Below are 127,556 nucleotides of genomic sequence, written 5' to 3'. Positions count from 1 at the left end.
CAGAGCCAAGCTTGGGAGAGTGTTTTAGGGTCTTCCAGCCTCTCTCTTCACCATCAGCTGGAAACAGCAGGAAAGAGAGATATTTGTAAAAAGAAACACAAGGCCTTTGTTGCTCCTCTCCTGCCTTCCCTTCCCCCTCCAATTTCTTCCTAAGACTACTCCCTCCCATTTTTCTTAGACTGCCTTATTCTTACAAATTCCTCTGAATTCTCTATCCAAACTCTCATGGCTGCTTATCTGGGGGTCTTGGGTCTGCTCCAAGTGGCCTCACCTGTTGCTCTATTAACGGCCACTTTGTGTTTGCTCCTTCTCAACTAGACATGCTCTCCCATCCTCTGAACAACCCAAGCCTATTTGTGCAGCTCTTGAAAGACCTTCCCATTCTGTTTCACTTTGCAGTTATTTATCTATGGACTGGCATCAGTCTCCATTTCTGAGCAACACGGGTCCATGTGGAGCCATCCCACACCAACACAGGGCCTTGGCACATGTGGGTGGAAAGCTGGAAGAATCCTCCTAACTTGAGTCAGGTGGAAAGATCTTGAGCTGAGCCCTTTCCCTGTGTTAACCTAATGTGGCTCCTTGGACAGAAAGCACGGCTGGTTCAGTCTCATCCAGAAAGGATGTGAGGAGAAAATGGAGCAGAAGTTTGGGCCTCTGTTTCTCTGGAGAGGGTCCCAGCTCTCTGCAGTATCATCACAGGGAGCAGACCTAGAGAGCCGAACAGAAACAACAAATGAATCCTTTCTAGCCAAACTGAGACCAGTCAGTCCTAGGTACTCTTGAGACTTCAGGAAGGAGAAAGGGCGAGGAATAGGTAGGGCAGGAGCAGGCGCAAGCCAGACATCAGGAATGCCTAAGGCCTCAAAGCTCACAACTCTCAGGCAGCAAGAAGACAACAAGTAGGACTGTGAGGACAGGGGATAGGAACAAGACTTGCATGTGTTAAGGCCCTAACAAGAGCTGAGCTTCTTGATGGAGTCTTCTCTTAACACAGGCCCTAAGAGTTCACTTACCAAGACACAAAATGTGATAATACATCTTCCTCATGAGCTGAGCATCCCAGCAAGCCAGAATGAAAAAGCCCTCCACAGATGTATCCTATGAATCGCACTGAACCCAGGTAGACCCCTGGGCCATATAAGGAGGCCATATAGCTTTTAACTCTGAATCTAAGCTAGAGACTGCAATGAGTGTCTGGCTTCTGTCAGGAATGGCTCAGCTTAGACAGGGCCAGACCTGTGCTGACAGGCTGAACTTCAGCTTTTCAGGGCTGGGGAAAGGTTTTCCTCACTTGCCATCCCTGAGAACTTGCTTCCCATGAGCCCCTTCCCCCAACCATGAAGTGCAAGAAACAAGGCAGGAAAAGAGAGAATCCAACCAGCAAAAGAGGAAAGCAAGAGTAGAGTAGGTTTTAGGAATGTTAAGGCACAGGTAATCACAGATGAAACCAGGTGCTGGTCGCTCACACCTGTAATCCTAGCTATCCAGTAGATCTGAATATCAGTTGGAAGCCAGCTCAGGCAGGGAAGTCCATGAGACTCCTATCTCTAACCATCAAAAAGCTGGAAGTGGAGGTGTGACTCTAGTGGTTGAATGTCAGCTTTGAGTGAAAAAGCTAAGGAAGAGCACAAGGCGCTGAGTTCAATGCCTAGTACTGGCACACACTCAAAAAAATTACAGATACAAGAATTAGAAATGAGATTTGGAAAGGCTTTGTGCCAGTGATGGCCCTATACAGCTCTATTATCTTTAAGGTCTCTCATATCCCATAGAAATACATGAGGCTACATCTACCTCCTTGCCTTCTTTTCTCCTGCCTCCTCTCTTTCCCCTTCTTCCAATTAAAAAATCTATTCTGTATTTCCTGCATTCAGAACCCTTAATATTAGGCCCGAAAACAATTTGCAATCAGTTGCACTAATTAATCTAATTGAATTTAATTTCCCTTTCTTGGTGTTAGGGGTGAGCAAACTCCATATGCTGACTTATGCAAAGCAATATGCAAATTGTTTATCTTGAGCTCAGATCCCTGCAAATGTGTTTGATTATAAAAAGGGGTTACACTGAGGCCCTATATAAATGAACTGCTCATTGTGGTTTCTGGCTTGACACCTGTGTCTGCCGTTAGTTCAGATAATAATGTCACCTTGCTGTGTGTCACTGGGGCCTTGTACCTTGTTCCTGTCTCAGATTGTACTGCTAGGACCTGGATAATAGGTTTTCTCCCCCTACTCTTTCTGTGTGTGGGGGGGGGGGGGCGGGGGATGGAGGGAGAGGTGCTGGGGTTTGAATTCAGGTCCTCACATTTGCAAGGTAAGGCTCTACCATGCCCCCTAAACAGCTGGGCTCCTCCCCTTGCTGTCCTCCCTGGACCACAATTAAGATTGGAGCCAACCCTCATGTGTACAAAGAGCCAGTCTGATGAGCCCCTTGATGGTGAGGCTTCTCTTGGGATGGTAGTGAACCCTGTGTTGCCAGCAGTTCCATACCCCTCCAGCAGAGGGCAGCTTAGAATTGGTCAGAGTGGTGGTGGGGGAACGAAAAGGGAACAGGAAGAAACCAGCCCAATGCAGATAAATGAAACTGCAGGATGATAAATGAAAATACAGGAAGAACAGGGTGTCAGTCACCAGAGATGGCAGTGGAACAGAGGGACATGAGCCACAACCAGCCACAGACGGAGTCCAGGAGTCCCTTGCATAGCCCTGCATCCAAAGGCCACCAGAGAAGCACAAAGAAGACAGAAACCTAGATTGAAAATGGGTAGTGCGCTCAGCACTTTAGCTCAGGAAAACCTCAACATCTTACTTTTAAATCTGCTTCAAATACCTTAAGGCAGGAGAGGAGAATTACATGGAATAAAGAGAAAATAAAATTGACCACTCACCAAAAATTGTTGAAATTGTATCATGGCTCATTAGAGTCTGCTATACTTTTCCGTTTCCATATATGTTTGCATTTTTAAAAATTAAAATATTGTGTCCTAATGCTGAAATTTGATATAAAACCTGGCTGCTTTGCTTCTCATTGAGTAGGAGCTGATAGAGGAAATGAGGCAATTTAAAGGGGACCATCTTGTTACCTCCTGCCATACTTGACTAATGTGAAGACTACACTCTTCCACCTTCCTGGGCAACATAGGGGCAGTTGTGTCCCTGCCATCTGCTGGTCCTTGGGTTCTCTGAGTCCATCTGTTTGGCTATAGGAAGGATAACAGTCCTAGAAGCAAGTTCTGGACAACTGAATTGTGATGAAATGGACCAGGAGTTTGGGAGACAGATTGAAAAGGAAGGCAGCTAAGGGGAAGAGGACTCAATGAGGGTGGGAGAGTCACTATTTTTGCAAGGCAGAAAAAAATGTGAGGGTCTGACTTAGTGTAGGGACTATGGATATAAGGGAGGAAGAACAGATCCCCAAAATTTGACCAAAGGCAATCCATAGGGTAAAGACAATCCATAGGTTATGGTTAGTGGGAAAGATTCATGGGCAGGCAACCAGATGGCTAACGGATGACTGGATCCATGGTATATCCCTGAATTGAGGAGATGAAGACAGTGGGGAGGAAAAGCAAATATTGTTTCTTGAACAAATTTCATTTCTAGCCAGACACTGGTGGCTCACACCTGTAATCCTAGCTACTCAGAAAGCTGAGTTCTGAAGATAGTGGTTCAAAGCCAGCTAGGATTAGAAAGCCTGTGAGATTCTTATCTCCAATTAAATGCTCCCCCAAAATCCAGAAATGGAGCTTTGGCTCAAGTGGATGATAGAGCACTAGCATTGAGCAAAAAAAGCTAAGGGATAGCACCTGGCTCCTAAGATTAAGCCCCAGAACTGGACACATAAAGCAATTTCATTTCAAGACAACAGGAATCAACTGGAGTTTTCCACGCGGCCTTAGAAAGAAGTGAGAGCTGGAGCGAAAGTTGAGAAGGCTCAGTCTCAGGACTATCAGAGCATGGATGGGGCAGTGAGGAGAGAGGAGAGGAGGAAGGAATTCCAGGAAAGCTTAACATCTATGGGAGTAAAAGAGGAAACAGACACAGCAACAAAGGTAAAGGAGCCATGAAAGGCCGTCGAAATGGAGCGATCAATAAAAGAAGGAGTTGAAAAAATAAAGCAGAAAATAAAAGGAACAATTCATTTGGAAGAAGGGGAACCAGAGAGATGGAAGCCATAGAGGAAAGAATTCTGATAAATGCTTTTGTTTGATGATGCCAGGGCAAGAATTTGAAGAATCTGTGTAAATGCACTTCCTTTGCTCCCCTACCCCCATTATATAATACTGAAGAAACCATTTAAAAAAAAATAAAAGCTATTTCCTAGCCTAAGTCCGTTATGCATGAAATCTATCTTGCTCTTGAAATACAACTTTCTCTCCGGTGTATTAAATATACTCGAAACATTATTCAAAAGTGTGCAAGAACAATGAACAACCTTCCAATTTAGCCTGAGATAGGAAGAAGAGTTTATTAATAAGAATAAATCCAGTTGTGAAGAGAGAAGATAGAAGACAAACACTGATTAAAGAGTATTGAAAGGGTCCTCAAAGTACATCCAGACTCACCCTCCATTGTACTACACAGGACTTCACTATGATTTAAAAAAATTCTTGCCATTCATTCAACATTTCCTTAGCCAAAATTTATTGAGGGAACACTCTGTGCTAGACATCTGCTGATAATCTACCTTGATACCCTTGTGCTTCAACATACAGTGCCCAACCAGAGCTGCCCACGGGAATGTGGGGAGATGAAATTGTTACCTGACCAAGGTTCTGACTGGGTTCACATTCAATGTGCTCTGAAAAAATGAAGTCTAATTAAAATTGAGCAAATCAAAGGATATTTTAATACCACCATAGGTGCTCACTGGCTTCCAGGAAGCCAATGGGAAATTGTGCTGTACAACGAAGAGCCTACCTTCCTGGAGATTCTCCCCCTTTCTGATCCCTTCGTTTTAAATGTCTGATTTGCATGAGCTTGGTAGTCGGATCTGTCCTGAGCTGATATAGTCTTTAGAGATTTCAGATAGCACAGCCTCAGCCTAGAGCAGGTCCTCCTTAAATTCAGGGAAACTTTGCCATAACCCCATTTGTGTATTTCAGGGGAATCCTCAAGGTGATTTCTTGTCCTCTTTACTTTTTTCCCATTGCCTAAGAGCATGTATGTTTATATATAACCTCTGGTTGATGGAGGTGTCCTGTTTGATCCCAGGGATAGGTGGCTTCTTGGAATTAATCAAATACCTATGCCATGTGGACTGACTAGCCTAGTACCAGGATGCCTGGCCCTAGTGTTTGGGGTTCTCTGCCCTCTGCAGCCCTTTCTTACTAGTCTCAAAGTTCTGGCTTTTCTCATCTTGCAAAGACTTCAAAGTATCTGATAGGCCAGACAGTGGAGGAAAATAAAAGAGCTAGTGTTCCAGGCTTCCAAACTTTTCCCAGCACCCCAGGGACTAACTCTACCCAGATCATCACATTTGGGGTTCAGAGTAACATGGACTCCTCATGGCTGAGCTTGTTCCTCCAGGGCTGCTAGTCTCAGTCCAGTGTGCCTTGTGGAAAGATACTTTCAAAGAAAGACAGATTCAGACCTTGGTATTATGGTTATTGAACTCCTTCTGTAAACCAGGCTTTCCGGAAGGTGCATTTATTTATGTGCAAATGTTTGGCATTGTGAGTAAGAATCCAAGGTATACTTACTACAAAGCTGGTTTTTGTGAATATTAAACCCGTCACCTGCATTTGTTTTCTATTTCTACAACATTTCTGCATGGTAGACCACCTGAAATGTGGCAGTAAGTTTTGGTTAAGCAGTTCCTATTTATTATTGCTCCAGAGAGAAAATCCAAACTCTAATAGTTAGAGGCATCTAGCTTCAGTTTCCCTGAGTTTTCTCCTCTCCTCTATCTATGTAGTACTACCACTTCTGGCCACATTCAGATCTCTTCCCATGATGCAATCTCCAGCACCCACAGACAAGAATCCTTAACCTCTGTTCTCCATTTTTGGGTAGATCAGAACAAGAAACAACTCAGATTCAACCTTAGTGGAGCTCCTGCTATGCATTAGATATTGTACTAGGTACTTTTACTTCCTTTATTCTATCTACTTCCCAGTACTATCATCATGACTGTTTGGTTGGTTGGTTGGTTAGTTGTGGGGCTTGAAATCTGGGCTTGGGTGCTGTCCCTGTGCTCTTCAGCTCAAGGCAAGCGCTCTACCACTTGAGCTACAGTGCCACTTCCCGTTTTCTAGTGGTTTATTGGAGATGAGTCTCACAGACTTTCCTGCCTGGGCTGGCTTTGAACCATGATCCTCAGATTTCAGCCTCCTGAGTAGCTAGGATTACAGGAGTGAACCACCAGCACCTGGCCATCATGACTGTTTTGAAGTTGGAGAAGGGGCTGGCGTTGGAGCTCAGTGGTAGAACACTTACCTAACATATGTAAAGTAATGAGTTTGGTCCTCGGTGCTACAAATAAAAATGTTGGCAAAACTGACTCTTAGCAGTTGCTGTTTAAAAACCCAGGTCTCATCAGGCATTGGTGGTTCATGCTTGTAATCCTAACTACTCAGCAGGCTGTTGAGATCTGAAAATCTTGGTTCAAAGCCAGCCAAGGCATGCAAATCTGAGAGACTGTTATCACCAACTAACCAACAAAAACCTGGAAGTGAAGCTGTGGCTCAAGTGCTAGAGCACCAGCCTTGAGCAAAAAAGCCAAGTGAGAGCACAGGTCCTGAGTTCAAGTCCTACTATTCGCTTGAGAAAAAGAGAGAGGAGAGAGAGCTCAAAAATGATAAAAGAATGGAGGATATAAAATAGACAATTCACAGAAGGAAAACATGCCAGTGGTATTAGCAAGCACCAAGCCTTAAGTTCAAACCTCAGTACCCCAAAATAAATACACAGTTATTTAAGAAATGATGATCAGGACATAAACAAGTTATACCAACTATCTTGAAGATATAGATAAAGTAGATCCATTCTTTGAAAAACATAACCAACTCAATGGAAACAGAGGGAATATAAAATCTGAATCGTTCTATCTATTAAAGGTGTTAATTTGGGGAAGGGTGGTATTAGAGTTTGCATGCAGGGTCTCATACTCTCATGCTCTACTATTTAACACATCCCCCCCCCAGTTCCCATTTTGCTTTCATTATTATTTTTTGATAGGTCTTGAGTTTTTCTTGAGACCAGCTTTAGATCAGGATTCTCCTACCTGTGCCTTTCACCGCTGGAACTACAGGCATGAGCCACTATGCCTGGCCCCTAAAGACATTATTCATATTAAACCTTCCTACAAAAAAACATTTAAATTTGAATGGTTCTACTTTTAAATTTATCAAAAGTAAGAAACATATTATGTCACTCTTATACAAATGCTTTTGGAAAATAGAGGAGGGGGAAAGATGTCCTACCACTCACTATAGTTTATAAAGCTATCTTAACAGTGACTGATAGAAAAATCACGCTAAGCCTTTACAAGACAATGACTCTTGGGAATGGAATAAGTAGATAAGAAATGGTTAAGTTGGTGTATAGTAATTAAAGCTATCTAGACATATGGAAATGATATAGACATATAAAACGTGGAAGGGAACATGCCAAAAACAAGTCTGAACATACCTATCTTTGGGCAGTGGTATTATATATTAATTTTATTTTCTTTGCTCACTTCTATTCCAATTTTTCTTTTGAAGCATTATTGTATTTTGAACGTGGCTGCTCAATTTGTGTGCCAAATGTATCAACTAATCTATGTTCAACAACTACAGAATTGAATCAAACTGACAAAAGGTTCCCACCCTTGTCAAGCATCATATGAGAAGAGACAGGCAACAAACACGCTGCAGGTCATGAGTACGTGTTGTAAATAGCATTTAGAATTGTTGGAGAAGGCATATGCTGGAGAAAAAAAATATCCAAGGGGAAAAATAATATAAGGGGAATTGGGAAGGCAAAGCAATTGAACTCATCCTTCTAACAGGACTGTGAGGATTAGCTTCCTGCAGAAGCAAACATTTAGGCAAATCCTTGAAGATGAGGGTCTGAGTCATTAGACCCCTAGACAAAGAGGGGCTCCAGGAAGTGAGAACAGCCTGTGTGCGGATGGTGAGCCTCAGCACAGGACAGGGATGCTGAGAGGAAGATGGGATTTGGTAGATCAGAAACAGAGATCTGCTCCTGGAAGCCCTTTTAGGACCTTGTAGAGTTTAGCCTCTAGTCTCTCTGAATCACAAAGCTGTTAAAGGATGCAGGGTTACAGTTCAACTTGTGTTTTAAAGGCTCACTCTAAAGAGGTGAGAGAGAAGTAGCAGGCCAGTTAGGAGGACTTTGTAATAACTTCAGTCTACACAGAGTTGCATTTCCATTTTTGAATCAGGAAACAAAATCTCAATAGAATTACGGCCTAGAGCCATATGGCTAAGTGACTGAGCTGAAATTTGCTTCTAGAACTCTCTGACTTCAAATCCAGCATTCTTCAGCCTCTGAAGGATTGCAGTGAAGATTGCTTGGCAGTCAGGGTCCTCACACTTGGGGAGTTATCACCTCACATCCTCTTTCTATATCTCAGGCAGACCCCAGTCCCTCCCTACCAACTCTTCTCCCCCACCATCGGCCTGAAGAACTGAGGTAATCACTATCTTGTAGCAGAGTTGGAAGTACCATTTGACACCCCAGGGTTACCTGTTTTCTTAACTCTTAAACTTAGTACTTATGTATTAAGTATCATAGTGCAGGCTGAGGAAACTGAGGTACTATTCAATCAAGAAAGTCCCTTCATAGCCAGTCACATAGCACTTTGGACATAGAGCCTCCTTCTCCTTCTCTTGCCTTTGTCTAAGTAGCATTTTCTGCCTCCTGGCTTGGGCACTAAGTAGCAAACCCAGGCTGTTCTCAGACCCCCAGTGGCTCCGTTCTCAATAGGGTGCCTGGGCCCTTTGGTGGGGTGAGCCATTGCAGTAATCCAGCAGCGCCACGGTGAGTAATTGCTATTTCCTTGCACAACATTCATCAGGAGACAAACCCTGGCATTTATCTAGCAGTAAGTGATCGTTATCTGGTGGCAATGTTCTTCCCACTGACAGTATCTTCTAAATAAGGGTCAGCCATCCAGCGCTCTGACGGCAGCTGATTTCTCCCTGTGGGATGAAAAAAACACATGGAAGCCTCAGGCAGTGGGGGATGCTGGTGAGGGGGAGCAGGGAGAGGGGAGAGAGAAGGTGGTTAGGAAAGAGGTGTTTCCAAAGCTGAGCCAGACAAACTGGCTCGAGCCTTGATTCTGACAAATTTGGCAGATGAATGGCTGGGAAAAGATGGAAAATGATTCCAAGGAATATTCTTATCTCTGTCCTAGCAAACCTGCGCGTGTTCATGTCCCAAGGCATCCTGCAGTTGGTCTGGGTGGCAGAGCTCTGGGTGTCAGGGTGGTGAAAGTCAGAATCTGGAGTGGATTTGAGTCAAGGAGCTTAGAATAAATAGCTATCCAAGTGCCCCAGTATGAGGACTGGCTAATTCCTAGGTTCTGGACCTCAGGCAAATCTCTAACCTTTTCTGAACCTTGATTTTTTTTCCCCATCCACAGATGAGAATGGTGGCGATCTGAGAGTTCTGTTTGAGGATTAATGGAGTTAATAATATATAGCAAAACCCTTTTGGCCACAGAGCATTCTATGAAGGCAAGTTACCATTTGTCTTGCTCAGGTCCAAGACTGGCTGTTGATCTTGATGACTGTGTTGTCTCTGCACTATCTCCCCTGCTGTCGTACTCACTTAGAGTCTGGCATTCTTCAGATTACTTGACCTCTTTGGGTCTTACATTGAAAGATGCAGCCTCAGTAATGACTCCATTAATTAATAGAGTCCTATATGCCTGTAGTCTCCTGGGCAATCAAGAGGAATATATGGTTTAGCCTGTGCTCTCATGGGGCTCACAAGGGTTACTCATAGATACCCTGAGCTAAATAGAAAACAAGATATAGAATGAGCAGCATTGCAATGGGGTCATATTTTGGGGGAGGGGGAAGGCAGACAGATAAAATCCTAAAGCCCAAAGAGACTGGGACAAGATAGTGATAAGAGTTACATCTATTTATTCCTAAGTCAATGGCTCCCCTCCCTATCCCACCTAGAGTGTGATCTGGTGTTGTAACCTGTTGCCAAGAGAGAAGTGGAAACCCTTGGCTCTCATCTTAGGCATCTGGGGCTCTGCCTAGAGGTTTGACACTACCAGGTCCAGGATAGGGAGCCTTCACCAGAAAGACATGGATGCTAAAAACCCAGGGGGAAATGCAAAACAGCGTCTCACCTAGGAGAATGGCTGTTGCCAAAGAAAGTGAGAGAACTGAGAAAATGAGGAGAGAAGGAGAGGGAGGGAGAGAGATAGGAAAAGAGGGAAGAATGAGAGGGGGAGAGGGAAGGGAGAAGGGAGGAAGGAATAAGGAGAGAAAGAGAGAGAAAGGAAGGAAGAGTGAAAGGAAAGAGAAAGTCAAGGGAAGGGAAAGAGGGAAAGCAAGGGAAGGGAAGAGGAGGGAAAGGAAAGAAAAGGAAGGCTGAGAATGGTTGAGAAATGAGGACTCTCACACATTGCTGATAAGAATGTAAAATTGTATAGCCCTAGTGGGAAATACTTTGGGATTTCTTAAAATGTTAAGCATACAGTTACCACATGCTCTAGCCACTCCACTTCTGTACATACATGCAAAAGAATTAAAAATAAAACTTGAACAAAGATATGTATATTAGCTTCACAGTAGTACCTGGAGAAGCAATCCAAGTATCTACCAATGGTTGAATGGATAAACAGAATTTGACATGATCATACAGTGGATTCATTCAGCCTTGAAGAAAGAAAGGCATTTCTGCCATTTTGTACCTTATGGATGGATGGTGAAGATATGCTAAGTGAAGTAAGCCAGAACGAAGAGCACAGATAGTGTAGAATTCCCTTCACGTGATGTCGTGTGAAGTCACGGAGAAGTCAGATTCATGAAGATGGAAAGTAGAATGGCATTAGCAAGCCTTGAGGAAAGTGAGCACAGATTGCTGTTCAGGATGATGAAAGTACCGGAAATGAGTGGTGGTGATGGCGACATGACATTCTGGATGTAATTAATTATGAGAGTACTCTACACTGCACAATCGAAATGCTTAACATGGTACATTTTATGTTAAATGTATTTTATTAAGATAAAATCACACACCTCAAAGGAGAAGTTCTTTGTTTAAAAAGAAAAGGAAAGGAAAAGAATGTCTGCTGGCAAGGGATCCCTTTCCCCCTGGAGATTGCAGGATCCTAGTGTTTGTTTAGAAATCATTAACAGCTTGTGTGTGAAGGTGGGGGGGGGGGTAGGTGGGGGAGAGCTCAGAAGACACTCAGTCAGGTGATCAGAAGCAGCTCAGCAGTGCTAACGCAATTCAACAGCAAAGGAGGACTGGATTGTAAAACCCTAGTTCCCAGGCAACTTGAATCAGAATCTTTCTAGTGTCAATGCAGACAAACCTGTATCCTTATTCAAAGGACATTAAAATAATAATTATAATAATCATAATTTTTAAAAGCACAGTGGAATTTGACTGCAAGTCCTTTAAGTCATTCAATGATGCACATTTATGCCACATGTTTCCTGGGCTTTTAAAAGGCAATGTTCTGTGTTGCTGTTCCCCCCGGCTGTATAGATAATTGTAAAACAAACTCCATATTCCACTGACACCCTTTCTAATTACATCTCACCTTCATTCAGCTATTAAAGTGATAGATGGTGGCAATTACATCGAACCCCACTGAAAACTCTCTATCTGTGACGCGCAGGGTTGGGAAGATGAGTTATTTATCCAGAAGCTGGGAATTGAGGCAGCCAGGCTGTGCAGAGGAAAAGCAAGCCCAGTGTGGCCACAGCAACGTTGGAGGTTCCCAGGAGCAATGCCAGGAGGCAGAGGGCAGACCCCTTGTGTCAACTTCTCTACTAGCTTCCATAGATTATCATCAGGTGTTATAAGATGACTTCAAACATGTTTGACCGTACTCCAAAGAGAACCCCCAAATTCTACATTACTCTCATCTATTTCCAACAGCAACAGTCAAGGGAAGCTTAGAATTTAAACCAGAGGAAGAGAAGACATGAGAGTGGAGTGGCCATCTGTGGGTGGTCCAAGGTGAATTAGACTTGATACACATGTACAGCCCAAGGGACATGAGTCAATTAGTGAAGATGACAGAAAACTTACTCTGATTGGTCTAAATAACGAGGGCATTCACTGGTTTGCATACCTGGGGAGGAAGACTGCTGACTTATGCTCTATGCTACTGGTTCTTTCCTTCCCTCCCCTCTCCTGACCAGAGCATCAGCCTTATTCCAAACTCATTACTGGGATGTAACAATCAGTCCTCATAGCCATGTTCATTGCAGGCAGGAGAGCAAAAGACTATCTTCCCATATCTCTTGGAAGAATGAGGAAAGATCTTAGAAGAGTACAAAAAGTATTTCTAGTCACATCTCACTGGCTAGCATTGGGTCATACATACAACCATTCTGAACCTGCCATGGTGCTTAAGAGAGTAGAGTTGCTCTGGCTTGGTTAGAATTAACCCTGATCCACATCAAAGCAACAAGCGGGTCAATTTCTGCTGTGCTTTCATGGGGGGGGGGGGGGGGTAGCCACCTCACCAACACTGGTAGCACACAAAAGTGGGATTCACATTTGATGGGATCCTTGCCAACAATGTTCACGATAAGAAAAAACAAGGATCAATCCGTAGGAGCAGATCTGATTAATAAAAAGAAGAGCATCTCCACCACTGGAGAACAGAAATACTGCATCCATCTCACAGCTGTTCCTTTGGATGTCAACAGAAGACAAAGACAATTAATCTATTACCCATTACCACTGACCCTAGTCACAGCTTCAGAACATAGTCTTTCCAAGCAGTTAGGAACAAATTAGAGACAGGTCTCAAGAAGACCCCCATAACCTCCTGCTGTTCTAACAGTTAATTGTACCCATAGAATGAGTCACTGGCAATGTCGAAGGCCAGGCTACCTAGGTATGTACAGAGATGTTGCCATGGGGAGTTAGTAGCCAATGAAGGTTAGGACCCAAGTGTCTTCTAAGGTTCTATAATCCTACTTGACATAGGAAGGAAGTGGGGTGTCAGAGCAGGTCTTGGATTGGTAGTAGAGAAAGTTCTGAGAGCTGTTACATTCTCTCCATGGTCCTGGCATGGCAAAGTCCTTACTCACAGATATGTGTTACTCTCCAGGGTAGCACTTCTAGTAACAAAATATCAGTACCTTTATCTATGCTTTAATTTGTGCAAACCATCCTTTTAGTTTTCAACTTTTGATTCTCATTTGAAAAGCAGGCACAAAAGCCAGGGCCCATAGTCACTGCACATAGTAAGATTCGTAGTCAAGTTCATAGTCTGGTATGAACCTGGCAAGTTGGTTGCAGCTTCTTCTTGCTTTGACCAAAGCTCACACAGCTAAGGTGATGACAGGGCTGACATGGTGACTCAGGTCTTTTTCTCCAGCTTAGAATCCTATTCTGGAATCATGAGTTATGGAGCTAAGATGTCCTCACCTGAACATGCACAAGATAGAAAAGGGCCAGACAGGCTCTGGTGTCTGAAGTGGGCACCCTGATGCCCTGCAGACTGGGGCTGGGTGGATCATCTCTTCTGTCTCAGCTTCACATCTTCAATCCACCTACTTGCAGTAGGAGAAGCTCACATGGCTAAGCTCACTATGAAGCTAAGATGAAAGAGGGAGGCTTTTCCTCCAGCCCTTCCTTTCAAGCCATCAGCACCCAGAGATGCTACAAATTGGGCAGAATCTGTGTTTGCTCTCCACATAGTTCAACCCAAAGTTAGTAGATATCTGAAAATTCATATGTAGACTGAATGATTAAGCTTATTTTCAAGAACAGAACAATGAAAGGTAGCCTATCATTGTTTCACAGATCAAGTTGCATAAGGTAGAGAGCTGAGATTGTAGCACAGATCTTCTGCCTACCAGTCTGGACTGAGGACAAGAGGACATAGTCTCCGAAACCCTTCCATGCTCAGATTCTTAATCTCAGAGCCAATGTTATCTGGTGTATCTTTCCACAGTGATGAAATATTCTATGCTTGCATCACCCAACTCAGCAGGCATCAGTCAGCTGAGCACCTGGGTTGCGTCTAATGCCCCTGAGAGCCAAAGTTTTAGCACATGGCACAACATAGCTCTAGCAACTTCCTTTCCATGTAGCTCCACACCACCACCCCTGCCATGCTCTGATAGTACACTGTAAGTTTGTAGCCAGGGGTGGCACTTACTGACACTTTCTATATCCTCTGGCAAAACCTATCAGATACCCCCAAATGTGCTACTCACTCTTCGCGAGCACTGCTCCTTTTCATGGAAAGAGGATGAAAGCAAAATTGAAAGAGTTGAAGCAGAAAGGCTATTGATTTTTAATCCTTTTTTTTATCATCTAAGAATTTCAAGGTGTATTTCTCATGTCATTCCAGTCCTCCCCTGGGATCTGGGAGAGACTGACCTGTCAGGCCTAGAAAGCACAGAGTGATGTGAATAAAATGCAATTTATAGAAATCCTTTCTAGACAAAATCATTTTTTTCCTCAGTGAAATGTTTGGATCTTTAATAACTATTATTTTCTTTTGGGTTCTTGCCTGGCTATTTTTTTAAGTAGATTAATCCCTTAATCCATTAACCAATGATTTCTTTCCCAGACTCTCATTCTCCAGGCTCATTTTTTTTTGGGGGGGGGGGGGGAGAGATCACAAAACAGAGCCAAGGCGTGTTGGGGCTAGAAGAGAGCTTAGTCAATTTCTGATTCGTAGAACTCACAAGGATGAAAAGACACGGGCTTATCCAAAACTCTGCCAAATATTAGTGTGTGTTCTTTACCCGTAAGTATAGTTACTACCATACTCCTGTTGTGGGAGGGGGGAAATTCCCCCATTTTACACATTTGTCACCTCAGGTCCATTGTTGGAAGTCTTTGCATTCTAAGCTTTCCAGTCACTTCACAGACTTAAGAAACAAAGGCCCAGAAAGGAATAATAAGCATACTATAGTAGCCCAAGCCTGACCTCCTTACCTGCTTCAACTCTGCTCTATTCAACTCTGCCCTTGGACCTCAGATTTATAGTCCTGAACCTGACTTGTACACAGCAGCTCTTTAGCCACACCCTACTTCTCAGGAAAATAGCAATACCTTCTTTCCCAGGAAAGAGTAAAAGTATCTTCTCTTACGATCTGCTCTTACGATCCAGAACTTGTCCTTCCACAATTGTTTCAACCTTCCCTCACCTACTCCCACGCTCCCTCAGTCATAGGAGGCATCAGAGCAATTTCAACAATTATGTTTCCTCTACATTTTCAGACTTGAGCTACCCTACCCTGTTTTCCCATGGTAAGTATATATAGTGTTCCTGGATACCAGCAGAGCTGTTTTGGTATTAAACACAAAGATTCTTATTTCTGTAAATACAGTTAACAGTAAAAACCAGCTGCAATGTCAACCACAATAGAAACATTGACAGGAAAGCATTTCTATAGATTAGAATAAAGACCTAAAATGGAAATAGGAGTCCTTACATGGACACAAGGGCTTCTCATTATGGGTTGGATAGACAAGAGGAGATTCTGTCTCTCTAAAGTTCAGGGGCAAGATATGTGGTAGTGTAAATTCATCCACTTTACATTAATTTGTAAAGTGTTGGGTATTTGCCACCTTGTCTTTGACAGTAGCTGGTCGAAGAAACACATAATGGGCTTGAGCGTCAGAAACCAAGCAGGTAAAGCCTGATTGGGTCCCTGGGACTTCAGTGTGCCCATCTGTGAAATGGGAAGAGTCTGTCAATTGTATGGTACATCTACCCGGGAGCTAGTTATATCCCTCTCTGTGTCTCTCCAGGCCTTCTTGGGTGAGGAAGCAGCACCATGAGGGGCTTTCCTCTAAGCATGGGAGCAAAGGCAATGTCCTTGACTCATTCTGCAAGAAAAGGGATGGAATGCTGCTCTGTTTGGGGCTGCTGGCCCATGAACCTAGTCCTTAGTTGGGCCTGCTATGTTCTGTCCTGGGGTTCAAATGCATTTGTGGCTTCTGTTGAATCAGAATATGAGAACTGGGCACACGAGCAATGTCCATGACAACCATACAAACGCGGGGCTTCTCGTCCTTTAGGAACCATTTGGGAACCATGTTCAGTCCTGGTCAACAAACAAGGTAATTCCTGTTTCTGAAAGAGGTGCTTGTCACAAAACACTCTCACGATTGTTTGGTTCAGCTGGACATACTAGTGGAAAGCACTGTGGCATGACTTCAGCTCTGTGTTTGAACACTCAGCCTGCAATTTGACCTCCATGTGGGTGTGTCTAGATCAGCCGCTGTGTATCTGAGTTCATTCTTCAAGTTTCTGACCTCAGAATCCTGTGAAATGGAGAGAAAAGTTGCTGTCCAGTCTCAAAACACGGAAGACTTTCTCTCAACTGAAATCATATCTGCAACCCAACTAAATAGGAAAAGAGTGGTTACTTCCAGTGAATTAGGAAAAAAAAAGATTTCTAACTAATAAAAAAGTCTAAGGCCATCAGTGACAATAATAAAATTGTTTTAATAAAAATGATTAAGTTGGGTAGCGTGTGTGGGTGGGAAGAAAGAGAGGTTGACATCAAAACAGAGTTAGACTGAATAAATTCTAACATTTCACAGCACAGCGAGGTGACTGTAGTTCACAATAACATATATTTTATGATGATCTGGGAGACAGAAGCTCAACTACTCCAAACATAAAGGAGATGGAATACTAATTGCCTTCAGTACACCGGCACACACATCTTGGAGCATCACATTTATCCTATAACGATGTACAATTATGACATTTAATAACAATGATTAAGTCAAGGATCATGGAGAACAGTTGTGTTTATATATCAGCGTCAGCATCTGACATATCTGCATTGTTTAGGCTATAATGTATTAATACAGTAAGATTTCAACACTCTGCAAATGCTTCAAACATGTTAACTCACTTAGCTCTCAGAACTCTGAGAAGTAACAGTGTCAGGTAAGAAATGGAAGCCCAGAACCCAGGTAAAATAACCCAAAGTCACACAGCAAGCTAGTGATTGGCAGAGCTGGGGTTCAGAGCTGGTGCAGCCCCATAGTCTATGATCTGAAAATGTAGTTTCTTTTGTTGCTCCAAATTACACCCTTGTATGTGTATGTACACAGATAAACACTAACATACCTATCCATGTACACATGCACACACATGTATATAATTACAAGTGATAGTTTTTCCATTGCCTTTCTGTCAAGCTAATCATTGATTAAAGCTAGAAAGGCAGAAGGAGTTTTGTTTGAATTCTAAACTTTTTAAAAAATTGAAATGAAAAATATTCAAACTCTAAAAGTACCTCTGTTAGGGTTCAGGGGAGCAGTTTGCGGATTCCTAGCTTAGAGCTCTAGGAATATCTTGAAGAGCCCATCGGACTGTCAAAATCCATGTGCAGAGAACTCTGAGGAGTAGATACGAAAACACTGGCTGGCATTTTACCAAAGTGGAAATCTCTCGTCTCTGGCACTACCAATATTCCCCATTACAGATCTCCCAGCTGGTAAACAGAAGGATGCCACTGACATTTAATTGAAATGTCAGCACATTTAGAAAGAGCCCTGATGAAACTGCCAACTTAAAGTTATCACTGATGACTTAAGCTAAATGGAAACAGAAAATCACCACTAACACTCCCCTCCCACACGTCCACACACCAGAATATCACATGGAGAGAAGGCAGAGCTTCAGCTGTCCAAGGGAAAAAAAATTTACAGAGAGCTTTTAAATGGACTTGCATTTTAGCTATGAAAAACTATGGGGCCATTGGAAAACACTTGTGAAAGTAATCAGGTCTTAGACAGGCCAATGCCTATGTAAATCAATTCAACAAGCATGCATTGATTAAATTGCCTTCAGATAGCAATATTACCTTGCATTCATCTGCATAGCATCTGGAGGATAAGCCAGAGGTGGATGGCAAAAATGGCTGATTATTCATCACTCCCTGCATCCCTAGCCTTATGCCACTGTGATTTCGTGACACCATCCCTTTCAAACACTATAAATGATTCATCTTGGCTGATAGGTCATGACATAAGCAGGGATGGAATAGCTGCCCATAGAATATGGCGACCATCCATACAAGAGAGCCAAGGCATCCCATTGATCTAGCTAAGGCCTTCCTAGATCAGCAACAGAACCTTATCCACAGAATTCCACAGCGGAGCCATCCATGAGCAAGCAGAAAGGGCCAACCTAGCCAAATCAGCTGGACCCAGATGCTTGAGCTAATTCAATTCATTCTCTCATTTGTGTGAAGCATAATTTGGCAGCAGATGTCTTATGAACAGACCCGTCTTGCCTGACCTCCTGGACCCCTTCTAGGGAAGGAATGCATGACAGGGGCTATTTCCTGCATTTCACAGAGGAAACTGCAGTCTGGTTCATGCAGGTTAAGTGGACCACAGCTGCCTCTTGTGATGACAGTCTCTCTTCGGCTTGAGTCGTGCAGCCTCTCTGAAATACTTAGCAAACAGCATTAACCTGGAGGCCAAATCCGGTTTTTTTCTTTGAGATCAGAGGCAGCTTTTATAGGTTGAAAGCGCAGAGGGAGGGAAGTCTCAGAAGTCCTTGGTCCTTAAAGGCAGGAACATCCCAGCCTTTCACCCTGGGATCCCTCCCTCCTGCTCCGAGTTCTGCTCTGCTTTGAGAGATAGGCTCTCTGGACCATGTTAGATGTGGTTTCTCTTACCAGCTCTCTGCGGCTGATTCTGCTCACAGGCATTCTTCAAAAGCTTCATGGAGTCCCTGGCAGGTAGGAAAACCACTGAGAAGTCATGACAAAATGATTAAAAATAGTTTGCTTTTTTTTTAATCTTGCAATAACCCACTTGAAAATTAAATCTTCTCTAGTGTTCAAACCCCCACCCCCACCCCTACCATCCCAATAAATCCCACTAAGCCCAGCTCCTGATCTTTTCATCTCTGGAAGAGACTTCAATGTCAGTATCACCATTTCACCTTTTGCAGGGACATCCTCCCTAACTGGTACATGTTGGATTTTCACCCCCATTCTCCACTCCACTCCCCTACCTGTGCAGAATTTCTTCCCTGCTCCTCACCTGGTGAGCCCCTCTTTGTTCCTGTATGGTCACCCCTCCTTTTCTTTTAAGCATGGAATTTCTGCAGCTTATGGTGGTTCTATCATACTGACTATGATTGCCTCTTGTGACTGGCCCCCTCTCCCTCTTGTGGTGAGTCCCCCACAAGCCGAGGCCCTGTTTAGCTCCTCTTTGTATTTCTGCATCTCCGCAGCACCTTCCTCACCCCTGACTCCACATACTTGAAACAGAGACTTAGAAGCTCAATGGTGTTTGCAACCCTGAGAGGAGCCATTAGACTTCCCGAGGCTCCTCTAAAAGGTAGAAACACCTCTTTGGTCTTCAGTGAATTATTCTAAACAGCAGGGAACACAGGAGAAATGGCAGCTGATCTAGAGTCAAAAAAGCCACTCTCACTATAGTCTGGTCTAAGACTGAGGAGAGAGTGGGGTTGGAATGGAGGAGAACTCTGAAGGGCAGGACAGGGAAACAAGTGGTGAAGTTGATGGTAGAAGGATGAAAACAGAAAATTTGCAGAGGCCAGTACAGAAGCAGCAGCTCAGAGCTGGTTCTCTTTATTTTCACTAGAAAAGGTATCCTCAGGGCTGCCTTTGTTGACTCTGTTTTTTTTGGAGTGTCATGCTCCAAATTCATGAACATGAGCAGATGGATGGGAACATTTGCTCTGCACAGGAGTGGGCAGGGGCTGGGTGAGAGAAGTTGTGTGGGAGTTCTATTAACCTATGCACTCTGGGAGGAAGAGAGGGTCCACGGGAGGTGTAAAATGACCTATTAGGACTTTGGGGAGTTACTCTGACTCCTTGGGTCCAATACTAATTTAGCCAATGTCTTTCCTTGGAAGTGACAGGAGCCTTCTAAGTACCTTGTAATAACCCACTTAAAATGATCTTCCTCCTTTTTTAAAACAGGTGTATTAAAATCTATTTATATACATATTTATACAGGCATATATGTGCTCATGTGCTGCTCTTTCCAGGTTATTAAAAGGGCAGCATATTATTATTATTGGTGTTGATACAGAGTATTACACCCAGGGCCTCTCCCTCTTACTTGCCTTTTCCCATTTAAGGCTGGACCTCTATCATTTGAGCCACAGCTTCCCTTCTGGGTTTTTTCACTGTTGATTGGAGATAATTTCATAGGCTTTTCTGCCCAGACAGGCTTTGAACTGGGATCTTCAGATATCAGCTTTCTGAATAGCTAAGATTACAGGTATGAGCCACCAGTGCCCCTCTAAAAGGGAATTATATTGCCCACAGCTTTCTTTTCTCGTTCATTGTAATCTATGGGATTACATTAAATATCTGATAGTTCTTTTTAATTTCATTTTATTGTAAAGATGCTGTACAGAGCTGATAGTTCTTTAATATATCCTTTTTAATGCTCACATAATATTCTGTAATATAAATGTGAAACGTTCTATTGACTTTGGTATCAGTAACCAATATGGCAACAATATGTATGTGTGCTTTTGTGTATATTTTTTTCTGGAATTTTAAGCACTTTTATTTCTTTATTTTTTGTCTTTTAAAAACTGCTATTTTATTTATATGGAGGAGATTAACAGAAGTAGGATTGAAGCATGTTCTTTATGTATTGATCAGTGGTTTTACTTGCTTCCAAAACACTGTAACTTCATCAGCATCCTAACTAGCGATGTAGGAGAGCACGCTTTATTCTCCATGTCCCCGCCAGCGGTAGATAGGATAGTTTACGTTTTTATTTTCTGCTAGTCTAGTGGATGCAAAAAGATCTCTCATTGTTATTTTGATTTGGATTTTTATGACTGTCAATGAAGTGAGCCTGTTTTGTTCTATTTGCATATGCCCTTCTATGAATTGTATTTTGGTATAATTTGCTCTGTTTGTTGTGATTTACTCTATTTGTCAATTTACAATTTCTCTGCACAGAAGAGAGATTAACCCTTTACTGTCTGAATCACATAGTTATCATATCATTTTTAAGATGCATAAACTGAATTTCAGAGTTTATAGTTTACCTACCATTAAAGCTATCTTTAAAGTGTACTATTCATTGATGGTTAGAGTATCCACAAAGCTTTGCCATCATTGCCATTATCTAATAATATAATCTATTAATCATCTTGAAGGAACCCCATGCACATTAGTAGTCATTCCTTATTTCCCCTTTCTGTCAATCCCTAGAAGCCACCAATATGCTTTCTGCCTCTATGGATTGCCTAGTCTTGGTGTTTCATAGAAATAAATCATGTGGTCTTTGTGTTTAATTCATTCAGTTAGTGTAATGTTTTCACTTACAGCTTTTTTTTTTCTGCTTATGTGGTGCTGAGGAATCAAACCCAGGGCCTCATGCATGCAAGGCAAGTGCTCTACCACTGAGCCACCTTTCCAGTCTCCCTTAGTGTAATGTTTTCATAGATCATCCTTGTGGCATCATGTATCAAAAATTTATTCTTATTTTTAGTTGAATAATATTCCATTGTATTCCTATAGTGTGCTTATCCATTTACCAGTTGATGGACATTGGTTCATCACTTACCAATGCTTCTATCTATAGGTTATTGTGACTTCTGCTGCTGTGAACGCTCATACATGTTTGTGTGTAAATACGTTTCCAATTCTCTCGGCCAAACACCTAGAGGGGAATTGCTGGGTTGTACAAATGTCTCTTTGTTTAACACTTGAGGAACTAATCTAATTATTTTCGAAAGCAGCTATACCAGTCTGTCCAGCATGGTTTGAGGGTTCTGATTTCCTGGATTGTCATTGCCCATTTTTTTAAAAAATTAGCTTCCTTATTGGATGTGAAGTACTGTCTCTTGTGGTTTTAATTTACACTCCTTAATAACTAATGAGACTGAATGTAATTATTGGCCATTTGTATGTCTTATTTAGAAAGCTATTTTCATTTTATTTTTATTGTATTGCATTTATTTTGATAATGGGGATCGAACCACAGACCTCCTGTATGCTAAGCATATGCTCTGCTACTGAGCCATATCCCCTAGTCTTTTCCCATATTGTCTTTTTCTTTAATAGTCCTTTATATATTATGTATATAATATATCCATATACATATATATACATATAATATATACATATATAATATATACATATACAATGATATATACTTATATATCATTGCAAATAGTGTTCTCATTCTGTGTGCAGGGCCTCATGCTTGCCAAGCAGGTGCTCTTCTTCTTGAGCCACATCTCCAACCTCTGTTTATTTTCTTGATAGCTCTCCTTGAAAAACTAAAATTTATTTTAATAAAGTTTAATATATCTAGATTTTTAATTTTGATGTCTAGCTCAAAATGTTATTACCTAATCCAGAATCTGACGAGTTACTTATATTTTCATCTAATTATAATCTTGCCTTTTACATTTAGGCCTTTCATCCAATGTGATTTAACATTTACATTTGTGGTATGAGATCGGGCTGTGATTTCATTTTTCTGCATGTGCATATCCAGTCGTCTCAGTATCATTTACCACCAAGGCTATTCTCTCCATACTTTATTGTCTTGATGTCTTTGTTGAAAATTAGTTGACCAAAAGTGACAGAGATCAGGCTGGGAAGGTGGCTCAATGGTAGAGCGCTTGCCTTGCATGCCTGAGGCCCTGGGTTCGATTCCTCAGCACCACATAAGCAGAAAAAAAAAGCCAGAAGTGGCGCTGTGGCTCAAGTGGTAGAGCGCTAGCCTTGAGCTGAAGAGCTGAGGGACAGCGCCCAGGCCCAGAGTTCAGGCCCCACGACACCGGACCCAAAAAAAAAAAAAAAAAGGGACAGAGATCCTCTCTGAACTTTCAAATTCAGTCCCATTGAATGCAAGTGGTATAAACAGACAGACTTGTCATATTGCTGACATTACAGAAAAGATTTCAAGCTTTCTCTATTAAGTAGGGTACTAGAGGTAGACCCTTTGTACATGCCACTTTTATCAGATTGAGGAAGGCTCCTTCTATCATTAATTTGCTGGGTGTTTTTTTAATCAGGGGAGTATACTGGATTTTTGGGGGATGTTTTCTCTATCTCTGGAGTTGATCATGTAAGGGTTTGTCCTTTATTCCATTAATAGTATAGTACATTGGTAAATTTTGTTAAACTAACTTTGTATTCTTAGATTAATTATGATTTAGTCATGTCCATTTTTTCATTTCTAACATCAATATCAATAGGATGTGTTTGGATGAAATTAATTCATTTCCATTAGTTTTCTTTCTGCTGTGATATAATTCTAGTATATATCCATGGCCCATGTCTCTTTTTGCATTTTTAATCTTGCCTAATTTTCTTCTTTCTTTTACCTTAATAAGTCTTATAAGAGGTTTGTATCTTTTATTGGTTTTTCTTAAATAATCAGATTTTTTATTCACTCATACTTTCTATTTTGTTTTATATTTCTCTTTCACTGATTTCAAAAAGGAAGTTAAAAGGGAAAAAATTGCTTATTACCTAGTTAATCAATGAACAGTAGAACAATCCAGAAAAAATAGTATTAACCACTGTAAAAAGTACTTAATTATTAAAGAGACCCAATGTAATTTAAGAAACCGAAACAAAAAGCTCATTTCAAATTAGAGAAAACAAAAGTGGTGAAAGAAGCAAATCAGAAAAACTAATCAATAAAAGGAAAAGTTTGAAACCAAAGATATTTCAAAATCCGAATCTTCCTTCCTTATGTCTTTGCTCCCTAGCTGCAAAGTAAAGACTAAGAGTTTTACCCGGAGCATGGGAACACCTGTGTTCTGGTCCCTTTTTAATTCCATCAGCTGACATGCTACCACTCACTTTATGATCTACAAATAACACATTGCTTGTCTGTCTCAAAATATATTCTTTTCCTTGCCTTTATTTTATTCTTGTACTATCCTCTCACTTTGGAATGAATCTCACACTTTTCTTCCTGGAATACTTCTTTTATCCTCTCAAAACTCAGTGCTATTTTCTTTGAGGATGTTGCTCTACCAGATAGAAAAAAAATCACCTTCCTCTGTGCTTCATTCCAACTTTTATAAAGCCCCACACTTGACTATATCTCAATGGCAAAGATGTTGAAAGTAGGTACTATATCTTTTTAATCTCTATAATTACTTCTACCTAAGTGCCATGAATGTAGAAAGAGCTCAAAATGGAGAGAGCAAGGGTTGGTGAATACAGTCATAATATTTAATGTACATATATGAAAACGGAACTAGGTAGCTTGGGAAAGATGGATTGGAAGAAATGGGGGAGAGCAATAGAAGAGGTGGCATTGATCACGATGCATTGCACTCATAAATCGGTATGTTGAATTGAGACCCTTTGTACAATTGCTTGAAGATAATTTTTAAAAAGAACAAAAGAAAAATAGATCTGCAAAATAAGAGGTAAAAATATTTATTGAATAAATGAATGAGTGAATGCCATGCCATTAATATTCAATTATTCCTAGCCTTTCTTTGCTGGAATACTCTTTCAGAATCTTTTTATGAACTTTCGCTGCTGTCTAGACTTTAGGTTCCTGATGACCTTTCACATATGTCTGTGGGACCTGTCCTAGCAATAAAATGGTTTAGCTCCAAGTCTCCAACAGCCTCTTAGAGGTGACTTACTAAAAGGATCCTCTTTCTTTCCCTGGTCTTGGCCAGCTTTCAGGCAGTTTTCCCCCAGGTAAGCCCCTTTATCTTCTTATTTGGGCATGTCTCCAAGTGCTAACTCAAAATTTCTTCACGTTCCCTTCTGTAAGACTTTCCTTAATGTGGCTTAGTCGTCTCATTCTTTTTCAGAGCAGATTCAGGCATTCCTGTGTCTTCAAGGCAAACTTTTAGTTTGAAGATTCTCTAGTCACTAGCTCCAGCCCAAACTTACCTTATGAATCCTCAAACATTTCTAACAACTAACTTACTACTCATTCTATGAGCTTCTCAAGTTCACTTGTATTCCTTTCCCTTAACTCCCATTCCTGTCTGTCTTCCTTATCTCCAGTATGATGTGGAATACTTCCAAGTCATTTGATATGTAATCAGTATCACCCTTGCCTCTCTCTTGCTCACTGACCTTGTTACTGAGTCTTGTTTGTCCCTCTGAAATGTCTTTCAAGTTTCTCTCCTTGCCTTCATTCCTACAGATACAGCCATGCATCCATTCTCATTATCCTTTTTCTTAGATTACAGTAATAACATTTAATTGCTTTCTCGGCCTCCCATCCTTTTCTATTTCATGTCTTCTTAACTTGGTTTTAGCTCTATAACATAAAAATGAAAGGGTCCCCCACTATGAAAACCATATTTGTTAGCTCCCAGTTACCTAAAACACACGCACACACACACACAATACAACACAAGCACATTTCTTTTACCTTAATTAGGCCTTGCAAGAAGTGTATCTGTTTTATTGGTTTCCTATTGGAAATACTCTCTACAATATGTTTGGGTTTGCCTGGTGTCAAGTTCATGTTCAGTTTTTCCTCAGCATATACCTCCTGCTTTAGGCACACTAGTGTTTCTATTTCTAAGTCCACTTCCATGAGACCAGAGGCTTGGCTGCAAAATCTGTGAGCTTAGAGGCTCTGTCTTACTGACTGCTGCAGCCCTAGTATACCCCTCCTTCCCCCTGCTGTGCCAGGAAAAACAGCAGCTGAGTGAGTGCTTTTACATTCTCCTTTGCCTCAGCTGATCCCTTTACCTGGGGTGCACTTCCCCTGGCTTCGTGGTGGTGAATGTCAGTTCCTCATCCTTTAAGAGCTAGCTCAAATATCAATCTCCATGAAGGCTGACCTACAGCAATTTTCCTCCTCTGTATACCTCAAACATTTTCTTCAAAATGCCAGGCTAGCATTTACTTCCTTGAACACTGGTTATTTGAATATGTGTGTCTTTCTTCACTTAATCTGAATTCTCAAGGAAGACAGGAATGCATCTTACTCATCTATGGTTTCAAGCCCGGGACCTCACCGCCAGTCAATAGGTTCTCACTAAATACTTAAGCCGGAAGAAAATGTGGTCAGATTTTTACCTTAATTTTTTTTATCTTTAAGTAATTCTACAAAGGGGTTTCAATGCAACATGTCAGGTTTTGAGTACTGTGCATCTTGTTCAATGATGTAGTCTGCTCCCCAGTTCATAGAAGGACACTCAGCTGCAGAGTACTGTTTCTGCGGTCTCCAGTTGGCTTGCTGCCCATCCTCACTGAATCGAAGAACCATGGAATGTCAGAACATAAAGGGGGAACTGCGGTGCAACAGTTGAAGTGATTAATCCAAGGCCAACTGGTGGGGATTGAAGCGAGGGCTTAGGACTATTTGGGCTGAGTCTTTCTAGTTTAGTACTTTTCTACTTTAGTCTCTGTAGATCCTGCTTTGCTTCATCTTCAATCAGCGACCTTCCTATAGGAAAAGGATGTTTCAGGTAGTATTAGGAATTGTAAGGTCACTAAGTTTATGTGTGCTTGTGTGTGTGCATGTGTTTATTTGTTTTTCTTTGTTTCTAATCCAACCCCACCATCCTCTATGCAGTATCATTGACCCCTGGCAATGAGCAGAGAAGTCTATGAATCTGAAAGAAATTATAAGAAGAAAAATTACCATTCCTTGCTCTCTCCAAGTCATTCACCGTGTAGAAGATGCCCAATGCCTACTCAAGCTGATCCCTGACTCACTCAACCACAATGGAGTCAAAGGGCCCAAAGTCAGCGTTGAAATGTCACTGTCAGCAGACTCGTAGATACAGACACGAGGGAAAATGATGAACCCGTGTGCCTCAGTCTCACTCCATCATCTTGGCAGCCTATGGCTTCTGTCCTGCCCTAGCCCCCCAGGGCTTAAGGAAATAGCAAAGAATAGCTCAAAAGATTGTCAAGTGTCAGCCATTCTCCAATATCAAATTAAAACAACAACAACATGAAAAAAAAGCCTACTTTACTCTCAATAGACATGGTTTTATTGTAATTGCCTGGATTTGAATAGCATGCCATAACCATCCCCATAAATTGGACTTCTTTAGATTTATTAAGCTATTTATTGAATGGTGGGTAATAAACATTCAGGATTAACAGCTCTGCAACTGCTCTGCACCAGTTACATAGAGAGTTGCTAAACTCCCATAAAATAATTATGAATCAGTTACCATGCTGACAAACCGTAATTGTCAAAAGTTCAATGCAGACTCGGGGCCTTATTTAAAAGTTTACTCTTGTTTTCAGTTTCAGCTTTGAGTCTCATTTTCCTGTCTGTTGGCTCTTCTTTTCTTTCTACTTTCTCTACATTCCCTCTGTTGTCTTCTACTCTCCTGTTCTTCATTTATAATGCATAAAGGTAGCAGAGTATGAAGGGAAAGGCACCAAGGTAAGACCAGATAGGTGAGCTCTGGACTGACCTCTGCAATTCCAGAGACATCAGTCAAATCATTTCCTTAGCCATGAAGATTCCAAGTATCCAGAACACAAGAGGTTTTTTTTGATGCTTTCTGCTTCCTTTCCCTCTCTTTCTATGCCTGCATCCAGAGCCTGACTGGTCCTGCAGCTCAGCTGTCTCTATACAGCCCCTCAGGGCTCTATTCTGACAACTCAGTGGGTTGTCAAGGCTCTCTACATCTTGGTCCACCACATTCCCCCTTTAACACCAACCATACCATCTTATCTGGGATCCTGGTGCCCTAGATTTCCATTCAGATCAAATTATATATCTTTTTATATACATATATATACACACACACACACACACACACACATATATGTATATACATATATAAACATATATATATGTATAGGTACATGTATATATATGTATATTGTGCTGGTATTGAGGCTTGAACTCAGGGCCTGCATGTTGTCCCTGAGTTTTGCTTAACGAGGCTAGCACTCTTCTACTTGAGCCACAGCACTACTTCTGGCTCTTTCTGGTAGTTAATTGGAGCTCAAAGTCTCCTGGACTTTCCTGCCTGGTCTGGCTTTGAACTGCACTCCTTAGATCTCAGCCTCCTGAGTGGCTAAGATTATAAGTGTGAGCCACAAGCGCCCAGCTTGAAAGTATTTTTTTTTGAAGTCCCAATTTTATTATTATTAATAATAATTGCAGAAAATTGTAATGTTCCCATTTATATTTAATATATAAAAAGCATATTTATGTATCAGTATGTGTTTGTCTATACATAATATTATTGGATAATAATTTTTTTTGTGTTCCTATGTGGTTTTTTTTTTTTTTTAAGAAAGTATTTTTAAATTGTGGCAAAATATGCACAACCTTAACTCTGCCATGCTAGACATTACTAAAGGTGGATTTTGTTAACATTTTTAAGGAGGTTCACTCTTGTGCACATCACGGTCTTTGATACTCAGGGTTCTTTGCATCTTTCAAAACAGAAGCCATACATCTGTTGAATGTTACCTCTTCATTTCCCTCTCTCCCTGCAGTAGCAGTCACTGTTCTGTCTTCTTTCTCTCTGTTTTTTGACTGCCCTACACAGTGGAATCATACAAGATTTGCCCCATGTGACTTGCTTACTTCAGTTAACCAAATGTCTTCAGGGTTCATCCATTTAGAATCATGTGTTAGAAGTTTCTTCCTTTCTAGGGCTGACTAGTATATATTTTTGTTATAGGTATACAATTAATTAATGATATATTGATTAATTAATAATTGATTAATAAATATGTCCATTACAATTGCTTGTACAAAACTATCTTCCATTTAATTAATAATTGATTAATAAATATAGCCATTACAATTTCTTGTACAAAATTATCATTCATTTATAGATATCCAAATATCACATATTATTGATTCATTCATCCACAGGTAGTCACTTGTGTTCCTATGTCACTGGCTTACTATGAATAGTCTTATTATGAACATATGTGTACAGATATTTATTCGAGTTCTTGCTTTCAATCCTTTTTGTTGAAGAAATTGTCCCGACCCACAAGACTTCAACGAGGGCAGTGAACCTAAGCGAGAAGGAATGAAGGGACAAGAGACACGAAGAATGACAGCAAGACAAGGATTCTGATCAAGCTGCCAATTTTTATTTTTCACACAGGGGTATTTATATGCTTAGCATAAGGAAGCTTTTTCATTGGCCGTAGCAGCTGTAGGATGTTTGCTTAGGGCAGTGAAAAGGTGGTCGTTAGCAGCTACCGGGTGTTTGTATGGGGCAGGATGAAAAGACCGGATTCTGTGAACAGCCTCCTGATGTTCCAGTGAGATAGTCAAGCCTATCATGCAGATAGACTCCCTGTAGGGCTCCCCATAGAAATGGCATTATTTTTCCACAGCTTGCAAATTCAAAACAAATTAAAACTTAAATTTTAATATTTAAATAAACAACCAAAAATTTTATCAATCTAATATATTTATTTTTCTAATTGTAAGGATAGTATATGGACTTCATGGGCAGTTTGAAAAAGAAGCTGGAAAAGTTGATAGAAGAAAGTAAATTATTCATTCTACCACCAATCAAAGATACCTTGTGTTGACATTTTGAAATATTTCTGTCAAATATTCTTTCTCTTTATAGCATTATATTCATAGTTTATATGAATTAATTTTTGTTTTCCAAACAGAATTATTTTACTTGTACTGCCTATACAATCTATATAGTCTTTTTACTCTGCATTGTACTGTGAATATTTCTTGGTATGGTTAAATATTATACATGTATGTAAATTACCATACAAAGTTCTGATATCTAAATGTACTTTTAGTTACAGAATACAGTTAAATTGGATTAATAAAAGTAGCCATTACAATATATTCTTTTACAAAATCACCTTTCATTTGTAGAATAGTTGAGTGACAATGATAAGAATATAAATTTAATCAAATATATGAATGTGTCAAAATCTCAAAGCATCTGCCCAGCAACCATATTGCTTGATTTAAAAACTAATAAAATGTTTATTGTGACCTTGAAGAAATATGTAATGAAAACAAACAGTGGGAAAATAATCTACCGTTCTGATGCCTAAGGAAAAATGATAAGGTTTGATTTGCAAATCCTAGTTGGTCCTTGATTTTCCTATTCTCTTTTTTGCATAATTATAAAGCTATATGTGCATTTAAGTTCCACATTAATTTGTCATATTTCAGTCTTGATAAAATTAATTGTAATAACTTCCTACTATTTCTCTGAGGGCACTTGGAAGACATTGACTTGGGAGAACTCATTTCTAACTACCTTATTTTAACTCATTTTAATTCTAACTCATTTCTTCTAGGGGATTTCAGACTTCCTAAAATACTCTCCCCTTCTTTATTGGACCACCTGTCTCTTCTGGAATCACTGCTTGAATGTTTGTCTTGGCTGATTCCATTTGATATTAACTCATCCAAACACTTCATAATCCAGATAGCATTTAAATATAGACATGAACAGAGAGAGATGCATTATAAACTAGAAGAACAACTTTCAAGATAAATGCACAAGTAACACCAAGTCTACATTCTTGAAATGCAACCTCCCCTTACCTCTGTGATCTTCCAAACCCAGGTTCTAATGGACAGATGATACTTAAGGGATTGGACAGGGTACACCCCCCCAAATACCTGGAATCACCTCAAAAGATATTTTGAATAAGATAAGCCTGAATGTTAATCAGGATTATATCTTACTATCTGCATATTTTCTCCTTAGAGCCCAGAAGATTACAAAACACATTTAAAAAGAAATTTCAGAAATGAAACTTTGCCCCCTGGGAAATCTACGTTATACAGTAGTTCCATTGTAACATAATAGACTATCTGAAAACTGCCTCCAAACTCAATTTAGCAAAGTCTTACAAAATATTCTCCAATAAAATAAAATGCTATCATTTCCTTTAAAAGGGTTTTATGCATGACAGATCAAAGGTCTTTGGGTCATCAGTTTAGACTTTCCCCTTCAAATAATATTTCTGGATGTAAAACATTGTAGAATCTTCATTCTCGCATAAAAATTTGAAACTAAGAGGACATACCTGCAGTCCCATAATCTGTATATAATCTTATCTCAATAATCATCATAGCTAATGATTCAGTCCCTGATGGGTAAAACAATCACAGTTTGCAGACCCAGCTATACTCAATCTGGTAATCCAAGCTACGAGTATTTATTTCAATGGTGATGGCCTCAAGAGGAAATAAAAAGTTGCTAATCAAGTAAGTGTTTCTCAGGAATAGGATAGGCTTTCCTTTAAGGTTCAGGCTATTTATATCTCAAGATAATTCTTGTGATATGAATTGGATTCATATTAGATAGTGAATTCTTGAGAATAGGATTTCATCTCTTTATAATTGTTTATGTTATTTTGTAACTTGGGAAAATAAGATACTGGGAGAGGACAGGACCGGGCATAGAGCACAACTTCCTGGTATTGGATTAATGATATATTCCACGTGGCTACATGCCCTGGGCATCAGCTCTGCTGATTATCTTGAACTCCCAAGGTTAGAGTCTGATGAACCTGTAGATCCTCAGGCGTGGACATTCCTAAGTTGTACTTCTGATTTCTTTTGGATTCCTCTGAGATACTTCATTACTTGTGTGTCTAGGATACAATAGCGGGAAATCTTTGGAAGCCCAAATACATAAAAACAATTTTTAAATGTTCCAACAGCAAATCATCATTGTCATTATCATCACTGTTGTTATTGTAGACATATACATAACATAAAACTAATGCAGGACCTCAACTAAGTGGATGTATACACTATTTGTCCTTTTGGTGACTGGCTTATTCCACTTAGCATAGTCAAGTTTCATCCATGTTGCATCATATATCAGAATTTACTTCATTTTCAAGATTAATTAATACTCCATTGTATGTATAGGTCACATTTCAGTCATCCATCTATCCAAATTAATATTCCATTATATGTGTAGGTCACATTTCAGTCATCCATCCATCCATCCATCCATCCATTTATGACTTCTAGCATTTTGTTAACATAGACTACATTGATCTGTAAATACCTGACACCTTTTAGTTCTTTTTAGTATATACTCAGAAGTAGAATTGCTAAGTTACATGTTATTTTCCTTCCGTCCCTCCCTCCCTTCCTCTCTCCTTCCCTCCCTCCCTTCCTCCCTCCCTCCCACCCTCTCTTCCTTCCTTCCTTCCCTCCTTCCTTCCTTCCTTCCTTCCTTCCTTCCTTCCTTCCTTCCTTCCTTCCTTCCTTCCTTCCTTCCTTCTTTCCTTCCTTCCTCCCTCCCTCCCTCCATCTCTCTTTCCTTCTTCCCTCTCTTCTTTTCTTCTGTTCTCCTTCCCTCTCTCCCTTTCTTCATCTCTCCTTCCTTCCTCCCTCCCTTTTTTCCTTCTGCCCTCCCTCCCTCTCTTCCTTCCTTCCTCTCTCTTTCCTTCCTCCCTCTCTTCCTTCCTTCCCTCCTTCCATTCCTTCCTTCCCTCCTTCCTCTCTCCCTCCCTCCCCTTCCTTCTTTCCTTCCTTCCTTCTTTCCTTCCTTCCCTCCTTTCTTTCTTTCTTTTCTTTTTCTTTCTTTCTTTTCCCTCTTTCTCTCTCTTTTTCTTTCTTTCTTTCTCTTTCCTTTTCCTTCCTTCCTTTCTTTCTCTCTCTCTTTCTTTCTTTCTTCTTTCTCTTTCCCCTCCCTTCCCCTCCCCTTTCCCACTTCTCCCTTCTCCCTTTCCCCCTCCCCCTCCATTGTCCCTTTTCCTTTCCTCCTTCCTCCCTTCCTCCTACCCCTCCCTTCTGGCCATTCTTATTCTTTTGAGGAACTGACATAGTGTTTTCCTTAGGGCTGTTCTATCTTATGTATCTGCTAACAGGGAAAAAATGTTCTTCAATTCCTTGTGTATACTTTCTTCGTTCTGTATTTTATTTGTCTGCTTCAAAATAATTATCCTCCAGGTATGGCTTAGTGCCTCATCGTAGTTTGTGCCTGCATTTCTCCAGTGTCTCCATATGTTAAACATCCTTTCATGTGCTTACTGGTGATTTGCTTACTTTCTTTGGAGAAATATCTTCTAGTCATTTGCCCACTTTTTTAAGAAAGCAACTCATTAAAAATTTTATTAAATTTTTATTTGGGCTTTCCAATTAAAATTTAAAGGAACCACTCTACTGACTGAAAAAAAAGAAAAATCATATTTCAAAATGACTAACCTATTTCACGCCCTTCAGGAAATTCTGCTCTTTCTACACATGCCTCTTCATGAAGATATATCCCTATGTTTCAAATTGCTTTTCAATCATCAGAGCTAATCCTCCCCCCTCCCCTGCTCTGGGTGATATACAGCATTTTGCCAGGTAAATAACTATGCTTGGCATTGTGTCAACAGATTAGAATTTCAGTTCACTTTCCTGGAGACAAAGGTGTCTGAGAAAAGGTAATTTCTATGCCAAGGCCTCCTGACTGTTTTGTAGGTGACAGATATAAGCTAAAGAAGCAAGAGGTGGATGCAAACACAGCCTGAACCCTCATCTCTAAGATTTGTCCTGGCCATGTAGCATTTTTGACAGCAAGGCAACCCTAACCTTCACTTCTTACCCATAAAAATAACTCAAGTGCTGAGCTGAAAGGATTTAAGGAAAGCCCTGGCTGAAATGGGGAAAGGAACTATATTTCTAGCATTTGATCCACCACCTGCCTTCATTAAGCCCCTCCCTGTTTCTCATGTGAGAATGCCTGTCGTAGAGCAAATCCAGACCAGTTTCATTCTTAGTTAATGACACATGGGAGCTTATTCTGGTCTTTGAAGGACACCTGTCTTTGAAATTCAAGAAGGAACAGAGGAATAAAAATGTAAATCTTGCTTTTATAACCACTGCCCTGCCTACGATCATCTCTTGGTCTAGAGGCAGCCATTTTCCATGGAACCAGGACAAACTGGCTCTCTCTGCCCAGCTCCTCTCAAGCCACAGTGCTTGCGTTCTTAAATCCTTGGGTAGCAGCTGAGTTTCCAAATATACTCCAAATGATCTACTTTGTCTCTGAGCTTTCCAATCTCAGTTATTAATGATCATGAAGTACAGAGTTGGCATAGATTATTGGAATTCATAGATTTGCTTCCTCCAATGGGGCTGACATTATAAATCCTTCTTCTGACAGACCTTCTATATTAATTTCACAGGGTAGCTGTAAGAAAGTACCAGAAACAGAGTCTTAAACAACAGAAATTTATTGTCTCATACTTCTAGAAGGCCAGAAGTCTAATCAAGGTGTTGGCAGTCACCTTCTGTTAGGAACTCCAACATGCAGAGTCTCTCTCTCTCTCTCTCTCTTTCTCTTTCTCTCTCTCTCTCTCTCTCCTCTTTCTCTCTCTCTCATTTGCTCTTTCTCTCTCTTTCCATATATATCCCATGGTGCTAATGGTGCAAGAGGAATGTTCAACCCTAAGCTTCTAACAGCTTATGGTTCAGAATCTTTGTCTAGATTTGGACAGCTCAGATCTAGATCTAGTGTCTTCCTCCTCTCTCGGTTTCAAGTCTTCCCCTATGATAGGAAGTTGGAGGAAATGGATGCTAAAATTATCTTCTGCCTCTAAAATCTCCCAAATTTAAAATAGCTCTTCTTGGGCTGGGAAGGTAGCTCAGTGGTAGATGGCTTGCTTTGTACACATGATTCAATTCATCAGCACCACATAAGCAGAAAAAGCTGGAAGTGGCGCTGTGGTTCAAGTGGTAGAGCGCTAGCCTTGAGCTGAAGAGCTGGGGGACAGCGCCCCAGCCCAGAGTTCATGCCCCACAACTGACAAAAAACAAAGGCTCTTCTATCTGGATGCTAGTAACTCAAACCTGTAATTCTAGCAACTCAGGAGGCTAAGTTCTGAGGATGCAGTTTGAAGGCAGCCCTGGTAAGAAAAAGTCTTTGAGATTCTTAGCTCCAGCTAGCCAGCACAAAACTAGAAGTAGAGCTGTGGCTGAAGTGGTGGAGCAAAAACAGCTAAGCACCCAGGGTCTGAGTTCAAGCCCAGTACTAGCAAACAAACAAACAAACAAACAAAATACTCCTAAGGAGTGAAACAGATCGGGAAACATAGTGCACATAGTTTGGAAATATCATAACCAAACTCCTTTTGGCAATTAATATATACTGATTTAAAAAAAGAGAAAAAGCAAAATAAAATTGCTTTCCTTCAAAGCTTCCTAACCCTCTTCTTCTTTTTTTTTCGTTAGTCGTGGGGCCTGAACTCTGGGCCTGGGCGCTGTCTGTCCCTCAGCTCTTCAGCTCAAGGCTAGCGTTCTCCCACTTGAGCCACAGCGCCACTTCTGATTTTCTGGGTGGTTTATGGGAGACAAGAGTCTCATGGACTTTTCCTGCCTAGGCTGGCTTTGAACCAAGATCCTCAGATCTCAGTCTCTGAGTAGCTAGGATTACAGATGTGAGCCACCGCCACCCAGCTTCCTGACTCTCTTCTAAAGATTCTCTCATTAGAGGGTTCATCATTTGAAGAATCCTTCACATGCGTCCAATGTTCATAAGATGAGTAACTGAAGGCTGATCTAGAGAGTGTGTTTAGAAGGCAGACAGGACTTACCGGACCCACTAACCCCTCTTATTCATGCCACCCTGGGCCTCCAGGTGACCCTGACGCTATTTACAGCTTCTAGGCTCCTAAAACACCGCATGTCAGCCTTCTCAGTCCTCAGTCTCAGCTGGGGTTTGTGAGCTGTAGCATCCTATCTTTATCTCGCTAGGGGAGCCATTCATGCGAACTACAAATGTTGTCCTTGGTGATAAAATTATCCTTTCAGGGCTGGGAAATCCACCCCACCCAGCAGGCAGCTCTTAACAGACAATGCAGCTCTTGGAAAACACTAGGCAGTGACCCCTGATTAGCACTGTGTGCCTTTTGCTTACTTATCTGTGCACAGCACTTCAAGACTATGTGAGTAGGATGGACATCCAGCTTCATGACCTCCTGCAGACCACTGTCATCTGCAGGAGAAACCCATGGGAGGCAATGGCATGTCCCTGTTGAGAACTCATTTTCTGTTTCCTTTCTCTTTTATTTTTAAACTCCACTCCCTGCTCGTTGTAGAAAAAATATAGAATGATAGAAGTAAGTAAAGAAGACAGGAAGAAAATTCAGCCACAGTCTTACTATACAGAGGCAATTATTGTGACATCTTGGCACTTCTTGCTTCTAGAATATTTCCAAGCTGTTATATAACAGAGTTGGAATCATTTTTCCTCTGCCCTTGATAAGCTCATAGGATTCTTGCCGTGGCTAGTTGTTAATCAGCCTCCTGGTGGATATGATTTGGGAGACTCATGACCTGTGGATGAAGCAGAGCCCCAGGGTGGTAATGGGTGGGTAGGATCTTGTCTGTTCTTACAACAGACAGATGACTAACTTACCTATCACCCAGAGCACAGGCAAAAGAACTATTTTTACTCTAGCAAGAAAAGTGGCAATCTGAGAATCTGGTTTATTACTAGACTAGACAACATTCCTACTAAGGTCATTACCTGAGTCATCCTGGCTTCTGGGTTACCAGGACTGAAGAGAAGAGACTCCATCTTATCTAAGTGCCCATGGGGTCAGTGGTGAGGAGAGAGCCCAAAGGGCAAGTTCTGCTCAGGGTGGGACCTGTGTGTACACAGCCCCTACCCACAGCAGCACATCTAATTCTCTGTGAGGTATTGGAGTAAGGAGGTCAGGTCTGGCCGGTGCCATATTGGCCACATGGTGGATAGTAGGGTCTGGCATCTTGTCTTCATGCTGGGGGAAGGAAACCCCCTGCCCATCACCTGCTTCCCAAGTGATGGGCATACCCGGATCCCTGGAGGCAGGCGTGAGCACTTGGCTGATAGGTTATTGAATCTGTCAGTCCAGTGCCTAGGACTAGGAATTTCTTGTGGCTCTGCCCCCTGCACCCACCCTATTTAGCCCTGACCAGCCCAAATGCTCAGACCCCATGCCACATGTGTCTCTGTGATTGACTCCTGTGTCCTGTGTCCTGGCTTGTTTGCCAGCATCTTGTCATCCCAATTCAGCTCTTCATCGGAGCTGAATTAGATTGTTGGTATTGTTTTTGTTCTTTCTTTCCTCTCTAGCATGTATTTGGGGGCTGCAAGCCCTTGTAACAACGGGCTGCCTACAACCTGCTAACTGTATAATAAAGGCTCCAATATTTCATATTCCAAAATGTGGTTTCTGGGATGATTCACACCTTTCAACAATACCAATTCATGACTCAAAGACAAGACTATTGAGGCCTTGAGATTTTAAGTGACTTGCCTAAGATACCAAATTCAGAAAAGGGCCCAGCTTCTAAGTCAAGTCTGAAAGTTTTTATACTACACTTACAATCACCAAAAAAGCCTCAAGGAAGCATTGTAAACTTGTCTGGAAAAAATACAGATTGTGGATGAAGGGGTGTAACATGCATATTCTCCATTCTTCTGGCTGGACTTGCTTGGCAGGTGAATGGCTTCCCAGGGAAGCCCTCTCTAGTCCCCAGGACTGAAGAACATCACCTAACTCAAGGTCACATCCCCTCCTCCCATGAAACCAATATGGAATTACTACTAGTCTCTCAGAAGGGGATGATTCTGAGGGCCCTCAGCACTCCAGCTGTCATTGTCGACAAGGTCAAGCAAGGCTTTTGCTGCAACAACTACCATCATTACATTTACTCCATCTCTCCCTCTCTCCTGGTCTCCTGTTTTCACTTGCTGTGGTACTAACCCCAACAGCACTTTCCAATAAATCTTCTGTGTATGAGCCTCCTTCTTAGGGGTTTGTTAATCAGGGCCTAAGACAGCTAAACTAGTCATCATTTACAAGCTAAGAGAAGGGGATATAGAAATATATATCTTTCCTTGAGGACGCTATAGAACAGAGAATCCTCCTAGGACTCAAAGTGCTAGGAGAGAACATTTCATCTGGAAAGCAGGAGAGAAGAGGGCCCTGGGACTCCATGGAAGAGCAGGTCTTTATGGAGAGACAGAGTCGATGCCTTTGTTCAACCAGAGAATATGGGTCTGATATGAAGCTCCTACGTGTATCTCTAAGAGGGCCAGGAAAGAAAGGCCCCAGGATGCATGAAAGGTCCTAAGCCAGTGGTCCTCCACCTTGGCTGCACATTAGTGTCACCCCCATGACTCTGGGTGATACCAGGAGCACCCTTTCCACCTCCATAATTCTGATAACTTCTCTGGGGGCAGGGCCCAGATATAAGCAGTTTAAATCTTCCCAGATGATTCTAACGTATAGCCAGGACAGAGAACCATTTGGTAACAGACACAAGCAGCAGGGAAAAGTGAAGTCCCCTGAAATCTACTCTACAATCTGACTCCTGGGGGTCAGGTCCTGACTTATCACCCAAGGTGACTTTCTAGGCCCAGGACCAGAACTCAGAGGGGGACACTTATCTCCTGACCTACTGAGGGGATCAGATGACCCTCTGGCACCACTGATGTGTTGGCAGGGCCTATGTGTACATGCAATGATTTAAGCATTGAACCAATCACAATCATGGAGAGTCTAGGAATTCTCAGGGCAGCACTCTCTGAGATACTTGTTAAGCCTGTGGATTCTCTGACCCCCAAATTAAACATAATCAAAATATTAAACTAAATATAATCAGAATATTGAGGAAGAGGCCCAGGAATCCACATTGCTTAACAAGACTCCCAAGTGAATCTTCTGTACATGAGTGTGCCAGCTTACTGCCAGCTGCTTTTCTGTACACTTGCCACCAATGCGCAAACTCTACTTCCTGTGCCCCAAAGGATCCTTCCTGCCCCCATGTTTCCTAGGTCACACTTCATTTTCTAATCTCAACGAAGACTGAGGAGTTGCAAGTTCCTGGACAGACAAACCACTTATCAGTGAGGATGGGATGAAAATCCTTTTCAGAAAATTCCCTCTAGGTGATTTTTTTTCCCTTTCACCAGGTAAACATGGCTAGTGAATTATACCAAATATTTTTTGTCATTGTGCAATGCAATCGACAGTTTTGTATAATAAAAGGTTAGCATAATGAGCTGCAAAAAAGATGAATGAAGCTTGATTGTTCTTTTTAGAGGCAGTGTTTGCAACTGAGCACTTTATACTTATCTTCACGCTTGGCCCATTGTCTCATGATTGTCCTCTCAAGATGCAAGTATGACTCTAACATCGATGAAAATAGATATTAATAGATTTGCATATACCTCCCCCATGGCATCACCTTATCAAAGGGGCACTCATATTCCTTTGACAATTCATTGTGGCTTTGTGTAATCACAACAGACAAATCTGAGCCTGACTGAAGTCTATCTTCATGAGGCATCTCTGTATTCCTCACGCACAGTAGTGTACTTAATTACTACTCAGTGATAGTGCCAGCATTCATATTAATGAAATTATTTTCATTGTCTTTCATAGATACCATAGCACCAAGCAGTATCCTTAGAAAGAGCTCACGTGGACCCTATGCGGATTCAGGGTTTCCTTTCTTCCTTCTCTACACTTGTCTTTTCTTCTGGGCATTCCTTTGTCTCCCTTGTTGGAGTTCTTCTTGTTACCCTAAAGATCACCTGTAGGTGGGGACAGTCTCAGTGCATCAGTCCTTTCTTTCTGTCTCCCAAGAACACATAGGAATCTTGGTGGGGTTTTGTTTTTTGCTAATTTTTCTGATCACAGGTAACAGAGGAAGAAGTCCAGGAATCCACAGGAAGAAGCTTTGCTGTTCTACCCTAGTTGTCCTATGTGGATTTGGGGTGGCGCTGCCACGAGTCCCTGCGGGCCAACCCTGCATCCTAGGTACCTCGCCTCTCATTCCCCAAGGATGGATGTGTTTATATCTCTGGATAAGTAAAACGTTCTCCACCTGAGTGTCAAATGACTTTCCTCTGCCTTTAAGCCAGACTGTATAGCAGCGCTGAGCCCTACCTCCTGCCCCAACCCATGCAGCTTTAAAGAGGAGAAGGGTGGGGTAGAGAGCATTGGTCCCCTAGGGTGGGATCTGAGACTAACCAACACTTGTGGGTAGATTAGAAGGTCCTGGAATTAACTAACAGACAACAGTGGGAAGTGGTTTACTCCAAGTTCCCTAATATACCTACAAATGCTGGTTTACCTAAGCCCTCTTGCCTTGAATTACACCATAGGAAATCTGATGCTTCCTCACCTGATCTTCCTAAACCCCACCAACCAGATTCTAAGTCTATCATTTTTAGGGTTGTTTTTTTTTTGCTAGTACATACTTGAGTTTAAACTTAGAGCCTCACATCTGTTCATCTTGCTTATTTGGCTGGTGCTCTACCGCTTGAGTCATGCCTCCAGCCTGACTTTTTTTCTGCTTACCTAAAGATGGAGTCCCATAAACTTTTATTCCCAAACTAATTTGAACTGCACTGTCATAGTTTTCTGAGTAGCTAGGATTACAAATGTGAGCCACTCAGCAATGTAGACTTTTATTTAAGTATACCCATGTGCTTATTATGTGGTAGACTAAGTATTAAACAGTTTGTTTGCCTTTAATCTTTTTTTGTTCTCATGGCACCTGATGAATTAGATTCTCTTGTCACATCGTTTTGGTGTAGAGGAAACAGGCTTAGAGTTAAGTCCCTTGTCCAGAATTCCACAGTAAGTACGTGGTAGGGCTAGGACAATCTAATGACAAAACTTGATTGATTATAGTATTTTTCTGAAGAAATGCCACAGCTCCAAATGGAACTTTTTTGCTTGTGACCAGGGTGTGTTCTCCTGTGTCATTCATATCAACCAGCCCTGCCGCCTTGACAGCCATTTGCCTGACTTCAGCCAGTTGCAGTGTCAATAGATGATGGGAATCTGCTTTGCTCTCATAACCTGATATTTCTCCCATGGCTTGGCCCACTGACTACCCTTCCTCCAGGGGACCTTCCTGAAATTCCCCAGCCCAGTCTACAGTCCAGAGTCTTAATCTAAATGTAAAATTCTACTTCCCCACCTCCACTTCTGCCACCATTATGGCCTGCCTGTGTCTCCTGGCTCTCCTCAGGTCACCTTGGCATCCTTCTTCAGCTCTCCATTACCGTTGATCTGAACTGTTGAGGGCGTTTTCTGCTCTTCATTTTTTCGATATCTCCGTGACTCAGCTTCCTAACACTGACCCTAAGAGTACAATGACACTAGTACTTCACAGAAGCCCGAGGGTCCACAGGGTTCGTCTTTCTTCAGGTCAGCAGCCCACCTCCCTCAAGCAGTGCTCTGAGACCTCCCATGCCACTTTCAGACTCTAGGCTGAGGGCCCCTCTAACTTTTAGTTGATTTGCCTATGTAAAATAATTACCCTAGTTCAAGATGAATTGATGGTCTGTCTCTTTGACACTCAGTAATCTACTTGATTTAGGCCCAGCACCGAATGCCACCACTGAATGCCTGTAACAGTTAGGAGTCTAGAATGTGGAGGTTGTGTTAACTATGCCATGTAAGTAGCTGAGAGACCAGTAGGAAAGCAACCAAGTACATAGTAGTCTAAGTGAGAAAGTGAGGGACTATGCAGCACAGATTGCTGAGGGAGATTTGGAAGTTCCATAGAGCATAGGAACCCAGACTCTGTAATCAGACTGGATCCATTTTTAGTTGGCCACTAACAGGTATGTGATCTGGGCCATTTAGCTTTCAAAAGAATATTCCCATCATCCCTTCTTTTACAATGGGAAAGAGAGGCAATGACATCTCTCTTATACAGTTATAAGGATTACATTAAATGATGTATGTAATCAAATGTGTTTAGCCCTGGCCTAGATATAGTTGCCATGAGAAAGTAACAATATTAGTTGTAATTAATGCTATTTGCTAAACATTTACTGCTGGTCAGTAGTTAGAAGAGTAGGACTATTTGATTTGGACCTTGAAAAGTGATTATGGTTTGAGAGGACAGAAGAGAAACATTGAGATACTATAGCTAAAGGCTCAGTATAACTGAAATCTTAGGAAAGTGGAAGCACAGTATATTTCTGGGGTTGGTTATCAAGATTCCCCTGTGGCTGGAGGCTGAGCACATGGTGAGGTAGGGGGAGGGGAGAGAAAGATGAGGATGAAGGGGAGGTATTGGCTGGATGGCCAAATATCTCAGGGATTCCTTGAAGGTTTAGAGTTCACCTCTATCCTCTTCAGTGCCCTTTTAATGTAAAGATATTGCCAAAATGAGAGGACAGTCCCCATACACTGTGGGAGGAATAGGCTGGTGGAAAACTTTGGAAAAAATATTTTAGCAGTGAGAATTGCTGAATCAAAATCCTTCACAATGTTCATAGCTCTTGACCCAATTATCTTGCTTCTAGGAATTTATCATGAGAAATGCAATAGCATCATTTGAAGAGATTCCTGTGAAAAGATTTGTAATGGCCACAAGAAATCATCTAAGTGTTCAAAAATTCAGGATAGATTAAATTACCACCAAACTCAGATTTACAAGATCACCCAGTGATGCAACCAGTGCCTAAGAAGGCTTTGTTGAGGGTGCTGGAAAGTTGGAATGGGGTAGGCCTTTCAGCGTCTCAAGTACCACGGTCCTCTTCTTTGGGGAAGTTCCAGGAAGGCAGGGTGAAAGGTGAAAGCTGTCATCTGAGGATTAGAACAGTAACTTCCACCAGAGAATAGTCTGAATTCATTCAGTGGCTTTCAGCTACAACAAAGCTGGGAGGATACTAACTATACATTGCTTAACAGTGCAACCTCCAAAATTAGTCATTGTTAAAGTTGACATGAAGCAGGGAGTTTCAGTTTCCCCTTGGTTACAGACCAATGCCGTCTTCCAGCAATGGAATACTATTTAGTTGTTAAGATTCATAGTTTTCAAGATTAAACAATAACAGAAAAACTGTTTGAAATTTAACTTTAAGTGGAAAGGGCAGGAAACAAAATGGTATGTAGTATAATCCCAGTTACCTAATAAGTGTGTGTGTGTGTGTATGTATGTGGTGTGTGTGAGAGAGAGAAGAGACAGAGGGAGAGAGAGAAACAGGGTCATGCTACCGAGAGTAAGTCAACACTTAACATCTCCCTTCAGAATCATATAATTGCAAGGGTGATTTGCACAGAAAGAGGGAAGAAGACCCAAGGAGCAATTTGGGAGAAGAAGAATCAGGGCTAGAGACCATGGACAAATCAATACAGAGACCAGCACACTGAGCAAGGCTAAAATTTCTTAGGGTTTCCCAGAAGGGATAGAAAGTGCTTTGTGGAAACCTAGATACTCCTCAGGGCTTCCTAGAACTATGCTGACTTTGAGGAGGAAAAGCTCTAAACTAGTGTGATAGGAAGTCTGGGACCACCCAGTTTACCTGTAGTCGCAAGCTCTAGAGACTTGACTATCTGAGTCATGTGTATTAGTGTGTCTTTTTTTAAAAAAAATACAAAAGAAACAGTAACTGTTAAGTTATTTTTAAACTATTACTGGGTTTGTTCTGTTTCTGGTATTCCTCCACTCACTCCTTCTCTACCACCTTCGCTGTAGTCTAATCCTTGTTCTACTGGGCATTTCTGGCTTCTGTTGGTATTCTATTTCCAAGGCTTAAGAGGAAGTTGGGGTCAACTTAGTGCTAGGGGCTCATGCCTGTAATCCTAGCAGCTTGGGAGGCTGAGATTGTTGGGATGACAGTTTGAGGCCAGTTTGGTGTTGATCAGACTCCTTTTCAACAAAAGCTAAACACAAAGGCTTGCTCCTGTTATCCCAGCTATTAGGAAGCCTAACACAGGCAGATCATGCCCAGGCATGTGCCTTAGCATGAAGAGAGAACCTAATCAGAAATAATGAGCAAATCAGAGCTGGAGGTGTGAGTCAATAGTAAAAGCACCTGCCTAGAAATTCTGAAGGTCAGAGTTCAAACCTAGTACCTGAAGGAAGGAAGGAAGGAAGGAAAGAAAGGAAAAGAAAGGAAGGAAGACCAGACTTGATTCAGTTTCCTAACATCAGAGGCATCCAAGATGCCAGTGGCCAGGTTAGGGAACCGTGTTACAGGTACCCAGAAATCCCCATGACAACTCTCTCCCAGAGTGATCCTCCAAGGCAACCCAAGGTAAAGCATTTCCAGTCTGGTTAATTTTTTGAGAATCCTCATTCTTTTTTTCTTTATTAAGAAAACAAGCCCAGTGTTGATTTAGGGGATTAAGCAAATGTTCAAGTAAAATGTGACAAAAGGCAGGATCAAGGCAAGGTAAACAGGTTTATGAGCACTTGCCACATAGTTAAACAGATCAAATAACAGATTTCATGTGTTGTTAGAACTCCTCAGGCTTGGAAATGGCAAAGCCAATAAAGTGGGGTGATGGTTGTAAGAAAAGTATTCAGATATGGGGCTCACACAGCTAGAGTCTGCTGTGTAGTGGCCAGTGTTCTGAGTGGACAGGGCCTTCCCAATCAGGAAGAACAGAAAACAATCTTAACAGACCAGGTTGATTTTAATGGAAAGTTGAAGAGGGACGCCATGGTGAGTTGATGTGAGTCAGAAGACACGAGGCATGCTGGGAGCAGGAGCAAAGGGACATATACAAGGGCCTGGGTGAAGATGGTTGGAGAGTACAAAACGTTTGGGGACGGGCTTTGCAAGTCTGTGGGTTTGACCTGAAGTAATTTACACAGGCCTGGTTCCGGGAGCCTGTTGTGCAAACCCACTGAGCAGGTCCTGGATCAGCTAGGTGTGGCCTGCTTTCGGGGGAACTCAGGTGGCTGTTACCTGAGAGGGGTGGAGGATTGCACATTCCCATCATTTGAGACCCTGAAGGGATGTAAAAGGTTGAAGGGCATCATGTTTTTTTTCTGGCTACTTCCTGCTGACATAGGAGCATCAAGGGGTCATCACTGGGGCTAGGATCTTCAAGGTCCAGGTCTGCACTGGGCAGGGCCATGTAAGCAAAGCCTCAGGTTGAATAGGATGGCCTTGATTTGCTCTTGGGTGGTGACCTGGGTTAGGGCAGTTATCCTGTTAAAGAGAAACTTTTGAAAAAGGTTAAGGATACAGTGATCCAAGAAGGAGTAAGAGTATGATTGTTAAAGGTTCTAGTAGAGGGGCCCATTAAGGGGACTACTGTGGGAGGGAATCCCACCAGGATGTTCGTTGGAATGATTCCCATTGTCAATTGAGACATTCTTGCAATTGAGTTAGGGTTTCTTGGACGAATCCAACTTTTAGCATAGAAATAACACTCTTCCTGTAAAAGGGCATAAAGTCCCCCTTGTGCAACAGTGAATAAGTCAAGCCCACGTCTATTTTGGAGGACAACTGTGGCCAGTGAGTCAAGTTGTTGTTGTAGGGCTAGGGCTGACTGGGTGTGCAGAGAGCATGGTAGACTGGTTAAGAATAACACTCAGATGTTGTATGGGGCCTGGTTTTGTATAAATCCAGCAGTCAGAAGCTAGAGCTGGATTGGAGTGGTTAAGGACCTGGTGGGAGGCCTTAATCATTACATGTAACTGGGCTGTTGATGTCTGTTGAGTACGGATAGGAGACCTAGGAAGGTGCCAAGGCAAACTATCTTGACTCCAACATGTAGATAGGTATGACCATTAGATAGGCATGCTTATGAACTATTTTCTTTTGACCTCCTGGCTTTTGAAGGGACAAGCACAATTGACTTCATTCAGGATCTGACACCACTCTCTTTTAGCTGAGCAGTTCTTCCCAACTGCCTCTAGGTGATTTCTCATCGCCAAGACGAGCTCTGTCCCAGTGGGTCTGGTAGGTGTCTTCTCCTTGTTGGGATAATTTCCCAGTTGGCATTTTTGCTCATTGCTGGGATAATATGTCCCAGTTGGCCAAATCCATATTGGAGGGGGTGACTGACAGGTTGGATGAGAGTCAGAGCCAAAAGACTCTTTTATTTCCAATTTAGGCAACAGGACATCAATATAAATAGTTCTAAAGCAGGGCTTACCTGGAACTTATTCAGAATAAAAGTTAAATTTGACAAATAAGTACTTGTAAGAGTCATTTGTCTCTCCATGGCTCTGATGGTAATTGCTACAGAGGATTAAGTCTGTAATGGCAAAACTTAGGAATAGTCATGATGACAGTTTTGTGAACAGCAACTGATTAAACAATCTAGTTATTTCTATAATACTTTATGATACTTATTAAGAGTGATGTCACTAAGTCTTTTTTGATTAAAATGAAGACTGTAGGAACAGAGGCATCCTTGGTGTCCCTTTTGCTCTGTAGGTAGTTTACCTACTTGGGAAATAACCATGTTAGATGGGAAATAGACATGTTAGGCAGCAAAAGATAGCTTTTTAGTTTTACATGCTTATTTAACATATTATCATTTAAAGGACCTTACCATAAACATTTAAATAATTTTTGCTTAGTTACTATTTAGTTTTATATAGTTAAACCTTGACAAGCTTAATATTATACAAGCAATCTTTTTGATAGATGGACATAAAGAATGGGATACTGATTTTACATCAGTGTATTAATCTTGACCTTAGGAAAGATCTTTAGATCTATTTTTAAATAGCTGAATATTTATACACACACATTCCACTTGTGCACACAAGTGTTAAGGCATGATTAGGTTTTAAAAATGAAAATCAGCCATAAATTGTCTGGAATTTCAATGCAAATGACATTTTTGCCCATAGTACTACAGAACCACATGGTCAATACACAATGCAGAAAATACAAAACTTTTGCTAACCAACAACAAACAGAAGTGAACAGAATCTCCATGCTTAAACAAACATTGATTACTTAGAACAGAAAACCTTTAAAACAATTTACCAACTTACCAAATGAGACACATTAGCATTCAAATTGACTTTTGAACACTCCCTAGGTAGATAAAAGAGGGGTAGGCTTGGTGGGGGTTCTATGAAACTGAACTCTTAACCCATCACATGGCTTTTGACTCTTCCTAGGTGAGTATCAGTCGCCAGGGCCTACAGAGAGAAATGGGGTGGCCTAAACTCTGTTTTCCCCTCATTTTTAGACCTCAACATTTTTTTTCTTTCAGAATGAAGGCACAGAAAGAATGACTTAGAAAAAGGATGTCTGGGGAATAACAATGCTCGATAGAAACGTACTTATTACCTTACTCATGTAACTGTAACCCCTCTGCACAGTATCTTTACAATAAAAAATATATATTTATAAAAGAAAAGAAGAAAAAAAAAAGAAAAGGAATGAGAGGGAGGAGTTCCTCCAGGGGGCCTTTTGCAGCCTCCTAGAAGAATTTCTCCTTAAAGAAAAAAATTAAGAATCCAGATCCTGAAGTGAGTAGACTGAGGAAGGAGAAAAGGAATGGATTATTGTCCGAGGACAGGATTTTTTTGAGTATGCTATCTGTCTAACTGTGCCTGTTATGGAATTTTGGGGGCCATTCAAGTGAGAGACTGGACCTAATATGTTTGTTGACCTGCCACTGTCAGTGGTAGTTTAGTAAATGAGACCAAGGTCCGGCATAGGGTGATCCATTTGGGGGCTGCGTGGCAGTAGCAAAGAATTGGTATATGACTTCAGGATGTCTCTTATTTTTCCTTCTTCACCTCTTCATCTTGATTGTTAAAGATGTTGAAGGTCACATGAAGTAGCTCTTGTTGGGACATTTTGGGGTCCTGCTTTAGCTTTTAGAGTTCAAGCAGTGCTGTTGGCTTGTTGCTATGACTACATTTACAAGAAAGTTGCTTTCTTAGAAAGCGTGGTTTCAGCTAAGAGAATCTGGATGGCAGAGAGGAAGAATGTAGTAGCAGGAGCAAGAAAGAAAAAAAGGCTTGGACTTAATGAACTCCTGACCATTTGCCATTCTGTTGGAGAAAGTTATTCATATCTTGCAATATTGTGGGGTCAAAAGTGCCATATAGAGGCTGGTGATTGCAATTATCCAATTGGTACTGAGGCCAAACTTCTAAAGCTTTTCTTTTTAATTTTAGATCCAGTTTCAAACCCAGAATGGCTAGCTTTTGAGAGGGAAACCACAGGGGGGCCCCCACACCACACTCCAGCATGCATTTCACTCTCAAAAGTAGAAGCCAAAGGGCTGTCAGCCAGAATCTTGAGAGCCAAATCCCTGAGTGGTCATGAGGAAAAGGATAAAATGTAAGAATCTGTGTTAAGGCATCGTTGAATATGTGTTCAAGGTCATGAGATCCTCCTCTGAGCAGTGGGAATCCCAAAATCTGATCAGCCAGAGGGGGTTCCCCAGAACCAGTGTGCATTTCACCCTCTAGGGTCCTTTGAGAGGAAACAATCCTTACCTCCCACAGAAGAGATGCCAGTGGTGTGTGGTACCAGTCAAATGGCAAATAGCCTCATCAGAGAGGGAGAGAGAGGCAGGAAGGGAGAGAAGAGATTGGGGAAAACAGCAGGCTAACAACAGAGTTTTCCAATCCTGTCAGTAAAGACCTAAATGAAGCAGCTAACGCCTATATAGGCAAGGCACCGTAACTCGGTGAGGGTGGAATCTCTGGTCACCCACAGGCCACTGTTTAGCCAGGGGCTTCTGCACCCTTTTGTAGTAGGCTTGTGGGACCCACTTGCTCGCTGAAAGCTGCTGTTTCAGAAAGGAAAAAGAGAGGTGAGGAAGAAAGGGAGATGAGACAGGAGTCCTCTGTCCCGGGTTTCAGAACCCTCTGTTAGGAAACCGAGTCCTAAGGGTATTAGAATAAAGAAAGAGAAGAAAATGACCTCAGCAGACCAGATCAGCTTTAATGGAAAGTTGAAGAGGGATGCCATGGTGACCTGAGGAGAGTCAGAGACACAAGGCGTGCCAGGGGTCAGGGCGAAGGGACTTATGTAGGGTCCTGGGTGAAGGCGGCTGGCTGGAGCGTGCCAGGTGTCAGGGCGAAGGGACTTATGTAGGGTCCTGGGTGAAGGCGGCTGGCTGGAGCGTGCCAGGTGTCAAGGCGAAGGGACTTACGTAGGGTCCTGGGTGAAGGCGGCTGGCTGGAGCGTGCCAGGGGTCAGGGCAAAGGGACTTATGTAGGGTCCTGGGTGAAGGCAGCTGGCTGGAGGGTACAAAATGTCTCCAGCCAGGCATTACAAGTTTGTGTTTTGGGGCCTGAAATAATTCATGCAGGTCTGATTCTGGGAGCCTGTGGTGCAAACGCACTGAGCATGTCCTGGGTCAGCCAGGTACGGCCCGCTTTCAGGGAACTCAGGTGGCTGTTAGCTGGGGGTGGGGTGGGGGGTGAGGAGAGTGGACTTTCACATTTGGGGGGTTGCAGATTCCCATCAACTGGGGAACATTCACCAAGTTGCACATGGGATTCATGCTTTGCCACCACAGCCCCTCTATCTGGAGTTACTCTGCCACACTCTCCTGCCCCCTTCACGCCTTGACCTCTCTCGGGACAGTTTCCCTGTTTCAGAGTCTCATTGAACCTGCCAATCTCCTCCCTGGAAAGGATTCCAACTCATTGTCTGCTGTTTTCTGGTTATCAGTCACTGAGTCTAGTACAGCTATGGCCTGAGTCCCACACAGTGTCAGGCGCAGATGGTGGCACAGGAAATTACTTGTAAAAAAAATGATAGCAGGCCAGAAAAGGAACCAGGCAGAAGGGAGAGCTTGGGGGAAGGAGGTAGAAGGAGAAATGAGTCAAGGGCTGGGGAGGAAGCACTAAGGCCAGAGCAGAGATTGGAAAGGGAAGCCTTCAGTATTACATTCCCATGAGTAAATACAGTCTCCCAGGAGGCAATGCAGTCTTTCTAGGGAAAGGTAGGCTAGCGCAAGGACTATGGCCTCTAGTCCTAAGGATTGGAACATGGACACTAAGTCTAGTCTGTCTTTGATTTTCCTGGCTCAGAGGAGAACAAGAAAGAACAATTTCCCTGTCACATCTACAGGACACAGAGCATGGGATGGCAGTGTGGATACAGCCAGAGGAGGGCCGGCCATGGTACAGGGGAAGGGTAGATATGGCCTCAGGCTATAACAGTGACCATCAGTATCAACACCTGAAGCTTGAACAGCTACTGTAGATGCTGCACAATGGTTAGACACAGGTGGTGAATGTGGAGTGTCAGTGGGTCTTGGTGGCATAGTTCCCATCCTCTCCAGGGAGGAAATGGAACTTCAGGATAGCCATGGTGGGGCCCCCACAGAGGACTACAGTTCGGTACCTCAGAGCAGGATAGGAAGTCAGGGGAAGGTCACGCTCCTTTAGAGCGGGAAGTCTAGCTCAGAATTTACTGTTAGGTGTCACCTGGTTTATAGCTCCAAGCTGGAATTCTCTGGAAACATAAATCCCTGAGAGTTGGCTTCTTTTTTTTTTTTTTTTAAATTTTATTTTATTTTATTTGAGAACATACTGTACAGAGGGGTTACAATTACATGGGCAGGATAATGCATACATTTCTTACCAAGCATTGCAGCCTCCTCCTTTGTTTACCCTTCACCTCCCTTCCCAGCCTCCCCCCTCCCCCCCACCCAATCATACCCCCCCCACACACCGACATTGTAAAGCTGGTTTTGACATGACATTTTGTACTTCTCATTGTTGCAACAGGTCCACCTGAATCCTTAAACAACTTGTTTGTCCCCGTCTCCTCCACATGTTATACTAACATCAAATATAGTGAAAGCGGAGGTTACACTGTGGGGGAGGGACATACAAAGCAACAAAGAAATAATCTTATAAATGCGTTAGAAACACATGCATGAAAGAAACAAAAACATTAAAATACATATTTGAGGGTTCGTTTTCCTAACATCACATTATCTGACTTTTTCCGCTTGACTCATACCTATACTAGATATTGCAAATAAGGGAAACCATGGGGCCTATGTTTCTTTGGGCTTGGCTTACTTCACTTAACATAATTTTTTCCAAGCCTTTCCATTTCCTAACAAGTGGGGAAATGTCATTCTTTCTGATGGAGGCATAGAATTCCATTGTGTATATATACCACATTTTCTTGATCCATTCATCTACTGAGGGGCATCTGGGTTGGTTCCATATCTTAGCTATGGTAAATAATGCTGCAATAAACATAGTTGTGCTGGTAGCTTTAGTGTGGTCTTTTTTTGTAAACATTAGGGTAAATGCCCAAAAGTGGGATTGAGTTGGCCTCTAAAGAGCACATACGAATGGAGAGGAAAGACACCAAAGAGCCAAAGAAACCAAAAGAAGCAGACAATCTCCTTGGATTTGGGGATAGAGCGTTCTTACAGGGCCCCTCCCTTTACCATTTTTACCCACAAAGGGACTTGTCTCCTGGTACCAAACGCTCCATTGGAAGACATTTCCCTTTGAACACAAGGCCTGCTAAAGACTATTCTTGGAATAGTGGCTCCTGCTCCTAGAGGAAAAGATGTTGAGGGGTGTCTTTTTTTGGGGGGGGTCTGGTTGTGGGGCCTGAACTCTGGGCCTGGGCACTGTCCCTCAGCTCTTCAGCTCAAGACTAGTGCTCTACCACTTGAGCCACAGTGCCACTTCCGGCTTTTTTCTTTTTGCTTATGTGGTGCTGAGGAATCTAACCCAGGGCCTCTGGCATGCAAGACAAGTGCTCCACCACTGAGCCACCTTCCCAGCCCCTGTCTTTTTTTTTGAGCCAGTTCTGGGACTTGAACTTGGGGCCTATGTACTGTCCCTGAGATTGTTTTGCTCAAGGCTAGTATTCTACCACTTGAGCCACAGCTCTACTTCCAGTCTTTTGGTAGTTTATTGGAGATAACAGTCTCTTGCAGGCTTTGAACCAAGATCCTCAGATCTCAGCCTCCTGAGTAGCAAGGATTACAGGCATGAGCCATTGACACCTGCACAAAATATGAGAGAGGACAAAACCACTATCAATGCTAAAAATTCCCACTTATTTCCTTTTAAGTGCCATCTTAGAATAGGTTCCTGGAGGTAGGGCATCCTGAAGCATTTTTCACTACTTTTTCTGAAATAATAGCTTTTAGACATTTTGATTGCATACCCGATTAGTAAAATTATTTTGAGCATGAACCAGAAACACATGCATATTTATTTGTTAACCATATCTATATATAATAGTGTATGTTGCTAATATATTTAGGGTGAAAGTTCTAATCATGCCCCTAGATATTCCTCATAAACAAATGTGAGGCAGATAGGACATGATAATCCTCAATTCACAGACCTATAAGCTCAGAGGAGAAAGAACTTGACCAGATCATAAAGCCAGAACTGGTGGAGCTGGGATTAAAACCCACTTCAAGCTAAACATGGTAGCTCACGGTGGTAATACCAGCACTCAGGAGACTGAGGCTGGAAATTCACTGATTCAAAACCAGCCTGAGTTATATAGCAAAACTGTGCCTTAAACAAAACAAAATAAAACCACCCTGAAACCAAATGGCTCAATCTCCACTGTGCCGTCTACCAGGGTTGTGTGAGCCACCTCTTCTGGGTGCTTGATTTTTCCCCTCACTTCCTACTTCTCACAGTTTAGATGGACCCATCATATCAGTTTCTGTTGATTTTCACATTCTCCCCCCCCCCCAGTTTTATTAGGTTTATCTTTATCTTTTATTACCACAGGCAAACTTCATTGCCAGGGTTTTGGAACCAGGAAGCATGGGTTTCTTATGTCTCAGATGTTTTACCCCTGGTCCATTCATCAAGGAAGATGCAGAGACCACCCACAGGAGTTAATGGGTGTACAACTTATTTGTTAAGAAGGAGATGCTATCTCCAGAGCAGAAAGATCATGTGATGTGGCTCACTCTCCTGTGGTTGTTCGGGGCAGAGACATATGTTGTCCAGGCTTCCCAGATGAGAGGGAGGCATGAAGGAAGATTGTTTTTCTGTGTGCCTTTTCTTAGCATGTCCTCTGTGCTCCTAGAAAGGTTTGTAAAAGCACCAATTCTGAGAACTAGAAAAAATGAGGGAATGGTAATATTGGGAAATGATGAAAAATAAAACTAAGGCAGCTGAGAAATTCATAGCTAGGGGGATCCAGAAGTGAGCAAGATCAAGTAGAAATAGGGTTAGGGTAACAACGTTAAAAGTCCTCTCTCTTTCTCTTTCTCTCTCCTGCCAAGGCCCACACTGGAGTCAATGATTAACTAAGGTGGAGCAGCCTCACCTGGTGTGCCCATATAAGGAAGAGCCCAAGGGAAAGAAGTTGGCAGATGCTTGCAGTGCCAGCTGCTACAGGGTATCTACAAAGAGCTGAACTCTCCTTTGCAACTCTTTGCCACCTTCTATCCTGCAGAACTGCTGCTGCTGCTGCTGTGAGAACGAGGGACTGAGATCATCCCAACTTGGTTTCCTGCAGGAATATTACCAACACCGTGGATCCCTCCGATGCACCTGTGCAGGACACAGGTAGGGTATGAGTGAGTGGTAGTCTCCTAGGTTTTTGGACTAAGGTTGTTCTGAATTTAGCAAGCATATGAATTTCTCAGAGAGCTTTGTCCTACTCGCTAAGGTATGATTAGTGTAGATATGAAAACTAAGAATCTCCTAGGCTGGTGGTCCAAGGAGAGAGATACTTTAAGAAGGGCAAAGGAAAAGCTTGAGATCACTTTTTAAGAGAAAATTATTGAAATTTTGCCCAGTTGTTTTAGAGATCTCTCAGTCACAAGTCCTCTTTGCTTTATGGTTCTTCAAAATTACACATCTTAGCCTGGTATACAGTGGCTCCCATCTGGAATACTGACTATTCAGGAGACTGAAATCTGAAGATCATGCTTTGAAGCCAGCCTGGGCAGGAAAGTCTATGAGACTCTTATCTCCGATTAATCACCAAAAGGCCAGAAGTAGAGCTATGGTTCCAGTTGTAGAGTGCCAGCCTTAAGTGTAAAAGCTAAGGGATAACACTTGGTCCCAAGTTCAAACCCAAAGATTGTCACAAAAAAAAATCATATCCTCAAGGACATCCTTGTCCATAACGGAGACACTGATGTCAGGAATCAGGCCTTCTGTGTTCGCCAATGTAAAGCTTGTGATGGGAGGAAGGGGATCCAAGGCTATTATAAAATAGCATAATAATTACATGAACAAAATAGAAAACAATCCTGGCTAATCACAGGGACAGATTGCTATCACTTAACAGATTTAGATGCCTGTGTCCTACGCCTGTGTCCATCACATACATTTCTCAGCCACTAAAGTCAGGCCAATCTTTGAGATGTGATGCTTTTCCCAAGGGAACATTTCCAGCTGCTTGGCTTGAACCCAAGCTAAAAAAACTTAGACTGAAGCCAGATACTTCCTCCCTGCAGGTACAATGGATCGTGAGCTAGAGACTACCCTGTTTTCTTGGGGTAAATAGAACTTTGCTTTACCACCCCCACACCCATACCCCCAAGAGATATTTGTCTTCTGGCCTTCTTGGATTATTCCATCTTGTACTCAAGAGCTTGACCTCATTGCTTTGTGGGGAGATGTGTGTAATAGGAAGGCTTACTTACTACCATGATGGCTGATTAGAATATAGTAACATACCGAGTGTGAAATAGGCAAGAGTTACATGTAGCATGAGCTCATTAGTCTTAATTTGTTGATAGAAAAAAAGTGACTGGCTCTGGAGCCCCTACTAGACACAAATGGCAGAACTAGAGTACTATTGTACCGTGTTCTGCCGCTAGTTACATGTTTGTATTCAGTGGCTCACTTGAACAAAAAAACACTTCAGAAGAAAAAGTGCCATCAAAAAATGCACAAATGAATAACCTGATGACTAGCATCAAGGACATACTCTTGCGCTGAGGACCGCATTTGGTATTCCTCTATGTGTTAACTGTGTGACTTTAGGTGTGCTGTTGAACTGCTCTGGGTCCTAGTTTCCTCTTTACTAAGCTGTGGTCACAGCCTCATAAGATTGAAAAGGGTGAAATGAGGTAGCCTGTAAAATACTGTATATTGTCTGTAAATGGTAACTGCTCAAATGTTTTAATCATTACTATTAATAGAACTTTGGCTTGTGTTCTCAGTGAAACAAAGCCAGGTATCCATGCTATTGCACTAACTTCTCAGGAGCTGTAATCCCAGGGCAGTAAAGTGAGAGGAATGGGAAAATCATCAAAGGATGGGAGGTCATACACCTGGTCTTTCTTCACAAAGAGGCATAGCTAGTCACTTGGCCAAAGCATTACACCTCTAAACTAGATGTACAGAAACACCTGCCTTAGAATGGCCCATCTGGACTAAGTATACAGAAACACCTGCTTTGGCAAGGCCCTTCAGACAGTGTGGGAAAGCAGTGCGTGTGCCTGTTCCCTGTCCCCTCTCTCCCCTGTTCAGTTCAGAGAAGCTCACTTCCTGATACTCCTGGCTGTCACTTGGCCTCTTTGGCAACCACTGAGAAACCCAGATCCTATTCCTGATTCTCAGTGACTCATCTGATCCCATACAAAAGTGGTCAGCTGAACCACCTCCATGGGCGAGTTAGAGAAATAGACCGAGTCCCAAACACAAGTGAGGCTGAAAGATCCTGAGAGCATAGACATGTTCAATAGAGATCAAATTGTCATTATTAGTGCTTTCTGGATACTGTGTAAGGAACTCATGTTTCCAGGTGGAGGCATAATTCCTTTTCCATGAACAAACCATACAGGGACCTCGGGTAGGCCATTACAAACCCATCTCCATATTGTTTGTATTCCTCCACTAGGGTACATCCCACAGCTCTCAAAACTGCACATATTGGAGCAGGCCACCGATAGTAAGTACAAGGCCAGGCAAAAGACAATCTAGAGGGGAACACTGACTTTTCTACCACCCTCAAGATTCTACCACTTGAACAGTGTTTCCTAGAGCATGGCACAAAGAATATAAATTCTAGACTCAATTGCAGGGAGCTCCTCAACATAGAGGTTCTGGGATCAGGATTTTGTTGCCTCTCACTCTTCCCATCTCTAAAGGTCATGATTCAGATTAGCGTATAAAGGTTTTGAGAGGGCCCAAAGGAATAAACCAGTCCAACTGAGTACATGAGCTCTTCCCATTCTGCACACCGCAGGGCACACTGGCTTTGCACTGTGGTGACTTTGGATGCCTCTCGTCTGCCTTGATCCCTGAAATCTCAAAGGTCTCTACTATGTACTTTTGCTTTTCATAAACTTTTTGAGTAAAAACTTCCATGGTATACTGGGAGGATGTTCAGTGCCTGGAGAATTTGCTAGCCTGTGAAGCCCAATCTACCAGGAACCCACAGCCAGGTTTTGTCTCCCCATCGTAATAATGAACAGGATTGACTATGGGACCCCTGTAAGCTTCTAACCTCCTGTACCTGTGATGCTCATGCTGAAAGGTGACTGTAGGCTATCTCCTCCATCTCCTGACTTGCCTCTGAGATAATCTCTTTGTCTTCATTTAAGTCTGTTTATTAATTGGACCTAATAAACAGGACTAACATTTCAAAGAGATGTTACAAAGGTAGGAAGTAAAGGTTTCCCTACTGCCCTCTCTCTCTTAGAGTTGTATATGAGCTAAAAGAGCTGTAATATGTGATATAATATATATCCCATTGATAGATTTAATTGGTGTATTTGCTATGAACGTATATGCATATTTGTAACATACACATATAATATGCATATATAATATTATATATGTACATTTACATATAAAATATACATATGTATATATCTATATTGATTGTATATATGTATATATATATGTCATGCATATTCTAATATAGAGTTGATCCTCCATATCTGTTGGCTGGACATCTGCATATTCAACCAATTGCAGATCAATATTTAGGAAAATAATTTTGGAGCATGAACATACTTTTTCATGCCATTATTCCATAAATGATACTGTGTAACTATTGTTTGCCATTGAATGTAGGTGCTGTTAAATATTATAAGTAATCTAGAGATGAATTAAAGTATTGAAGGAGGATATGTGTAAGCATGACACCATTCCAAAGAATTGAGCATCCCCAGATATTGATCTCCACAAAGGTCTTAGAATGGATCCCCCATGGATATTGAAGGAGGGTTGTACTGTGTCTTAGGTAATGAGCTGCTCCAAGGATTTATCTGGGAGAGAATTGAGGCTCTGGTTAACATTCTTATTTTACTATAGATGTCCCACAGGACCTTTAAAATGGAGAGTGGCCAGGATCACTGTTTGGTTTTCCTCTGGAATTAGGGTCCCTTGGGCAGCATGCAGTCCTCTAAGCGTGCTGGGTCAAGTGCTTCACAGCACCTTCCAGATCTAGTCCTGACCTCCCTCTCCATTCAGAGAACCATGTCTTTTTGCACCTGCAGACTAGAGGTGCTGAGAGATGTCATCTCCATCAGAACGGACCACTTCTACCTTCAGGAGATGCACTAATGACCCCACTCTAGCCTAGATGAGCTTTCAAGGACCTGAGATAGAAGTTGTGGGCCTAAGATATTAAGACCCAACATTTTGCAGAGATCTGAGGATCGCGGTTTGAAGCCAGCTCAGGCAGCAAAGTGAGTCTTTTATCTCCAATTAACCACCAAAAGCATGGAAGTGGAGCTGTGGCTCTAAGAGGCAGAGTGCTAGGCTTGAGAAAAAACTTAGGGACAGTGCCCAGGTCCCATGACCAATATCAACAACAAAATCCAATGTTTTCATTTGCTAAGTGGTTTGTCCCAACTTTCCAAGTCTCCCCCACTTGTTTAAGAGAAGATTTGAATTGAATAAATGAAAAACACCTTATGGTTCATTTCCCTAACATCAACTTATCTGACCTTTACTGCTTGACTCAGACATCATGAATTGGGGGAAAAATCTAGGAAAATAGCAAGCATACATTGTTTTGAAGGTGTGTATAGCTATAAAACACAGAAAACTCACTCTACTTTGTAGCTTATAGTTAACAGTCTACTCAAGCATTTTCTAGGTCTCTCTAAATTGTATGACTCCTATGAAATATTTCTGGAGGGTGGAGAGAAGGATCTTTTCATGAAAAGAAAAGTTTCCTTGTTGGATGTGTTGGTCCACAAGCTCAAAATTTATGGAAAGGAATGAGGAATAAAACATTCCTATTTTATCATCTGTCCAATGATACTATTTAGGGTTCTTAAAAGGCCATATTCTTTTTTTAAAAAAAATCCTATATTCTCAGTATCAGTAACACAGAACATTATAGCTAAATATAAGCCTATTAGAAGACGAAGTCCAACCTTCTTAATGTTCCAAATGGAGAAACAGGCTAGAAGAGGTAGCCATATGCCCAAGGTTATTAGCTTCAGTGGAGCTACACAGATCCTCTTTGCCTGGCAATTGTCATTGTTATCTGCCCCTTTTCCAGGACCTCCAATAGCTGAGATCTCTGAGCTCTCTGAGGATGTGAGGTTGGGAACTCATGGAAGAGCAGTAAGAGAAGGAGAGGGAAGTGGTTGCCCTGTCTATGGAACCATGGAAGGAAGCTTCTATACTCTGTGCTGTCATGCCAAGCTGTTGATCTCCTTGGCAGCCATCCCTGAGGCTTCACCCAGTCACTGGCAGGCATTAGATAGTTCTATTCTGAACACTCATTTCTCTGGCACCTGCTCTAGATTTGAGATGCTTCACAGCTTCTAAATCTGAGCCATGAGAGAGACTTCTTTCATGTCTCCCACTTTCACAGCCTTTGGAGGATTAGAGATTATCTCAGAGGAGGAAAAACACTTGCTTTCCTGTACCCTCCTTGGCACCGATCAAGCAGAAAGCAGAATGCACAGCACTGTGCTTTGGTTGCAAGCCAGATTTCCAGGCATCATGCTAGGGGTGAGACAGTCTACTGTAAGTGTTGCCCAAACTGCTGTTTGACCTGGAGCCTCAAGTGAGCCCTGAGTACTCTTCCTCTGCGGCCTGCCTTTCTGGAGGTCACACCCTCACCTATGTCTTTTCGGTCACGAAGTCACAGAGATGTGTTAAGATGACTCTGAAGTGTGTGACTGGCTCAGGGACAGTGTTTGTCTGGGGGCTAAATTCCATCTCCACAATCTGTCATGAATGTTCATTCTCATACTCACACCATCTCCCACAAGTTCTTGGGAATAGTCATAAGTTCCGCACTTGTGGCAGATTTGCATATGCAAAACATTCTCTTTCTCTCTCCTCCTCTCTCTGTCTCTTGCTCTGTCTCTCTGCTCCCTTCTCCCTCTCCTTTTCTTCCCTTTCTCTCCCTTGCTTTTCCCCCTTTCTGTATCTAGCTCTCCCTTTCCTTTGCTTTGTCTGGCTCCCCGCTCCTCTCTCTCTCCTTCCCCTCTTTTCCATTCTCTCTTTCTAAAGCCCTGAGGCATGCCAAGGTGCCATATAGCGGAAAGTGGTTTGCACCAGGTTTTTTTCCACTAGAGAGCAGTTAAGTGCCTTATTTTCTCCACTCGGGCGGCTAAATTATTCTCCCTGTGTTAAACAGTGTAATTAAACACATACACACGAGAGTGCGCGGGTCCCTTCCCCCACCCTTCCTTGTTCCTTGTCAGCAGAGAGAGTGTCAGCCCCAGCCTTCAAGCTCTGTTAGTTTTAATTTGAGTTGTGGAATTAGTAATGGGTTTTGCTGGAACACTGTTGTGGGAAATAGATCGCTCCTCGTACAGGGTTTGGGCACCATTTCAAATGAGTATTTGTTAAGGGGAAAGCCGTCCCTTGTCGTGTTCTGCTACATTATATCAGATTTATTTCCATTGTTCTGAAAAACACCAGCCAGGAGAGGACCCTGTGCATCACTCCTGGGAAGACAACAATCCAGTGCTGCTTCCTGTTTCTTAGCTGATTGAAAACAAAATGCAAACAAAGTTACCCTTATTTGGGATATATTAACCACACCGCCAGAGACACGAGGCTAACCCCCTACTCCTGCCAACTGGGAGGCTTGGGGGAATTGCTAGGCTGAGTCTTGGCAGAAGAGGACTGAGTATTTTGATGATGTGAAAATTGGATACTGAAGAAACCGGTTGTATAGAGAGAACCCAGGAGGTCAAAGTTGAAAGGGAAGTGCCAGAAAACAGATTCTTCTGCACTGCTATCTGGCCAGTTCTACTGAAGCAGTCAGTCTTGTGTCCTTCCCTGTTCCCTAGTAAATCATGTTCTTAGTAAGCTCTTTTCTTCACCTCTGCCAGTAGGGCAGCCACTAGTTGCATGTAGATGTTTACATTTTAATGTCAATGAAGGAAGAAAAGGAATAAAATTACAATCCAGTCCCTTAGTTATCCTAGCCATATTTCAACAGCTCGATAGCCATATGACATTAGTAGCTATGTGTACTGCATGGCATGGCTATGGAACATTTTCCTCCTGGTAGAACGTCCTAATTCAAAGCTCTCTACTTAAATCTAACTTCCTATCAAACTACCTATGAACTAGTTCCGCCCTCTGGCCTATGGAGATTATGTCTGCTTTTTTTGTTTTCAGATCCTTCCCATTGTAGATGTTGGTTGAGAGGGTCACCCCCCCCCCCATCATAGCAATACTGGGCAGGCAGGGAAAATGCTCCTGGGGTGGGGTTGAAGTTGTGGGACTTTGGTTCTGTTTTAAGAGCTGAGAGATTAGGCGGTGTTCAGCATAGTTCAGAGCCCTTGGAGAAGAAGCACAATTTTCACCAAGTGGAGGGAGTGGAGGAGGCCCATACATGACAAGAATAAAACACTAGGACCTGGAGAAACCTGATGTTAGAAACCCAGAGTGGCAAGGGTGCGTGAAATACATACCCCTGGTATAAAGGCCCTAGTTACAAGGCTTATGTTCAGAGCAGGGCTGTGGGCTAGTGTATGATAGGGTGGTGATCATGAGGCTCTTATGCCACACCAAGCACTCTGTAAAGAACCTTCTCATGTAAAACACATATTGTGTCGGGGGTGGGGGGGTAGTTTAACTATCTCTACTATCAACCATTTTATATGTAAGAGAAGGAAGCTCAGAGATATCAAGAATACTGCCCAAGGTCATTCAGTCAGCAAGGAAGGGCTGGGATTCAAATCAAGAATTCCCACCAGATTCCCCTGCATATTCCCATCAGTTTGTACTGCCTCTTCTGTTCTTTGTCCTATTTTCTTAAAGAGCAAGTTCCAAACCAGAAACTAACCTTGGGAGATCAGTGTGGTAGCCAAGGAGGGTGAGACATGGGGAAACTCACTGTGGTCAAAGCTCTGATTCTATGAGCAGGATTATTCTGCAGTGCCAGGGAGCAGGGTAGCAGGGGCTGGAAATGAGTCTGGAGGAGCCTCTGTTTGCCTTTATCTCATAAACATCTCTAGAGCTCAATTCTTCTCGCTGGGAAGTTATTTCTAGGTTGCTTATATGCTTGGCTGGATTGTGTCCAGCTTTATGGAAGGTTTGTACCAACTAGATAAAATCATTACCTGTTCCAGATGGGTTCTTCTGCATGCCAGGAGACCTACCTATGAGCAGAGTTCTTACCTTCCTAGTAAGTTGTGATTATACTACCCACTTTTCCTTGGATGCAAGGAAGGGCATCAATGGAGCTCCAATAGCTCTGGAACTATTACAGTACACTGATTCCAAGATAACCCAGAGTCACTCATCTGTAATCTCTTGAAATGGAACCACTAGAAGCCAACACTTAAGTTCATGTGATTCAAGAGTAGCTATATGCTGGATACTGGTGGCTCACACCTGTAGTACTAACTATAGGAGAGAATCTGAATATTGAAAGGGAGAAGATTGCAGTTCAAAGCCAGCCCACACAGGAAAGACAATGAAACTCTTATTTCCAATTAATCAGCAAAAAAAACACACCATAAGCAGAGCAATGGCATAAGTGGTAGAGCACTGGCCTTAATTGAAAAAATAAGGGCAGTGCCCAGGCCCTGAGTTCAAGCCTAGACAGAGAGACAAACACACACACACACACACATACACACACAGCAGTATACATAGGATCTAAGGCATATCATCTATAGCAATGCTCTTGAAGCTTTTCAAACTCTGTCAAATCTTTCGTAGTTTTGTCTCATTAAAAACAGGAAGTAAGGCATACAAAATATTTTTGAAATGAAATCTAGCTGAGACAGAGTCCACTCTCTGTTCTTGCACAGTTAACCTGCCAATGTAATGACAGCTTTGTAGTTGCCGCATCTAACTTTCATCTTCTTGGTTTGGAGGTCATTTGGAGCTTTGATTCTGCCATCTGCTTGGTTAATGGTTCTTCCTTTATTTCTATTATTAAACATGACCAAAGAGTTTAAAGAGGTTTTCCTTTTCATGCAATGCTTTCTTCCAAAACCAACATGAAAATGTTGAACAGGACAGGGCAAGAGACAGAGTTCTGGAACTATTACAGTACACTGATACTAAGATAACCCAGAGTCACTCATCTGTAATCTCTGGGCTGGGTCACTCTGAGAATTCTATTTACTATGCTATACTCTATGCTGTGGAGCCAGAAAACATGATGTACAGCCTGCCCAGTCTAGTCTGCTTTACCTTCCTATGTGTAAGAATAAATAGAGATTTTATCAAATGCTTTTACAACTATTATTCATATATATACACACACAAGAAATTATTCATCAATCTCTCTCTATATATATCTTCTTCTAACATTACTATTTAAAATGTCTCTTGCAATTCTGATATTTCTATGAATATCATATTCTATTGCATCAGTCTGTGATTTTCTATGAATATTCATATTTTTTTAGGTTTTTTTTTTTAGGCCAGTACTGGGATGAACTCAGGGCACTGTCCCTTAGTTTTCTCACTCACACACTTCTACTTCTGAACTTTAATGGTTAATTGTAGATAAGAATCTCATGGACTCTACTGCCTACTGGCTTTGAACCACAATCCTCAGATCTCAGTTTCCTGAGTAGCTAAGATTACAGTCATGAGCAACCAGTGCCCAACTAAAACCTTTTCCTTTTTGAGAATCTCTCACAAAATATCTTACATTAAATCCCCACAACAATAGACATTCAGTTCAATTCCTAAATATTAAACTAATAAGCAAATAATTATAATGCTTCTATATGCGAGTAAAGTGAAGTATATCTATGCTCTTTCAAATGACACTGTAAAAGGTTAAGAAACTAAGCCATAAACCAGAAGATATTTATAATACATACACCAAACAAAAGACAAATATCCAGAGTAAGTAAAGAATTCCTACAAATCAATAAAAAGAAGACAATCCAATGAACAAATAGGCATAAGATATGAATATTTATTTCTCAAGAGGGGGAGCTGAATGGAGAAGAAACTCATTGAGAGATGCTCAATCTTACCAGTAATCAGGGAAACAAATTAAGACCTCAGGAGTTACCATTTCCTCCCATTCAGCACACAAATAAAAAGCATGCTGGTAGCCAGGTGCTGATACCTCATGCCTGTATCCTAGCTACTCAAAAGGCTGAGATCTGAGGATCACAGTTTAAAGAGAAGAAAAATCCCTGAGGCTTTTATCTCTAATTAACCAGCAAAAGGCAAAAGCAGAGCTGTGGCTCAAGTGGTAGGTGAAAAGCTAGGTGAGAAAACTAAGAGACAGCATGTAGGCCTTGAGTTAAAACCCTAGTACTGGCACACAAAGAAAAATAAGCCCCTGAGAATGTATAGGAATTTATATGTATATGTGTATGTATGTATATATGATTGTGTGTATGTATATATATATATATGTATATATATATATATATATATATATATATGCACACACATAATACAGAGGAGATTTTAATTTGGTGTGACCTAGAAAAATAGTGAGGTAAACTTAGTGATGTAGAGAATATCATATGCTACACCAGAAATCTCACACTGCTAGAGAAACGTACATATATTTATCAGGAGTTTTGCCCAAAAAACATTCATAGCTAGCATAACTACTCATTAAAACAAAGAGGATCTGGGCACCAGTGGCTCATGCCTGTAATCCTAGCTACTCAGGAGGCTGAGGTCTGGGGATCAAGGCTCAAAGCCAGCCTGGACAAGAAAATCAATGAAACTCTTATCGCCAGTCAACTACCAAAAAGCCAGAAATGAAGGTGTGGTTCAAAGTGGCAGAGCTTAGCCTTGAGCACAAAAACTCAAGGACAGTGCCCAGGCCCCGAATTCAAGCCCCAGAACTATCAAAAAAAAGAAAGAAACAAAAACAAACCAACAAATCCCATAGCCAAAAAACAAAACAAAACAAAGAGGAGAAGAAAATCAAATATCCATGGAGAAGTACCTAAATAAATTGTAGAATTGTAGTACGTTATACTGCAATGAAAAGTAATGAAATACAACTGCCTCTGTGTGTGTATGTGTGGGTATATGTGTGTATGTGCATATACAAACCAGTACAGTACTAGGGCTGAACTCTGGGCATAGACCTATCCCTTACCATTTTTTTGTTCAAAGCTAGCACTCTACCACTTGAGTCACACCTCCACTTACAGCTTTTTGCTGGTTAATTATAAATAAGAGTCACACAGTTTTTTTGCCCAGGCTGGCTTTGAACTGTAATTCTCAGATTTCAGCCTCTTGAGTAGCTAAATATAACTACCTTTTAAGAAAAAGCAAGTTGCTGAACACTATAAAAGCTCTGTGCAACAATCTTGTTCAAGTGTGGTAAACATACAATGTTACATGTTCGATTTGTCAACTCTAACAGGTTTAGCATGTATATACAGATGTGAAATCATCACCCCACTTAAAATAATAAATGTGTCATCCATAAAGGTTTCTTCATAACCCCGTTTAATCCATTCCTCTACTTCTCCGCAACCACTTTATGATTTTTCTTTATGTCATTGTACATCTAGGGTTTTAAATAAAGGAAATCATATGATTCCTGAGATGGCATGTACCAGTAAGACATTTCTACCAAGGAGCCTTGTCCTCTGTCCATTCATTCAAATAGGGCTTGTATCTTCAGCACTGTTATGTGTAGTTCTACTATTTTCCCTACCTGTACCTGGGATTCTCATTAATAGTCTTCAATGCTCTGGATCACACAGCTAGGATTGAGTCAGCCTGAGGTTTGCTACTACTACGGGCTCAACTGTTTGCTTGCCAAATTTACATGAAGCTTTTACCTCCGATATGATGGTGTCTGTTCATGAAAGTGTGGCCTAATCTGATAGGAATAGCCTTAGAAGAAGAGGAAGAGGAGATCATACACAATGTGGGGACTCAGACTTTCAGCCTCCAAAGAGAAACCTGAGAAGAAATTCTGTGGTTTAGCATCCCATTCTGGATTATTTTGTTATACAGCATGAGCTGACTATGTTTTTCCCCTCAGCAATCAGGCAATGCCTGGATCCCTGCATTTCATAGCCCCCAGCTACTCCTCCTGTTAGCTTCTGTCGCATGATCTACTTCCCACAAGAAGAACTTCATGTTTACTTTACCAGCCACTTTTCTCGTTCTTCCTGTGTCATTTTTCCTGCTATCCCAAAGAGATTACCTGGAGCAAGACAAATTAGCAGACTGACCTGAGCAGCAGGAAGGCCTTTCATCCCTCACTGTTTTTCTTTCTTCAGTGAAAGCATCTGAGTCTTCTCTTGCCTTTGTATATACTACAAATTGAGATGAGCAGGGGAGAGAAGAGAGGAAAGAGACCAAAAAGCCTCTCCAAAATGACAAGTGGGGAAAATTGTTGTTGTTGTTTTTCAGGGGTACAGGCAAACAATTCAGAAAACTACTAGGGGTGTGTGTGTGTGTGCGTGTGTGTGTGTGTGTGTGTGTGTGTGTGTGTGTGTGTGTGTGTGTGTGTGTGTGTGTGTGTGTGTGTAGGCTGAGGAAGACTACTTCCCTGCCTGCCTTCTCTATTCTCCATCAAGATTGTCCCCCAGAGCCACACATCCCCATCTCCTCCAGCAAAGTACTTGCCTGGTGTTCCCCTTGTCTTGTTCTTCCCTGGGAGCCTCGCTTCTCCTAGAGAGTGAGTCCTTATCTTAGAGGATGCAGGGCCTCTTTCTGTTCTCAAAATGATCATGGTCAACATGTTAACATTACATAGTGACCACGAAGTATTCTACAAGCATGGTTTCTTCCCAAGTCTCCCAACAACCAAGTTGATGTAGGTAATATTATCATGTCTGAGCTACAAATGAGGATAGCGTATCTTAGAACACGACTTCCTAAAGACTGGTGTGCCCATTTCCCAGCCACAGGCAGTAAGGACCCTCCAAATGTGCTGGGGAACTTGCTGAACCCCACATGTGAAACCTCTTCACAATTCGGAGGGAGATCTGAAGCATGATTCTTTTGACTTTCAGTTTTATATGCAATTAAGAGCTCCCTATAAGCAGTCCCGTGATTGTGTTTGGTTTTCATAAACTGCAATTAGCTTATTGCTAGAGTTTACCACACATTCCTAGTGGATATTTGATAGAGAGTCAGGAGGCGGAGCAATCCTAGGTTGGTCCTGTTTCTAAGCACGCACTGCTGTTGGCAAACCCACAATTTCCCAACTCTTCATTACCAGGTGTCACTGCCTTTGTGTGGAATTGACAGGCAATTTCTATCACTGTTTTCTTGTTCTTGAATGACAGCTTGCTGTTATTTCTGCTGTACCACTGCTTATTTAATTTGTCGTATGCTCTCCAAGTAACCCCGTTGTGAGTCTAAGGCATATTGAATATTTTGGCCTGTTGTCTTTGAGAATTTGATTAAAGAAATACACGTATCATTATTAGGCAAAAAAGCAAATGAAACTGCCTGTGTTTAACCACTTTTAAATCTTAGGTTAAACCACATCAAAATGATTATATTCAACTATGTTTTGATACATAACTCTGCAAGTTTTGTATACTTTGATAGTTCAAATGTAACTCATTCGTATCTGCTTCGTAAGACAATCACAAGTACAATTTTTCTCCCAATAAGCTTCATAATGATATTTAATTGGTGATATTCTGCCTATGAGTTTGTGCTATCCAAATAATTTGCCACATACCATTACAGACTAACTGCAAGATAATTGCTAAGTTATTTTAAGTTTGCATATGTTTTTCTGGGATTCAAAATCTTGATTGCTAGCTCATATTCATTCCTTAAAAGTTATCTATTTTGTTTTCTCCTTCTTTAGCATCTGATTCATTTTTCATTATAAAGTAGTAATTGGAGGACATGCATGTGTTAAGTAGACTTTAGCCAACAAAGCTTCAAAGACCCTACATTAGCCAAGAATTAGTGGCTTACACATATACTTCTAGCTATTAAGGAGGCTATGATATGAGGATCATGGTTCAAAGTCAGCCTGGGCAGGAACGTCTGTAAAACTCTTAACTCTAATCAGGAAAACACTGTATGTAATAAACACTAACCTTGAATGAAAAAGCTAAGGGACAGTACCCAAGCCATGGTACCAGCAAGTTTTAAAAAATGCTTTACTTTAGAGCCCAAGAGAGCTTTCTAAGTCCCATAGTTTATTAAGTGAGTACAGGATTCAGATGTAAGCCAGCCTCACAGATGGGTTTTGGTAAATGACATCAATTACATCTCAACTACTACCTGAACTAGAAGTCCTAGCTTTCCTCGATGTCTCTGTAGGGAAATTAGACATTAACACTTAACAAATGTCTGTCATACCCCAGCCATTTTGCTTGGTGTCTTGGGTCAAACTTCATTTAGTATTTGAACAGACCCCATGAGGTTGGGATGACCCATCCATTCAGATAGAGAATGGGTTCATAAGCTTGAATTCTAGACCAATGCTGTAGGATAGATAGGTATATGGTAGAAAGTAAACTTCAAACCCATGTTACTGTTCACCACACTATGAGTTTGTGCTATCCAAATAACTGTGTTTTTTGTTTTTGAGCCAGTACTGGACCTTGAACTCAAGGCTTCACATTCTTGTTTGGCTTTTACACTCCAAGCTGGTCCTCTAATACTTGAGCCCCATCTCTACTTCCAGTTTCTTTTTTTTTTGGTTAAGGCAATAAGAGTCTCATAGACTTTCCTGTCTGGACTGGCTTTGAACCGTGATCCTCAGATCTCAGTCTCCAGAGAGAAGCTAGGATTACAGGCACGGGCCACCCATGCCCAGTGTGCTTTTGCTTTCACTTTTGCATCCTCCCCAAGCCCTCCGGTTCTATTCATTATTGAATGCTATTGGTCCTACCTATAATAGAGACTCTGGGATCCGTCTCCTCTCTGCCAACTTCACCAGAGACTCCTTGCCCCTGTCTGTCTTGTGGACAGACGCAGTAGTCTCCTAGTTGCTCCCTGCTTCTCCACTGTCTATATCCCTACCTCCATTTTGCCCCTAACTTGCTCTAAGAAGAATCATCCTGATTGGCTCCACCCCATAACCCTTCAGCATGAACAGAGTAAAACACTGAAAAAAATCATGTTAATCCAGCTTTCCAACCTGCTTCTCAGCCTTCTCTCCCAGCACCATCTCCAAATCCAACCCCACCTACCCTCCAATAGCTCCCTGTTCATTACCTTGCCAACCCAAACCCTGGGCCTCCTGATGTTTGCAATATGACAGAGCTACAGATACTTCTCTATTTTTATTTTTAAAAGCTACACATTATTTCTCCTCCTGTCCTTCAAGGCCTAATTCAAACATCACTGCCTGTGGGAGAGTCGAGGGAATCGTGTAGTCGCTCCACACAGCTCAGAGATCCTCCTCTTTATACCCATAGGAATTTGTACACATTTTTAATTGAACCTTTCTCTTGAATGATAGCTGGTTGTTGAAATGTCTGATCTGTTCTTCCCACTTGATAATGAGCCTCTAGGGGATAAAGATCATGTTGTATTTGTCTTTGAATTGCTGGCATTCAGAAGAATGGCCTGATACCAAGCTGGTGCTCAATACATGGTCATTAAATGGACAGATGCCCCTGTAGTCTCTCGTGCACAGGAGAAGCCACTGAGAAGTTGCTTGATACAGTGGACCAAACACTGAACTGGAAGTAAGGATGCCAAGATGTAGATCCAGCTTGCCCACCCACTGGCTGTGTCAGGAACAGCATAAATCACATCTCAGTTCCCACACCCTCCCTCCCCCAGCACACACTTATAAAGGTGGGGACATTCCAGTACCATAGCAGGGCTCATATCTACTGACACAAAGACCTGACTGCTCACCCCTTTAAAAAAAATAAATATTTTCTTTTATCTCTCACCAGAAAGAAAAGACTCCAGGCCTCTTTCTAAGGAAAGACATGGCAAATACCCCAGAGCCACCAACAGAGGCTTCTGTGGTCAGATTCAAGGATCAGGACTTTACCTCCTTGAGGGATCATTGCTTAAGCAGAGGCCTGCCATTTGTGGATGAGACATTCCCTGCTGAGGCTTCATCCATAGGCCAGAAGCTGCTCCAGGGAAAAAACATTTCCAACCTGCAGTGGAAGCGACCCATGGTGAGTAAACAGGCTCCCTCCCCTCCAACACAAATCAATGCTGGTGCCTTCTGCAGGCATTGGTACCTTCCAAAGAAAGGCAGATATGTCTGAGACCGGACTCAAGAGATGCCCCAAACCAAAATGGAAATTCATGAAATTCATCTTATCCCTTTGCCACAGTGCTATGTGTACCCAGAAGGATAGAAAGACTAGACTATGTCAGAAACCAGAACCAGGGCCCTTGGTTCTAACCCAGCGGAAACACCAAACACATGACTAAAGCTTCTCAATTCTATCCCTGGAAAAATGGGAAGCCATGGGTGCAGAGATTGCAGTAGCTGGTCTTTAGATTCCCTCCACCTCTGTAATTGAGCCCATCTATCAGCCTGCCACCCTTTATTCTCTTCAAGGATCAGAGTCTTTATGTTCTTTTCTACTTCCCTATTAGAATTTACTCAAAGGGAATATATCATGCCACTCACTCATAATACAGGAGGAATTTAAATAATTGCCTAGTCCTCCCTCTTTTATATTCCGTCTTGTAAAGAAAACGTGATCACCCATAAAGTAATTTCAGATGTCTACTGTAAAATTAGGAAGATTCTGCAGGGCAGGTACCAAACCACTCCAACCCTCCTCCCCATACCTCTTCACTCCCAGATCAGAAGATGGCCTCCAACTCCATTTGCAATAAAATTAGACTTGTTGGTCTAACTTCTAGAAATATCTCAGTTTTAGAGCCAGAAGCTCCATGGAAAATTTCTTATCCGACTCCAGCTTTTCAGTCTCCTCCGGACTCTTAAGGAGCTAGATAAGGAACTTCTTTGAGGATCTTGAAGCCCAGACCTCTTCTTCCTTCTTCTAAAAGGTGCCAGTAGGAAAACAGTATGAAGTCTAGTGAGTGAGTGGTGGGGCCATCAGCAGTAGTCAGGTCAGGTTACATAGAAAGGCTGCTTTCTGATAATGCCTAGTAAGAAGTTCAGAGACCCCAACAGTCCTGTCTAGTCTGTGGATGGCCAACCCAGTTCCATCTGTAGGAAGGCAGAACTCAAGATATCAATTTATAGCCTTAGTCAAGAAGGATTTGTATCTCTGATGAATGAAAGGGTTGGTGAAGCTTAGAATGCTGCTTAGAGAAAGCTGGGGTGCTACTACAGTCTTTTGCATCCCACTTCAGCCATTTGCAGGAAGTTATGAACTATCACTGTTTCTGGCCTTTAGCTGAAGCAGAGAATTCCATTCAAAGGAATTCTGAAGGGTTCTTTTCTACCCTTTGTTATTTTCAAAAGCGGAGATTCTTTTAGAAAGTGGTCAGGTTTTTTTCCCCCAAGGTGCTGAGCAATGATGTGAGACTATATAATATTGAGGAATTTATACCATTTCTATTTAGAAAAGGTTGAGAGTATTTTGGTAACTAATTCCAGGAACATCTTAACTGGTGATGTCTTTTGAGAGCAAGGAGAAATAGAGACAAACGGAGTGAAATAATTCATACAAAGTCATTCCAGGAATCAACTTAGAATACCTCGAGGCCATATTCTTCTTCCCACACTCTCCTCATCCTCCAACTTACCTATCAGAGGTTATTTTACATTCCAGCCTTTTTTCTAATCTATGTGTTCCTTTTCACATTGGCAATACTTACATTTATATGTTACTTTCTAGAGCTTTCCATGTGTCTTCTCTTATTTTGTATCCTTTGTGTTCTTTATAATTGTGTCTTACTCTGGGGTCTGCCTTGCCAATAATATGTTATGTACCAATAGACTTTTCTACCAGGAATCAGTTTCTCTAGAGTAGATCACTCTTTGTCTACATTCTGCCTTTATTTCCACTTTTATGTGAAAAATACTGAGAATAAATGTAATATCTGTAGTACTCCATGTGGTTATTTTAAGAAGTAAATATGAGTGCTATACTTAGAACTGTGTCTAGCACATTGTGAGTACCTACCAAACACTAGCTATTTTTTCTGTAATTAATTAGGGGTGATGGCAAAGGGGACAAAAAAAGCCCCCAAATTCTTGGGCTTTTAGGATCCAAGAATTTCTTTCTTTTTTTTAAATTTAATTTAATTTTATTTGTGAACATACTGTACAGAGGGGTTACAATTACATGGGCAGGATAATGCGTACATTTCTTACCAAGCATTGCAGCCTCCTCCTTTGTTTACCCTTCACATCCCTTCCCAGCCTCCCCTCTCCCCGCAATCCTAATCCTTCTCCTCCCCCCCCCCCCCCCCCGCACCTACGTTGTAAAGCTCGTTTTGGACATGACAACTTGTACTTCTCATTGTTACAACAGGTCCACCTGTATCCTTAAACAACTGGTTTTTCCCCATCTCCTCCACAAGTTATACTGACATCAAATATAGTGAAAGCAGAGGTTATACTGTGGGGGAGGGACATACAAAGCAAGAAAGAGATAATCTTATAAATGTGTTAGAAACACATGCATGAAAGAAAAAAACATTAAAATACATATCTAAGGGTTCATTTTCCTGATATCACATTATCTGACCTTTTCCGCTTGACTCATACCTATACTAGATATTGCAAATAAGGGAAACCATGGGACCTATGTTTCTTTGGGCCTGGCTTACTTCACTTAACATAATTTTTTCCAAGTTTTTCCATTTCCTAACAAATGGGGCAATGTCATTCTTTCTGATGGAGGCATAGAATTCCATTGTGTATATATACCACATTTTCTTGATCCATTCATCTACTGAGGGGCATCTGGGTTGGTTCCATATCTTAGCTATGGTAAATAATGCTGCAATAAACATAGTTGTGCTGGTAGCTTTAGTGTGGTCTTGTTTGTAAACATTTGGGTAAATGCCCAAAAGTGGGATTGCTGGGTCATAGGGGAGCAGTATGTGAAGTCTTTTGAGGAACCTCCATACTGCTTTCCAAAGTGGTTGAACAAGTTTACATTCCCACCAACAATGAAGTAAGGTTCCTTTCTGTCCACATCCCCTCCAGCATCTGTTGTTGTTAGAGTTCTTGATTTTTGCCGTTCTAACTGGAGTGAGGTGATATCTCAATGTTGTTTTGATTTGCATTTCTTTTATGGCTAGGGATGTTGAACATTTCTTCATGTGTCTATTGGCCATCCTTCTTTCTTCTTCAGAGAAGTTTCTCTTTAAGTCTTTCGCCCACTTATTTATTGGGCAGTTGCTTCTTTGAGGATTTGTTGTTGGGGGGTTTAATTTTTTGAGTTCCAAGTATATTTTAGATATGAGACCCTTGTCCGTTGTATGGCTAGTAAAGATCTTCTCCCAATCCGTGGGCTTTCTATTGATCTTGCTAGCTATGTCATTTGCCCTGCAGAAGCTCTGCAACTTTATGCAATCCCATTTGTCCAACCTTTCTTTGATTTGTTGTGTTTCCGGGTCTCTATTCAGAAAATTTCGGCCTGAGCCAAGGAGACCTAGGGTTTCTCCTATTCCATAGGATCCAAGAATTTCTGTTCCACCCATCAGCCAGCTTTAACAAAGGCGTACAAGAAAACGTATGAGCCCGAAGAAAGCATTTGAGGTCTAAGAGAATGATCGCAAGAGTGTTCAAACACATTTATTATCTGAATCCTATGTCTATCTGCACTGTAAACTTTAACTATACAGTGGCTAAGGAGGCATCCAGGCTCCCTTGGCCAGCTATACATTCTGGCCTTTTCTAGAGAGTAACAAAGTTCATACTCCAGGCAACTGCTAAACTACCATAAACATGCTATCTGGGGTAGTTGGCTCCATTTGGTAGATTCAACAATAAGCGTGAAGCAGAATTGCTGGGCTCAGATTTCTTTTTTTTTTTTTGGGGGGGTCCAGTCATGGGGCCTGAACTCTGGGCCTGGGCGCTGTCCCTCAGCTCTTCAGCTCAAGGCTAGCGCTCTACCACTTGAGCCACAGCACCACTTCTGGCTTTTTTCTTTTTGCTTATGTGGTGCTGAGGAATCGAACCCAGGGCCTCTGGCATGCAAGGCATGCACTCTACCACTGAGCCACCTTCCCAGCCCTGGGCTCAGATTTCTGTGCTTTGGAACAGAAAACTTTTTCCCACTAAACACCTTTTGCTGGGTGTATGTGTATCTCTCTTTCTCTTCCTCCTCTCCTCTCTTCTCTTCCTCTTCTGTCTCTCTCATAATTAATTCAAGCTATTCTCCTGTTGAAATCTTGATTATAAGTAGAAGCTTCTTCACAATCAGATTCACTAGAGGTTTTTGTGTAAATAATTTCCAAGCCCTCTCCTCACCCCGTTCAGGTTCTGTAATAACCCAAAAGCCCTGCAATGAGAAGACCTGAGACCCAATTGATCTCCTTAAATGCTTTTGTGACCCCCAGTTTCAATAAGAGCCAATGCTGAGAATTACACCCATATATAGGACATCTGTATAGTTCCCTGAATCAAATCAGAGTGGCCCTCTTTTAAGAGAACTTTTATTTCATGGATAAAAATAGTAAATCCCATTTATTAAATGTGTACATGTGATAAGTGTTATGTGTTTTAGGTGCATTTTTCCTACACAGTTATTCTCCCAGCATGGGAGGTAGATGATACTATTATCTTCAGCAAGCATATCTACCATGTCTTGTAGACCTGTCAGCCATAAAGTAAATATTCCTGCCACTTTCTTCAGTCTTGTAGACACCAGACAACATCTGTGCCTATTGGACACTTGAAATATGGCCACTGGCACTGAGAAATTGAAGCTTTTTTTCTGCTGGTCCTGGGGCTTGAACTCAAAGGCTGAGCACTGTTCCTGAGCCTCTCTGTGTTCAAGACTAGCACACCACCAATTGAACCACAGTGCCACTTCTGGCTTTTTCTGTTTATGTGGTGCTAAGGACTCAAACCCAGGGCTTCATGCCTTCTAGGCAAACACTCTACCACTAAGCCACATTCCCAGCCCAGAATTGAAGTTTTAATTCTGCTTAATCTTGATTGATTTAAATTTACCTATCTACATACTGCTGATGACTACCATATCGCACAGCACAGAACTGTAGGTATGTGTCAGATGGAGAGAGAGGACTTTCCTCTTTGTCCCCATTCTGCAGGGAATTCTCAACTAAGTTGTCCAATGGGTGCTTGGAGCTCAGCCCTAAACCCCACTGTGGATCCAGCTCGTGCCCACCCCTGGGAATTTCAAGTCCTATTCAGGTAATAACCTGAATCTTCAGGTATCCAGAGCAGATCCTGATGGGATTATTCACTAGAAATACATGATAGGGACAAAATGAAGTAGAGTGAAGATGTCCCCTCAGAAAACAGGTAACAGGAAATACCGACAGCCAACTGCCATTTAGCCAACAAACCTCAATGGCAATATATCAAAGCTCTCTAGGGAAAATAGAAAAGGGAATGACTTTGCTCTCTGTCCAAGCAAAACTCTGGTCACCACTGCATGCATTGGCAAGGTGTTAAACCTAATTCTTATGATTTGCATATGAAATGTCCCCGAAAGCTTGTGCCCAGCTGGTAGTATTCTGGGGAGGCTCTAAAACAGGAGTTGAAGCCTAAGAGGAGGAAGTAGTCACTGATGGTGTATCTCTGAAGGTGTCTCTTGGTCCCTGGTCCCTTCCTTGCTCTCTGCTTTCTGTCATTAAATGAACAGCCTCTCCTGCCACACACTCTTGCCCCCATGCCGCTCTACCCAAATGCAAAGGGCAAAGCCACCAGGGACTGAACCTTCTGAAATTGTGAACCCTAGAAATCCTCCTTTTTCTAAGTTGTTCTCTCAAGTATTTCAGTCACGGTAGTATAAAACTAATTAACACACTACTGTTCTCTCATCCAAGAGTAGCATGCTTGGAGAAGTCCTGAGCAGCCTTCAAAGAGAATGCAAGGACATCAAATGCTGTCACATTGCAGTACCCACCTGCAGAGACCACTGGGGACAGTAGCTGGTGTGGCTCTACTTCAGAGAGGCTATTTGCTAAGACCCCCGGGGCTTTTGCATTACATGAGCTTCTGACACACATAATAAACCAAAGATCATCCCAAACTCTGCCTGGAGTAAGAGCCCACAATCCAAAAATAAGTTATTATAGTTACTTCATTTGATTGTCAATGGCTTCTGTATTTCCTCAGGTTCAAACCATGATACCACTAATGTATATAAATATTATTATTATATATTTATTATCAATGAGTTTATTAGTATCTATAATGATAAAATATCACATAGTATGTACACATGCATATGTACATATATATCTTATTGAAGTATTTATTAGGAGAGATGTGTTATGAGTGATTTTCTCATGTAGTCATGGAAATTAAGAAGTTCCATGTCCACAATGCACTGTCTGTCACCTGGAGATCCAGGAAAACCTGTGACATGAGTAAGTTAAGTCAGGGGCTTGAGCACCAGGGAGCCATTGGTGTCATGGCCAAAGTGAGGGTAGAAAAGACCATTTTGTTGGCTCAAGTTGAGACTGGAGAAAGTCTCTTTCCACCTTTTGTTCTACTTCAGGCACTCAGTGCGTCCTCCACACTAGGAAGACAGTCCGATTTACCAAGTCGATCAGTTCAAATACTGATTTTATCTGCTCACACCCTCATGGACACACCCAGGAATAATATTTACCAAATCGCTGTGCTCCCTGTGATCCAGTCAAATCCACACATCAAATTAACTATCACTGCTTCCTGTATCAGAGCCCACAAAGGCTCAAGCCATCTCACAGGGGCAGAGAACAGTAAATCTGAGGAAACTAATTGCTGACATGGTCAGAGAGAAAGAGCAGGCTCTGTGGAACCAGCAAACTGCCATGTTCTTGCCAGGTTCTAGCCTATTTCTTGTGTGACCTATTAACATACCGCCCAGCCTCTCTGAGCCTGCTCCCTTGCCCTGGCTGGACCTCAGACACACCTGAGAAACTATATCAAACCAGAACTCTGCCTCTGACTGACCTGAAAAATCAAAGTTATGGAAGGTGGAGCTCTGTAGCCTCTCTGTCTGCAAAGCTGCCAGGCAATTCTGAGTCACCATTGGGTGGTGGGCCAGCCTGAATCTGATCCAGGATCTAGCATACTGGCTTTGCCACTGCCCTGGTGTATCTGGTCTCCCTGGAAAGTGGGGAACTGCCCAGGGCGAGGCTTTGCCTGTGGAAGTTGGCCTGGTAGCATGAAGTGCCTGTGGGTCTCATTTCCACCTTTTCATGTAACCTCTCTTTCTTAGGGGATGCAACAAGCCATGTTCTCAAAGACAGGAAACATAGGTATTGTGTCCTTACCTTTTTTTGTGCGTGTGCCAGTCCTGGAGCTTGAGCTCAGGGTGTGGGCACTGTCCCTGAGCTTTTGGGCTCAGGGCTACCACTTGAGCCATAACTCTACTTTTCAGTGGTAATTAAAGATAAGGACTTTCCTTGCCCAGTTGAGATCTAACAAGGATTATAGGTGTGAGCCATTGGCACCTGTGTGTCTGTGTGTCTGTGTCTGTGTGTCTGTGTGTCTGTATGTGTCTGTGTGTGCACGCGCATGCGTACGTGCCAGTACTAGGGCTTGAACCCAGGGCTTCATGCTCTCATTTTGCTCTTTTGTTCTAGGCCAGTGCTCTACCAGTTGAGCAACACCTCCATTTCTGGCTTTTTGCTTGTTAATTAGAGGCAAAGTTTTGGGGATTTGTCTGTCTGGGGTAGTCTTGAACCTTGGTCCTCAAATGTCAGCCTCTTGTGTAGCTAGGATTACAGGCATGACTTACACGCATCTAGCCTTGTGTTCTTCTCTTATGCAAAGAATTCAATGAATTTGTTGTTGGCAATTGAGCCCATTTTATAAATAATTACCTTATAATTTGATCATGTGAAAATGTAATTCTGTTCTAACTAAGTTTTTACTTTTTAGTTATAACTTCTATAATTTTAGCAAAACATAAAAAGTTGTTTTGTGTTTATCAATGACTTCATAGCATTAGTGGAAAGGTCATGGTTTCTCCCTTTGGCCCATGTAACTGTGACTTCATATTACTGCATGTTTTAAGGAGACCACAATGGATTTCTGCACTTCTACAGCAAATCCTACTTGATCATAATAAGGCAGTACAAATCAGTCATGTTTATGTCTGTGTGTGAAAGTGCATGTGTGTGTGTGTGCATGTGTATGTCGGGGGAGGGGGGTGTTTGTGTGTGTGTGTGTGTGTGTGTGTGTGTGTACAGACTTATGAAATGACAACGTACTTCTCTTCTTTTATCTTAACACTGCAAATGCAATAGGGGTATTCTCTTCCTTATAAATATAAAAGAACTCCACAGGAAAACAGCATATACCAGGAAGATTTTTTTTCAGACATATTATAGCAGTATTCTTTGATGATGTAAACATGTTACCAGAAGCTCTTAGTCTTTCAGATTATTAGCTAATTTGAAATATATTTAGCCCTGTTGATTTTCATCCAAAAGATTATTAGTATCTTAAATTGCTAAACTCCATCTTCATTTCTAATCTTATTTGGGTTTCTCTACTATTTTTGCCAAAGGTTGAATCTCCATTAATCCAATACCTCAAGTAGAACAATTTATTTACTTTATTATTCTTGCTGTTTCTGATTTATTTTATGTTTCACAAATTGTTTTCTTTATCATTTCCTTCCTCCTATTTTTGAGAGCCTTCTTTGTCCTTTTGACTCTGAATTGACTACTTAATTCATGTTTTGATTCTGCCTTGTTTAATAATGAATGCATTTGGAGCTCTGGGTTGTCTATGAGGAGAGCCTTTTTGCAGATACCACAGGAGAAAGGAATCAATACTTATTGAACACGTGCCCTGTTAGATGTTGGACTAAGTATTCTGTATTGCTTTCTTTCCTGCAGACTAGGATTCATCTTGCTTTGTAAGGCTATTGGGAGCCTGCCGAGAATAACCTAGAAATACAGCACCTAGAGTTCAGCAAGTTCGTCATAAGTGGTAGCCATCACCTTGCTTCATCACTGCGTTTTCCCAAATGTCATGCATTCTGTTCCCATGTCAGGGCTGTATTCGCAGTCAGGTTTGTTTGAAGGATCACTGAGACACATCAGAGGAGAAGAAGAACACAACTTCAGAAAAGCAGGGCAGTATGTCAAGATAAACAGGGAAACTCAGGCTCTGGTGGCTCAAGCCTATAATCCTAGCAACTCAGAAGGCTGAGATCTAAGAATCAAGGTTTGAAGCCATCTAGGACAGACAATTCTGTGAGACTCTTTTCTCCAATTAACCAGAAACAAAGCTGGAAGTGGAGCTGTGGCTCAAGTGGTAGAGCCCTAGCCTTGGGTGTAAGCCAAGTGAGAGTATGAGGTCCTGAATTCAAGCCCCAGTACTGGCACAAAACCAAACAACCAACCAATACCAATAACAAAAACAGGGCAAACTTTCCCATGTTCCAGGTTCAATACCTCATGACCTTCTTCCTATCTTCTTTATTCTTATCACTGAGAATCTTTTTATGTGTGTGTTTGCCAGTACTGGAGCTTGAACTCAAGGTCTTGCACTTCTGCTTGGCTTTTTTACTTAAGGCTGGCACTCTACTACTGGAGCCACATCTTTACTTCCATGCTGAGAATCTTAACTGTCCCCACTCAGGACAGCAGGACTTCCAGGAGACTTTAAGTTTCTTTCACCAATAGAAGAGAGGGGATAATTAGCAGTTAGTGAAATGCCCAATTTTAAGGAAATGATTATTAATTTTAAAAGATTCAGGCTTACCTCTGTAATCCCAACTACTTAGGAGGCTGAGATCTGAGGATCACGGTTTGCAGCCAGCCCGTGAGATTTTTTATTTCCACTTAATCACAAAAACTCAGAAGTGGTGTTGTGCCTCAAGTGGTAGAGTGCTAGTCTTGAGCACAAAGACTCAGAGATAGTGTCCAGGCCCAGAGTTCACACCCAAGGACCAGCAAAAAAAAGTAGGGTTTATTATGGCATTTTCACATTGCATACCATATACATATTCCCTGTCACCTTCTCTTATTCCACTCTGTGTGACCACTGCCCTCATCCCATATTGACTCACTTCTGCTTCATGTCTGTATTTTCTACAATCTAGACTTCACAGATGATTAAAAAAAAATGTACTATTTGTCTTTCTATATCCTCCTTATTTCTCCAGTTCTATCCATTTTGTGAATAACATAAGATTCTTCTTCTTTATGGCTGAATAATACTCCATTACACACACACACACACGCACACACACACACGCACACACACGCACACACCATATATTCTTTCTTCATTCATCTGTTGATGGGCAATGAAGCTGATTCCATGACTAGGACATTCTGAAAAGTGCTGCCATAAACATGGAACCATGTGCACATGGCCACAGCTCCTCAGTGTTCTTTCCTGCTTGTGTGGACTGCAGAGATTTCCCAAGTGCAGCCTAGCCTTTGTTCTGGCTCAGGGACACTATTCAGAAGGGCCTGTGCATGCTGCTCTTGGCATCTGATGGAGTCAGCCATTGAGAAAGCAGAGGGAGTCTGGGTGTCCAGAATATGCATTCCCCTCCAGGAAACTCGAGCTGTATGTGAATGAAAGGCTGGCAGGTTAAACTGGCATAGGACTCCATGCTTTCATGGCTCCTGGGCAAAGGAGTCCATGTGCACTGTTGTAGCCCTGCACTCTAGGGACATATTTGTCAATGTGAAAAGCAATGATAGAGGAACAATTACCAAATTATGCAAACTTATACAATGGAAATCAGGAAGAGCTGCACCGACAAGTTACAGTAGAGGAGAGTCTGTGGGCTCTTCATAACAGACAAAACTAGCAGGGCGGTGAGCATTGATTGGGGCAGGAACTCACAGCCTTGTATCTGTTAGGAGCTACTACAATTTGTCCAGATGGTGCCCCTCTGTGGAACGTTTTAGCACTCTCTTCCTGAGGAAGGCAGGAGCATGTGGGCTGGAGGCTGTGGAAGGACGTGTCATCCACACTTGGTCTGTGAGTAGTTCAGGGAGTAAAGAAAAATCTGAAGCCAGGCGCCAGTGGCTCACACCTGTAATCCTAGCTACTCAGGAGGCTGAGATCTGAGGATCGCGGTTCAAAGCCAGCCTGGGCAGGAAAGTCCGTGAGACTCTTATCTCCAATAAACTACTAGAAAACCAGACGTGTTGCTGTGGCTCAAGTGGTAGAGCGCTAGCCTTGAGCTGAAGAGCTCAGGGACAGTGCCCAGGCCCAGAGTTCAAGCCCCATGACTGACCAAAAAAAAAAATCTGAATAAAGGAAAGACTTCCTATACAACACCTGGCTGGACTTGAACCTGGAACTAGAGACTGCTCAAGGAGAGTTCTAAGTGATACCATTTCACAAGAAAAGTTTTACTATGGACAGCTATGGTCCCTTATTATATTTCTAAAGTTCGGTGTAATGAATATATTTAATTTACTTTCTCATAAACCACTGGCTTGTTGGGACCAGAAGATGGATTTTTTGCTGTGAACAGCCACAGTCCTTATTTAGGTGGTCTTCTTGTATACTTTGCTTGTCTTATCTATTTGCTGTTTACATATACACAACTTGATATCTGCTTCCTGAGAATAATAAAGCTTGAAGAATAAGCCATGCACTGGTGGCTCACACCTGTAATCCTAGCTACTCAAGAGATTGAGATCTGAGGATTATTGTTCAAATCCATCCTGGGCAGATTTTATTTCCAGTTAATGAACCAGAAACCATAAGTGAAGATGTGGTTTAAGTAGTAGAGAGCTAGCCTGGAGTAGAAAACATCAAGCAAGAACTCAAGGCCCTTAGTTCAAACCCAGTAGAAACACACACACACACACACACACACACACACACACACACACACACACACACACACACACACACACACACACACACACACACACTACCCTGAAGAAAAAGAAAGTGAATTTTTATTCAGATTTTAGACACCTTCATAGGAATTAACCTTGATAATTCAAGTGAACAATGTTGTGGGAACTGCACTGAGACTTAAGAAATGAAAAATGCTCATAGTTTTCCCTGTTTCTCCTAAGGAATTATCAGAGGGCCCCCCTTACTTCATTTTGGAAGGTGCCAGCCGATTTGACATCCAACAAGGAACTGCAGGTAAGAGCTTCCCTCCCAATTCTCATACTTCACCTGGGAAATCATTGTTTCTTAGGCCAATTTCATGAAAAGTCTACCTGGCCACCAGCCCATAATCAACTTATTAGGGTTCACCAAATTGGAGGAAGGATTTCTCTGAGGCTTCTTTGTGGCTTCTGCATTGAGCACAGTTTCTGGTATACAGCACTCACAGAGCTCATGGTACTGAAGGTAAGGAAGGAAGGTTCAGGAAAGGGGAAAGGCCTATCCAGAAGGCCTTAGGTATCACAATGATACCTAAGGACAACCTCAAGACCTTGCATCCCTCAGGATGTGGGCTAGAATGCCTCTACATGGATAAGAACTGAACAAATATTAGCAAAGAAAACTTCAAGTCTGTTTTTTGATTGTATGATCATTGGTTGCTACCTAAGATAGCACCAAAGTTTACTGCGATTTCAATTCTGTACACTTCTGACAAAAAAAGGAAAAATGAGAATCAGTATAATTAAGTTTCCTGATTGTGACTCCTTGTAGTCCCTTACTAGTACCATCACTTCCAACATATTGTCAGTTATACACACACACACACACACACACACACACACTTACCATCACCACTACCACCGCCAGCAGCAATTCCTTCGGTACCTCATAATAGGGTAATAATAGAGCAGTTTTTTCTCTCTCAAGGGCAAAAACTCATAATAAGTTAAGCATCCATAATCTAACTCCACCCAGACCTTAAATGCTCCAAAATCTGGGGCTGTCTGAACACTGACATTGTGCCACAAGTAGAAAATTTTACACATGGACTCGAAGGATAAGTTATGACATAGGAGCACAGAAAATTTTATTTCGTTTTGGTTCTTATGAGGACTAAACCAGGGTCTCATGCATGCTAGGCATATGCTTTACTGCTAAGTTATACCCCGGCTCATTAAAAACTTTGTTTAAAATTTCCTTCAGGCTGTGTATCTAAGTTGCATATGAAGTATACATCATTGTGTGTTTAAACGTGGCACGGATACCATTGTATATATGTAAATCTTCAAAATACTAATTTTATTTAAAGTGCAGAATCCCAAATCTTTTTAGTCTCAAGCACTTCAGATTGATATTCAACAATGCCTCCAGAAGGAAGCATGCCAATTCTGGTGGCTAGGACCTGTGAAATTATGGGATGGGACTTCCGGGTACATTCTATCAGCCTCTCATGGCTTTATCCCCTCCCAGGAGACTGCTGGTTCCTGGCAGCACTGGGCTCCTTGACCCAGAATCCCCAGTGTCTGCAGAAGATCCTGATGGACCAAAGCTTTTCACACCAGTATGCAGGAATTTTCTGGTTCCGGGTATGTGCACCACGAGTGTGCTCTATGACCACTCCCGCCCTGCCCCCCGAAAGGGAGAGTCTTGAATACTTACTGTCTTGGAAGTTTGAGATGAGAATAGTTGGTACTCTTGTGTCAGTTACCCAGATCACACATAGGGAAAATGGAGTTAAAATCATGGAAGTAGGGAACACAGAAATGAAGGGATGAAGAGTGAACAAATACAGCAGTAGTGATCACTAAATACAATGTGGAAAATGAACTATCCAACTTGTGGGTAGGGACGGAGGGAAAAACTTGGAGAGAGCAAGGGAAGGGGTGATATTGTCCAAATAAAATGTACTCATTTCCTGCCTTATCTAACTGTTCTATACATCACCTTTATAATAAATAAACACTTTTTAAATCATGGGTATAAGAAGAAATGGGAGGATGGAGAAGATATGACCTAGAACAACATGGCTGTCACTGTGTTCTTGTCTATCTATTTCAGAGTCATGTCCTGTTATTTTGATTTCAAGAGTGTTACAGGAATTGTACGATGTGGGAGAATAAGTTCTCCTTCACTATTTTTTTCTTAAGAATATCTCAGTAATTCTTGTACATTTATTCTTCCCTGCGAATTTTAAAAACCATTTTGTCTAATTAAAAAGAAAAGCCGCTGTGATATAGAATGCAATGGCATTGAATTTATGTATTAATTTGGAAAAATTACATTTTTATTGTTTTAATTATTCCTTTCCAGAAGTATGAGCTATCTTTTTATTTATTCAGAACTAGCTTTATGCCCTTCAATAAAATGTTATGGTTATGTTTTCATATTGGTGCTCTATCCTTCTTGGTAAATTTATTCTCAAATATTTAACAATTTTATAGCTAATGTGAATGAAATATTTTGGGACTCCCCTCCTCATTTCCAAGTAGATTTTGCTGGAAAAGAGAAATACTATGATGTATATTAATCTGTATCTAGCCATCCTGTCATTGTTTTAATAGTTCTCCTTTTTTCTTTAATAGAATCTGGACTGTTTTAGTTATAATAATATCTGATAATATTATCTGAGATAGAGGTAATTTTGTCTCTTAGATGTAGAGCTTAATATTTTACTCTCTTGCCTTGTCATATTAATTAGAAACTTACCATTTTTTGAACCACAATGACAAGAATCAAAAATCCTGCTTCCTCTTAGGTGCTCCTAACTATTCAGGAGGCTGAGATCTGAGAATATAGATTCAAAGCCAGTCTGCACAGAAAAGTTCATGAGCCTCTTATCTCCAATTAACCACAAAAAAGCCAGAAGTGGAGCTGTGACACAAGTAATAGAGTGCTAGACTTGTGCACAAAAGCTCAGAGGCAGCAAACAGGCCCAGAGTTCAAGCATTGGGACTGAGCACAATAAATAAAGAAAAAAATCCTGCCTCCTTCTGATTTTAATAATATATTTTCCTGAGATGTGTTGGATTCAATTGGCTAAAAATTTTACTCAAAATTTTACACCAATTTTGTGTAAAAGCCATTTCTAGTTTATGCTATTTTCATGATGTTTGAATTATGCTTTTTAAAGTGAACTGACTATATTTTTAAAATTTGGTATAATTTGAGTAATATTTGTCATCACTGTATCTTTTGATAAAGTTGAAATAAAATAGACAAAAATATAAGCTAGACAGTAGCTAATAACTCATCTATTCTTAAATGTGATTTCTTTAACTCTTATAGTATATTCAGTGGCTATTCATTTGCTTGAGTCTCATATCCTAGTGGAGCTAATTACTGAAATGCATATTTTATCAGAAAAATTGGCTGTTTCTATTTATTTCCAAAAGTATCACCTTATAGATTGTATTATCTTGATAATCCATTTAATCTCACGTAAATATGTGGCTAGATCAACTTTCTTAATCCCAGAGTTATATTTTCCTTCCCTTTAATTCAGCTTCTCTTAATTCAGTGAATCTATTGTGTTGGTTACTTAACAAATAATCTTTTGGCTTTCATTATCCATCCTGTTCTTTATTAATTTCCTGTTACATTCTTTAAAATTCTGTTGCTCTTTATAGTTGCTGGAATTGTATAGTTTATATTGTTAGTCTTTTCAATATAATCTTTTAAGGCTACAAATTCCCCTGTTAGAACTTTTAAGTTTTGACATGAAATCTCCTACTTTTTAATTTAAATTTGTAATATATTTAGCTTTGAGTTATTCTTTCCCATACCTATGGGATTTTTTTAATTTAATTTGTAAGTGATTAAGTTTTATAGGAAGTAATGTTTGGGTTCCTAAGTTTTAGTTTTATTAAATGATGGCCTGATTTTTTTATTTTTAAATTTTTTTATTGTAAAGATACTGTACAGAGGGGTTACAGTTACATGAGTAAGATAATGAGTACATTTCCTATCGAGTATTGTGACCCCCTCCCTTCTTTTTCTACTATTATCCTTTCCCTCCCCACCTCCCAAACTCCTCTTGCAAAGTTGTAAAGTTCATTTTCAACATAGTGTCTTTTTTCATATATATTTTTATTATAATGATACTGTACAGAGGGGTTACAGTTACATGAGCAAGGTAATGAGTATATTTCCTATGGAGCACTATTACCACCTCCTTTGTATTTCCCCTACCATCCCTTTCTTCCCCACCTCCCGAACTCCTCCCTCCCCCTGCAAAGTTGTAAAGTTCATTTTCAACATAGTATCTTGTACATCTCATTGTTACAGTGCGTAACCTGTATCCTTATTTCAGCATATTATTTCCCTTCCCCTCCCAAAATTAGAAAAGTGTATATACAAGACACAGGCCACTGGAATCAAATACAGTGACAACAAGGATTATGCCATGGGAGAAGAGCATACAAAGAAACAAAAAAAAATATCGCATAGTACGTATAAGTACATTAAAAAGAACAGCAAGAAAGATAAAATCTATTGTGTCCCTATCTTGGAGTTCATTTCACTTAGCAGCAGCTTGCATGGTCATATATACATAGCTTTTGACCTCTTCTGCTTGTCCTAAACATATACTAGTTATTGCAAATAAGGGAAAGCATGGGACCTATGTTTCTTTGGGTCTGGCTTACTTCACTTAATGAATGGGATTGCATAAAACTGAAGAGTTTCTGTATGGCAAAGGACATAGCTAGCCAGATCAATAGAAAGCCCACAGATTGGGAGAAGATCTTCACTAGCCATACAATGGACAAGGGCCTCATATCTAAAATATACTTAGAACTCAAAAAATTAAATTCCCCCAATAACAAATCCTCAAATAGATAACCACCTGATTAATAAGTGGGATAAAGACTTAAATAGAGACTTCTCTGAAGAGGAAATAAGAATGGCCAATAGACACAAGAAATGCTCAACCTCTCTAGCCATAAAAGAAATGCAAATCAAAACAACATTGAGATTCCACCTCACCCCAGTTAGAATGGCTATAATCAAGAACTCTAATAACAACAGATGCTGGAAGGGATTTGGCCAAGGGAAAGCCTACTGCATTGTTGGTAGGAGTGTAAACTTGTTCAACCACTTTGGAAAGCAGTATGGAGGTTCCTCAAAAGACTCCACATTGAGCTCCCCTATGACCCAGCAATCCCACTTTTGGGCATTTACCCAAATGATCACAATCAAGGCCATACTAAGGCTACCAGCGCAGCTATGTTTATTGCAGCATTATTTACCATAGCTAAAATATGGAACCAACCCAGATGCCCTTCAGTAGATGAATGGATTAAGAAAATGTGAAATGTATATGAATTCTGTGCTTCCATCAGAAAGAATGACACTGCTCCATTTGTTAGGAAATGGAAAGACTTGGAAAAAATTATATTTGAAGTAAGCCAGACCCAAAACATAGGTCCCATAGTTTCCCTTATTTGATGGCCAGATTTATAAAATGTATACTTATAAAGATGTCTACATCGGATGAAATTGTTAAAGTAGTTTTATTTATGGCCACATCCATGATAGTTTTTGTTACTGGCTCATGTTTATTTATTAGATCAGCATTCTGGTTTGCATATCATATTACCTATAATTGACTGTTTTACCTTGGCTTAATTTGTCTGCTTGGTTTATCAAATTCTAAAAGAACAATGGAAGTTTCTTGTCAGAGTCTTGGAGACTCCAATTTCTATTGGATGTTTTGGCTCTGCATGTTTTCTGTTGTATTCTTTAGTGGCTCAAAACTTATGATATTGCCATCATGGTATAAGGATAAAACTTGCATAATATCCTTATTTGTTATATTTAATGCCTTTGGCCTTGTTCCTCACTATCTAATTTTCACATCATCACTCTAGCTTCCTGAGTATATGTGCCTCTTGTGTCTCTGTTTATCGCTTTATTATCGGTTTCTTTTCACTATTACAGGTGCGTTTCTTGTAAAAGGCATATTTAAAATGCATCACTTGATGCTGTTTCTCTTACCTTTCTCCTGACCTTGATATTTTGTTCTAATTTGACTTCATTAAATAGTAGTTCCTTGCATAACTTTCCTCAAAGTACAATGAGAGTTTTTCACTTGCTTTCACTTAAGACTGACATTTTGGTTAGTTTTAGGATTCTGGTATCACATTCTTTTCTCACTATCCTCGTTGTCTTATAGGTTCTAGTGTTGCAGGAAAATATCCAATGTTTATCTATTTTTCTTACTTTGTACCCAGCATGCACCTTCAACCTGCCAGTTTCTGGGAATTGTTTCTCCCCATTTCCCCCAGAGTAGGGGAAATTCTCTAGAATACATCCACATGTATACATTTTAAGAAATAATATTGCCTTGAACTCAGTGAGCCTTTCAGTAAGAAGGACGTCCTCCTTTTAATTAGCCAACTTCCCTTTCTTTGTTGCTGGGCCTCCTCCTTTTCCCTGTTCTCTCCTCCTGAAACCCAACAAGGTGCCTACTAGATCTTCTGACAGGCACCTAGGGATGCTGCCACCTCTGTTGATCTAATTACCACATTGATGAGATTGACTTAGTCAAGACAACTGAAGTCTCAGGCAGGATATGCTTTGCTCTACTGGGTGACAAAGAAAATCACCAAGTTTCCCAGTTTTGCATCAGTGAGTGACGCTGACCTCTGAAGCTTTCTTCTTTCCACTGTGAGCTTGGTCATTGCTTCTGGAAAACACCCCATGCCCAGGGTACTGTAGATGCCTGGCCTCCCCAAACATTTCTGTTTTCCTGACAAGGGAGTGAGGCAAAATTGCACCTGAATGGTTCTAGCTGGTTCAGACATTATCTAGATAGCATCCCTCCTCACCCAGAAGCACAAACCAGAAAATGTATATATCCTGGTGTCAATCCTGACCACCAGTCAAGACTCTGCATCCTTTCTGGTAGCAGCAGTCTCATCTGATGTTTTCTTGGGAAATCAAATTTAGTTGGCCTTACTGGAAAGATGGAGGTGAGGATGAGTTCTAGGATGAAACTAGCAAGATCAGCATCCTTGAGCAAGATACACCTATTCAGCATGGCCTTCTGGGTATCAGGCACTGTCCGGGATGCTGAACAAAATGGCTGTTGAACAGCAGTCCCTCAAAACCACACCCTCCCTTCTATCTGATCCCAGCTACAGGCTCTGAGGCCATTCTTAATCATGCCATTCTTTGGCAGATGAAGAAACTGACACCATGAATTAAATGTCTTGCCCTACATCTGTTGTTTGGGTAATTAAAAGGCAAAACCAGAATTCCGGCAGATTTCCACAAAATGGACGCTGTTATTTGTTGCTACCCAATTAAACACAAAATCCGGATGGCCCTTTTAGTCCTCTCCTTCTGGGAGCTGGGGTTGGCTTTCCTTGGTGACTCCTCAGCTTCAACACCTACACATCTTCCTGCTCACTGCCAGAAAAGCACAAGTCCACAGCTGTGCTCAAGCCAGCTGCAGTGCAGGGATTTATTAGGACCATGAAAACATCTTTCCTTTGTCTCAACTGATTATCTGTGTGTTGGTCTCCATCTCTGCTCTGAAAGCGGGTCCTCAGCTGGATGTGACAGCCCAGCATCTGGACATGCGGCTGTGGATGAGAGCCACGTAAATGAGAGATGACATCCACCCAGCTAGGGGAGATTTGCCTCCATCAAAGCTCAAACTTGGAAGTCCCACTACTCATCCAGCCCAGGGGAGGCCAGCAATGAAGCAAAGAAGGCTGGCTTTGAATGAATGGTCCTCATTTGATGATGTCCCTAGGTGAACCATTTAGAATTGAGTGCTAAAGATGAAAACAGTCTGTTTGGTAGAAGAACATCTGTTGCATTTGCACTCTGAGCAGCAGCAGTGCCAGTTTCATTTCTCTGCTGTAGTGGCAGGCCAGAATGATGGGAGATGAGAGGGCCGGGATGAGACTGCCCCTGCTCAGTCCTTTTGCCGGCAGGCCTTTGCCCCTGAAACCTGTCTGATGCATTCCCTGTGTGTTTACATAGCACTTCCTCCCTCCAGCCCTCAGCTTCCAGTAGGCTCTTCTTCCCCATTCCAACCCTGTCCAGACCACTCATTTAGAATGTCTCCTGTGTGTCTTTGGAGCTCACAAAGAACTTGCCAAAGTGAGCCCACAGTCAATAGAACCCGATTCTCCTCCTCCCTACCTTTACTTCCTTTTGTTAACTGCCTCATTGATTTATTTATTTGTTCTCTACCTATTTTTCTACGTCTGCCACCGGATGGAGATCACATGCTTGCACCCTGCCCAGCAATTGGGACTGGAGGTTTGTTCTGGATTGAGGTTGTTGTTATATCGTTGCGTTCAGGTTGTCACCATGAGCATCTTTTGGTGTAGGTTGAAAGGCTTTGGAAACTCTCTCCTACCCCAGCTCTCCTAAGGCACACGTTTGTCTCTCTTCCAGTTCTGGCAGTGTGGCCAGTGGGTAGAAGTGGTGGTAGATGACTATCTGCCTGTTGTGGGGAGAGATTGCCTCTTCGTACATCCTCGGAACAAGCAGGAGTTCTGGCCGTGCCTGCTGGAGAAAGCCTATGCCAAGTAAGTGTGAGATCACTCTCTCTGCCCTGTTGTGATGCCGACCCTGCCTGCCGCGTGACTTGCTCTTGCAGGTTCTCTCTGCCAGCTGGCCCTGGGACTCTCAATATCTCTCCTGAATGCAAGCACTGTCCCTTTGAGTGTCAGAGCCCTTGCCACCTGGCTGAGCAACCTCTATAAACAATTGCCAGTGTTGTGATCACCAGAAAGGACTCAGAGGCACATAGTGAGAGACGAACAAAAGAGGTGCCAGACAGAGCTATGAGCAGAGAATATGAGTGCTACATTGGTACACAAAGTCCAAACAAATACTGCCATCCTTAGTATCTGAAGGAGAGTGCTCCAGAAGCCTCCCTTGGTGGTCAGAATGCACAGATGTTCCAGCTCTTTATTCAGATGGCAGAGTATTTGTGTCTAAACGTTGCAATCCTGCTGTATGTGCTAAATCATCCCTACATTACATATAACTCCTAATGACATGTAAAGGCTACATACATCTTTGTGGTTTGGTTCTGTTAGGGAATGATGAGGGGAAATAGTCTGGATATGCTCAGTGCAGGTGTAATTTTCTTTTTCCCCAATAGCACCCATCTGTGATAGGTTGAATGGTAGATACAGAACTCACAGGTTGCCTGTATCATATCCCTATCCAAGTCTGATGAGAAAACCAAGGAGGAAATGATCTTCACTTTCTGGTCTAGAAAGAAACTCCAGTTGAGGCTATGGGGGCTGGGAGTGAGCCTGGAAAGAAGGGTAGCAGTCCCAGAGTGAGCAGAGACCTGTAGGTAGAAACAGCCCCACAAGCAGGAGTGTTAAGCAAAGCCACAGGTAAAACACTTCAAAACGAGGTCGAGGAAGTCTGGGGTCTGGTGCAACTGTCATGAGGTTGCAATAGTGTGGGACTTGATCATTCTCAGAAGGTCAACAAGCCATGCATAAGGACTATGCTCTGATACTGACAGGCTCTAGGATTTGTTAAATACCCCAGCTCATAGATTGTACTTAAGACTTTTATTCAACAGATGTTCACTGAACGTTTCACCATTTGCCAGACACTGTGCTTGGCTCTTCTTGACTACCCTTACGTTAGTTATATGTATATCTCACACACCACTGAGGATACTCCTAGAGGGGCCTAAGGGGACAAGCCTGTGCGTGTTCCTGGCAATGCTATAGGAGTGGTATGATCTGTCCATCATCAGGTTGCAGAAGGACTGTGGGGTAGGTGCAATCCACGGAATCTACCCAGTAGCCAGAAACCATAGATCCAGTCTGCACAAAGGATGGTCCTCAGAGGATTGGGTGTTGGGTGAATGGGACACTGAGCCATAAAGCACAGAGATATTTCTGGAAACGGAAACTGGCCATTGCAGTATGCATTTTACAAGAACCTGTACAAACATAAAGGTGAACATTAAACATCCTGAAATAGTTGTGGGTGGAGTGGAGAGAGAATAGGGATTATATATATATATATATATATATATATATATAGAGAGAGAGAGAGAGAGAGAGAGAGAGAGAGAGAGAGAGAGAGAGAGGGAGAGGGAGAGGGAGAGAGAATGAGAGAGAGAATAAGTAAGCAAGGAGAGAGACAGAGAAATGGAGGGAAGGAAGAAAGGAAATAAAAGAGAGCGCAAGATGATTGAATGGCGTGAAAGAAAAATAAACAACAGGGCCTTGCAGTGATATTATGAAGGGAGTGAGTGATCACGATGTACAGAAGTCAATAGGCATGAAATCTCACAGAAGTTCAAGAGCGAGGAGAAAGGCTGGAGAGCATGTCTGGTTTTGTGACAGCCTTGGCAAGACCAACCTCTCTACACCAACCTCTCCTCCTCCTCCTCACAGCCTTAGTGACCCCCATCTCTTCCCTACTTCTGCTCAGCTTCACCTGCCTTGGGACACTAGTTCCTCCCTCTTGCTTCGTTTTCTGCCTCTGCCCTATCCACTGCTTCTTGGATGATTATAGTTCTAGGGAGTGAGTCTGGGTGCCAAGCTCACATTAGGTCCCCCTTGACCCACCCAGCTTTGTCTGAAGTCACGTGTCCATAGACCTTTGTGGGCAGGAGCTGTGGAAGGGACAGTTTCCCCTAGAAGGGCTGTGTGACAGGAGAGCAGAGAAGACCACATCATTGCATCTTTCACAGGGGAAAGACCACACTTCTGGGAAGAAAATAGACAGGAGAAAGGCCCATTAGGATCAGAAGTTTCCTCAAGTCATTCCTGGAGAAGCCAGGCAGAGATAAGGCGAAGCAGTTAACCCAATTAATCAAGGTCCCTGTATTATGGCTATGGCTGAGTAAAGCCTGTGTCCTGTAGGGTGGCAACAAAGCTACAATCCACCCAGTCCCTATCTTGAAAGTCACAGTCAAAAGGGTGAGGTGCCTCAAGACCTCTCTGTGTGCCTCTTGCTTTAGAGCAACTTGGGAAAACTAAATTTGCTACTCAATTCCAGCTCCAGGAAAGGCTGTTCATTAGCGCTGGAGAAAGCACCCAGATAACGACCAGGGCTGTTGAACCAGTGCATGCATTGGAGGAGGTTAATTCATTCCTAAGCTACTTACACAAACACTGCCATTATCTTTCCAGTACGGATCTTGCCCTCATCACTTCAGGGACTTGGTTTCTCCTTGTGTAAAAGGGGGTAGCCTGTCAGTTCACTGGGAGAATTAGAAATCTTATAGAACGAAATGATGACTTTGACCCCATTTTGTTAAAAGCTGACCTAAAGCAATCATTCAGCTTAAAAAAGAAATGAGAAAGTGGACCCAGAATCCACATTCTCCCACCTAAAGAAATCTAGCAGAGGAGAAAATGTTCTAAACTATTAAAGCTGTTTCAAAAGCTTTAACCCCACCCAGCCAAAGAAAGAAGAATGCAGGAGGAAATGGGAGAGAATTGCGGCATGTGGAAACTGAAAGGGAACTTGAGAATGGATCCCTCTTCTGTGAGGGATGAAGGAACTGAGGCTCAGAGAGGCGAATGGACTGGGCCAAGTTCACATAGTGTTCATTGCCATGTCAGGGTTAATAGCTGTACTCACCTACTTTCCCATTGGACCTCAATAATGTTATTTGCACAAAGTAAGATTTGTCTTATTACCTTTTATAGAACTTGGTGCCTGGCACACGAGGACCCTGCACAAATAGAGAGAGCCCATCTGTCCACATGCATAGGTTTCTTGCTCTCCAAGCAAGTGGGTGAACATGTACACTCTCGCCTTTCAATTATCCTGGAAGCAGAGGAGACTGGAAATTAATAGGCCAAAGTGGTCAAAAAAAAGAATCCATTTTGGGGGGATTTTTTTTTTCTGTAGAAGTCATAAAATAAGCTGAGTAACAGTGGCTCACATCTGTAATCTTGGCTATTCAGGATGGTGAGCTCTGAGAATTGCAGTTCAAAGCCTGGGGAAGGAAAGTCTGTGAGACTTTTAACTCCAATTAATCACCAAAAAAACTGAGAACTGGAGCTGTGGCTCAAATAGTAGAGTACCAGCCTTGAATGAAAAAGCTCAGGGACAGCATCCAGGCCCTGGCTTCAAGCCCTGGCATAAAGGAAGAAAAGAAAGGAGAAGGAAGAGGAGGAAGAAGTGAAGGAAGAAATAGGAGGAGGAAGAGGAGGAGGAAGAAGAGGAGAAGAAGAAGGGGAAACAACGAGGAGGCATCAATGCTTGATAAGAAATGTACTCATTATCTTGCCCATGTAATTGTAACTCCTCTGTACAGTATTCTCACAATAAAAAAAAAGAAATGTAAAAAAAAAGGAGAAGAAGGAAGAGGAGAAGGAAAAGGAGAAGCAGCAGGAGGAGATGATATGAAAAGCTGTTATTACTCTTTGTAGAATTTCTGCAGGTAATTGCAACATCTTGGATTTAGATATCCATCCAGATTCCTCCTGCTTCCTATCACTGAAAACAGGTAGACATTTCCCCCAGATGAAGCTGAAGCAAAGGGATAAGGACAGGGCTTGCTCAGAATTCCTGGGTTCAGGTGACAAAGCATAGTGACAGCTGTGGTGAGCTCAGATTTCTCTCTCCTTTCTTTTCTATTTCCTGTCAGCCAAGGGGACTAAGAATAGTCACTGTATTCCGGAAGCATCAGCAGATCTGTAAGCTCATGTTTGTAAAGTAGACAGATAGCTTCTTGTCAAAACACCCAGGGGGCTGTTAGGACAGACTTTGCAGGCATTTCTGATACCTAGAGAGAGACGGCTCTGGAAGACATGGAGAGGGGACTACTGGCGGGAGAGGTTAGAAACAGGGAGTCTTTTCAGTTCTATAGGATGTCTTAGTGGTGTCAAATAACAGGGGTGTGACCTCAAATGAGACTCAAAACCCACTGAGTCAGGGCCTTTTTTTTTTTTTTTTTTTTGCTTGAACTCAGGACCTAGTGCTGTCTCTGATCCTCTGGGTGCTTGAGGCTAGTGCTCTACCATTTGAGCCACAGTACCACTTTCTTGAGTAGTTTATTGGAGATAAGAGTCTCATTGGGACTTTTTTGCCTGGGCTGGCTTCAAACCAGTGATCCTCAGATCTCAGCCTCCTGAGTAGCTAGGATTATAGGTATGAGCCACCAGTGCCCAGCTTGGGGCAGGGCCTTTGAGACCATAAAATGAGGACAGCCCTGGCTGCTTCTCCGGAGCTGTTCTGTTGCAGCTCTGGTTGAAGCATACAGGACCCTGAGTATCAGCAGGAAGGGGATACTGCAGGGAGGACCTGGTGGCCTCCAGGATGGCTTCTAGAGCCTTGTCCATGTCAGTGTCTGGTGCCCTCAGCAAAGACTCTGGGACATCAAGAGTCAGGCTTTACCCAACAGGGCTTCATATTGATCAAAAAGTCGACTGAGTGAACGCTCCAGAGGCTAATGTGGATCTTCATTCAAGGTCAGAGAAGATCAGTTTTAAACAAGCCAGACAACATGGTCACAGTGTTGTTCCTGCAGAATTGCTCCTTGTGCTGGTGATCCTTAGCTTTCTATAATCACAGGCTTTCGAAGTCATACTCAGCATGCTCGCCTGCGATGGTGTTCTGCTCACCATGGTTGTGTGATATGTACTTGTTGACGTGAGTTTGCTGGGGTTCTGGGGCTCTCTCCAGGAGAAGAGGATAAAGAGAAGAATGGAAAAGGAGGATCTGAGGGCCCAGAATGATCCTGTGTACCGTGCTGTTGCCCGCTGAGAAGTCAAGGTCAGAATAGGGAAGGGGCTTGGTAAAGGCCCGAGACCCTATTAGTGATAGCAGCGGGCCTGGGTCCAGACTCCTGACTCTTATCTGATGTTGCAGCACTCTACAAAACAAAAACGTAGCAGCAGCAGCACCTCTGCTGCCCACCACCTAAGAAGGGCCCTACTCTGCTTACCCTCCGGGACCCTGCAGAGAAGCCCCCGTGGCAGAGGCGGAGGGGGCAGCCCCTCCCAGGGGGCAGCCCCAGGGTCTCCCAGGCTTCCACCTGCTGTCCTTCGAGATTTAATTCTGGCTGTATTTCTGAAATCCCCAGGAAGCCTCGGTTTACTCACCGGCCTCCCCAGGGAGCCTCTGCTTCAGTGGTCTCCTCACTATGATTGGACCAGCCCCATCGCCACCCCCACCCACCCTAGTGTGCTCCTCTGGTTTCAGGAGCCTCCCCAGATTGACTCTTCCTCCCTAGAATGCCCATCCTCCTCTCTGAACACAGACCCAGAGTGTAGTCGCCCCTCAGACCCCAGGGGTATTAATCCATCTGTTTTGTTCCGTGGTGATCCAATTGATCTAGTAGCAAAGAGACACCCAAGGCGAGTAAAGAACTTGATGTGTTTGTTGTTTTTAATATCTCCTGAGAAGAGTGTGTCCTGATACCCCAGCACTGTGGTGGCGGGCGGACAGGTCTGCAGAGAGAAGAGGAAGGCGGCTGCTCTATGTCCTTCTGTACACACAGGGAGACAAGGGCTGTTCCATGTCACGTGCACATTCATTCACTCACAAGCTCTATATAGCCCAGCGAGGCCGGTGTGCTACTGCCCACCTCCTAGGCCCAGGGATTGAGAGCTCATGAAGGGGAGCTAGGAAGGAGACCCACATACTTGCCATGGGCGGCTGAGGTTTGGGGCCATTGAGAGAAAGGTAAGACAGGGAACTTGTGGGGTACAAGAGTAGAAGGAAACAGTTATCAGCAGGGAATGGCCTAGAAAGGGGCTCTGGAGGACAGATCTGAGGATTCATATGTTCTCTCCCTTCTTATGTTGGCTTTAGGAAAGCCACCTCATCCCTCCTGATTTGAGGTGCTAGGGGTGTTTAGGAATGGTAGCTTTGAGTACTTTCCTAGGCCAACACTATACTATTTGAACCACTCCCAGCTCTTTTTTACATTATAGGGTTTTTTTCTGTATGTTGTATTTTTGTTCAAGGAAGGCCTCGACTGAGATCTTGCCATCTCTGCAACCATATAGCTGGACACACCAGCTTATTGGTTGAGATGGGATCTCACTAATTTTTTTTCTCTTTTTTTATTGTCAAGGTGATGTACAGAGGGGTTACAGTTACATAGGTAAGGTAATGAGTACATTTCTTATCAAACTTGTTACCCCTTCCCTCATTTTTCTCCTACTTTCCCTCCCCCCCATCCTGCCCCCAAGTTGTACAGATCATTTCCAGCATATTGTCTTGTGTATATCGCTGCTGCATTGGTTCCCCCTTGTCCTTTGTCTCCCTATTTTTTTTTAAAACTCTAGTTGGCCTCCAACTATGATCCATCCAATCTCCCCCTTCTGAGTAGCTGGGATTACAGATGTGAGTCACTGTGCCCATCCCGACTGTGAGTTCTTTGAGGGCAGGGATGAGGTCTGGCTCTTCTCTGAGCACACAGAGAGCATGTCACGGGCACACTGTTAGTGTGTAGCACATTGTCACACCAAAGAAGCAGCTAGGGACTCTCATGTGAGTATTGTCCAGTGCTTACTAAAGGCTCACCATGGCCTTCTCTCCTTGGGCATTATGACTCAGAGTGGACCAAGCAAAATGTCTCACCTGGAAAATAGGAGCAGTGTGCCATCTCATGCTCCAGAGTGTCTCCAAAAGTGTCTCCGAGGTCTAACCTAACTCTCACCCCACAAAGGCTGCGAGGGTCCTACTCCCACCTGCACTACGGCTACCTCCCGGATGCCTTGGTGGACCTCACCGGAGGGGTGGTCTCCAGCGTCAACCTCCACTCCTCCCCTTCAGACCTGCTGATGATGGTGAAGACAGCAGCCAGGGCAGGCTCTCTAATGACCTGTGCCACCCCAAAAGGGGTGAGTAAAGGGGGTCCCTTTGTTTGAGTTTCTCCATACCCAGGGCCCACAGCTAGAGACAGGAATGACAACTGAACTCTACATAGCACCAACAGTGAGTTTCCTCAGGGTCACCACCCAGCAGTCCTTCCTCTGAGACACAGAGTCCAGAATTCACTACTCAGAAGAGGAAAAGGATCAGAGAGGCCAAATAAAGTCACACTAGCATACAGCCAGGAAGTGCTGAGCAGGGTTCAAATGTGGCTGACCTTCTGCCAAGTACAGAGTTCCCAGGGGCCTTGCCACACACTGGGGGCTCCGTGGTGGCTCCTGGTGCTGGGGGAAGCTCCTTCGGTGTTTTCCTTCACTGAGCAAAGAGCCCTGACTCTCCCCATGCGAAGGGTCGTCTCAACAGAATCTCTGTCTTATTTGAGATTATTCTGAGACATCCAGCTCCCTATCTAGGGGTGGCTTCCTGCACTTTTGAACATAACACGGAACCATCCAAAGATGCGCTTTCTCATCTCAGGGACATCAGGGACCCCTGAATCCAGCAAAAGCCCCAGCAGATGTGTTTCATGCTGTGTTTGCTGATGACAACTGTTAGGTAGAATAAGCCACCCAGGCCCTCAAGGCTGTGTGTGTACATGTGTGTGGGGTGGTGTCTGTCAATCATGGGGAGGGGGTGGGTATCTTCCTGGACAACAAATATCTAGAGCCTCATCCACCCCTTAGCCACCACCTCTGCTTCTCTAGAAGAGTTCTAGCACACACACACTCAATGGGCACAATGGGCCTGAGGCCGTGATGGCTCAAGCACTATCTAAATGGGTTTCTCCACCGCTCTGAAGAGCCTGTGAGGGCTGAGTGTTGCCTTTGCTTTTCTCCTCCGTAGGTGACAGATGAGGCTACAGTGATGGGGAACGGACTTGTGAGCCAGCATGCCTACACGGTGACGGGGGCTGAGCAGGTAAGCCAGGCCCACTGGCCTGAAGTAAGTCTCTGCCTGCACTCTGTCCTTTGTTGTTGCTCTTCTGAATAAGAGGCAGCTTCACATGCCTCCAGAAAGACCAGCAAAGTAGACATGAGGGTTTATGACCCAGCCCTGCCATGGCCCCTCCACAAACAGCCTCAGTGTCTTCTATCCAAAGTTCTGGCACCCAGGACCCTTTTCCCTTAGGAATCCCCAGGAATCCTTGCTCTCCATGGAGTGATTTAGGTCAAGTAGCTAGCTAGATGAAGTATTAGCCCCGAAGAGGTAGAATGGAACCCCTTCTCACCTATACACACAGCAAGTGACTCTTGGGAAAGTTTTGCCCTGAGATAGGTTTCCTTTGTGACATATAAGCTAAACTGATATAACAAAGTCTCTCTAAAATCTAGGACTTAACCAAGATCAAATTCATTTCTCCCTTGGGTAAGCAGGTAATCCTGAATGGCTCTGCCATCCTCAATAGGGGATTTCATGTCTGAGCTCAAAACAAGTGTGCAAAGTCCTCACAACACCAAGCCAAGGGAAGAGAAAGAGCCCAGGGGGCATCTGTGCCTTTAAGGAAGAGTTTGCCCTGATATGTACAGGTCAAGAGATCCTGGTCCTCTTGTTCTTGGAGCTGTACCCCAACCATTCTGCTCTTCCCTTCCCTGAAGGGCAATCAATATTATTGTTCCATTGGCTACCAATGTGGACAAGTCTCAGGATAGCAAATATGTTTTATTCCTGTGATACCTCTTATCATTCGGCCATGCTATCTAGCTTCCTGTGTTGATCAGACTTTGGTGCTTTCTCCAGAATGAGAGAGCTGTGGGCATTAATGATGTTTACAGTGGACATGGGATGAAGGGGTGGTCTAGACAGAGCATCTCACCTGGGAAGATAGATGATCATGGCCACCTGTCCTGTGTGGTCTATCCTGCCCTGCCCTTCCAAGCAGCTGACAGTTGGAAGGATGTGTCCTCAGAAGATGGAGCCTGGGAGATCTTCTGTATAAACCCATTTCTAAATACATTTGGAACAGGTATCCTGCCATTTCTACGTCCTGGAGAATCACAGGGTACATGAGCAGTTTAGAGGCCTGGAGAAGGCTATATTAACAAAACAATTACTGCTTGACTTTAATTTGCCATTAACTATAAAATATTTTTTTGTCTAGGAATAACTATTAATGGCCAATAAAACTAGTGCTTACAAAAATCCATCTAAGTGAATGGATCAAGAAAATGTGATATATATCACACACACACACACACACACACACACACACACACACACACACACACAATGGAATTCTATGCCTCCATCAGAAAGAATGACACCACCCAATTTGTTAGGAAATGAAAAAACTTGGAAAAATTTATTTTAAGTGAAGTAAGCCAGGCCCAAAGAAACATAGGTTTCATGGTTTCTCTTATCTGCAATAATTAATATATGACTAGGACAAGCAGAAAAGGTCAAAAGCTGTGTACATATGACCAGATAAGATAATGCTAACTGAAATGAACCCCAAGATAGAGACACAAGAGGTTTTATCTTTGTTGCGGTTGTTTTTAATGTACTATGTGATTTTTTTGTTTCTTTTGTATGTTCTTCCCCCCATGGTATAACCCCTGTTGTCACTGTATTTGATTCCAGTGCCCTGCATCATATATATATATATTTTTTTCTAATTTGGGGAGGGGAAGGGAAATAACAAAATGCTGAAACAAGGATACAGGTTGACCCATTGTAACAATGAGATGTACAAGACACTATGTTGAAAATGAACTTTAGGGCTGGGAAGGTGGCTCAGTGGTAGAGCGCTTGCCTTGCATGCCTGAGGGCCTGGGTTCGATTCCTCAGCACCACATAAGCAAAAAGAAAAAAGCCGGAAGTGACACTGTGGCTCAAGTGGTAGAGTGCCAGCCTTGAGCTGAATTGCTGAGGGACAGCGCCCAGGCCCAGAGTTCAGGTCCCACGACCAGACCCCCCCCCCAAAAAAAAAAGAAAATGAACTTTACAACTTCGGGTGGGGGGGAGAGTTTGGGAATTGGGGAAGGAAGGGATGGTATAGGAAAAACAAAGGAGGAGATAACAATGCTCGATAGGAAATGTACTCATGTAACTGTAACCCCTCTGTACAGTATCTTTACAATAAAAATGTATATTAATTTAAGAAAAGAAAATCTATCTAAAGAGCCACTGTTCTAGGATAGACAAACTGAGCTACCTTTTTCCCAGCAGTACATTTTCTGAAAGAGTTAGCTTAGGAGTATGGTCAACAAGCAGAGCATATGAGGTAACCCATTCTTGTGATCACCAATAGGACATTATTGAACAGTACAGTTGTACCAGGGCTAGACTTGGTTACAAATTCCTCCTCCAGAAAGAACAGGCTGTAACTCTGAGCCACAAGTACTAAGATTCAGGCAGCCTATAAATGTAGTGTGCTTTTTAATCTGCTCATCCTCCCTCTAGGCAGGACACAGACAGGAAGATAAATGAAATTGGCATTTTTTATTAGGCACCTAGTTCCTGGTGGCTCCCCCGGGCTGGGGGTGCGTGTTTATCAGCATGCCTCATTTAGCCCTGCACTCAGCCCCTTCCCATCACTGGCTGCTTTTCCTCCCCATGCCCAACTGAGCCCCCAACTATCCATTGGGCACTGAGCGTGGCTCATTAAGCTCTGAGGGCCACCAGGCAACCATTTCTCAAGTACTGGCTCCATGGGCTCTAGCCGGTGCTGGCAGCCAATGACAAACTGTGTGCAAGGCTTTTGGGGGTGAGGCTGGGAAGGTGAAAAGCCTGGGTTTATGCCAGGAGCTATCATAGGGACCAGGTACTGGGAGCCAGCAGAGATGTAGAGATTTGGAGATGCAGTGAGAAGCAAAGGAAAAAACCTGATCAGAGCTAAGGTCAGGGGCCTTGGGTAACTGTGCTGCTCCTCCAGGCAATGCCCTGTTGGTAATAGTACAGGCCTTGGTCAAGTGGATTATGGGTTGTATTTGAGGCTAAGGTGACAATCTCATCAAGAAGGGTCCTTTATCCACCTTGAATTCCAAAATAGAGAGTCTGACAAAGGCTCGTATTGAAATTTTGTCTCTGCCACTTAACTTTGTGGCTTCAGTAAAGATGCTTAACCTCTCTGATTGCTTAGTTTCCTCATCTGCTGGACAAGGATTGTGGAAACGTCTGTCCTAGGAATAAAGAATGTAATTCATGTTGGTCAGGGCCTGCTTCCAAGCATTACCTGAGCATGTGGACTTTCTCCTCCTGATGGTGACAAGCTATTCAGTTTGCTCAGCTTCCTGCAACTTAGAGTAAGGAAACAAATTCTCTTTCCTTCACTCCTCTGTCTGCCTAGAGGAGACACTAGCTCACAGACCAATAAGCCCAGCTATACCCCAATCTTATTTTAGTCCCTCATCCAGATTGAGGGATCCCGGCTCCCACAAATGTGGTTCAAGGTTTGCTGTTGTTTTTTTGTAACAATTCCTCAGATCTACCCTCTGGATTATGTGGAATGAATGAGCAAGGGAGTATCTAAAGTAAGGAAGAGGGAGAGAAGGAGGGAAGGAAAGAGTAAAGAAAGGAAAGAGGGAAGGGAGAGTAAAAAGGAAGGAAGGAAGGAAGGAAGGAAGAGAGGGAGGGAGGAAGGGAGGGAGGGAGGGAGGATGAGGGGAGGGGAGAGAGTAAGGGAGGAGAGAGGAGAGGAAAGTAGAAGAAGGGAAGAAAGAATGGAAGTTCAGGCCGTTGCAAGCCATCTACTCTCAGATGACAGTCTGGCCAGGGCCAGGACGCAGAGTGAGGAGGGATAGCCTCAGACATTTCAGCTCCCAGGCTACCCCAGTCTTGCTTGTATCAGGCTCCTCTACCCTCTCACTCAGGAGAGAGCCATTAAGGCTGCACTGCAGTCTAAGAGGCTCGAAGGGATGCAGGCTGTCTGTGGGATAGAGATGCTGGTGGGGCTCGTAGGAAGATGGAACCCATAAAGCTCTCTCCCTTGCAGTCTGAGCTGTTCACCTGCTGCTAGATCCAGGCTCCAGAATGTAGCCGCATGGCACAGTGGACAGCTGCACCTGCCCTCCTCGTGCCCAGCTGAAGACAACAAAGCCATTTTCCCCTCTCTCATTCCAACACCGTGCAGGCAGAAGGGAGTCATTGATTGGGGTTTTTTTTCCCTTCTGGCTACAGGCAAATGAGGTCAGAAGTTAAATTAGTCCTGGGAGGTAAAAAGCAGCTGCATTTGTATTCCCTCTTTCTGCTGACTTCTACCAGGGAACCTGACAGTTCCCTTTGTTGTTCTTTATTACAGATTCAGTACAGGAGGGGCTGGGAAGAAATCATCCGCCTGTGGAACCCCTGGGGCAAGAAGGAATGGAGAGGGCGCTGGAGTGATGGGTATGGCTTCTGGAAACCTCCATAAATTCTTCATTGAGAATTTGGGGCTGGTAGAGCCACTTGCTGCAGGCCCGACTGCAGCCTGTCCAATCTATAGCTCGGTGTGGCTGTGGTGCAACTCCAGCTCCCATGATGCCTTTCTTCAGGCATCTATTATGTGCATATTACGCATGCTCTGGGAAGTATACATCATATGAGGTGACAGGTGGGTGCTGAAAGCTATAGGTAGATGACAAGACTTGGTGCCTGTCATTCAGAAGGCTAAAAGTTTAGCCAAGATTAGCAAAGAGAGTGTATGGCAGAGCAAGAGCCAAGTGAGAAAGAGAGAGAGAGAGAGAGAGATGCTTTATCCCTGAAAGGGGTCCTGTGTATTCTATATTCTAGTCCTAATGATGACATGGGATCAAGATGGAAAGGCTTCATGGCTAAGGGAGTTGGGAAAATCAAGGCAAAGATCTGATGGGCTTTTTCCTCTGTGTGCTCAGGTAGTAAGTCCTGTTAACTGATCTGGACTTCCTGTGAAACCCACCTCAGCCATGTTAAGAGTGGGTAGAGTAGGTGGGTCACCCAACTCTGACAAATAGATCCCAGCAAAGCTCCTAGCTGTGTGCTCAGTGGTTTCCTTAGGGAGCTGAGTTGGGCTTTCTCGGCTACCATATGACCTACCCTTGGTGTCCTGCCATCTGTCTTGCTGACTCAGAATGAGAGGACTGCTCTGGGAAGGACATAGGGGCAGCAGTGAGCTGCCTGTACCTCTTAGTGATTAGTAAGCTGGGTCCTGTTGCCTTCCACTGAGGACCTGTGCCAGGCCCATGAAAAGTGTCGCAGCATTCTTGCCAGCGGGGATGGGGAACATGATTGAAAAGGACATGCAATGCATTCAAACAGAGCAGGACCCAATGAGCAGCAGAAATCAATACAGTGAGTACAGTCAGCTCTGGAAGGCAGATGTAGACAGCCAGTGTGCCAGGCCCAATGGGCTGGCCAGACCCTAGCCTGCCACCCCAAGACAAGTTGTGGTAGGACCTTTCTGATTCCTTGTGAACCCCAGGGGCTTGTGTGTGACTGACCTACGTGGGCACTCGTCAAACATGAGATGAGGGCATGATGGTAGGGAAAGGGGACAATAGGCAGGAAACAGCGAAATGAATTTATAGAATCACCCTGGATATGACCGCCGATGCCGCCTGGAGAACAGAACAGCCAAACCTCTTACGGGAGGGAAATGAACTTGTAAAGCCAGGCACTAATCCAGCCTGCACTGTGTCTTTACTTCCTGTCTCCTGCTGTCCTTTTCTCTTGCCTCTGTTTTTTCTTCCTGCCCTTTCCTATCCCACAACATTCTGATATAAAGCCTAATAACCTCTGGCTCTTTCCAGTTCTCCTTCCTAGCCCTCATCCAAGCTGGCCCAGAAGGGTAACTTCAGCAGCCAGAATCCTTGATTTCGGGTTGGCTGTTAGGAGTGGAGGTGATGACAGATCCCCTAGGGCAGAGAAAGAATAAAGTCACATGCATTGGTGTTTCACCCATGCCTCCTATGGGAAATGTCAAGTGGCCATTGAAGGTGACAAGGGCCACCTCAGGAAGGAAAAGAGTGTCATGGATCGGCACTGTTCAGTGAGAGCTTCACAGGGGACAGTGAACATGGGGTGGGGGGATGGTGCATTTCAGAAGAAACAGGGGGTTGAGAGGAGCACAACAGGATCCCTAGCCAGGAACATGACCGACAAGCTGGCCTGAAGCAGGGACAGGCGAAGGGAACAACCAAATCTTGGAGTCAACCCCTGCAGGGAAGGGTATGAATGGTCTCTGAACAGGGGAGAGGTACAATGCAAAACAGCACCCCCCCCCTTCCCACCTCCAGGCCCGCACACATACACCAGAACCCTGGCTGGAAGGAAGTGGTGAAGATGTCTCCATGTAGGTAGTCGATTTCTTCCCGACTTTTTAGGAATGGAGATGGATGGGGAGAGCCGGATGTTCTAATCTCAGCCATAATTGAAATTTCAGTCGCACACACTTAAAGGCAAACTTGCATGAATCAATAGCATATTGATTTACACTACATTTATTTTCCCTTACACACTGCAGAAAAAAAATGTAATTATCGCTTAATTATAAAATTGCCATTTTACAATAACACATCTGACTGCCTCAGCCTACAGCCGGAAGCTGGAGTGGTAGTCCTTTGCCTTGCTGTCCTGGCACAGGACATTAAACTGTAGTGCCTCTGGGGCCCATTGCTGAGGTGCATGCCTCCACTTTAAAGCGTGGACTGAAGGGAAGGCAGCCTCTCCCTTCTGCTGGGAGGGTCTTCTCCACACCAGACCCCAGGACAACTTCTGTGACACATTATCCCAGTATTCATCAACTAAATAGGAAAAGAAGCAAAAGTCTATTGCATACAAATCATGTGTCAAGATGTGTGTTAAACACAACTGATTGCATGGAGAGCAAAGTCGTGGATCTCTTGTTGCTTAAGGCTAGCCAAGAAGAGCTCTAGCAAGGAAGGAACAATAGCAACACAGGGAACTGACTATTGAACTACAGATGGGAGTGGTGTAGAGAGTAGCAGTGCTCAAAGAGGGCTCTACACCTGTTCTGTGGAGCAGGTAGGGAATCAGTAGTATAGGCAAAGCATTTCCCTATGGTCTCTCTATGCACACAGGTCCTGGGAGTGGCAGGAAACCCGTGACCGACGGAAAAACCAGCTATACGAGAACAAAGAAGATGGAGAGTTTTGGTATATACCCTTCTTTAAGATTGGTGTTTTAGTGGGGTGCTGGTGGTTCATGCCTGCAATCCTATCTACTCAGGAAGCTGAGATCTGAGGATCATGGTTCAAAGCTAGCCAGGGCAGGAAAGTCCATGAGACTCTTATCTCCAATTACCCATCAGAAAACCAGAAGTGGAACTATGGCCCAAAGTGGTAAAGTGCTAGCTAGCCTTGAGCAAGAGAGCTCAAGGACGGTGCCCAGACCCTGAGTTCAAGCCTCATGACTGACAAAATTTTTTTTAAAAAAATCTCTTAACTACTTTCCAAGCTCTCAACCCTTCCTCCTTTCCCTAAACTTTTATGAGGATGGAAATAACATTGCAAAGATCCATTTGGAGGAATCTATTTTCTCTAATGAGACATAGATGGAGTATGGCTATCTACCCTTTCTTGGGCTAAAAATTACCTGGGTGATGAGACACTGGACTTTTCTGGGCAGTTTGACAGCAAAGGGGAATGATATCAGAAGCTTCAAACCAACAGCTCCTTGCAAACTAGAACCCACATCTTCATGCCATTTTGTGAGGATTCTAAAACTTCAGTTCCCTCCAATGGGGATCCCACAACTTCCAGCCCAATTCCAGTGTTCTGGGTGGGATGTCATTGTCATTACCCAGATATCATGCAGAAATCAATGTTTTGAAAATACATGCTCAAAAAAAAGAGAAAATACATGCTAGAAAATACAGAGCTAGGTTTAAAAAAAAAACAGAAGAAAGAAAATGCCTGCTTTGAAGAAGATGGACATTTCTTAGAAGGGCTATCTGGTTTACTTATTGTCATATTTAAATGTAATTTAGCATGGGTGACTAGAAGCCTGGCTCTAAATTATTGGGAATCAGAGGGACAAATATAAAAGAAAAATATTCCCAATATCTCCACATTCATCACAGTAGGAGGTGGGAATTTTAGGTGTGGGATCCATTTTTTATCTTTATTGTAAAGGTGATAAACAGGGAGGTTACAGCTACATAAGTAATCCATTTTTGTTTTTATAAAGACTTCAACAATGTGCTTGGCAAAGAGCCCCCCTGGAAGGGCAAGCTCTGCCAGAATCTAGGACCCAGAGCCTAGAAAGCCTGGACAGCATCCTGCTGGCCATGAGAGTACCGCAGTTGAATTAATGGATCAGGGAAATTGGTAGTGATACTTTTCCTGCCAAAAGACAGACCAAAACCCAGACTTTGACTCTGCCCTTGCCCTTTCACGACCAGGAGGGAAGAGGGACTGAGGCAGGAAGGTGATTGATACTGAATACACCAGAATCAGATGGTGGCCTTTGGGTAGGACAGTGGAGAGTCAACTTCAGGGAAGCACAGATGGTGCCAAAGGAGATGGACCCTCCTCCTGGAAACACAAGCAGTGGTCATTTAGTCATGTGCGTCTGTTTTCCACAGGATGTCATGTCAAGATTTCCAAGAGAACTTCTCCTGCCTGTTCATATGTAATCAAGTCCCAATCACCTTGGACCATGGACTCACACCTCATGAAAGATGGGGACAAATGATATTTAAGAACCTAGGAAACACTGCAGGTAGGTATGACATTAGTGGTCATTCTGACTGACCTAAAGCAGTCAGCTCTAGCACAAGCCTTCATTTCAGTGCTTTCTGCCTTGATTCTGTATATATGCTAGCCAGAAGCTGAAAAGAGAGGGATTTCTCAGCCTAAAGGAAGAGCTACTGCTCCCTCCAAGGAAAATGGCTGATGGTGGGTATGAAAAGGAGGATGTCCCTTCATGCCGTTCTACAATCCCACTCACCTTCAGGAATGCAGGAGTCTGTCTGCTCCTCAATAAACAGCCAGGTTGTGAAAGAACACTGGACAAAGCCAAGGCCTTGGTTAACCCATTATCGTTGATGTACATTACCTTTGCGACTGTAAGAATATACCTTGTCTCTTTGTTCTCAGTCTCCCTAACTATAAACATTAGAATTAATAATCCCTGTCTTTCCTTGAATGTACAAAACACTACCCAGAAACCAGGGAGAACTTCCTGTCCTGTCTGGGTTGTAAGGCAGCGGTAGTAGGTGCCTTTGAGCCTGTCTTTGGGCTGTCCTGAAATGTATGGCATAGATTGTGACCTTAAAAAGTTTTCTCTCTCATTGTATCTCGTCCTTCCTGTTTGTAACATTAAGAAGTGAATTCAAAGTTGAATATGCTAATACATCATTGGTAAGGAAGCTGTAAACAACATATGCATGTGTGATTGTGTACGTGTATGTTTGTACCTACCTGTCCACAATATTTTACTTGACTGACCCTAGACCCCAGGTGACCCCATTTTTGATCTATAGCCTCTTGATCACACTGGTACTCAGAGAGCTTTTTTATCAGGAGACTTTGGGCTGACTCTCCAGGTCAGCTGAGTCACTGTTACTGATTCGTTTTCCTGAGCTGTACCAGTCTGACCACATAACCAAAGCCTTCTCCTTTGGATAAAATGCATACTAATGAACTAACCAAAATTATACACTAGAGCCATTTTTAAGTAGTTCCTTACAAGGAATAGAGGGGAAGGAACAGGCAATTGAGGTCCTACTATGTGTATCCTCTTATTTGGTCCTCATAGAAATCCCATGATCATGACAGTCCTCCATGTCTAACCATCCCTTTGCAAATCTTCCCAGTTGTGATCCAAATGTTCTCATACCCATTCATTTCTATCCTGACTTATCAGCATTGCTGGTTGTATTTAAATCTATAGTTCCCACATTAGTTCACTTTTTTCTTTGCTTTGGCTTCAGTGGGCATGCCTACATAGAAGGCACTGTGAGTTGTCATCTCCTTGCCTGTTTTTCCATGCCCCATTGATGTTTGATGCTTGATGCCATTTTAAGACTCTGATGTACTGCCAGCGTATAAGTTCATGCATGCCTGAGGACACTGGAATGTCACTTGCCATGATCAAAATGGCCCTTGTGTCCAAATTTAAGACTTTTTTTTAACTAAGTAAGGACTATACTCTCCTATTTTTAAGATGAAGAGACTGAGGCTGAGAACACAAGGAACTAGGACTCTGGGGAAGGGATCCAGATCTCAGGTCTCCAACTCCAGAGTTTATAACCTTACTTCACAGAGCTCTCTGAGCTGAATATGGCCCCAACAAGAAGTCTGCGTATTGATAAGCACCAGTAAGGGCTCTTTCTCACACAGGAGGACCTGAGAGTGATTCTCAATACTTCTTCTCTGTGCGAGAGCTCATGGAAGGCAACAATGCTGTTGTGTCTGTCACTGTCATGCCCCAAAGCTTAAAGGCAGAAGATGAAGAATGTCCACTATCTTTCCAGGTATTCAAGGTAAGGCCACTTGGTTCAGGGCTTGTCCTTTTGGGGACAATTGCATGTAGTAATAGGACTGGGGATAACAACCAATCAGGCTGGAAATGTTGGGAACATACACCAATGATTTGGAGATAAAGCCCCAAATATCTGTGGTGTTCACCTGTCCAATTCCAAATTTTCAAGAACTCCAAAAAACTAGCAAGGAGATTAGAGTTGACAATATAACCAAAGGACATACCTCTTGGCAGTGTCATTTGTTGGTTTTCCCTGTTATGCTACAGAATCGAATGCCCATACCTCAAAAAGTTGCCTGGTCCAAGAGTAGTTGTATTGATGCAGATTCTTCGGCCAGCCTCAGATCTCCTGAGTCAGAATCTACAAGGACAGAGTCAGAAACTTTGAATTTTAACAAGCTCTTCCCAGGCAACTTGTAGTTCTTATGTTGAGAATCTTGGGTTACTTTTTTGGGAAGAATTTAAGAAAATACCAGGTATAAACCCAAAGTGTGTTTTCTTCTTATGTTTAGCCCAAAGTCCAGCCCTAGCTCAGTGAGTGACTCATATGTAAAAGCATCTGCTGGGCCATTTCTCCAAAACCAGGGCTACTCTTTATCCCAGGTTCCTCTCTCCTCCCTGACAATCCCAACCAGCTTCCAGTTCCCACGGGTATCAGCATGCATACCACTATGAGGCTATAACCAGGAAATTCAGTTTTTAAAATACCACATAGAAGAAAGGTTACATCAGAAAATCTGATACCTCTATTTCCTCTTTCTCTCCCAAACATTTCAACATATCCCAAAGATAAAGATGACATTCTCAAGTCATTCATCCCACAGCTTCCCGGCACTAATAAAGAGCACATGTCTCTCACATGCTGGAGAATACTCATCTCCTATCAGACTTGAAGACATGGGGCTCATGTCAGAGTTCATGGCAGAACTAGAACTAGGTACAGTTTCCCTAAGTGTGTTGCCAAACACACCTTTCACCATAGAGCCAGAGGTCTGTTAATCGACTGGGGTCAAGCTATGATTGACATTTCAGAGCGATTTTAGTTTCTGCTCACTGGCACTAAGGCAAGTTTCAAAGTCCATTTGTAGCCCATTTGTAGTCAGGCAGGGCACCTGGGTATTCTACTCTGATGGGACCAGTCTTGTGCACTGGTCATGGACCTCCCTAGGGAGAAGGCCTCATGATAATATGAAACTTCAAAGCCATAGTCACATTCATTGTCTCAAAACCTCGATTATCCCCAACTTTATAGATGTGGAAGCCAAAGCTTGGAAAGCAAGAATGAGCTTTTGAAGGCAAAGCTAGAGGTGATGGGGTCCTGTTTATTGCCAGCACTTGGGATCCTAGATCTCAGCAGAGCTTAGGCATTTGCCTTTCTGTAATGCCCAGAGTACCAAGAGAAACAAGGACTCTAGTTCTGCCAAGAGAGACTTCTCTCTTACTGGATATTTCTGTGACCTTTACATGTTCCTATTTCTTTTGCTAAATTCATCAATAGTCAAAGTTCCAGATATATGTGGCCTATAGAAGAGAAATTGTCAGGATTCAATAAAATGCTTTAGAGGTACTCAAATCTGCCTAAGCTATTAAAGAACATCTCCTAAGGATGCAATATTAGATACTTGTCATTTTTATTACCGCCTGACATCTGAACACGCTTTCCACCTTCGGGGCATCTTGGTATGAGGAAGAGACCTGCTCTTACTGTAGCAGCTAAAGAGGCCAAATGTTATCTCTCCCTGAACCTCGGATGCAAAAAATGTAGATGTGTGACCTAGATTTGTCCCCTTTGATATTACCCTCACCAAGGATTCACATCTGGCCACTCCAAGCTTTGGTTGCTGAAGAATTAAGTAAAGGGGTAGGAACAGCCAAAGGTTATTTACAGTAAATCTTTGAGCCCAGCAGTAGCAATTCAGTCAACCCCTCAGGGGGTTCCCATGCACTTTCTGCCCAACCATGCAAGCTGCAACACGCACTATGGGAGTTTCCCTTCCAATCAGTGTCTTTCCACTTTGTTCTCTCAAACTAGGTACAGTTTTCCCTTACTGTGAGAGGGTTCTTATTCTCAGTGTCTCCAACTTTGGATTATGAGAAAAATGCAAGGCTAGAGGTATAAGGGAAAATTTGGGAAGAGGAGTGAAAAAATTGAGACACCTGATCTACTGGCCAGGAATGATCAGGTCAAGCACCAGACACCAGACAAGTCTATTCAAAAAGAAAAGCTCAACAATTTTTGCTTTTCTTCAGGTGAGAAAGAAGACATGAGAGGATCTTAGTGCTTCCTGGGGTCACAACTCCTACACCTGCCTTTTGATCATCACATACAAGCCTGGGACCCCTGATCCGGGCAGTACCTCAGCCAGTTTTTTAATACTACCTGGGTTACTTTTCTCCTTTCCACCAGAAATGTGTTAGTTCTCAGTTTGCTGCAGGAGCACTAGAGATCCCACTGGATCTTTCAGAATCTCAAGTGCATTAAACACCAAGGTTCTAGCCCTTGACAACTCAAAAGACACCATTTGCAATTCAGCTGAGTAGCAACCAATGTATGTGCCAAAGACCAGGCTCTCAGGCATCCCCAGGACTAAGTAGGGTTCAGTGCTGACCCAGCTGAATTGAGGCTCCAGGTTTGTGGCCAGTGACTCTATGGCTGCTGTGGAACACTGCTCTGCTGGACTAATATAAGGACACCAACGGTGTATGAACAGGCAGGGTCAAGTCAGAGTAGTGAAACAGACAAGACATTCTATCTTTGCCTTAAAGCTCCTCCTCCAGAATGGACTTTCACCCTTCCCTTCCAGCTTTCTCCTGGCTGAAATATCTGGGAAAATCAACTGGTCTGTCCAGGTTGCATAGTGGGAAAGAATTAAAAGCCACATAACCTGGGAAAGTCTGTGCCCAGAAGTGATGGACCTTCTTACAAAGCATACAACACAACGTGCCTTGTTTCTAGCCCTTCTACATAAACTACTGAGCCTGGATTTCCACATGCATAATGTAAGATACTAGTGTCTGCTCACAAGGTCATGGTGAATGTCCAGCACTTGACATAGGAACACTTCACAAACTGCAGAGAGGTTTAAAGATAGAACTGCTTCCTCAGTGCTTCACCCCACTGAATGGAAAGAAGGGAACCACAGCCTCTTCTCATTCACATGTACCCCAAACATCCATCCCTACAAGCACCGAGGGTCCTAGAACAAATTCCCATCATATTTACAGGGGTACAAGGCAATCCTTGAAATTGCCTTCTCATGGAAGCTCCTGGCTTTGGGGAATTTGCACTTGACCTTGGGGAATAAGCATTTGATCCGTGTTCTGTCTTATCTTCAAGCCCTGCCAACGCATCCCCTTTTCTTCCTATATTCTCATCATTGTTATGAACAGTAACCACATGTTGCAGAGGGGAAAAGGAGCTGCCTCATCCTCTCAGACACCTTCTTTCCTCATCAAATTCTCTCCCATGCTGTTACCCACAGATAAGTAGACTTCTTGTTTTACAACCCTGCACAAGGAATCAGCAATCATCTCCCCACCCCAGCCTGTGCCAGAAAACAGGTGGATCACACAAGAAGAAAGAACATGGGGACTTGCAGCAGGCTGGGAACCACTTGCCTTCCTGCTGCAGTCAGGCTTCCTGAACTACCTTTCTTTCTTTCCCACAGGTGGACTCTCAGGTATGGCTCACCACCATCTTACCAGGCTTCTCACATCTCCGGTGCTGTCCCTTGGTAAAACGTTATACTTCTTCCAACCCTGGGTCATGAGTTCAGTCTTGCTACATCTTATACCAGAAAGCATTTTAGAATCTCCAGACATGTCAACAAAGAAGGAAAATATTTAGCAGCCCTACTCTGCAGGTTAGATCTCTTTAGGGTTCTCTTGTTTAACATTCAAGAGGGACTTGAGCCTGATAGAAAACACTGATGAAGCCCACCCTTATCTGTTTAAGTTGCGTATCATTAAGGGACCCCTGAATTAACCAGCCTCCAAATCCACCAGAAAGCAATGCTAGGCTTCCACATGCTGTTTCAAAGCACATCCTCTAGCAACTCTGACAAGTAAATTGTCCCCCCTCGTAATCAGATAACATGACCCAGTATTGGTGAAAGGCGATTTAACCATGAGGAAGGGTGGAAAAGTGACCCATAGGTACTCCAACTCTATGCTATGAGCTTTGGCAATGTCCTTTTCTCCAAGAGGAAGGCCCAGTGGATAGAAGGGGAAGGAAGATGTTGCCATGGGAAGTAGATGATGATAGTGTGCCCTCCAGGCATTGCAGAGGAGCCTCATCAGGAAAACAGAGGCCAGTTCAAGGAATCTCAGAGTAGTGGACATTTAGAAGTCTAGGGAGAAGGCTGGCAGCATGGAGGCCTGGCCCAAGGCTGGGTCTCATCCACAGAACTGGGGGTGCTCCCTGGCACCCCCACATTGAAAGAGAACATATGGAAGGACTTTGAAGGAATCACTCAGGTATAAGGAACAGATTGATATTCTTACTCCCAGCACTGGGGAATAGAGTAGAGACTTGGCCCAGAAAAAGGCCAAACCCCCTAACTAGAATACTAGAGTCAACCCTATATCAATGCAAAATGGGCTTTAAGTGCTAGGCCAAGACTTCCTGTCACCAATGACTCAGACTTGATGGTGCTGCTGAGCAAGTCCACTCTGAAAGAACAGGAGCCTGGTCAGGTCTGTAAGAGCATCATGGAGGGAGGAAGTGGGACAGCAGGTATGCCAAGCCACTTCTGCTCTCTAGATTGTAGGAGACACAGCACACACCTCTACACATACACACATACCCAGGGCCACAGGGAATAGCTCACCCTCTGCAGAACTGGACCCATCATTGCTCTGTCAGAAGTGTCCACGCCAGCCAGACTCTCAGAACTCTGGGGACTACTACCTACATCAGCAGAATTGCTTCAGAGGCTCCACTCAGCCCTGTGCTCTATGCCTGGGGCAATGACCTGTCTCCTGTCTCACCTCGGAGCCAAGCCCTACTTCTACCCCTTAAAAAGCTCTCCCCTTCCCCTGTTCTTCCTCTGAGGCAGAGCTCATAAATAATCATTTCATGCTGCATAACCATTCTAAATGGAATCCCCATGCTCAACGATAGTGGGGAAAATTTGTTTAGTAAGGGGTTTTTATTATGTAATATGGATGTGACATCCTATAATAGGAACTGCATTATATTTATTGTTTTACCGCTAAGAAAATATTGAAATAAAAGGAAAATGATCAGGGCTTATTATTTTCCAATGAGAAGAAATCTCAGGGCTCAGCTGGAGAGACGAAATAGAGGAAGGAAAGAATCCAACTCTGCCATGCCTGGAATATCTCACTAAAGGTGCTGGACAAAAAGAGATCTAGGGATCCTCAGAAGAAATTCAGCGTTAGAACAATGTCAGTAGTTCCATAGAGGTCATGTTAGCAGAGGGAAGAAACCAGAGATCCTAATGTAATTACACATAGTGAGATGGCTGCACGGAATTATTTCTTTGCATACTGTGATGTCTCGGGGCTAGATGAAATACTGGTCTGTATTCTCTTGGGTATTTCAGGTCAGCACTGTCTCCTTTGCCAGGACTGGGTGAGCAGAGAGGGTAGAGGTGGGGACCAGTATCCCATGCAGGGAGGTGAGGAAGCTTTCTCACAATAATGTCTCTTCTAGTTCCAGCACTTTCGGGAGAGATTGCCACCCACGTTTTTCTCCATATTCAGAAATGCTATCCAGGGCATAGATGATAAAACCAAAAGCAACTTCACAAAATTCTGCCATCTGAGCCCTGGGACCTATGTCGTGGTCCTCTCAGCACACAAAGGAAAAGTCGAGTTCTTGCTCCGAATCTTCCTGAAAAAGCCAGACAGTGACAGGTACAGGATTTGGGGGGATCCTAAGTGTTTTCCCCTACTTAATTGGGTAAAAACGCACGACACCATTAATTCCAATGATCTGTGGGTTATACATAGCACATACTGTGTCCGTGGAGACCCAATATAGATCTGCTTTCTAGAAACTCACTGTGAACCAATAATTATTCTCTAACTGGATGGAGCCATTGCTAGATACACAGATGCGTGTGATGACAGTAGTGGATCACTCTCTTCAGAGGGACTGAGAAAGGGAATGAATGGGTTCTGAAGGAAAACAGAATTGAATGGATTAAAAGAGAAGGTCATATATATATAAATAGAAGAAAAAAGGGCTGAGCAGATGCATGGAAGTAGGTGAGTACAGGGCTTGTTGAAAGTTAGATAGCACTGGCCATCTGCATAGAAAGATGACCATAACACGTATGTCCATGTGTCTTAAATGTGGTTGAAATGCAGGGTAGGTCAGGCAGAGAAGAGAGGCCTAAAAGGAAAAGAGACCCTCTGATCCAAGAGGGTCTTGAATGTCAGGTCAGTGGGTCAAGAGTGGAATTAACAAGTGTTGTACTGCTCCCTCTGGCCTGAGACACACATTGTTATAGTCAGTTATACAGTCTTTATAGTGAGTCTGAGAGAGAGGTAAAGGCCAGGAAGCCATTACCACCAATTCAAGGTGGAGCATGAGGCAAAACACATGATCTTCCTGGTAGTGTGGGTCTCTCTGTGCACATGTGTCTGATTGTGAAGGATGAACTGCTTATAAGACCAGTGCATGTCAACCAAAAAGATGGACACACAGCCATGGTGTTCATCTGTTCACTAAGGCCAGGCCTGCCCACTATACGTTCTGTGACACAGGATATATCAGTCTCACTGAGGGTTGGTATCCTTTTGATCCTGTTCCCTTGATTTTCTAGGAATGCAAGCCACAGTTTCAGCCACAGAGCTCTGAAGGTAGGTGTGCAGGAAGGTTACATTGGTGAGCCACAGCCCATCTTTGGCCACATCCCATCCCATCCCCAAGAGCTTGTATGTCCTTCTTCACCTCACTACTGACTAATGAAAACTGAGGTACCATGATGGACCAATGATTTCTCAAAGGGTGAGAAGAGTGGGAGGAGAAGACCAGGTTTCTAAAGCCAGGCTGGACCCAACCATTTTCTTTCCAGAAACTTTTCATTTCTTTTTTGAAACTTCACTTTTCTAACGCTCCACAAAGATTGTTTCTGGCTCTCTCAGATTTAGGTGGGACTTGTGCCCTCACAGTACTAGCTGATCAATTCCCCAAACGTTTAACACTAGCTCTTTTTCCTTTGATCTAGGGAAGTCTTTCAGAAATTGGATCCCAACAAAGAATTTTCTACAGATATGCTCAGGTAATGTACTCAGCTTAAAGGAGCCTTACATAGGGCCAATGATGGAGGAAGAGGGATACAGAGGAAGAGGATACAGAGGAAAAAGGGACCTGATAGGTTCTCTAACCAGACTCTGTCTCTCCCTGTATCAGCTCCAAAACTTCTCTAGATGCCAAGCTCTAAGAGACACACATTATCCCCTATTTGGGTAACAAATGATAGAACACGGAGTTAGAAAAGGAGAGGACGGTTATGGGGTGAGTATATGGGGAGTGTTGCATTTTAAACCTTTAACAAGGAATTGGTAGTATCCCTTGAAATCTTTCCTTCTCCAGATTGGTTCCCTCCCTCCAAGCTGGCATCATTTCTCCCAGGAGCTGGCCAGCTTCAGAAATCACCAAAGGTGCTCTTCCTGCCAAGCTGCCTATGTGCACTAGAAATTTTCCTAATGGTTTAACAAACTGTTGTAGAAAAAAAATGCTTGACTCATCAGGATAAAACAGCTGCCAAGGGCTTTGCACATGGGCCTTTTACCATTAAAAACCAGGTTGGTTCAGGAAGTGGAAAGTGATACAGATGATCATATATACCATGTTGGCTTGGGCCAGGCAGAGACCAAGGACAGGAAGGGATGCCAAACCCTGCCTTTACAATCAGAAGGCTAATAGGGTGCTGGTATCCAGGAGGCAGGCCTGGGGAAAATAAGCGAAGTGAAGAGTGTTGCTAGAATGAGGAGTACATGTGGCAAAAAATGCAGCTGACTGTGAATCTGTCTGGAAGCCACACTGGTGCAAGATTCAGGCCACTGCTGAGTTTGACTCTGAGGGCTCTCTTCACTTGGTGCATGACAAAGACACCCCAGATCATTATTGCCCCCACTGCGTGAGCTCTTACAGGCAAAGATGACTTCATGTACATTCTTTGGCCCAGAGGAGATCATCAGTTCTTAGAATCGAAACAACATGGATTCTTTTTCCCCCCAGAGCAATGCCCAGACCATGCCCCAGCGTGGTCAGCGGGTCCCAATCAGGATGCCTGACACAAGGTTTCTTCAATGCATTCTCATGATGGTTCATATACCTGTCCCTCTACAATAAAAATATAAGTTGCCATGTAGGTGCAGATTCTCTAATCAGTGCTTCCCAAACAACAGCCAAACGTCTCCTCCTAAAGTAACCAGCAGCTTACATTGGGTCTTGATGGGAATTAGAACAAGAGGAAGACAGAGAAATGGTGCCAAGCTCACCTCTCAGCTAGATACCCTTGATCAGGACCCATGTGGCACCGTTCTATACAACCTGCAATTATCCTTAGAGACTGCACCCTTCTAAGACATTTTAAAGCAAAATGTTCCCCCATGCACTTACTGTGCCCTCTTATTCTCTTATATGGATTCTTCTAGCTGTAAACTAATAGGATACCTTGTTACTATGAGCACAGTTAGTTTCATTAGACATAGCAATTGTGGGGTCTGCATATAGGAAAGGGTGGATGAACTTGGGCTCTGGGGTAGGATAGATCCATCCATCATATATTCAATTGGTAAGCATTTTCCAACTACCTGATATATTCCCGGCACCACATTCCACTGGAGAATATTGAACAGCCCTTGGGTGTCTCACAAACAGGCATAGAGGCAGATGTGAATCCCTGGAGAACTTGTTTACGGAAGTAGCCTCACCATTCCTGCCTTCATCTCCTCAATTGCGTTTGGCTGGTTGCAGGATGTGACATACATCCAAGATGGGGAATAGGGAGAGGGAAGCAGATGTGGCCCATAGTTCACACTGCATGTAATTTATGGGCGATTCCATACAGGTTGGAGTTCAAAGTGAGATGTCAGGATTCTTTGGGAGAGAATGTCAGTTACTGTTAGGCATGTAGGACCAGCTCCCCGGACATGCCTCAAATGTGAGATGTTTGAGCACTGTGCTGAGGTTTTAATTTCAGACACTGGCAGGACATTTTCTTAGGGTTCATCTTAAGGGCCTATGCTTCTTCTTGGAGGGGAATGGAACAAGCCTGGAAGATGGACAGGACAGTGAACCTGTCCCCTTTGAGGTACTGGTTCTTAGGAGAACCCCAGAAGGTACCTCTTGCCACCTAATCCAACCTCACCCTAAAAGGTACCCACTGAGAAACTTCAATCTAGTGCCAGCTTTCCAAGTGAAAGTTCCCCTAAAGCAGAGCAGCACTGCTTCTTGACAAAATTGTCATCAAGGACCCTGCCCACTAGGTTTCCCAGAGTCACCAGTGAAAGGCCAATGTAGTTAAGTCCTGCAGAATTTTAGTTCTTTCCCTGCAACCTCCATTGCCTCCTGCTTTCAATCCAAAGAAAGCCAGGACATCTTCCTTTCTGCTTCAGTGACTGAAAAGACTAATGTTAAATAATGCACTCAATTAATGCAGCTTCTCTTAGCTAGATTTCAAGTATTTTTAACTCCTGTCACACACACACACACACACACACACACACAGAGGCTCTTTCTGGAAGCAGATGGGGAACACACCTAAACGGGATGCATTGACTTAGTCAATAGTCCTTATCCTGCGAGGCTCCCCAATGCCCAGCAAGAGGTATGGATTTAAGGAAGAAGAAGAATTGCTTTTAGACCAGGAATAAATGAGGGGAGAAATGTAAGAGAGTCCAGAGCCCAGATCAGGTTCCAAAAATCAAGACTGACTGGCACCTTGGATGCTCAGGGAAAAACTTATTGACATGGCTGGAGCACCAGGTCAGACTCTAGACAAAAGCTGGATGGACTCAACATGGAAAGGGAGGGTTTGGAAATTGGAGAGTTGGACAGGTATGCACTCAGGTCCTGGCCTCTGTCTGATGCCTTTGTTCCTCCCTTGTTTGGATCAGGGCCTGGACATTGATGCCACTCAGCTTCAGAGGCTTCTCAACCAGGAACTCCTGACAGGTACCATCATCCTGGAGGCCTGCCGACCTCACTCTCATCTACCCCTGTCCCCACCCCTGGTGACACTTCAGTGCTTCTGCTTCTCCCTCCTCAGGACCTCCAGGGGATACTTTCTCCTTGGACCAGTGCCGCAGCCTCGTAGCTTTGATGGATGTATCCTTGGCAATCATCTCCTCCCCGACCCAACGAGCTCTGTGAGCATCCTCAGGGCTCTAATTATGGCTCACCAAGAGCCTGGGGGCCTGTTGATGCGCCATTAATTAAATAACTCTCTAAATCAAAGCAGTAGTTACCACTGATCAAGTGCCTACTGTGTGCTGGGATCCTACTAATATGTATATATGTATACATGCATGCATGTATATATGTATATATATGAATGCATATATATTCTCATAATACTTGAAACCTTTGTGATACAAATATTGTCCCACCATACAGTGGAAGAAACAGGGATTCAGAAAGGTTAAGTAGCTTTTCCAGAGCACATGGTTAGTGAGGACATATACCTGAATTTGAAGTGGGAGTTTCAGCCTTTGAAGTCACTGTTCTAACTTCTTAAACTGCCTCCTCCTATTGGAATGACTTTCCCTTTCCCTAAAAGCAATTCCTCTTCTTCCTTAACTCTATACCTGCTAGAGAGGTCTTCAGCAAGTCCCTGATTCAATGAAAATAACAATCACCCAAATACAAAGAAGTCCCCTCGGCCCACACAGCAGAGACACCCATTACTGCCATTCATGGCTCACCGAGTTCCATGGCTACAAGTTGTGTCCTGCAGTCTCCTGACTCTCATCTGACTTCCCTGCTCTGGGGGAGCAGCCCTTTCTCCCCTACCCACCCCAGCTCCCTGCAGGCAAGATCTCAGCCTGGTAGCTATTCCCCTAGCGGCTGTCTCCTGAGACAGATCACCCAGCTCTCCAACTGTTAACGAGGCTGGATTGCGAATGCGAAGCCAGCCATTGTAGAACAAGAGGGATTCTTGATGAAACCATAAATCAAGCCCTGTCTCTGCTGGCTGCAGTCACTTAGAGAAACAAAGGAGCCCAAGTGTCCCTCACAGTCCCAGGGCCCTGGGGGACAGCCCCGAGGGAGATCCCCATTGGCAGAACTCTGCCGAGCAGACTAGTGGACCCCACAGCTCTCCTTCTCCCCTCCTCCTCCCCCACAGATCCTTTTCCTGTTGGCAGAAGTTGATTCTTTACCCTCCATTAGTCACCAATCGTTTATCCTCTGGAGTGATCAGGACTACATTAATGCACATGTGTTCCCTCCATGGGGCTGAAACACTAACTTCTCCCTGTGCTTGCAAAGTTGCAAGTCCCTTTTGTTTTCTTTATCTTCCCCTGACAAGGAACCCAACCCAACTGGGAAGGCCAAGTTGGGGCTCTTCCTCCAGATGCAAATGAAATAGGTTCCTTCCCTTTGTTGGGATTTCCTTCTTCTTCCAGTAGTCCATTTCCCTTAAAAAAAAAATCTAATCCAGGTCAGCTTCAGATACAATGGGAGCCCATTGGCCTGGGACTACATCTAGGTGACCCTCTCCTGAGGGAGTTACTAGTTAATGAATGGAGCCTTCTCCAGTTTTGTTAGCAGGAAAATCAACACCTACCCCCTGCTCATTGCACACTGGACTGGCTAACTCTTAACTTGTCACCCAGCTGAAAGTGAATGGACGACTTGACCACGAAGAGTTTGAGAGACTGTGGATTCGACTTCTCCACTGCCAGGTACGGGCGTGCTCTCTATGACTAACACTCTTACGTGGCCCAAATTAACAAATATTATTAACCAATAGTAGCAATTAAATATTAACAAATTAACAATGCCTGAGTTCAGGGGTATGAGAGGAGAGGAAACTCCACTCTGTCCCCAAAGAGAGCTTACATTTTGTTTGAAAGACATGCAACAGAGAAGGCCAAGGCACTGCTCAATGTAGCAGCTGGATGTGGAAGTCGGAGGAGAAAGAGGCCACTGTGTGCCAGGGCTGGAGCCAGCAGTGCCTTCCTCATTTCTCCTCAGATTCATTCTATCCACCCTTCGTCTGTGACCTTCTCCCAATTTCTTCCAATGCCTTTCCCATAGAACCTACTGAAACACAGACATGGTTGGTCTCTGGCTAGGTTGGTCTCTGGCTAGGTTGGTCTATGGTCTGTGGCCTCCCATTACCCTCAGAACATAATCAAAACTGATTAGCAGAATTGGGCCCCTACTTCTGAGGCCAGGAGAAGCCCTAATTACTCATCCCACTTCCTCTGACCCCAACTAGGAGATGTCCTGTAAAGATTGTGCCTTCATACCACTGTCCTGACATTCCCTATCTCCCCTCCCTGCACCCCAAGACCAGTGAATGCCCACCTACCCTAAGAGTCCAGCCTCAGACACAATGTTCCTGCTGAAGATTTCCTGCCGGCCCCCACGATGCGATTAGTGTCCCCGCTGGATCTTCACTTGCAGGCTCACATCTGGGAGCACAAGCCACCCGCCTTGCCATGACATCATAAGCCACCTTATTATGTCATTCTTAAAAATAACCTAACTTCATGCTGAAAGCAGTGCTCACTCACAATAGAAAATACAGATGTGCAAAGATACAATTTTAAAAGGAATCATGATCTTGCCCAAGATAAAATTTTAAAAAAGCACAAAAGCATGATCTTGCCAATCAAAGAGAAAGCACGAAGACCTAACATGTATAAAAAATTATACATACATACTAAATAGAAGTATAAGCTGCTTCTTCAAAAGATGAAAAACACCAATATGTCAACCAGCTAGCCCTACTACTAAATATCCCGTAACATTATAATTCTAAAGGCTGAAGAAAGTCCTCCAGGGTGGCTATGCCAGGGTGCCATACCTACCTCTGACCCGGGATCATTTGGTGTCTTGCAGGGACTGTATGTCCAGCCATTCTTAGATTGCAGGATCAGGGTAGGGGCTCCCTTATAGTCATCTATCCCCAGAAACTTCCACAGTATGTACAGAATTTTGAATATAGCAGTGTTCAAAACTGCTGAGTGAATGGCAAGATTAATCAGTTAGTAAATGAATGGAGAATACTAATGGAGAACTCAGGAGGTCTGTCTGTCTCTATGCCTACCAAGACCAAGAAAAGGCTCTCAAGCTACTGCCACACAACCCTTGTCTCCCATAGTTGCTCTCACATGCATGCTGGTGGGTTATTTTGGCTTAGCAAAGCTCCTGTGGGAAGCTGTGCACAGACCAAAATTAAGAGTCCTATAGTCAGTCCCAAGGCTACTGTACACCCAATCCAAGTGTTTCCTCTGCCTGTCAGTTTTCTCACCTGGGAAGTAGCAGGATGACTGGGATGGTAATGAGGATTATGTAGACAAGTCTCAGGTATACGCTGAGATGTGAGATGTAATGGTTAGAAACATGAGGTATAGAAAAGGAGAAGTAACTTGGGCTAGGACTAAGCCCTAATAGTTTATGATCAAGTCTGCTCTTAATCACTGCCCTACCAACTCTCGAGAGTGTACCCTGCCATTTCCCTCAAAGGTGGCACACTGCCTTACATCCGGAGCCTGTCTGGAGGTGGGACAAGGAAAGGAAAATACATTAGCCGAGGAGAGTCCACGGCCCCCAGCCATGAACAGATGTGGCCTCCTACAAGTCCTGTCCTTTTTCTGTTTCCCTGCTCACCTCTGAGCTGCTCTAGGCAAGCTTTCACAAAGCCATCTCCAGGAATAGAAAAGGGATGTTCAGGACTTCCTCTGTCCACATTCTCTGGATCCACATAAATGTCTCATCGGGCTTTTGTGTTTGTCTTTGTTTTTCCCATCAGCATATTTTCCAAAACATTCAGAAGAGCTCCAGAGTTCTCCTCAGCTCCGATTTGTGGAAGGCCATACAGAATTCAGGTAACACAGAGGTCTGTGAGCCAGGAAGACTTGGGGTTGTAGGGTGAGTGTTACACCCACATTCCCAGCATGCTGCAGGGAGGCTAGTCAGTCAGGAGAGGAGACAGCTGTACAACTAAGCCCTCCCTATCTACACTGACCTCAGTGGACCTCCAGGGCTCTGAAATGAGATATCATCCCCATGTCGGAGTTCTCCTGGGCCACTCAATTTTCCCAGCTGCCTTTTCTCCCCAGTACAGCTCTACTTGTGAGACAGTAGCCCTGCATGATTGATACCTTACCAGGAATGGAGCTCATCTTCCAGACACTTCTAGCTCAGTGTCTGGGCCATCAGGATTAAATGCCTATGGGCTGGCAGATGATCTTGCTTCTCTTTCTTCATAGAGGTTTGGGACTAAATTAAACCAAATGGCATCTGTTGGCTCCTAGGAGGCAAAGCTTTCAGTCCAGGGATAATGCTAACAGCACCTCAGGATGCATAAATGCTCAGTAGTTCACATCATATCACAATCACATTTAAGTTCCAACTTCTAATCATGTCATCTCACGTTGATCTGGGAAGGGTAGGAATCATTACCTCCAGAGGAGCAATGGAGAAAATGGGTCACACAAAAGCTGTGTGATTAAGGAAGGCCGGTTTTCTTAATAAACTGTAAAATCATATTCTCCAGGTTAACTCTGGAAGGAAACGCTCCAACGTTCTCCCTCCCTTGGCCCTTGGCTTGGGAAGGAGAATGCAAAATGGTGTGCCTCACTGGAACGTAATTCCTCCCCTTAATTCCTCATGGCAGGGAGCTGTGGATGTTTAAACCTGATCTGCACCAGTCTCCTGGCAGGCCTGTGGAGGCATAGAAAACAGAGCTTCCCCTCACTTTTCAGTTTAGGACACTTGGGGTAGGGGCTGGGGAGTTTGCATCTCTAACAACTTCCCGGGTAATGCCCCTGCCCCTGGTCTGCTAGTGCATCTTGAGAGTCAGTGAAGAGAAAGTTCAAGATGCCACCCTTAAAGAGCCTTCACTAATGACTGCTGAATTTTAAAAAAAAGAGAGAGAAGTGAAATAGAAAATAATTCTAATGCAATCCAAAAGCTCTTGTGAGGACTGGCCTTTCCCTGAAGGACCAATTTGGAATTAAATCTCCTTTATCCAGGGAGACCAGGCCTGCCCACACTAGCAGCATCCATGCACAGACCTACAGAGAGTCATGGGTTCAGGGAAGATGGTTGTCTTATAAGATCAGCAGCAAGGAAAGGCATGAAAGTAAATCCTGGAAACCCCAGTGCTCCATCGGGAGAGAGTATCTGATCATCAGGAAGGACAGTATGGTTCCAGAACAGAGTCTCAAGTCTCTTGAGTTGGTCTCTGACTAACCTGTAGGTCTGGGTCACGGAGGATCCATAGCCAACAAATTAGAGGACACAGGATCATAAGAGAAATTCTGGTTACCAAACTAGGTGGACTGGTTGCCAAACCAGGCTGAGTAGAAAAAGTGTTAAGAGGCCAGGAGATCCTCTAAACAGGATTAGCAAGTCTCTTGAAGCAGAGGGTCACCTTAAACCGTGCCTCCTTCCCACTAAGCAGTCTGTGGCTGCAGATTTCCTTACAGGGATTTCCATCAGCTATGAGCTGCAGGATCTCTTGACCCTCCGGTATGGTGACAGTGTTGGTCGAATCAGCTTCCCCAGTCTGGTCTGCCTCCTGTTACGCCTGGAAATCATGGCAAGTGAGTGTCCCCAGGTGCCATCCTGCACACCTTTTTCTTCTTTGGGCTACTGGGTTTTTGTTGTTGTTGTTCTTTTTTATTCAAAGCCTTGTGTTGTTTGCCAGGCAGGTGCTTTATTGCTTAAGGCATGCCTCCAGACTTTTATTTGCTTTTAACTTGCATTATTTCTTAACGAGAGTCCCACTATTTTTTCCAGGCCAGCCAGGGCCGCAATCTGCCCATTTATAATTCCTGTATGGCTGGGATGACAGGCACCATGACCACACTCGGAGTTTTATTATTATTTTTTTAATTGGTTGAAACGGGAGTTCGTGAGCAATTTGCCTGAGCTGTGAGCCATGATCTACCAGGCTTCAGGCTCCTGAGTGGCTAGGATTACAAGTGTCACTATGTCTGGCTCTCATCCCAAAGACCATCATCGCAATGACCAAAGAACACAGGAAAAGACTTGAGAGACTGCTGCCCGAGGCCTGAGCAAGGCCTCAGAAATTGTAGACTGGCAACCTCTCAGAATTGCCCTTTCTTCATGACAACAGGCAACGAAAGCTGAAAATTGAGTAATCAGCAATGTCTTTATCTTCCTGATGAACTCCTCTCCCCCAGCATTCCTCTATCAGAGTCTCTCATTTCCTCCTTACCCTGTCTAGCTACTCTTGCAAGAACAAGTTTAGTAGTGATCACTCGTCTCTTCTACAGGTGTGGTTATAACTGACACCTACTCTGTAGTCATACAGACTAAGATTTCTATCTGTAATGAAGGAATTCCACGACAGACAAATGAATAGGGGTGGGGAGAAGGTCTTTCTTCTAGCTTTAAAAATCCAATGATGGAGACCAGAGGGTTAGACAGGTTTTGGTAGCAGAGCCTTTGTTTGAAATGTTGCTTGAAATGAAACTGTTAAGGGCGAGGTAGAGTGGGTACCAGAAATACTGGATCTTGGCCTCACTCCTACTATGAGTTAGCTTTGCAAACCCCATGCCTCTGGATGGAACAATGAAAAGACTGAAAGAACTGAGCCCTGGGAGGATAAATGATAAACCTAAAGCACTTTGGAATTCTCTAGAAGACTATGGAAGTCTCCAAATTGTTCCCATTAGAGAAAGACTAGTCTGCCCATGCCCACAGAATGTGGTAGAATGCAAGGTATAGGGAATCCAGAAAGGGAGAGGTCATAGAGCCATTCTGAGGTGGGCCTAGAACCATCCCATGGCACAGAGTTTGGCCAGAAAGGGAAGAGGATGGAGAACCATCTAGCCTCTGGACTGCAAGAGCTGCTTTCAACAAAGCCACCACACAGGCTTCTACCTTCACATAGGCCCTGACTTGGCCTGCTATACGTCTCCTATGTCCATCAAGAGCTCCCCTATGACCCAGCAATCCAACTTTTGGGCATTTACCCAAATGATCACAAACAAGGCCATACTAAAACTATCAGTACAACTATGTTCATTGCAGCATTATTTACCATAACAAAGATACCCAGATTTCACTCAGTAGATGAATGGATCAAGAAAATGTGGTATATATACACAATGGAATTCTATGCCTCCATCAGAAAGAATGACATTGCTCCATTTGTTACAAAATGGAAAGACTTGGAAAAAATTATATTCAGTGAAGTAAACCAGGCCCAAAGAAACACAGGTCCCATGGTTTCCCTTATTTGCAATAACTAGTATATGTCTGAGACAAGCAGAAAAGGTCAGATAAGTTGATGTTAGGTGAAATGAACCCCAAGATAAGTATTCAAATGTTTTTTCTTTCTTGCAATTGTTTCCAATATATTTATAAGATGATTTCTTTGTTGCTTTGTATGTCCCTCCCCCCACGGTATAACCCCTGCTTTCATTGCATTTGATGTTGGTATAATTTGTGGAGGGGAAGGACAAAAACAAACCGTTTAAATAGGGATTCAGGTGGACCCATTGCAACAATGAGATGTACAAGTAATTATGTCGAAAAATGAACTTTACAACTTTGGTGGGGAGGGGGGTCAGGGGGGAAGGTGGAGATGGGAAGGGATGGGAAGAGGAAACAAAGGAGGAGCCTACAATGCTTGATAAGAAATGTACTCATTATCTTGCCCATGTAATTGTAACCCCTCTGTACAGTATTTTCAAAATTAAAAAAAAAAAAAACAGATACCTTTATCTTTCTCCTAGAGGCCTTTCGCAACCTCTCCAAGGATGGAAAAGGACTCTACTTGACAGAAATGGAGGTGAGCCATCTTCCCATCCCAGCAGCAGGCAGAGTCCCAAGTCACCTTTCCCCAACGGATTCTAGGGGGAATTTCTCTCTCTGAGGTTATTGAACAGTTGTCAAAGGCCAGCCTCACTGCTGGTTTCCCCCACACACACCCCACCCCCCCTCCCGCCTCCAATTACTGTCTTTATATATTGCTGGCTGCCAGGCTGCTTTAGGATCTTGGCAGACAGATTTTATTTTTTTCCAATAGCTTAATAAAGCAGAGGATTATGTGGGAGTCATAAATCCAACAGGGAGCTGAAGAATAGCCTGCTGAGCTCACTGTACATTTAACTTGTTCCCACTGAATATTAGAACCACCCAATCAGACAGCTGGTCGACCTCAGGTATACCTCTCACTGCCTGGCTATTTAAGGAACAACAGAATATATGTATGTGACAAGAGGTTAAAATCTCCTGCTTGAGAGGAATTAGCTTCAAAGGGGTAATGAGACTGAACCATGATCTTCTAAGGGAAGAAGATGGGGTGTTCCTTATTCCCCATTAAGGAGGTGGCAATGATGATGTTTATTTCTAGTGGATGAACCTGACCATGTACAACTAAGGCAAAAAGTACAGCAGATTCCATGGACAAGGTAAGACATGGGGCTTTGAGGATTTTTTCCTCCTCTGACGAGCATTTCCTCTAGTCCTGCAGGAACTAACTGTACCTAAGACTCCCTGGGAACAGGCTCCTTAGGGAATTCTGACAGTTTATCATCTATGAAGCAGGCTCAATTGCTCAAGGACCCTAAGTCTTCAGGCCAATGCTTCAGATTGCATCTAGACCACATAGAACTATGAGCAGTCATGAAGAGTAGGAACTAAAAGTTATGAATGAAGAAATTAGAACTCTTACAAATTTCAAAGAGTAAAGGCAAGGGGAAGGTATAGAGTAATAGAAGCAACTGTCAGGTCTTAGATTACCTCAGGTCTACCATTACCTCACTGTGTAGCCTTGGTCAGACCATGGACATGTATAGGCATTTGTATGTATATCTTTGGCACAAGTGTGCTGATGAATAAATACCTATATTTCCTCTAATTTCTTTTCATAGAATAGCCCTTAGCATTACAGAGGGTATGGAGTTACCTAACTCCACTCTATGCAGTAGACTCCCTGGCAGTAGGTTCTAGAATCAAAGGCTGAGTAGTTTGATGGTTTGTGTCCCCATGTCCAGGTGCTATGTTGCCTATCTTGTGGTAACAATTTACTTCCCTAGAACTAATTCTCTCCATAATTCTATACCAACTCTATCCCCTGGACCATTGCAGGGGGAAAAAAACCCTAGACATGCTAAGGCTTAAAGTTCTTAAG

At 42.9% G+C, this 127,556-nt stretch overlaps 1 protein-coding gene across 1 annotated transcript; it reads left to right on the top strand.

Annotated features, from left to right (window-relative positions):
• Positions 1-53,158: 53,158 nt before the first annotated feature.
• Positions 53,159-126,826, top strand: Capn13 (calpain 13). The gene is made up of 22 exons (XM_042696739.1): positions 53,159-53,309; positions 68,981-69,214; positions 81,177-81,249; positions 82,465-82,580; positions 89,407-89,540; positions 96,629-96,803; positions 97,678-97,752; positions 102,071-102,156; positions 104,826-104,900; positions 106,331-106,467; positions 108,090-108,232; positions 111,900-111,911; positions 113,909-114,111; positions 115,026-115,062; positions 115,431-115,484; positions 118,330-118,387; positions 118,482-118,540; positions 120,049-120,117; positions 122,196-122,271; positions 123,865-123,993; positions 126,157-126,212; positions 126,777-126,826. The coding sequence occupies exons 1-22, from the start codon at positions 53,289-53,291 to the stop codon at positions 126,801-126,803; spliced, it is 2,049 nt and encodes a 682-aa protein (XP_042552673.1). The 5' UTR covers positions 53,159-53,288; the 3' UTR covers positions 126,804-126,826.
• Positions 126,827-127,556: the final 730 nt, after the last annotated feature.

Source organism: Dipodomys spectabilis, unplaced genomic scaffold (assembly GCF_019054845.1).
Source record: "Dipodomys spectabilis isolate Male_0828 unplaced genomic scaffold, ASM1905484v1 ptg000210l, whole genome shotgun sequence".
In the NCBI taxonomy this organism is placed as follows: Eukaryota; Metazoa; Chordata; class Mammalia; order Rodentia; family Heteromyidae; genus Dipodomys; species Dipodomys spectabilis.
The sequence above is the reverse complement of the archived record's forward strand: the minus strand, read 5'-3'. Positions and strand labels throughout refer to the sequence as shown.

What these genes read in the sequence shown, in the direction of transcription:
- Capn13 (XM_042696739.1), top strand. Translation starts at nt 53,289, where the DNA reads ATGCACCTGTGCAGGACACAG. An exon ending in TTTTCTACAGATATGCTCAG is followed by an intron (nt 115,485 to 118,329) that starts GTAATGTACTCA and finishes TGTTTGGATCAG; the next exon opens with GGCCTGGACATTGATGCCAC. An exon ending in TTCGACTTCTCCACTGCCAG is followed by an intron (nt 120,118 to 122,195) that starts GTACGGGCGTGC and finishes TTTTCCCATCAG; the next exon opens with CATATTTTCCAAAACATTCA.